Here is a 127975-nt window from a genome sequence, read left to right on the forward strand (position 1 = left end):
ATCCGAATATAAAGACATCATGATGTGCCACGATTTTCCAAGCCCCCAAATTACAGACGCATTCAGGGTCACCGAACCCCTCCCATCCCCAGGTTTCTGCAAGCCATCAGAGAGTTGTCAGTGCAAGGCGGCCACACCACACATCCGGCTTCCCTCGCCCTCGGAAGACGGTCTTCCGGCCCCGCCCGCCCGGCATCCCCGGGGGGGAAGCCTCTGGAAGAGCGAAAACGGACACGCCGACCCCCCCGACCCCCCCTTCCCGTCCCTGGCGATTGTGCGCACACGCAGACACCTGCGAGCCTCGACGCACGCACGCACGCTGACGCACACACGGCCGGCCCACGCAGCCTCACTAGATCCGTGCCCCGCGCTGCGGCCGGCGGTGAGCAGAGAGGAGGGGGCGGGGCCGCGGGCGCGGCTCTGGCGACCAAGCAGGGAGCAACAGGAGTCCACTGCCTGCGGGCGGCGGCGCCATGGAGGCCGAGCCGGGGCGGGAGTGCGGCGTTCCGGGCCAGATGCGACAGGAGGGCGCGCTGGCCCTGGCCGAGTTCGCGGCTGTGCACGGCTCGGCGCTGCGCGCCTCCGGCGTTCCCGAGCGGTACTGGGCCAGTCTCCTGCACAAGCTAGAGCACGAGGTGCGGGGATCTTGGGTGCGCGCCGCGAGAGGGCACCCTCTGTGGGAAGGCGCGGCGGGACCCCTGCCTGGGTTGGTGGTGGATGAGCTGGAGGCGCGATAAGCGGGCGGGCGGACCCTGCTTCCTCGGCAACTTAGCAACAGGCTGGAGCTTGCGACTGGAGTGACAACGAGAGATCGATCCTTGTGTCTTGAACCTCCAGGGCCCGGGCTGGGAACTGGAAGTAAAATGAATGAACTATCAACCTCATCTGCAGATGAGAAAACCGAGGCTTAGAAAAAGGCAGGATCTCGTCCAACCTCTCCCAGATCCAACCCCAGAAACTTTCTTTCAACCACGGACTCCCTGGGGAAAATAGGAGCCCGTGATTTTGTGTAACTTTGACTAGATGGTTAATAGGTCTCCCTTCATCGGATTTGAGCAGCAGGTCACCTTCATTATGCAAATTAGGGAGACCTGAGGCCGCGGTTGATGGAGAGGAAACTAAAGGAAAATGAAAAGGATTTAGAAACTAACGAGGCTCTCCCTCTTTGGAATACAGATCCATCTTGCTCACCTGCCTGCTCTAACCTGGACCTCCACGGGGTCTCCCGCTCATCCTGGCAGAGGCATGGGACCTGATTTCTGGGTGTTTGTCCGGGTCTGAAGTCAGCTTCAGGGCCTTTTTCTCAGCTGGAGCCAGGATCCTCCTGAGGGCACGGCTTCCAGGGCCGGCTAGTGAAGTAAAGTGGTGCAAGTGGCTAGGTGGAGCCCCAGAGCCAAAAGGAGGGCATCAAGTCAGGAACTAGGGATCTCCTGGGCCTGGGTGCTGGACACACCCCACCCTCCCTGAGTCAGCTTCTCTCTGAGTTCCCAGTTAGACCAGATAACTTACTGCTCAAAAATAGACAAATAGAGGCCTGGGATTTAGCTCAGTGGTTCCACCACCTGCTTCGCAAGTGCAAGGACCCGAGTTCCATCCCCAGTACAAAAAAAAGATAAGCATTTACAGATAATAGAAAAACTGCACTTTGAATTTTGCTTTTTTTTTTGGTACCAGCGATTGAACTCGGGTCTTTCCGCTTGCGAAGCAGGTGGCAGAACCACTGAGCTAGATCCCCAGCCTGAATTTTGCTTTTTTTCTTGGGCTAGTCATTTTTAGTAGCAGCCTCTTGAAATGGTGGGGGAGATATATGTATTTTTCTTTTTGCAGTACTGACGATTGAACCCAGGGTCTTTGCACTGAGCTTCATTCCCATCCCTTTTTTTATTGTGACGCAGGGTCTTGCTAAATTGCCAGTGCTGGGCTCGAGCTTTCGTTCCTACCTCAGCCTCCCATGGTGCTGGAATACAGACATGTACCACCATGCCTGGCTAGTTAAATGCATTTTTCGACCTACAATGTTTTCAGCTTACCTTAGGGTTTGTCTTCATAACTAATCATAATTTGAGCATCTGCGCTGGGTTCCAAAAAAAGTACCACATCTGTGGCACCTCCTTCCAGTGCAGTGTTTTGTTACTGTGGCTTCCCTTTGCCTCTAGCACTTGCCCTTAATTCCTGCCAGCATTTTTTGCATACTTGCCCTGGTGTCCCAGCCCTGTGCTGGGTGGAAGAGGATACCAGTTTCTTAAAAGGGTGCCCATTTGCTAGATGAAAGAGGAACAGTGTAGGAACACCCTAGCCCCTCCCCAGCCCGCCTCCAGGATGGTAGACCTTCACCCAGCCTGGTCACTTGTCCATTGCCCTGTGGGCAGGAAGGGTCGGGAGACATGAGCATCTGGCTCTTTGGGACTGAGGTCTGTATGGTGGCATGAGAACAAGCCTACTCGCTGCCCCTCTGCCCCACCACCCTGTCTGCTGTGCCCTACCCAGGGGCAGCTGGTGTTTTTCCATTAACCTACTGAGCCATTCTGGGCAGAGATGAATCACCACAATGCCAGACACTAACTCACAGCCATTGTGGCAGAGTGAGGCCTCCCACGGAGCCAGGTTTGGGCAGGAGCTCACCAGCAGAGAGCACACCAGGCCCATGCCTCTCGTGTCAGTTCCTCTGAAAGGATGGGCAACACTTTAAAAATAACAACCAGCTCCCCTGTGTGGGCTGCCAGCTGCAACTGCTGTCCTTGTTATCTCCCCAGCATCCTCTCCAGCCCCATTGGGTGGGGTTATGGGCACCCATGTCTGTGGCTTCCCCAGTGTCCCCCAGAAGGTTTGTGGTAGAGGCGGGATTTGAAGTACTGCCTGGGGCAGTGAGGCCTGGGGTGGGGGCTCACCCTCCTCCAAGGGAGCTCCTTTCCTCCACCACCCCCAAGCTGCAGGTTCACATCTTCACCTCTGATTGCATCTGCCCATCCAGAAAGCCCTGCCAGGCCCTCTGGGCACAGAGCAGTTTACCAGACCGACGCTCGCCCACCCTCGCTGTCTGTCGCACCAGACACAAGCATGCGTTATTCATCCTCGTCACCCACCACAGTTCCCGGTCCTGCCCGACACAAAGCAGCTGCTGAATAGGTAGCTGGTTTCCAACCACTGAAGAGTGGAGAGAGGTTTTAGGGAGGAACTATCCTTTGGGGAGCCTTATGAACACCATTTTATCTCATTCTTCCAGCTGTCCTGGAAGGTGGGTGACGCCCTGCTTTCAGTGAAGTGTCGGGGGGACCAAGTGCTTCCGTAGCACTTGCCTTGGTCCGAGCCCTGTTGTAAACCCTTTCAGTGTTAATCAGCTTATCCCCGCCGCCCCAGTCCTCTGAGGTGGGCCCAGTGACTGAGTAACTTGTTAAATGATCACATATGGAGGAAGTGGCAAAGCTTAAGCATTAGACCACATAGCCAGAGCCCCCGCCTTGATAGTGTGATGGTGCCTAGTGTGTGGGTCAGGGTTAGGGCTCCCTGGCCAGGGAAACCCAAGGACCAAGGCCCTTCTCTTCCCACCCCATCTTACCCTGAGAATAGCCCCAGGCCCCCTGGGGGTGTCTCCTGGACTGTCTTCTGGCCCCAGGGGCCACTGAGCTGCCCTTGCAATAGATTAGCTGTGGTGAGGGAGGTGGGGGTGCTCCCTGCCCACCAAGATCCTGAGTCCATCCAGTTCACCTCCAGAGGGACCAGAGCCACCCTCAGCCTTTGGGGCCTTCTTGTCCCTGTAAAACAAAAGACCTAGCTAGGGATACACAGTCCCATTTCCAAGCATGGTGTCCTGTGTGAGGAGAGGCCTTGGACAACAGCACAAGAGATAGTGGGTCCTTAGGAGACTCAGCTTCACCACCTATCAGAGCTTCTGCAGAAGTTGGCCGGTAAACAGGTCCTGCTGCTCAGAGCAGAGTTTGTCCTTGAGCCCTGGTTATAGCCCATAGGGACCCCAGAATCTGAGTCCTGGCTGCCGGGGAGAGGTTGGGGTGGGGTCGCCTGTCCATACCACCAGCTGACCTGTGCTCTGGCCCCCAGGTTTTCGATGCGGGGGAGAAGTTTGGGATAATGCAGGTGGAGGAGGCAGAAGAGGATGAAGATGAGGCCATCCAGGAAGGACGGAGAAAACAGCCCAACCCAGGGGGCGAGCTGTGCTACAAAGTCATCGTGACCAGCGAGAGTGGGCTCCAGGCTGACAACCCCAACAGGTAGGACACGAGCCCAGGCGTTGGTCATCTACACCATGACATTGAGGGCCTGGCTTCCTGTTGGAGATTTGACCAACAGGAAAAGCAGCAATAACTGCAAACCCTTGTGGCTTCCCTGTCCCACAGTCCTCAGGACCACCTCACAGCATGCTCATGTGGCAGTGCTGTTTCCACCTGGGCTGTTAGCATTCCCGTGGGCGTGTGCCTGACTTGTCCTAAGGGCACCTCCCTGTGACCTTCCTGTCACCGGGGTCCCACTGCAGGGGTACTGATGAGGAAGCAGACACCCAGGGGAAGGACTTAGGTAGGATCACCCAGTGGGCTGCGGACACCAATGCTGAACCCAGTACAGGCTGTTTCTGGGCCCAGTGTTTCTGAGGACCCCCAGCCCCTCCCCGGTCCTGCTGAATCGGAATCTCTGGGAAGGGTCCCAGGAAGTGGGACCTGAGACCTGGAGCAGGCCTGGTCTTCATGGTCCAGAGCCAAGACTACACTCGTGCTTTGTCTCCTGGGACCAGGCAGAGCTGTCCAAAGCCAGGACAGGCCTAGGGTTCCTCTGCCAAAGGCTCTGCAGGAGCCATAAGGATGGACCAGGCCGGCCTCCTGAGGGCCACTGGGGTCTGGCCTCTTCTCCCACCCTGTACTCTTCCTCGGGCTTGGTGCGGCGAACCTTGCATGCCCTTGGGCACAGCCACAGGGGACTTGGACACAGTGGCCGCCCCCAGGAATGCAGGTCTGAAGCACACACCACCCCCAGCCAGGCCTGGGTTCAGAGCCTGAGGTGGTAATTCCCGTTCCACTGTATTCTGAGCTTCCAGGATTGCTAGACCCCAAGTTCTCGCGTCCTCCCTCCTGGGCCCTGCCTGGGTATGGCACCCTCACCACGGCTGCCCATGGTCACCCACACCCAGGCACACATCCTGAAAGGCCTGGCTCTGGGCACTGCATTATGGCATCCTCAACTCTAAGCACAAGAGCAGGAATAAATCTTCATTTGTCTCAGGATACATAAACCAAAAAACTAATAGAGATACAGTGCAAGAAACACACCTGAGCTTGACCTGAGCTTTGCCATTCCTTGCATATTTCAAGGGGAGACAGAGTCATGTCATGGGCCACACAGAGTGCTGCTTTGCCTGTCCGAGTCCTGGGCACCTGAGCCTCCTGAGCCTGCAGGGCTCTGGCTGGGGCCTGGCAGCCTCCGTCCTGGGGCAGGAACACTGACCCCCACCACAGTTTGGGGAGCACTGTGTGCCTGTCTTTATTTCTCATTACTGAGATACACTACCCGACACACACAACTTAAAGGAGAGGGGTTTATTTTTTCTCTGCTTGTAGAGGTCTCAGTCCATTGTTGGCTGCTCCAAGGCAGGGCAGCAGGGCGGGGGAGGCTTGCCTATGGCATGACAGCCAAGCAGAGAGGTCAAGGGAGCGGGGAGGGAGATAAAGGCTTCCAGGCCATGCCCCAGCTCCTCCGGCCAGGCCTTGCCTCCCAAATCACATTCAGCTGTAAACTCATCCATGGACTAATCCATTAATGAGTATCGCACCTCCATGAGTCACTCACCTCTCAAAGAGGCTTTGGGAGGACATCTAGATATAACCATAGCAGAGCATGCAAAGGCCTTGCTGGGTCCAGAAGTCCTGGGTGTACGTGCACAAGGCTGTGCAGCCTCCCCCAGTGTGCGGAGTTTGAGCAGTGCAGGACCTGCAGGGAGCAGGAAGGGCAGTGCAGGCCTGGGGTTCACCTTATGTTAGTGAATTTAATTAGTGTTTGTCACAGTACTCGGGTCAACGTCCCAGGTCCTTGGACCCATGAGATGAGGTGCTTGTGATGAGAGGCGGGGAGCCCCAAAGGGCTTACTCAGGGACACACACTGAGTGGGCAGCAGAGCAGGGGCCTTGGCCCTACCCACTGGACTCCAGGACTGTGCACAACTACAGTGCTAGGGAAACTGAGTCTCAAAAGGATAGGGTGCCAAGTCCTGGCCACACCCCTGGGCCTCTTCCTGTCCCCTCTGGCCCTTTTTCCCTTTTTGCGGTGCCTATCTGGCAGCTCATGTGTGGCCCATGCCTGCAGCATCTTCCTCATCGACCACGCCTGGACGTGTCATGTGGAGCATGCACGCCAGCAGCTGCTGCAGGTGCCGGGGTTGCTGCACCGCATGGCCAACCTGATGGGCATTGAGTTCCATGGCGAGCTGCCCAGCGAGGAGGCCGTGGCCCTGGTGCTAGAGGAGATGTGGAAGTTCAACCAGACCTACCAACTGGCCCATGGGGTGAGCTGCTGAGGCCCAGGGTGGGGACAGCCCCAGGGAGGGGACCCAACCTGAGTCCCCACAACACAGCCCTCTCAGACCCTTCCACCCGGCTGCCCAGGGCCTGGCTCTTCCAATCCTGTTACTTGGTGGGTCCTCACCACCTTCAGGAAGACAGCCCAGCCCCTCCACCTGTCCTCAGGCCCTCGCCGTCCCTAGTCTGAGAACAGACATGCTTGCTCCCCAGGATTCAGCTTCGGTGCCACCTCCTCTGGAGCCTTTCCCAGACTCACAGCCCAACACACCCATGGAGCAGCTGGCAGAGCTGGTTGCTAGTTGCACGCACCTGTACACACCTATCCTCACACTGCTCACATAGCCCGTCCAGCAATGCCCCAGCTGGTCAAACGTTGGGTATAGAAGAGCCATAACTGAACATGGGTGGTTCCTGTGTGCCAGGGTGGACTGGTCTTGGTTTGGGGCACAGGAAAGGAGTTTAGCAAGCCCGGGCAGGGGCAGGAGACACGCGGACAGGGGTTGCCGCCGTCCCACCCGCAGACAGCCGAAGAGAAGATGCCGGTGTGGTACATCATGGATGAGTTCGGCTCGCGGATCCAGCATGCGGACGTGCCCAGCTTTGCCATGGCGCCCTTCTTCTACATGCCCCAGCGGGTGGCCTACACACTGCTGTGGCCCCTGAGGGACCTGGACACAGGCGGTAAGTCTGGTGCCCACCCATCTGCCTGCTCAGAGGATGGGCCTTGGTGGCCCGCCACCCCCACTGACAGCCACACATATCTTGGTGCAGAGGAGGTGACCAGGGACTTTGCCTATGGAGAGGCAGACCCGCTGATCCGGAAGTGCATGCTGCTGCCCTGGGCCCCCGCCGACATGCCGGACCTCAGCTCCTCCACGCCCGAGCCTCCCGCCGAGTACTACCAGGTGTGGCCCACCTTGGCGTCCACCCAGCCTGTTTGCTTGGCGGCTTCTGGAATGTTCTCTGTCCACTCATCAAAGGAGAATGGACGCTAGCTGGGGGCCAGGCGCTGAGTTGGTTACATGGGGAGGTGGGCAGGGTTCGGAGAGCACCCGAGAGACTAGGAGCTCGGAGGTCAGGGTGCAGGCAGGAGAGCCCCAGAGCCACACAGCCTGGACCCTAATCGGGTCCCCTGGTACCAGGTGCTGGGATGCAGTCTTTCCAGGGGTCAGGCTGCATGGTGTGCTCTTGTCCCCGGAGGGAAGACACTGCACTGGCCCTCAGTATCTGAAGGGAATGGGTCCCAGGACCCTCACAGATGACAAATCCTCCAGGTGCTCAAGTCCCTCATGTAAAACAGTGTAGTGTCTGCGTATGGAGTGCACACATCCGCCTGCATGCTGTAAGTCATCCCTGGATCGCCTCCAGAATCTAACATGCAGATACTGTGCAAATCATTACACTGTACTGTGTACTTGAGAACAGCATGTAGAAGTCTGTGTGCATGCCATGCAGACAATTTATTTTTAAATACTTTTGACCTCTCTGGGTTAGATCTGAGGATATGGACTCTGGATATGGAGGGCACTGTTTGTCACACGCTGTCTAAGACCTTTCCCAGCACACGGCAGGCCCTGACAGGGAACCCTCATGATCGTTGTTGCTGGGAGCAAAGCTACATACACTCCTCTCAATCGGAAGGGCCTGGCTGGTGGTGAGGGTGCACACAGGATCTATTGCCAGGGCCCACACGGTAGTCTGTGAGGCCCCAGGCAGGCAGAGGTAAAGGTACGGGCACACTCCCCTGTGTTCCTTGAGACTTCACACTTCTGTCCTTAATGTTCATTTTACTGAGAATGAGTGAACAGGCACAGAGAGGTTAAGGCAGAGGTCACACAGCTGGAAGGGTGAGGCTTCGTGGCTGAGACAGGCAGGACCTGGTGTCTCACAGTGTGCAGGAATGTGCGGAGGGACTAATGCCAGTGAGCTCGTGCTGGAGTGGCAGCACAGAGCCGCCAGTTGTGTCCTTCGTCCCCTCCCTGCCATGGTCCAGAGGTGGTTGGCCTTCGACCACCTGCGCCTGCTGGGTGGGTGCTCAGGGACTCTTGGGCCACAAGCAGTGGGTGCAGGCAAGGCAGGCGGGTGGCTTGGGGCCAGGCTCATCCTGGCCTTGAGGCTGTCTGTCCCTAGAAACCTGGATGCCCCACGCCAAATGGGCGAAGGTGGGAGTCAGACCTCGTCAGCAACATCTGTGTTCTCTCACATAGCCCACAGAATGGAGCCTGTGCTCAGGGCCCTGGTGTCACCTGTGTTGTTAAGCTGTGGCCATAAGAACTCCAGAGCTTAGCAGCTGCAGGAGCCACCACAGCTCACCTCACCCGGTGTCCAGGGCTCAGCAGGTGCCCCAGCCCGGCACTCATGGGCACACAGTCCCCGAAGGCTGCCCTCCAGGGCCGCAGTGTCTGATGCAGGGGCTCTGCTCCCACGCAGCGCTCCTGTGCCTGGCAAGGGTGCTGGTTGTGGCAGAGGTTCTTGGGTATGGGGCTCTGTGGGCCAGAGTATCCTCGGTGTATCCCCGGAAGGAGTGATCCAAGAGAAACCCAGGAGGAACCACAGGCCCCTGTGACTGCTCGGAAGCAGTGGTTGTCACTTCCCAGTGTCTGTCTGTCAACAGTGGCCCTTCTGGCCCAGCCCACCTCCAGGGTGGCCCAAGCTCCACCTCCAGAGCCCCTGGCTTTAACCCATCCCACAGCCTAAAGGAGCAGCCCTGGGGCAGGGATTTAGCTCAGTGGTTCCAGTGCCTGCCTCACAAGCCCAAGGTCCCGAGTTCGATCCCCAGGACCAAAAAACAAACAGGAGCAGCCCTGCAGGGATAGGCTGCACCTCCAAGGCACCTTCCCTTGTTTCGGAGGTGTCATTGACAAGATGGAGGGCAACGTGAACCTTGATCGTGTGACCCCAGTCGAGAGCCATTCAGGGGCTTGGAAGGTGCTGGGAGTGGCAGCTGCCAAGGCTCCCCCTAGGGACAGAGCTGGCAGCCAGGAGGGGAGGTGTATGTCCATTGCTCCCTTCCTCGAGTCTCCTACCTCGGCATGTTTCCTTCTAGGCCATTCTGGAGGAGAACAAGGAGAAACTGCCTCTTACCATCAGCCCAGCTCCCCATGCTCAAGACCACATTTTCAAGTACGTAGCTGCTCCTCTGCTCGCACTGGGCTGGGCCTCCTCCGACTCCCATGCTCACTGTGAGCCTGGCACACTCTGGGCACCATGGTGACAGGACACCGTGGTTGGTTCTTACCATTAGCAGGGAGAGGGGATGAGCTGGGCCCTGGAGGAGGAAGGCGTTAAGCTCACCCAGGAAGTCCGAAACAGGAGCAGGCCTCAGACGTGCTGGTAGTGGGCCAGGGGCCTCAGGCGGAAGCATCTGTTGCCCCACCCCTCCCACTCCTGCCCCTGCTCATGGGCTGGCTGGGGCCATGTAGGCACCTCCTTGAGGGCCCTTCCTGGAGTCTGCAGGTGTGGGTGGCAGCCCGGCTACCCCCTGCATTCCCTCCATTTTACAGGTGAGGAAGTGAGGTGCAGACAGCCAAGCCGAGCCCCTCGGCTGGCAGGGTCAGACCTCTGCCCTCAGGGGAGCCCCTTCCTGTAGGCCCCCAGACACCCTGCTCGGCTTCCCGAGCTTAGTCCAATCCCAGCAGCATCTGGGCCCTTTCCTGAGACACAGGTCGGGCTGGAACCCCGCCCCATCCCTCCACCTCTCCTGGGGCACAGGCCACATGGAGGCTGCCCTCGGTCCTCCCACGGTCCTCCCACCCAGTCAGGATTCACAGTCACTTTCAGCTGCCTAACCACTTGGTACTGGTGGCAGCACCCAGCCCGCCAAGCTCCTGTGCCACATGCCCCTCCCGCCCTCGTGCTCGCCCGGCAGGTGGGCTCCCAGGCCCCATCCCACCCCACCAGGTCGCCAGCAAGCTCCAGGGAATGTCCCTGGCACCGGACCCCTACTTGGAGGACTGAGTTCACTAAGACCTAAGCTATCCTGTTTCATCCTGGCAACACATGTGAGGTGAAGGCAGAAGGGCACGAGAGGCCCCATTCCTTGGCAGACAGCAGAGGGTGAAGGTCCAAGCCCGGCTCCTGGCATGGGCAGGAGCTCATCCATGGTGGCACAAGCCCACAGCCCGGCTCTTCCCTCCCTGCAGGGTCCACACGGATGTACAGCAGGTGCTGGGCCACCTCACCCACCCGCGCTTCACCTTCACCACGAGTGAGGCGGAGGCTGACGTCCTGTACCACTTCTCCCACTTCAAGGACTACAGGTGGGGGAGCCTCGCAGCCTGCAGGGGGCCCCCCATCCGAGGCCTGAGCCTCCCTCTGAGCCCACCTCGCCTGCCTCCGCCGCAGGAAGCTCAGCCAGGAGAGGCCGGGTGTGCTGCTAAACCAGTTCCCCTGCGAGAACCTGCTCACAGTGAAGGACTGCCTGGCCTCCATCTCCCGCCGGGCCGGGGGTCCAGAGGGCCCTGCCTGGCTGCCACGAACCTTCAACCTGCGTACTGAGCTGCCCCAGTTTGTCACCTACTTCCAGCAGCGGGAGAGGCGGTAAGGCTCTGACACAACCAGGCAAGTGGAGACCCTGGGGTGTCCTGTCGCACTCCTGTACCCACCTCGCCTCGTGGCCAGCCTGCTGTCAGCTGAGTCCTGCTGTGTGCCCGCCGTGGTGGGGATATGAGGTGCTTCTGCCCCAAGCAAGCACAGTCCCTGGGCTCCGACAAATGCCTCCCTGTCCCTAAGGCCCATTCTCCTTCACAACACCTCCGTCCCAGGAGACATGGCTGCCCCGCTGTTGACAGGGTCCTGGGCCCCAGTGCTGGAGGGCAGGCCATGGGGAGGGGAGCAGCCTAGCTAAGACCCTGTCCCCCAGGGGCGAGGACAACCACTGGATCTGCAAACCCTGGAACCTGGCCCGCAGCCTGGACACCCATGTCACCAGGAGCCTGCACAGTATCATCCGGCACCGGGAGAGCACCCCCAAGGTGGGCCACGGTGCTGCACAGAGAGGGGCCTAAAGGACATCCAGGCGTCGTGGAGACCTGGGGAGGGTCAGCAGGGAATCGGAACTGGGGCAGAGCCCAGCCTTCCCCTGTGCCATTGCAGTGGTTGTGCCAGTCTGGGTAAGAGCAGTGGAACCCCTGTCCAGGTGTGCCTGACCTCAGAGTCCCCAGCACGTGCTGCACCTGGTGATATGACCACCCGGGAGGAGGTCTAGGATGATGGTCCCACAGCAGTGGGTCATCCAGAAGCAGTTGGGAGATCTGAGGGCACAAAATGTACCTGGCCATGGCTGGAACAGGAGAACATCCCCATGACATAGGCTGGAAGGAAAGGGGCGGCCTGGACAGACACTGTGGGTGTCCAGGGCAGGAGATGGGGCTGGGTGGCGTCCGGTGAGACTTCTGTTTCCAAACCTGGAAACTGAGAGGGCTTTTGTCTTCAGCATAAAGATGTGTGTGTGGAATGTGCAGCAACCTAGACAGGCTGAAAGGCAGCTGTGGCCACCTGGGTGGCTTGGGGTCCAGGGTCCCTCTGGGGCAGAGATGGAGGAGCCCCCTCTGGGGGACCCAGCGTGCTGGGGAGGGGCTCTCCATCCTGCCCAGGTGAGGGGGAGCTGCCGGTGAGCCGCCTCTGCCCTCCAGGTCGTGTCCAAGTACATCGAGAATCCCGTCCTGTTCCTCCGTGAGGACGTGGGCAGTGTCAAGTTCGACATCCGCTACATTGTGCTGCTGCGCTCCGTGAAACCGCTGAGGCTGTTCGTGTATGACGTGTTCTGGCTGCGCTTCTCCAACCGGTAACGGGTTCCCTGGGTCAGGGGCTGGGAGGCGGGCGGGGGTCCTCCCTGCTCGTGCGGTCACATCGCCTGCGGTTGCGTCTCCTCTGCCCTGTGACCCCTGGGAGCTCAGCAGCGATGACTCGCCCTTGTCCCCTCTGAGAGCCAGCACCTGTGCTGCAGTGTGCATGGCGTCTGGGAGACGGGCGTCGCCACGTGAGAATCATGGGGCCGGCTCGTGGCCATGGGGAATCTTCACAGTTAGCGCCAAGCTCACCCAGCTCAACTCGAGCGGGGAGGCAGAGGGAAGGTTCGGTCTGTGGGCAGCACGGAGGTGGGCCGCAGAGTTCAGGAGCCCCCAGGCATCTCCGTGTCTCCTTCTCACACTCCAGACCCTTCGAGCTCAACGACCTGGACGACTACGAGAAGCATTTCACCGTCATGAACTACGACCCGCATGCGGTACTAAAGCAGGTGGGGCCCAGGGAGCGGGTTCCAAGTCCTGGCTGTCAGAGGCAATCTTTAAAGCAGCTATGACGACTAGCCCCTGGTCCTGTGTTCTCAGAGTCCCCCTGTGGTGCCAAAGAGGACTTGCTCTGTTGGCGATCGTGGGGGTGTGGTCCTCAGGTGTGAGGCAGGTCAGAGCTCAGAGCAGAGGGGTCTCCCCGGAAGAGGGGCTCCTGTCTCTGCAGCACCTATGAGCACAGGGACTGGGGAGGAGCCACCCAGATCTGGAGTCTCCTGCGTGTCCGTCCTCTCCTGCCCCACAGCAGGCACTTGGCTGGTTCTGCTGTCTGCATGCCAGAGCTACATAAGGCGTCAGATGAAGCCCCTTCCCAGGTGCCTGCAGCAGCACGCCTGGGACCTGCAGACACCTGCACAAGGGCCAGGGGCCAGCTCTGCGTCCTGGAAGGAGGGACTCATCACCCCAAAGTCCTGTGTGCCCTGCTGGCTGGTTGACAAGTACTTCAGGCAAACAGAACGCTGAGCAGGCCCTCTCCTGTGCATGTGATTGTCTGTCGTTCCCAGGTGCAGCTTGATTCTCAGTAGCACAAGGGCATTCCTGAACAGTCCAGACTGCTGTGTCCCGTAGGTGGCATTTGTACAGATGCTGTGTGATTGAACATGTCCTTCTGCCTCTCTTTTTGTGCCAGACACTGTGTTTTGTGATGCATCGTGTTATACCGGAGAATTCCCACAAAGGGAGCTACCACATCAGAGTGGCTGAGCTGACAGGCACCTTGCAGGGACCATGTTCCCCTTGTCCATGCCTGTGCTTAAAGCCGGGACCCAGGCACCCATCAGGCCTCAGGATGATGTTGGAAGTCACCCCTGAGGGAGCTGAGCCCCTTCCCTCTGCGTTGTGAGGCATCTAGGAACCCTGGGATGGGGGCACATGGACACAGGGCTTCCACAGGGCCCACCCCGACATGTCCTCTGGGAGAAATCTGGGCAGCTTCTCCCTGTGCAGGGCTTCTCCCTGGGTGAGGTCTTGGCCTGGAAAATCTTGCTGTCCTTTTGATACTTCAAGACCAGTACAGCTTGGTGACACAGGCAGGACCCTGCAGGCTCAGGGTGGTGCAGGCTCTGCTGAGGGCACCTTTCTGGGCTGGGCACAGTGACTCAGGCCTGGCAGCCTCCCTAGTCCTCAGCATTCAGTGCCTCACTAGAGCCTGCAGTTTACTACCAGGAAGGTTCCCAGAGGTTTCACGGAGAAGGAAACCGAGGCTCAGAGAGGTTGCTCTACTTGTCTGAAGTCGTACAGTAGATCCAGCCTTCAACCCAGTGTCTTGCCCCCCTTTGTACCCTGAAGGGATGGGTCTGGACACTGAGCCTAGCACATTGCAAGGCCCCAGGGAACAGCAGGCACAGGCCTCTCCCCAGAGGAGTCCCCAGCACAGCATGTGCGCCTCCTGTCTTACAGGTGCATTACGACGAGTTCATCCCCCAGTTTGAGAAGCAGTACCCAGAGTTTCCCTGGAGTGGTGTGCAGGTGAGACCTGAGTGCCCGGGGCCAGGGCCCTGCAGCAGCCACCCCTGCCCTCCCAGCTGGCGGGGGTCTTTGCCTCTCCAGATAGCCCTCCTCCTCGAAGCCTAGTGCCACTGGCCAAGCAGAGACCATCCCCTCCACTCAGGTCCTGGGTGGGGTGTCACGGAGGATCCTCAGCAGGAGGGCATCACCCAGAGGGGCATTTGGGGCATCCCCTGGGACAGCCAGTGGACAACCGGCTCCACCTGCCTTGGGCCGGCCATCCGGGTCCTGAATGGAACTGCCAGGTGCTGCGGCAGAAGGGCAGATTCATGGATATGACTCCAAGGCTGAGGTGCCCCTGAGGCAGAGCAGTTACCAAGCATGCAGGAGCCCCAAGTTCCATCCTGACTCCAGAAATGAGGGGGCAGATATGTGGGAGGTGACCAGAAACAAGTGCAGAAACGGGCCATTTGGGGGCAGGCCTCAGGCAGAGCCATGAAACCTGTCTTAAGAGGCTGCTCAGGGGCCCAAGCAGCCCCTGACTCGGCCCCGCATTCCCAGGCTGAGATCTTCCGGGCCTTCACGGAGCTGTTCCAGGTAGCATGTGCCAAGCCACCACCCCTGGGTCTCTGTGACTACCCCTCATCCCGGGCCGTGTATGCTGTGGACCTCATGCTGAAGTGGGACACCCGCCCAGATGGTGAGGGGCTCCCCCATCCTATAGCCCAACACCCCCCCAGCCCCATCAGTGCTGCTAGGGTACCCTTTGCCTGCAGCCCAGGGTAAAGAGGGATGGTGGCAGGCTGGGGCCGGCGGCAGCAGGGAATCCACAGGATGGGTTGGTGGAAGCACTGTCCCCACACAGCCCTGGCCAGGCTGCCCTTTGTGACTAAGGCGAAGGGCTAAGCTGTGGCACTGCTTCCCCTGTGCCTCATGCCATGGGAATTGGGGCGAGGCTGTGCACTTCCCAGGCTGCCCACCACCTGCTCTGCTCTGCCTCAGGGACTCGAGCCATGCAGCCGCAGATCCTGGAGGTGAACTTCAACCCTGACTGCGAGCGGGCCTGCAAGTACCACCCCTCCTTCTTCAATGACATCTTCAGCACCTTGTTCCTGGACCAGCCTGGCGGCTGCCAGGTCACAAGCCTCATCTAGGCCCTGTGGCCCCTGCCACAAGTGGCCAAGATGCCGTTCCAGCCTCACCCTCTGCGCTGCTCTGCAGAGCCCCTCCCTGGCCACCTCCCTGCCTCCTCCTCCTGGGGCAGCCCCGGTTCCCCCTCCAAACCCTGGCCTTCCTGGGACCATCGGCCCACCACACACCGGCGCCACAGAGCCTGCCTACCCCACCCCTCTCCGCTCCTCTCCGCCCTTTGTGGGCTGAGGAGTGTCCCTGTCCCTGAGAGCTTATCCCCAGCTGCCTCGTTGCAGAGGTCTTAGGGGAAAGGGGTTCCCTGGAGCCCTGTATCACATAGGCCAGGCCTTGTCTCCAGTCTGCCGTCAGCGAGTGGCTCCCCTGAGTGGAAATCTGTCTGCACCCACAAGGCTGTGTGATGGGCCCCAGAACCATCACCACACACCGAGACTCCAGAAGGAAGCTGGCTCCTTAGGGTCCCTGCCTCCCTAGGGCCTCTGGGCTCACTGAGCACCTCACCAGGCCCCGGCTACCTCTTGAGATGGGTGGCACTCTGGGGACAGGACAAGGGGCTGGGTCAAGAGTGAGCGCTAATGTGGTTCCAAGCAGGCTTTGCTAGTCTCCTCCGAGGTCCAGAGTCAGAATGTCAGGTTGATAGGATTTTTATTTTGGGGAGGAAAATGTAAAATTTCCAGTTCTTCTAATTTCATGTTTTGTGTCACTGCAGTGCACCTGACTCAGGTAAGTGGCACTGACTCCCAGTGGCTGGAGCTGCTTCTGGAGCCTCCCCCTGCACAGGGGAGCAGGGCAGGGCATCAAGTGTTGCATTTTTGAAGCCAAAACCACCCCTTCCTTAGCAGAGCCCGACTCCATCTCTGTCCCAGGGCCCCTTAGTGGGGCACTGCACTCCAGCCCGACGGCTGCTGCCACAGCTGAACAGGGGTCCTGTAATTCTCCCCTTCTTCGCTGGATTTGTACCTCAATAAAGTTGGCCTTTTTTTGCCTGTGCCCCTTCCTATTACGACTGTGTCTACCTGCTAGTGTAAACAAGTCACAGAGTGCTTAGACCTCTGAGCCGCTGGCCCAGTTTGGTTTCCAAGCATTGGTCCTAGTTCACAGGGCAGAGGTGCAAAGGCAGGGCCCATCCCGGCTCCTGTGCTCAGGTCTGGTGGCCTCGGGGACTGGTGTTCCTGCACTGCCTGCTTGTCCTGGGAGTAGGGCCATGAGACACCCCCGCTTTTGTCAGTCAAGAGGGCTCAGTGCCAGATCAGATGGGGGTCAGTGTGAGTTGTAATGGCGCCACCTGCTGGCCAGGGAGGTTTAAACTCGGAAGGCACCACAGCTGCGGAGAGCCTACCTCTAAAACTGGGTTGATTGTCCAGAAGCCTAGTGGGAATGTGCTCTTGCTGATCCCAGCTCACCAAAAACAGGCTGCCTTCCCCTCATAGATAAGCTTGACATCGCTGCTACTAGCCATCCCTCTAGCCAGGCACGTGGACGTGCCCAGGCAGTTGCCATGGAGATGGCACCTACCCCACTGAGTGCTTCCCGGGCTAGTCACTGGCTCTGCTTTGGGAATTCATCCAAAGTCCAGATGTGCTGTACTGGGCAGTGCAGAGGAAATCCCGAGTGACATCTGCAAAGCATCCATGATGATGCTCTGGCTGCACAAACCCAGTGGTGACAGTTGTGTCACAGGTGTTGACAAGTGGCAGGATCTTACTGTACCGGACAGGCCTAGCCCAGAATGGCCAGCCACAAAACGGGTGCTTGGTAGACTCCAGTCACCGTGAGCCCTCCTATGGCAGGGAGGGGGTGCTGGGCTTCGAACCCAGGGCCTCACACATGCCAAGCAAGCATTCTACCCCTGAGCTACATCCTCAGCCCTTTTAGTTTTAAGACGGTCTCACTAGCTCAAGCTGGTCTTGAACTTGTGATCCTCCTGCCTCAGCCTCCTAGGTAGCTGGGATTACAGGCATGTGCCAGCATCTCCAGCTGGCTGCCTTTCCTGTGCTGTGTCAACAGCCTTGTGCACCCAGATGGTACTGGAAGCCAGTGTGTAGAGGGACTCAGCAAACCTGTGGGCTGTGCGCTTCCTTCAGATCAGCAGCACGGAAGTTGTCACAACCCAGTCCCTGACAGACGGTGACTGGAGCGGGTGCTCTCCTATGGTGAACCAGGGAAAAGCTCCCTCCCTGTCTTTCCAGGGTGGCCAGCAGGAAGTGGGACACTTAAGCATTGCTGTGGGCGGGTGAGCATTGCCAAAGAGCCCAGAAGTCTGCAGGGCACTGTCCCTACGTTCACCATGCCTGGTGCGTGTCGAATGCCTGTGACACATGTGGAAGGCTGCACATGGGGTGACACCTCCAAATCCGCGTGGGTCTGGGGGGTTGGTGCTGGCCAGTTTGTTGTTTGTGGGGTCACCCCTAGAGGGAGAGAAGCTGGTACCCAGGGGATCAGCTGGCATCCCCAGCTCTGCCCTGGGCAAGACCAGCTGAGGCCTCCTGGGGCCGGGCAGAGACACTGACCTGTGGTTGTGGGCCTGGGCTGAGCGCCCTGGAAGCAGTGACAAGGTGACAGCCCATGCCCCGGCTCCAGGCCCCCACCTCACAGGGCTTCAGGAGGTCCTGAGAAGGGTGTGGGAGCCCTGGCTGGATGATGCGGCCCCGGCAGACCCAGCCCGGGCCCTTGCGTGGCCACAGCCCTTGCCCAGCTACGCAGACCACTGCATAGGAGGTCTGAATTTTATTTGGTTATAAAATGCTGTGCCCTGAGAGCTGGGTGCAGCCCTTGCAGAAGCACAGGACACGTTCCCACGTGGGGCTCGGCCTGGGTCACCTCTGAGCCGCTGCTGACCCTGGGCCGAGTCACCGACAGACCCTGTGTCACCACACCAAGGGCGCCTGGTTGGGCCTGGCCACAGTTCTCCGCAGCCCAGGCACCCTTACTCTGGGATCTGCCGGCCACCGCGGCGCCCGTGGTTATCCCGCCATATTCGGTAGTTAAGTGTGGTCGCGAAGGCCAGCCAGGCCAGGTACGGGTAGAGCAGGCGGGCGGCCGATGGGCTCACATGGTGCCAGGCCACAGCCGTAGCTGTTGCTGCCCCGCTGACGAGCAGGAGGTCCACCAGGGCCTGGGGAGACACGGGGGACAGGGAGGCTGAGGCCGCACTGCCACCCACAGCTCCAGCCTCCCCCACCCTTGAGCACCTCCCCATCCTCAGACTGTTTCCTCGCCTGTAAAATGGGGACGAGGCACTTCTGCCTGACCTGTGCCAGGTGCAGGCCGTGCTGAGGGGAACACAACACATCCTGGAGCCAGGTGCTGACCTCCCTACACCACTGCAAGCCCCAACAGCCTTGCTATAAACTGTCAAGTGCTGCTAGACGTGGTAGCCCATGCCAGTAATCCCAGCACTCTGAAAGGCTGAGGCAGGAGAATCACAAGTTCCAGCCTAGGGCTGGGGATTTAGCTCAGTGGTTGCGGGGCCTGCCTCACAAGCCCAAGGTCCCAAGTTCGATCCCCGGTACCAAAAAAAAAACAAGTTCCAGCCCAGCCAAGGCAACTTAGTAACTTAGCCAGACCCTTCCCCACTGCCCCCGCTGCCCCTACCTGTGGGCGCTGCTCCTGTCTGAGATTCGCCACCCCAAATCCTCCAAGGGCTTCCCTGGGGACCAGAGACTCACAAAGCCACACTTACCCAACCCATCTGCCGGGCACCAAAGAAGATGGGAGGCCACGCCCAGTTCAGGGCCAGCTGACCCGCATAGAGGCCCAGGGGAACCATGGCCTCCTCAGTGAAGCCCCCCAGCTCCTTCCAGACCATGTAGGATCCATACCTGGAACAGAGGCCACGGGTCAGGACACCACAGGGGGAGAAAGCCCGGAGCCTCACCCACCTGCTACCCTGCCAGTGACTGGTATGTGACTTCAGGAGAACGGCTACACCTCTCTGGGCCTTTGCTTCTTGTAGGATTACTGTGAGGACTGGAGTTGACGCACTGGCAGAGCCTAGTATGGTACCTGGCACACAAGACATTCAATAAATATTTGCCAGTGTTATCATCCTTACTACAAAGAGGGAAGCACACGGGCCATGTGGATAAAGCCAGGGCCACTGCACATAGGAGGGAGTATTTGGGCTGACCTTAGAGAATGAGTAGGAGTTTGCCAGGGAGAGGAAAAGGCTTGGAGGCCAGGGTGAGACCCTGACTCAGTGTCCAGGGCCTCGAGGGCCTCGGGGGCAGCAGAAGGGCTGGGCCAGCTGTGACCTGCTGATCCGGCACTGGAGGTACCAGAATGGGGAGAACGTGGAGCCCAGGAAGTGTGCACAGTCTGACTGGGTGGGACCTGGCCAGCCGCAGGTGCAGCCCAGTGACACCACCAGACCCAGCCTGGCCTCTGCCACCTGTCCCCAGGGTGCCTGGCACCTGCAGACCCTTCCCAGAAGCAGGGTGGGGGTGACCTCCCAGCACACCCTGGGGTATGGTCCCTACTACACCCAGCAGGGGATGCCCTCCCCCAGCACTAGTTGTCACAGGGGACTCTGAGGCCAGATTTGGGGAGGGGCTCCTTCAGGATCCCCACTTGCTACCCTGTGTCCCTGCAAGGTCCCTTGTCCAACAGGGGACTCTAAAAATCAGGCACAAGAAGTCTGGCACAAGTTGCTGTGCTCGGTGTTTATCTTGGAGCGTGTTCCCCTCAGGGTGGCAACCTTTACCCTGCCCAGCTGGCCAGGACAGTGGGGTGAGTGTGCTCCGGGATGCTCTTCAAGAGGCCCAGGAGAAGAAATTTTAATTGTGCAACCCACAGGCCTCCCTCCCTGGCTGGGAACAGTGCTATCCCTGCTCCACGCTGCCCTCTGTGATGAGCACCGTGCCTGCCCCGGGAACGCACACCTACCCCATGGCCGAGTAGAGCGTGCCCCAGACAGGAGCCAGCGCCCAGCGCGGCGGGTGCCACGAGGGCTTCTGCAGGGTGTCATACCAGCGGAGCCCCTCACCACGGACGAAGTAGGAGCCCACGAAGCCCCCCAGGTTGGGCACAAGCGTGAGGCCCACAGCAGGCACCAAGGGTGGAGCCATGGTTACTGTCTCGGAGGCTCTGGAAGAGAAGAGGGCCAGGGTGAGGGCCTTTCCCAAGGACACTGGGTCAGCCTGTCATCACCATCAAGACCCCACACCCTGTCACCCCAGAACGGATGGACCAACCAGGTGGGGTTCCCCAGGTCAAGCGCCAGCCTCGGGAACCCTCCAAGCTACACTTCCAGCCCTTTTTAATTTTATTTTGAGGCAGGGTCTCACAAAGTTGCCCAGGCTGTCCTTGAACCTGCCATCCACCTGCCTCAGCCTCTGGAGTACCAGGATTACAGGTGTGCCACTGTGCCCAGCAAGGTCTGTGCTTTATGTTCTAGCCCCTCAGCTCCTCATTCATTCATTCAATGCCTGGAAGACAGATCTTGGCTCCCTCAAATCCCTGATCCCCACCAACTGACCTCAACCAAATCTGACCTCAACCAAATCACTTCCACACTTTCACTCAGTATCTGTTACCTGAATCCACCACTTCTGCTGCTCAGCCTGACACCTGGACCCAGACCTGCTCACAGCTGCCAGGGACCCTTTCACCCGGCCACCCCCTGCAGCCTCAGCTCCCTGATCCTCAGGGATTCCTGTCCTCCTGGGTCAAGAAGGGGGTCTAAATTTGAACATAAACTGACCACATGCAAGCGCAGGATTTGGGGGCATTTGGTATATTCCCATTCCATCACCCAAAGAAATCCAAGCCATCACCAGTCATTGCCCGGGCCTTCCCCAGCCCCTGTACCAGGCGACCCCCCCTGGGATCTTCCCTGGGTCCCCCAGATCCACCTTGGGTCCCCCAGACATTCCTGTCCCCAAGGTCCCACAGTGCATGGCTCTGCTGCTGCCTCCCTTCCCTAGGCACCCCAATTTGGAGGTTCACCGCCTTATACACAAAGAAATATTTCTCCCCAGTATCTGGGGGCACAATGTACCTTTCACTTGGCCACAGCCCCCAGCCCAGACCAGGCCCCCACTTGGGCCCAGGAATCCCCCTTCCAAGATGGGCTGGCTGTCCCTGCTACTGGGACCCCACACCCATGACTCCCAATGCACTGGATAAGCCAAGGCAATGCAGGAACGGTGGCTTTCAAGGCCCCAGTGAGACAGGAAGGGCCCTGGCACTGGCGTCTGGGAGCTGCCCTGGAAAGGGCCAGGCTGTGTTTCCGTTCTGCTGGCCCAAGGGCTCCTGAGGACAGAGGAGGGCAGGACACTTCCTGGGGCCTCCCAGGCACTGCCAGCTCCTGAATCCTTCGTCTAGGGAGGCAGGAAGGCAGAGGGTGGGACCCACAAGCTGAGTCACCCAGGCCCGGCCAGCCAGAACAGGGAGCCAGGAGGGTGGGGACTGGGGTAAGGAGCTTGGGCGGAGGGGCAGAGCCACCCACCTGCCCATAGTTTCTCTCTCCCCAGAAGGAAAATAAGCTTGGCCAAGCCCCCAGCCTACTGGGTGACCGAAGCCTGCTCCTCCTGTGCCTGGTAGGTGTGTCCTCTCTGCCCCAAGAGAAAGGGGCAGGACAGCAAGCACTCCCCTCCCGGAAGACTCCAGACCAGCGAGGGGCCGTGGGTGTCAGTCTAGGGGACTACTCACCCCATTTCTCCAGGGAAACAGATGAAGAAATTGGAGCTAGGCAGTCACAGAACATTTTAGGTCTGCATGACTCCTGTGTCACCTCCCTCAGGCTGCAGCTGCCATCACTCACCTCTGCCCAGCGCCAGGAGGTTCCCTGGGGCCAACAGCAGTGGTCTGCCACCTGCAGGGCCAGGGTCCCAGCCCCAGGTCTCCGTCCCTCCTAGGTACGGCCAGTAGAGGACCTGGAATCTCTCCCACAGAGGGTGGGACCCAGGATCTCCCATCTGGTGACACTTCGCACTGGCCAGGAGACCCCAGTGCTGGGTCTCATCTCCTGGGGCTCTGCATCCCCATCCGTGAAGTGGGGCTGGGTCACTGCATTTGGGGTCCCTGTTCTGAAACCCCTAAAGCCAGAAACCCTGAACCAGGATGGACTTGCGTCCTCTCTGGTCCACTCTCTTCCCTGCACCAGCTAGGTGCCCCTAAGCCTTGGTGTCCCAGGGATGATTTTAACCCTCATTACATCTGTGAGCCTTTTTTTTTCAGTACCAGGGATCGAACTCAGGACTTTGTGCTTTTCAGACAGGCACAGTGCCACTGAGCCACATCCCTGGCCCCATCTGTGAGCTTCTTTCACTGCTAAAGTAACCCGAGTGGCTGGACCCACAGCCAACCGAAACGGGGAGGTCTGCGGCGCTGGGAAGTTGCTTCATGAAGAGTGACCGCTTTTTTTTTTTTTTGGTACTGGGGATCGGGTCCTTGCGCTTGCGCAGCAGGTGGCGAAACCACTGAGCTAAATCCCCGGCCCGAGGGATCGCTTTTTAAAACAGAGAAAGCCGAAGGGCTGGAGATTTAGCTCAGTGGTGCCGCCGCCTGCCTCGCAAGCGCAAGGTCCTGAGTTCAATCCCCCGTATCAAAAAAAAAAAAAGAGAAAGAGAGAGAAAGCCTTCCAGCGCCGCCTACACCGTCAAAACAAGTGAAACGCAAGCAGAACAAGCATTCAAAAGTCAAATAATGGGGGGAGCAGTCAAATAATTCAAAGCTAAGCCGTCTGTCGGCCCAAGCCAGGCACTTGTCCCTGAGGGAGGAAACAGGCTTTGGGACCGGAGCTCCCGGCTCCCCCACTACAGCCAACCTCAGTTTCCCCCAGTCCCAAGCCTTCTTTGGACGCCTGGGATTCCCGCCCCTTACAAGGATTGGTTCCCCTGTGCGCCTGGCTTCTCGCTCCCCTCCAGGCAGCGCAAACCTTCCCGGGAGCCCTCCCTGCCTGCAACCGGCGGGGCCCGAGCTCCCGGAGTCCCGCAGCGCAGCTGTCCCGCCTGAGGACGCGGCGGCCCAGCCGCAAGTGCTCCAAGGGCCCACGCTCGGCTCTAGCCTCAGTTTACCCTCTGGCCCTGCGCCGCCCGAGTCGCACGCGCGGCCCCCTACCCCAGCCCGGGCGCCACTCACCGCTCTCCGGAAGCCACTGAGCGGGGACGGCCGAGTCCCCGCCCCGCCCGGTCCCGCCCTGCTCCCCGCCCTGGGAGCTGAGGCGGAGGCACAGGTCCAGTGCTGGTTCGGGCTGGTGGCCGGGCAGGGAGCCTCGCTGCTCCAATCTGTGAAATAGGGTGACGGAGCCCCAGCTCAGAGAGGGGAAAGCACCTCTCCCGCAGAGCCCGGCAAGTCCGGCAGCGCCAGGACCTGACCCTCCAGGGCTTAGTCCGGCCTGGTGGCCTCCAGAGCCTCATCTATGAAATGGGCACGCCCCGGTGGGACCGATAAGGATGCCTCCCATAATGCGGGCACGGTGCCCACAGACATGTGGTGCTGTGTGAGCAGAAGTGGCCCCCACTGAGCCAGGGTCACCCTCACCCACCACCCACAGGTGTGGCTCTGCTTCGCTGTCCCCAACCCCTCAGCTGGCTCGCCTGGCTGTGCCCCTCAGCCCACACCAACCCCAGGGTCGACACAGGGAGAGCAGGACAGCAGCATGGTGGCCTGGAGACTCCCTGGGGACCAGCCAGGGTTGCAGTGTGACTACTTTTCAAGGACCTGCATATATATTACACATAAATTTTTAAATACTATATATTTTCATATTATATATGTATTTTTTACTGTATTGGTGAAAAGTCAAGTATAACTCAGGCTAGATTCATCTCTTTCTTCTGATTAAAAAACATAATAAACATATTTCTGCCCCTAGAGGTAAGGTGGTCCTGGCACTGTGCCTGCTGTCCCCAGTGGAGATGTCACCTGGCGACACTGGCACAGCACTGCCATCCCTCCCCCTCTTCCTGTAAGGGACTGGGTTGACGATGCCTCCCCACCCTCTCTCCAACTGTGCACAGGGCTGGGAGCCAAGGGGCCCCTGGAGAAGGTGATTTCTGCCCTCAGATCCCTGCTGCTGAGGAACACTCAGGCCACCACCCCTGGGGAGCTGGCACCCATTCAGAGAGGAGGATTCTGTGGGTCGCTCCAAGCTGCCGCTGAGCTGCTGCCCCTGGCATCCACGCTGCAGGTGTGGATGTCCCACGTCCACCAGCCTCCCTGTGACTTCCACCTCCCTCCCTCTATCCACTGTCCCCAGCTCCCTGCTTGTCCCCCAGCTGCTACATCTAACATGACAGAAGGGAAACTGAAATTCCTCCATTATGGAAGATATATTGTAACTATGACCACAGTTTAATGCAAACTCACTAGAGCAAAATGATCTTGGAAAGCCCTGCCAAACCTCCCTGCTCCCCCTTCTCTGCCCCTCTGCTTGTGTCTGGTATTTCCCCAGCAACCACTGCTGCTGTTTCCCCTTCTCTAGAAACATAGATCTGTAAAAATGGAAGTAAACTGCTGTTCAGCACTCTCGAGGTGATTTGAATCCCTTGCTGAGCTGCTGGCTAATAAAGCTGCTTTTTGATCCTACTCCATACCCAGTGGTCTGTCTGGGAATCCTGCACATCAGTCACTCTTCATGACCACGCCCTACTTTGTGGCTCCCACTGCCATGGACCCAGCCAAGCTCTGGCACAAGTCAACTCCCAAACTTCCACATCTGAGACTCTGCACACACTGCCCCCTGCCTGGACACCCTGTGCCCACCTTGGGCATCTCCATGTGTCAGTCCCAGCATCCCCTGGGAGGCTCCTCCAGAACTCAACCCTGTATCCCCATCCTCAGGGCCACTGAGCTCCGCCCCTCTGAAGTGCACAGCACTGAGCAGGGGCAGCGGGGCGGGGGGGTCTCCTGAGAATCTGGGCCGGCCAACCTCTTCCAGACTCCAGAGGATTGAGCCCAGCTCCTGGGCCCATGGAGGGGAAGAGACTCCCCCAGGCCACCAGCTCAAGGTCAGGGTCACACCCAGGAAATCCAGCTCACTCTCAGTCACTGCCTGGGACAGCTTCTCAGCTCCGAGTGTGACTGGAGAGCTATCAAGGCCAGGGCCAGGAGCCTCAATCTCCTGCAAGGCAATAGGACACAAGGCGAAAGAAAGACACAGAAACAAGGCTTAAACAAATAGTGAGGAACTGGGATGGGCCATGCCAAACATATGGCAATGAGGCAGAGCATGTGTCGAGGACCACAAGCAACCAGGCCCATCGGTATGTATTGATTATACAGGTGTAGGCAAGAACGGGGTAGGGGAACTCGTGTGGCATCCAGTGATATCAGCTGACACAGGCAAGACTTGTAGAAAGGAGGATCAGGCATACTTGTGGAACTGACCAAAAGTAGGTTATGGTTAACTAGTAAGTTACTGAAAACAGTGAAGGGTTGGGCAGAGCTGAGGGTGGAATGTGGATTGGAGTCCCATGGTCCTCAGCTGCCGTGTCATCTCACTAGGAGCCCTGCAGCTTCACAGATCAGAACTTGGATCTCCAAGGCAACCACTGGCACAGAAACTATTACCCCAAGGTAGCATCTAACACGCTCCTGGGAGTCACATAGGCTTCTGTCCAGCTCTGAGTACATTATAGCCAATTATAGGGGGAAATGCCTGCTCCACGTTACAACCTGCTCTTACTTTGGTCAGGGTGGTCTACCACAGAGCACCACATTTCCCTACAGCATGTGTTGGCTTTGTGACATGAGTAGCCCATGGTTAGTATAAAAGAACCAGGGGCCGGGGATTTAGCTCAGTGGTGCCGCTGCCTGCCTCAAAAGCACAAGGTCCCGAGTTCAATCCCTGGTACCAAAAAAAAAAAAAAAAGAAGAAGCAGGACTTGGTCATAGTGGAGCATGCCGGTCATCTCAGCATTAGGAAGACTGAGGCAGGAGGCGTTCAAGGCCAGCTTGAACTACAAGCCAAGACCATGTCTTAAAACAGAAAGAAAGAAAGAGAGAAAGAAAGAAAGAAAGAAAGAAAGAAAGAAAGAAAGAAAGAAAGAAAGAAAGAAAGCAAGCAAGCAAGCCAGCAAGCCGGAGATTTAGCTCAGTGGTTTCGACCCCTGCTGCACAAGTGCAAGGGCCCGAGTTCGATCCCCAGTACCGAAAAAAAAAAAAAGAAAGAAAGAAAGAAAGCCACCCACTCCCATCACCAACAGGAAGCATTGCCAATACCTTTGTTCTTTCAAAGCAGCGGCATGTGTTCCTTTTCCTGTATAAGAACTTACAGGCAGTACACAGTTGTGCAACATGTTTTCTTCCCCTTGCAATAATAAATCAGGAACCTCTTTCTACATTCACAAGCATTTTCCTACATTGTTTTTGAAGGACCCTAGTTAGCAAGACAGACTCCATATTGCTGCTCAATCCACCTGCCTGCCCTTTAGATGAACTCAGAAGGAAAAACCTCCTCCCCTTGGAAAGTCTCTTTAGAAATAACAATTAATCAACTATTGTTTTACAAATGTTCAAACAGCAGGATGTTCCGCTTCTGTACCTTTTGCTTGCTTTACTAGTTCTATCCCATAGGGGGACCTAGAAACTGTTGGCCTCAAAGGTGTATAAAACATGTTTGTCTCCCCCCAGTCAGGGCTTGAGTCTGACGCTCAGCTCGGGTCCTGGCCGGTAATAAACTCCTGTGTGGATTTAATATCGGTCTCTGGTTGGTTCTTTCTTGCTGGGTCTAACAGTTTTAACTGTGACACATTCCCAATAGCAATGTATATAAAACATGCAAATACTTTAAGACAATAATAGTAAGGACGCTGGGGGTACCTCCACCCCAGTTACTGAGTAGCCCCAGGAGTGTTCTAGGAAGCCCCTGCAGTCTCTCCAGGGACTCCTTCCCACCCGAAAAGGTGGTCTCTAGCTCAACCTTGGGGTTGAACAGGCCCTTGCTTTTCTTTAGAGTTTTGTTTGTTTATATATTTATGTTTTTTGAGGTAGGGTCTTGCTATGTAGTTCAGGCTGGCCTTGAATTCACTGTGGAGCCCAGGCTAGTCTCAAAGTTGCAGTGATTCTCCTGCCTCAGCCTCCTGTATGCTGAGATGTTTATTTTTGCAATAATGGGGATTGAATCCAGGACAAGCACGTGCTAGGCAAGCACTCTACCACCAAACTACATCCCCAGTCCTTCTTTATTTTTTATTTTTAAAGACTATTCTCATGAATTCAGCACCAAACTCTGATCTCTTTATTTTGTTTTTTGTTTGGTTTGGTTTGGTTTGGTTTGGTACTGGGGATCGAAGTCGGGTCCTTGAGCTTGCGAGGCAGGCGGCACAACCACTGAGCTAAGCCCCTGGCCCTTATTTTTTAATTTTTATTTTGAGACGGGGTCTTACTCCATTGTGAAGGCTGGCCAGAGGGTAAGGTTGTGGGTGGGACTCCCCTGTTGGGAGGCCTGGAGCCCTCAGAGCAGTGACAAGGACACTGAGCACTGCGCATTCAGGGCCACAGCTTGTCTGTCCTCTTGCTTCTGAGTTTCTGTGCCCCTTGTTCAGATCTCGGAGTGGGGTGACATTGGTTGCTTCTGCCAGGTGGATCACGTGTCCTGGGAGGACCAGGGAGGACCAGGGAGGACAGGGGCCCAGCAACCAATCCGGACTGGCCTGTGCAGACAGGCCCTCGAGCCAGGCTCAGCAGGTTCTGTTTTTAACCTTGCGACGGTGGCAGCAGGAGGCTTGGAATGGATGAACTCAGGATACCCCAGCATGCACTGCTCCAGCCGCACCAGCCTGGTATATACACGTCACCCTCAGGCCTCACCTCCCGATGCCCTCACCCCATGCCTGGATGGACCTCGTGTCCCGATAGCACAGTCACTGTGGCTTGAGTGTCCTCACCAAAGCTCGTGTGGAAATGTAATCCCCACAGTGAGGGTTTAAGAGTGGGGAACACCATATGCCTGAAATCCCAGGATTCTGGGAGGCTGAGGCAGGAGGATCTAAAGTTCAAACTAAGCCTGGCCAACTTAGCAACTTAGTTGGGTAAGAACTCATCCCTAAGTAAGCAATAGGGTGGGGCTGTAGCTCAGTGTGAAGGTCCTGGGTTCAGTCCCCAGTACAGCATGGGAGGAGTGGGACCAGTGGAGGTGCTTAGGTCCAGAAGTTGTGCCATCCAGGGCTAAGCCATCAACAGAGTAAGACACTAAGGCAATAACAGGGTGGGTCTGCAGTAAAAGCCAGTGTGACTCTGTCCCTCGAGCACAACACACTGGCCATTTGGCTCTCTGCCCTGCCCTGGGACTCTGCTGAGAATCCACACCAGCGAGGAGTTCCCACCAGACATGACCCCCCACCCAGGCTGCCCAGCCTCTGGGAGCACAAGCTGCAACCCGCTCTTCAGAAGCTCAGGGTACGGCAGCCAGTTACGGCAACAGCAAACCCAGCCTGGCTCCCCTGGTCTGGGCTGAGCCCGTCCTCCAGGAGCTCTTGCCAAAGAGGGCACGAAAGGAGGTGACCATTGTGAAAGCTCACCACTACCACCCGCCCTGCCCGTGGTGGCCGGGTGCTGGCTGCGTAAGACGTCCAGGCTATTGCTGCACCTTGCTATGGAACCAACTTGGCTCTTTCTACTTGGCTTTTTCTGGAAGAGTTTAAGATTTGGGATCAAGTTTTGGAATTTGACACTAAAAATCCTCTATGAGGGTCTAATTTCATCCATTGTGCCAGCATCAATAGGCCAGTTTGAAGGTGCTTGTTTTATTTTTCAGATTTGGATGACTTTTTTTTTTTTTTTTACTTTTTCCGCAACTTTGTCTTCTGGCCTTCTATTGCAATTTTCAATTCTTCTTTCCTATTTTTAATATTCAAGAGATTCTCTTTTATTTTCTGGAAAAAAATGTTTTTGGAGACACAGCCTTGCTATGTAGCCCAGGCTGGCCTTAAACTCACTATGTAGCCCAGGCTGGCCTTAAACTCACTATGTAGCCCAGGCTGACCTCTAACTCACGGTGATCCTCCTGCCTCAGCCTCCTGAGTGCTGAGATTATAGGGATGCATCTCCATGCTCGGCTTATCTTACCTCGTAAAGATATTGATGATTTTTTCTTTAAAACAATTGTTTTCATCTCTCTTCGTGGTTTCTAAACTACATATGCTTCTGTTCTCTCCCTATTTATAAGAGGATTTCCTCAAATGCTTGGGAATCTTGGGCTGTTTGCTCATGATTAAAAGGACTGAATAAAATAAGCCTGTGGATGACACTAGCTTTATTCTGAGGTGAATTTACTGGGCCATTTGTTAGGAAACTTTCTGCCCTGTCAGGGAAGTCATCGTCTGGCTCCAAGGGAGCATGCTCGGGGCGGGGGGGTCTCTGCACTCAGCGTGTGGGGCCAACCTGTGTCAGCAGCGTGTCCACATCTGCTGCTGTCCCTGGCCTGCCCAGCCACACACTGACCATTTCCAAGAGTAAGCCAGATGTTTGCCAGAGTGGAGCAGGGAGAGGGCAGCGACCTAAGGATCTTTTCAAATAGCCCTCTTTGTTTTAGCCTTCTTTCACCCTTAGATCTAAAAGCAGCTGCTGCTGCCAATTCCAAATCTTTGGAGGATCCTGCTGTATGAATGAGTTGGTTTTCTGCCTCCCCCTCTGCTGAGAGGGATTTCGCAGTCCAAGGACAGCCAAGTCAGGCAGCTCCACCCTGCCTCTGAGCAGCTCCCAGAGAGTCTGCTGCTGGGATTCCCTTTCCTGTTCTCTCTTTCTATGTGCAATTTATGTCTTCCAAAGGCCTCTTTGCTGTGGATTTATGCGTTTCCAGAGGCAGTGTCTGCTCTGTGCACGTCTTAACTTGAAGATCCCTCTGTATCTTTTATGACCGTGGCACTGTATATACACTGCTGTATTTCATATAACAAATCCCTCTCTAGTTGAGACACGGCAGCTTTCCTTCACTTTTTCCCTGTCAAAAGCAAGACTGCCATGGACAGCCTGAGAGTTAGGTCTTTGTTTACTGAATTCTTCAGCCAAACTCAGCGAAGCAGCCTTGCTGATGTGGTTTGCTATGGGATGAATGATGCATTGCCGAAAAATCCATCAGCATGGGCCGGGGATTTAGCTCAGTGGTTCTGCCGCCCGCCTCACAAGCACAAGGACCCAAGTCTGATCCCTGGTACAAAAAAAAAAAAAAAAATCCATCAACAGAAGCCTCATCCCCAGGGTGAGGGGATTTAGAGACTAGACCTTTGAGAGGTGGTTAAGTCATGAGAGTGGAGCCCTTGTAAAGGAATCAATGTAAAAGGAGGAGGCCCTATGGGATCTTCTTCTCTGCATTCCCCCATGTGAGGTCATCTGCAAACCAGAAGCAGACCCTCCTCAGACACAGGATCCACAAGCATCTTAATCTCTCACTTCCCAGCCTCAGGAACTGTAAAGAATACATTTTCCTGGGCCAGGGATTTAGCTTAGTGGTGCTGCCGCTTGCCTTGAAAGCTCAGCTCCTAGGTTTGATCCCCAGTTCCAAAAAACAAAACAAAACCAAGAATATGTTTTCCTGTCACCAAGCCTCCCCAGTCTGTGCCATTGTTGCAGTAGCCAGCAGACTAAGACATGGCCCTACCTCAATGCTGTCATTGTGAAGTGTAGTGTGCATGCATGTCCTGGGCTCCTTAGAGGAAGCTGACAGAAAATGAGAGCAGATCAGAGGGAAAGAGGGCTGCCGGGGTGAGGTCAAGGTGAGACTCTCCCTCTGATCCATCCTACAACAGCTCTCAGAAGTTAGACAACCCCATCTTCCAATCCCTGATCTGACCCTAACCACCTAGCACTCAATCTTGGAGTCTTTGTCTATAAACTGAGAATAATAATACTTATTACTGCTTGCTGTGAGATTCAAATAAACTAATGTAAAAAAAATAAAAGGCTTTGTTCAATGGCACAAAGATTTATTGGGTGCTTATTATGTACCAGGCACTGTGTCCGGTTTATAGGAAACACAAAAGAGAGCTGTTATCTTGCTTAGTGATGTTGGCAGAATCGTATGCAAGGGGCTGGGGATTTAGCTCAGTGGTTCTATCTCCTGCCTCCCAAGCCCAAGGTCCTGAGTTCGATCCCCAGTACCAAAAAAAAAAAAAAAAAAAATCAGAATCGTATGGAAGAAAGAACCTGGAAGAGTTTCAAGTACCATGCAGGTCTATGTAGAATATGTAAATATTTCACTTAACAGTATTTCTCAGGTTCCATCTATTTTCCTCCAAACGACATGATTTCATTTTTCTTTAAGGCTGCATAACCTAATACGAAAGCAACTATTATCTATTGCAAATATACATAAGAATTTTTTTTAAAGATGATCACATTGCATTGCGTTGTTTAGTCCACGAATAATGCATCAAGTCCGGTTCTTGCCTGGGGAAGTTTAAAGAATTGCACTGGTCACAGGGCTTCAACACACAGCCGCAAAAGTCTTGGGGCCCAGACGGAACCGATAATACGGGAACCTTTCTTCTGGCCCCCGGGTGCTCCAGACAGCCCGGCAGGAAATACGCGAGGGACTACGCTGCGTCGCGCCCCCGCAGTCCGACTTCGGTCACCACGGTAACGTGCGGAGGAAAGTGTTTTATCATGCGCACCCGGGTCACGCGAGTCTCGTGGGCCTGGGGCGCCCGCTACCACAGGGGCGCCTCGAGTTTCCCAGTGCCTCCGCCAGGCGCTGTGGATGTGGCGGAGCTGCTGCGGGACGCGACCGCGGCGGAGGAGCGGCCCTCGGCGGCTCCGGCGCGGCGGACCCCAGCCCAGTGCTCGGTGCTGCTGTTCCCTGGCCAGGGCAGCCAGGTGGTGGGCATGGGCCGCGGGCTGCTGGGCTTCCCGCGCGTGCGCGAGCTCTACGACGCCGCGCGCTGCGTGCTGGGCTATGATCTTCTGGAGCTGAGCCTGCACGGGCCTCAGGAGGACCTGGACCGCACCGTGCACTGCCAGCCAGCTATCTTCGTGGCTTCGCTGGCCGCCGTGGAGAAACTCCATCACCTGCAGCCGGAGGTGAGGCGGAGGCCTGGGATGGCGGCGAGCGTGGACTCGGCCCGGGTCCCCCGCGCCGGACTCATGGGGCAGCTTCGGGCTGAGTTCCGGAGGGGCCAGGCCCTGCTCTAGGCGCCGTGGGCAAGCAACCGATCCCTGCCCTGGGGGAGCTTGCACCTAGGGGAGACAGATAACAGATCCATTACGGAAGTTACGTATGTGTTAAAGACGGTAAGCCACAGAAACAAGGAAAGCAGGGAACGGGGTTTGATTTTTAATTATCTGTATTATGTGACTTAAACAGAATTAAACTCAATCCTAATTTTTTTGGGGTACTGGAGATTGAACCCAGGGCTTTCGTACTGAACTACATCCCCAGCCCCTCTTACTTGCATTTATATTTTGAAATAGGGTTTTGCAGTTTGGTTTGTGCTCAGTTTGAACTTCAGTCCTCCCGTTTTAACCCGCCAGAGTGTGAAATCACAGGCACCACCACGCCCAGCCAAATGCAGAGTAGCTGAGAGGATATTTGAGAATGTGATTGTACTTGAAAGTGATGAATCAGTTGTTTTTAGTATTAAATAACATCGAGACAGTAAATGTTTTTTGTTGTTGTTCTTTTGTTACCGGGGATCGAACTCCGGTCCTTGCGCTTTCGAAGCAGGTGGCAGAACCACTGAGCTAAATCCAAGGCCCTAGATAGTAAATGCTAAGCCCGTCCTTGAGCTCTGTTATTTCATTTCACCTTTACAGCCTGTGGGAGATGAATACTGTTATGTTGTGGGTGAGGAAAGAATACTCAGGGTTATTAAATTAGTCACGTGGTTCCATTGAATCGTGATAGTAACGTTTGTTCAGTGCTTAACCTGGGCCAGGTCTGTGCTGAGCACTTTATACACATTATTTTCACATAATTCCCTCAGCAGGGGTGTGACCTACTGCTCTTCACAGAGGAGGGAACTGAGGCTCAGGGATGAGTGAACTCTCCCAGGCTAAGATATCCAGTCTCTGACTCCAAGAGTGATACTTTTAGCTTCTGCACTTCACTTCCACACACCCCATGGCCCAAGCGGCTGTTGCACAGAGTCCAGGGAATCCAGAGCCGTGGCTTGGGGTCCACATATCCATGGAGTCAGCTGAGCTTTAGCCTGGCGTGTCAGGGAGCCCTCACTGGTACAGGGCTGGACTTAAGTGACTGTCAGGGCCACCTCTGTGTCCTCTTCTAGGTGGACCATAGGGCAGTGGCACCGGCGCCCTGGCGCCGAGTTTCCCCAGAGCCTCTGGCCTCACCTTCTACATCTGTCACCACAGGTGATTGAGAACTGTGTTGCTGCTGCCGGATTCAGTGTAGGAGAATTCGCTGCCCTAGTCTTTGCCGGAGCCATGGAATTTTCTGAAGGTACAAGGGAGAGAATTGGGCCTGTTCAGGGTGTGGTCTTGCTGGGCTCACTGGGGACAAGGAACACGGCCAGAAATAATGCTGGAGCCACTTGGGGTGATAGGGAAGGGAGGAGAGAGATGGGGATGACGTTGGATCTCAAGGACCAGATTTCACTGTGGTTTCCTTTTTCTTTTTTTAATCTCATGAAATCGTCTTGATCCCTTCCCTTACTACCCTGTGCATTTTTACCACCTTTTCAGTACTGGAATTGAAACCAGAGCCTTCATACTGAGCTACCTCTCAATCCTTTTTTTTTTTTCTTTTTTTTTTTTTTGGCAGAACCAAGGATGGAACTCAGGACCTTGAATTTGCTAGGCAGGCGCTGGTACCACTGAGCTAAACCTCCAGCCCTCTTCTTTTATTTTTTATGTGGAGGTGATGTGTTGCTGAGTAGCCCCAGCTAGGCTTGAACTTCCAACCCTCCTGGCTCAACCCCTAGAATGTTGGGGTTATAGACAGCTCCCTGTGCATTCTTACACTACTCATACACTCATATCTGTCACATGTGGCAGATGCTCAATAGATGCACAGAAAATGAAAAAAGCGTAAATGAGTATTTGATCCTTGCTTAGCTTGTGCAAGGCCCTGGTTCAATTTCCAGCAGCAGCAAAAAAACAAAAAAGGACGATCTTGAGCCATATCAGTTTTACTGCTTAAGATGGTATACACCTGTACTCCCAGCTACTCCGGAGGCTGAGGCAAGAGGGAGGCTCAAGGAGTTTGAAGCCAGCCTGGAAATAGGGTAAGATCCTGTTGAGAGGGGTGGGGAGACTGATTTGCTATAGTTAAATACAGAGGAGGGACTTGAATAGACATGTAAGTATTGATAACAATGTGGACAAACGCTCATGCGTTGCTGGTGGGAATGTAACGGTGCAGCCCCTGAGGGAAACAGTTTAGCCATTGAAAAAGTTGAACACGATTACCAAAGCACATCAGTTCTGCTTGTAGGAATTTACCTAAGAGATTAAAATGTTTGTCCACACAGAAAAACTCATATACAGATTATTACAGCACATTGTTCATAATTGCCGAGAGGTAGAAACAGCCCTGCTGCTCGCAAGCAGTTGGATGAGCAGACTACGCTGTGTCCAAAGACAGGATGTCTTTCTGTCATAAAAAGGGGTACAATACTGACATGTGCTGCAACGTGAACAAGCCTTGAAAATTACCTGAAGTGAGAGAGGCCAGACTGATTGATCCCTTTTATGTGAAAAGTCCAGAGTACGTGAGTCCAACCCCCAGTATCAGCAGATCAGAGGTTGCAGGGGATGGAGGAGGAAGAAATGGGAGTGATTACTTAGCAGGCATGTGGTGTTTTTAGTGGGATGATAAAGTCTTGAAATGAACGAGCTAGTGGTTGTACAACTTTGTTTTTTCTTTCTTTTTATTTACTTGGTTTTCTTTTGTTTTTTGCAGTACTGGGTGTTGAACCCAGGGCCTTTGCACTGAGCTACACCTGCAGCCCCTTTTTATTTTTAGTTTTTGTTTTGAGACAGGGTTTCTCTAAGTCATGAAGTTCCCCAGGCTGGACTCAAACTTGCAATTCTCCTGCCACAGCCTCCTAGAATGCTGGGATTACCTGCCTGGCTTGGTGCTTGTACAGCATTGTGAATACACCAAGTACCACTGAATTATACACTTTAAAATGACCAAGTGTACTTTATGTGAATTTTATCTCTTTTTTTAAAAAAGGGGGATTATCGCACTAAAAGAAATAAAAATACCACAATGAAATAGCAGTTGACACCCACAGGATATTTTCATATTGTAAGGAAACTGCTATCTGTATAGTTTTGTGTTATACGATTTGTAGACTTGAGACATGTTTACAAGCTCGTGTTGAGTCTTTTCACTTGGCACATGGCGTATTGAGTACTGACTTTTTGGTAGTACTGGGAATGAACCCAGGAGTGCTCTACCACTAAGCTACAACCAGCCCCTACCCCACCCCTTTTTGAGACACTTGCTAGGAATCACTGACCTCAAACTTGAGAACCTCCTGCTTCAGCCTCCTGATTAATAGTTATTGCTTTAATGCCACATGGCAGGCTCTCCAGCTGTCCTATACTCTCTACATGTTTCCACCTCCTTCTGACCACAGATGTTCTGCAGCTGCTCTGGGTGAGGGGCTAGAGTCCTGTGCAGGTGTACATAGGTGCCCAGAGAGCAGGGTGCGTCACCGAGTCAGGGTGCAGGGCTTGCCCCTCAGCCCCTCTTGCCCATTTCTCAGTCCAGTCGGCCCCTTCTCCACCAAGGGAGCAGACGTCACAACCACTCCCCGTCACGAAGCCACCTGCCTGGGCACAGTCCTGTCCCCTTGCCAGGTACCTGGGCCCAGGTCTCAGCCCCCAGCCTTCCCAGTGTCATGCTCTCCAGCCATGAGCAGGGCAGTCACACCTTGTTACGATCATTCTGCTCCAGCGAATGCACACACTTGTGTAGCGTGTACAGCAATCCTGTGTCTGGGGGCTCTTAATTGTTCTTCCTTTTCAATATGATTTCTCTTAAATAATTAATAATAATTCCCAGTTCTCACAAGAGCCCAGGTAGATTGGATCCTTTGATCCTCACTGTAATTGAAAATGTAGCCCGGAAGGAGGTCAAGGCCTGGCTGAGGCACCGTAGCTCCACGCCTGCTCTCTCTGCCCCTTTTGGGGCTTCTCGCCAGGGTGCTGCTGACATTGGCACCAGACAGTTCTTTGGGGCGGAGCTGCCCTGTGCACTGTAGGGTGCTCTTTGTAACAGCATCCCTAGCCTCTCCTTGGCACACATCTAAAGATTCCCCATGTAACAGCCAGAGTCTCCAGTCCCCAAGAGGCAGAATCACCCCCGAGGGAACCCCTGCTCCACACTCGCCTGGCTTTTGGGCGGGAAGCAGTTTGGGCTGATGGGGTCACTGACAAGGACAGCCCCCTGCTCTTCCACAATAGCAGTGACCACTGCACCTAGCAGATACAGGCAGGTATACTGTGGCCCTGTTGCCTGTGGGGACCTGTGTCTGTCTTGGCAGCAGGGGATGTCGAGGATCCGATTTCACCGCTCTCTCTGTAGGGCTCTACGCTGTGAAGGTCCGTGCTGAGGCCATGCAGGCAGCATCAGAAGCCGTCCCCAGTGGGATGCTGTCCGTGCTCGGCCAGCCTCAGTCCAAGTTTGCCTTCGCCTGTCTGGATGCCCGGGAGCACTGCAGGTCCTTGGGCATCGAGGATCCAGTGTGCAAGGTCTCCAACTACCTCTTCCCACACTGCAGGGTCATCTCAGGACACCTGGAGGTGGGTGTGATGGGGGCGCTCCAAACCTGCAAAGCCCCAAGGTACAGCGTGTATCACCAGCACTGGGGACACACAGGCCAGTCAGAGTCCTGCTGTCAGAAGCAGGCCCATGTGGCTGCAGAGTGGGCTCCTGGAGAGTGAGCAGGGATTTTCCCTTAGAAAGAACAGTTGGGGACCAAGTGTAGAGCTCAGGACAGTGAGTGCAGCAGAGGGCCAGGCATTTCCATCGATTTTTTTTTTGGCAGTACTGGGCATTGAATTCAGGGCCTTTGTACTGGATGATTTCTACATCCCCAGCCCTTTCTTAATTTTGAGACTAAGTTAACTAATTTTGAGCCATGCTGAGCTCAAATAAATTCGTGATTCCATGCCTCAGCCTCCCAGAGTGCTAGGACTACAGATGGACATCATCATGCCTGGCTTGGAAGCAGTTCCTCCTCCCCTTTCAACACGAGGGAGCTGAGACAGAGAGAGGACAGGCACTTGGAGATGATCGAGGCAGACTTTTTTTTTTGTACTGGGGATTCAGATCTTTGCACTTGGGAGGCAGGTGGCAGCACCACTGAGCTAAATCTCCAGCCCCATCTTTTTTTTGTTTTTGTGAGAGGGTCTTGCTGTGTAGCTCAGGCTGGCCTCAGACACAGTGATCATCTTGCCTCAGCAAGAGTGCTGGGACTACAGATGTGTCCCCCTTGTTTTTAGGCAGTCTCACAGTGTTGCCCACGTGTTCTTGACTCCTCCTGCTTCAGCCTCCCGAGTAGCTGAGATTACAGGTGCACCCCACAGCACCTGGCTGGAGGCAGAACCTGAAGCCCTATTGGTCTCAGTCTGACTTTAGTTCCTCCACATGACCACACTCTTCCTCCTCCCATATCAGGGCCTGGGCCACACTACATGTCCTCAGACACCAACTCCATGAGCACCACAGGCCCCTTTGTGACCATGGTGACATGACGGGAAGGACAGCTGATCACGGGGCTGGTTGCTCATTTCTACCAGCAGCTTCAGGGAGCAGCCCAAAAGGGCTGGGGCCCCGGCTCCTGCCATGCACATGTGCAGCCTGGCCCAGCTCCTGGAGTCCCTGGTCTGTTCTTTCAGACCAGGAAATGCTATCACCAGGAGCTCAGGTGAGGGCCCTTTCCTGTAGCCATGTGGAGTGAAGCTCCCAGGCTAGCTATGGAGCAGCCGGCTGGACGCTAAGATGGTGGCCTTGACCCCTGTGGCCCAGCCAGGGACTAGAGCAGGCTGAGCCACAGAATGAGTTCAGAACCTTACGGAAAGCATTTGGGACCAGATGCCACCAGAAGTGCCTGGTCGCTGTCCACAGGTGCTGCCCTGAAGCCAGTCGGCTGTGGTGGGAAGGGCTCAGGCTGTGGGGTCCATAAGGCCCTGGCTTGGAGAAGCACCCAGGGGACAACCCCTGTGAGTTGGATGCCAGCCTGGGCTACATAGCAAGACCCTGTCTCAAACAGGAATTCTTGTTGAAAGTAAACACATTTGTTAGGTGGTGCCATCTCCTGTTGGATGCTGTCGCGCATCCCATCCGGGTCCACCTCCCAGCAGCCGTGGGGAGTGGGTGAAATGTGCCTGTTTCGGGGAGGGAGAGGAGGAGGAGGAGGAGGTGGTTCCAATGTGCAGTGACCAGCCTGGGCCACAACCCTGGCCAGTGCAGGGGCTGGGACAGTCCCACATTTCTACATTAACAGCTCCCTGACCCGTACTGTGGTCACCTTCCCATTTGGGGCATATAAGAGATCAGACACCTAAAGGATGACCTCGGGAACCCTGGATATGCAACGACATTTAACTGGAACTAAAAATGTGAACTGAGGTTATCACCCAAGCACGCCTGTAATCCCAGCACTCTGGGAGGCTGAGGCAGGAGCATTGTAAGTTTAAGCCCAAACTGGACAACTCAGCAAGACCTGTCTCAAAGTAAAAAAGAGTAAAAACTGAAAAGTGCTGGGGACATAGCTCAGTAGGAAGGCCTAAGTTCACTTCTCAGTACTACGACCCCCCCAAAAAAAAAATTTCCCCAAGGCTTGGGGGAAGCCTGGCAATACATGAATCATGTGCACAAGACGAGGTGTGTGCAGCTCTCCCCTGACGTGTGCCTGCGTGACTCCTTCCCCAGGCCCTGCAGTTCCTTCGGCAGAACGCCTCCAAGTATCACTTCCGGCGCACCAAGATGCTGCCTGTGAGTGGCGGCTTCCACACCTGCCTCATGCAGCCGGCGGTAGAGCCCCTGACACAGGCTCTGAAGGCCATCGACATCAAGCAGCCACTGATCTCCGTGCATGCCAACGTGGATGGGAACAGGTACATGCATCCCCAACACATCCGGAAGCTGCTGGGGCAGCAGCTGGTGTCCCCGGTGAAGTGGGAGCAGACCATGCATGCCCTGTACGAGCGCAAGAGGGGCACCGCCTTCCCCAGGACATGGGAGGTCGGCCCTGGGCAGCAACTGGGCAGCATCCTCCGCAGCTGTAACCTGCAGGCCTGGAAATCCTACAACTACGTGGATGTGCTGCAGGCTGACGAGGACCTGGGCCCCGAGGAGTCTCCGTGGTGACCGCATGGGCCAGAGCGGGGGACCCAGTCTGTAGCTCCTGAGCAGGGTGGAAGGATTGCTCGCCCCGTGCTTTGGAAGAGTAAGAGTTTGTGCAGTTCCCTCCAGGAAAACGGTCAGGTCGCTGGGGGAAGAGGCCAGCGTGCTGGTTCTGTGGAGCTGGACGCGCTGTGGACACGTGGGCACTAGTGCCAGCCCAGCCGGAGCCTCAGCTCAGCTCCTCTGTCCCTCTCTACAAGGCTTCTGAGACCTGTTGGCCTTGTCAGGCGGCCTGCCCCCCCAACCCCGACAGCCGGAAGTGGGAGTCCTGTGTCCTGCACATGTCAAGGAAGCGCGTCACGTGCCTGCTGTGTAGAGTCATAGTGGGGAGGTCCTGGAGCCAGGTGTGGTGCGAGGGTGTGGCTGAGCCCGGGCCGGGCCAGCCTGGCTTCCCTGCGCAGGGGTGCGCAGGTCCTCCACGGGCGTTGCTGACAAACATGAGCCCTTGTGAGCCGCACAAGCCGTCGTGTCCCGTTTCTCAGTGGTGGTCTGATGTGTCTTTCGATACTCCCATCACACGGATGTGGGTCAGATCCCGGGGTGCTTCTTGGCAGGGCCCTGCCATCCGTGGGCCTGTGGGATGTTCCCTTCCATGCCAGCTGTCCCGACAGTGGGCCACTTCATACCTGTAGCATTTCCAGGCACTGACTCCGAAGCCCTACACATTCCCATGCAGCCCTGGCTGAGGGCCACCGTGGGTTTTAACAACATGCTTTTCACTGTGGCCTCAGTATCAGCAGGAGCATGGGAATTATTGGAAAGCACTCATTTTCATATTTTTTGAGACAGAATCTTGTTGTGTTGCCCAGGCTGGTCTTGAACTCCTGGGCTCAGGATCCTCCTGCCTCAGCCTCCAGGGTAGCTGGGACTAAAGGTGCATACCAACATAGCCAGGCAGAACTATTCTTCACAAAGAAGTTTATTCTTTCAATACTGGGGATTGAACCCAGAGCCTTTGTTTTTATTTTTGAGACAGGATCTCACTAAGTCACTAAGTTGTCCAGGTTGGACTCAAATTGGTAATTATTTTGCCTGAGCCTCCCAGAGTGCTGGATTACAGTGTGTGCCACCACACCTAGCTACAAAGAACTTTGTTGTAGTGGGGATTGAATCCAGGGCTTCACACTAAGGTACACTCTCACCCCCCCTTTACTGTAATTTTTTTTTCTGAGCCCAGGCTGGGCTGAAATTTTGGAAACCTGCTTTAGCCTCCCAGAGTGCTCAGATTAAAGGTATGGGCCCCCCGATCAGGCTTTTAAATAGAAGTCACAGCAGCCGCAGGAGGTGCAGACTGCCCATGGTCCCGGCCTGGGTCCTTGGCCAGTGCCACACAGGATGGCGTCTTAGGCTTCCACTCCGCCTCAAGCGCAAAATCCCTAATAAGGGAGCCCTAAGTGGGAGGGCAGGGCCTGTGTGAGGGGCCCCCCCTTCCCCTCGGATGCCCCAGGCGTTCTGAGCCACAGGAGGGGAAGAAGTGCAGACCCAGGGCTTGCTGCCAGGGAACCTGGGAGGCCAATGACTGTTCCTTGCACAGAGGGGGGAGGGTCCACCACTGCCCTGAGGTCTGTCGACCCCCCAGCCTGCTCTCCCACCCACAGGAACAGCTTTCCTGGGTGCTTCCTTCCTGAGAGCCCATGCTGCCTCATCTACAGGAATTCCAGTGGGGGTGGTGGTTGGTTTTTGAGATAGGGTCTTGCTTTATAGCTCAGGCTGGCCTTAAACTCACTGTGTAGTCCAGTCTTGGCAGTCTTTCCTGCCTCAGCCTTCCGAGTGCTGGGATTACAAGCACGTGCCACCATTCCTCACTAGACAGTTGTTCTTCTCACAGGCTGAGGCCACCTGGGCCCACCCTTCGTAGGGGACATGTAGTCACAAGCAGGCCCCTCATGCCTGCTGCCTTGTCACCCCCAATGGGGTTTGCTCCACCAGCCCTGGACAGCCTGCATGTGGCCCGTGGCCCTGAGCTGCTGCAGCTGGTGATGGCAGCCATGGGGACTCCCAGCCAGAAGCCCCTCCCTCCTGGGCCTACTCTCCAAGGGTGGCACCAGCCCAAGGCCCAGGAGAAAGGTGACCACGAGGCTCCAGCCATCTATGGCACCTGAGCTGTGGGACCCCACGGGTCACAGTGCTTGGGTGACACTGCGTGAGTGACTTGTCCCCAGGTGACAGCAGCTGCTGCCACCCCGGGTCCCACCTCCTGGAACAGTGATGGCCACGGGAGGAGGGCAAGTCCCGTCCAGGGAGGATGCCGAGTCCCAGAGGTCTCAGCCATACTGGGGCTGCCCCGTCCAGTGCCAGGGTCCCAGCAGCCTATCCCGCCCCAGGGCTCGGGGCCAGCCCATCTCTCCAGGTGGCTCCTCCCCGGGATGCCTCCCACACCGGTCCTGGGGCACCCCTGCTTAGCCTGTACATTCCTAGCCTGGTACCACCGGGAGGTCCTGGCTCTCGGCTGCGGAGCTGGTCAGGGTGCAGGTGCCCGTGCCCTGGGGATGGGCCTGGGCTCCCCTGTGAGGTCCTGAGTGTTCCCATTGGAGTTCCCGGGGAGGGGTACACAGCATGGCTGAGAGGCAGGAACGGGCCGGCCTGGCCCTGGGTCCAGGGCAAGGGAGGCCTGAGGGGCTGTGGTAGGCCCAACCAGTGTTTGCATTTTTGCTGCGAGTGGGAGGGCCACCTTGGGTCCCGGGTCTGGGTGCCTTGATGGGGCCTCAGAAACAACAGGAGTCTGGGGTAGCCCTGAGCCGAAATGGTGGGAGCCAGCCCTCCACTGGGTACCCTTGCCCCGGCCTGCTCCCCAGCACCCCTGCCAGAACAAGTGGACACCTGACAGGGCAGGCAGGGGACAGACATCCCTATGAGGCACAGCAAGTCCAAAGGGAATAATCCCTAATGGTGGATTTCAGGCACAGGACACGGAGCGGGGCCTACTTCCTGCCTCCACCATGATCAGACTCTAGGGGCACTGCAAGCCCAGAGAGGACTCGAACCCAGCTGGAAATCAACATTTTATTGAACTCTGCACCTCTCAGAAATCTAGTCCAGTAGATTCCTTGTGCCTCGGGCATCACTGACACAGGTGTGACCAGCACACCCCCGCCATTCACATGACCAGCCTCCAGGAGGTGGAGGCTCCTTCCAGGGGCCAGGGGCCGGGAAGAGCGGCCCAGCCAGTTGGAGGCCAGGCAGTTAACCAGTAACAGCCCAGAGGTAGGAAGAATTCATTCCTTAGAAAAACGAACTCCAGTACAAATCTCAGCAGTGTCCCAGCACTGTTGAGCTTAAATATAAAAAGGATCTTCACGAAACACTACCGTTAAAAAGAACAAAGCTGGCCAGGCGGTGGCCCCCCGGGGGGCAGTGGTGGCAGAGGGGACAGGGACCAGCCCTGCCTGCCTGCCGGGCCTCACTGCAGCAGGAGGCGCAGGATCCCGAGCAGCAGCACCAACAGCACCACAGGCAGCAGCTGCCTGCAGGCCCAGCCAGGGGACACCTGCGGGACCAGGAGGGGACAGTGAGGGCTGGACAAGCCAGAGGGGTGCGGAGGTAGGGGACTCAGAACAGGCACAGCATCTGGGACTGGGGTGGCTGGGACAAGGGAGGCCAGAGTGGAGGTTCAGGAGGACAGGAAGGTGGCCCCGAGGGATCAGCAGGGAGGGGCAGCCCCAGAGGATGACAGCACCCAGTCCTTGGGGCCAGGGTCAAACAAGGCCTCAGGTTCTTACCCAGGCGTGGGGGGCTAGGTGTCCCCAGGGCCACATGTCCCTGAGGCTGGTGAGACCAGGAGTCAGGCTTCTGAGCACACCCCAGAGCCCCATTTGGCTGTAGGTGATGGCCAGGCTGTAAGACAACCAGAGGGGAGCACCTGTGAGTGGGGATGCCAGCGCAGTGGGAGGCACATGGCCTGTCCCCCAGTCCAGCCACTGTCCCCTCCCCAGCAGCTGCAGGCTGTCTGCTGCACATAGGCACACCAACTTCCTGCTTCCTCCCCAGCTGCCCGGCTGCAGGGTGCTGGTCCAGCTCAGAGCTGGCCGTGTGGGACACAGCCCCTGCTTTGCAGGCCCCACGGTCACTGTCCTGCCATCTTCCCCAGAGCCCTCGCTCACCTGTGCTTCCCTCTAACCGCCTGGGAAGGCCCTAGGTTCAGCTTTGTCCAAGGCTGGGGCAGGGTGGGGATGGGGAGGCAAAGGGTTTGGGGCTACCTGGAGATGGGGGGGGATCTCCTCCCAGGCCCCTGTCCACCCAGGGTCCCACAGGCTACCTGTGCACGGCCCTCCCGGGCAACTGGGCCAGGCGGGGGGCCCGGAGACGCAGGTCCATCTCATCACCAATGCAGGCCAGCCGCAGGGCCATCAGGCTGCTGTGGGGAGGTGCGGGGTGACGGGCTGTGGCAGACAATACTTCCCACGTCCCCACGCAGGCAGGCTCTGAGGGGAACTAGGGGGTGCCTGAGACAGGCTGGTCCCAGCTCCTGGGCCCTTGTGCTTCTCACAGGGGGGTGGGGCATCTGTCTGGGGCACCCACAGATCCCTAAACTCCAGGAAGGCTTGGGTGCCCTGGATTTCCTGGGAGGGGCCCCCGGTAGACTTTGGCAGGGTTGGTGGACAACGAGGACCGGCAGGTTTGAGGCTGGCTCCCCACAGGGATCTCGCCTGTCCCTCCCCTTCTGATCCCCGCCCCCAGTCCTGAAACCATCCCCATCATCACCCCTCTCAGAATGGAGGGCTCTCGGGTGTGTGCTGGTCCAAGTCCTCAACTGACATGGGGTGGGCACATGCACCCCATGCCGTGCATGTGCGCACACAACACACACACACACCCACACCCCAGACTAAAAGCCAGGCCCTCCGTGGCTCGCCTGGCTCAGCCTGGCTCTTAGGAACCTGCCCACATTCTCTGCAGGTGACTTGGCAGTGCAGCCGGAAAGTTCCGGGTTCTCAGGGAAGGCCCAGCCCTGCCTGGCATCTTTACACTGGGCTGTTACCCTGTGGCCATGGGCCTGGGAGGGGCCTGGCTCTGGGAGAGGCTATGAGGTGGCCAGCAGAGGCAGGACAGCCTCCTGCCCAGAACCTAAGCCCAGTGCAGGGAGCTATCCAATAGCCAGGGTCCACACCCCTGGTAGTCACCACTGGAACACAAGGGGACCCAAGCTAAGGGACCATACCCTCCCACGCTGCCCGGAAGGCCATCTGCTGCAGGAGGCCGAGCCCCTTCTCACAAGGCCTGCATCCTAGGACCTACCTGCCTTCCAGGCAGCCCACGAGGTCAGTGTCCCCTGGGGGACTGAGATCCTCTCCCCTGAAGGGATGCATCACAGCCAAGGCCCCTGTGGCCAACAGAGGCCCAGGGAGCGGCTCATACAGCAGGGTCTCCATGAGCAGGTCCCTGGTGACGGGTCTTGCTTCCGACATCTCTGGAGGACAGAAACAGAGCCTCAGTGTCACTGGACAGCTGCAGCTCAGGACAGGACACTTCTAGGTAAGTGCTATACTGCTGAGCCACACACAGACCTCCCTGGGTCTGGGGATCTTTTTGTCTGTAGGCCCCTATGTCCCATGAAACACTGATTAAATAAATCTCATATGCTAGGTGTGGTGCCGCACACCTGTAATCCCAGCACTTGAAAGGCTGAAGCAGGAAGATTGCTGTGAGTTTGAGGCCACCCTGGGTCACACAGCACAAAACTACCCTGGACTATGCAGTGAGACCCTGTCTCAAAAAACTAAAAAAAAAGGAGCTGGGGATTTAGCTCGGTGGTGCCAGCGCCTACCTTGCAAGCGCAAGGTCCTGAGTTCAATCCCCGGTACCTAAAAAAAAAAGTTATCGCAAGGCATGGTAGCATGCACCTGTAATCCCAGAGGCTGAGGAGGGTGAGGCAGGAGGGTCACAGGTTTAAATCCTGCCAGGGATTTAGCTCAGTGGTTCTGCTGCCTGCCTCCCAAGCGGTAGGTGCCGAGTTTGATTCCCCGGTACCACAAAAAGAAAAAAAGAAAAAACAAAACACCCCAAAACAATTTCTCTCAGTTTTATGAGTTAACGAGTTCAAGTGCTGTGTGAACAACTAAGGGAGAACCTGTCTCAAAAAGGGCTCAGCATCGTTAACTAATTGAGTAAATGAGTATATCTTAGGCTTTTCTCTTGCTGCTTTTTTTGTTTTTGTGGTACTGGGGATTAAACATGGCCTTCACACCAAGCTACATCTCCAGCTCTTTTTTTATTTTGAGACAGGGCCTCACTGAAGTCACTAAATTATCCAAGCTGCGCTTGAATTTGTGATCCTTCTGCCTCTGCCTCCCACAGGTGGGTGCCACCAAGCCCAGCTTTTTCTTTTTCTTTTGGTACGGGGACCGAACTGAGGACCTTGTGCTCGCAAGGCAGGTGTGGCTCCACTGAGCTAAATCCTCAGCCCAAGCCCAGCTTTTTCTTACAGGAGCGTGGGCTGGGACCCTCCTAGTGGTGAGGACCAGTGTCAGACCTTCCTGCCCCTGCAGGACTCCCTCCCTGACCCCTGACCCCCTGCCCTCCCTTTCAATTGGCCAGAGCCGTCATCCGGGCTGTGTGTCGTAGGGTGAGTCACCAAGCCTCTCTGTTCAACTCGTCCATGTCTCAAGCGGGCACCTGATGCACCAGGGCCCTCGAATTTTTCCTTTGTGTGAAATAAAATCAGAGCAGCCAAACTGAGAAGCCCAGGTATCTGCTGTCAGCAGAGGGGGCAAAAGCCAGCTCCCCAACCCCGGGAACAGCAATACCTCAGCATCATGGAAAACAACACCTGTTTTGATGTCTGTTATTTCTTTGGAGCAAAAAAGGCAAATAAGCAAAATGGGAAGAGTCATCCACAGCCCCAGCTCCCAGAGGGACCTGCTCAGCCTCTCCTCTGCACACATCGCAGCTGCATCTTCCAGGTCAGGCATCCCCAAGACATTCCTGGGGCCCTGCTAGCACAGCCCCTGTTCTTCCCGGGACCCTGCACGTGCACTGACCTGAGCTGATCTCCACCTTCCTGTCCCCCATCTGCCAGCAACCCTTGCAGCTCCCTGTTGGCCCCGTGACCCCACTTGGACAGTGAAGCCTCAGAAGCGGAGGTAGGGGCTGAAGGAAAGGGAGCAAGGCACCCAGGCCAGCTCATCCTCCTTGCTGCCATGAACACAGAAGTGATGGCTGGAGCTGCAGCAGCCAGCTAAGGGTGCAGTCAGTGAAGTAAGGAAAGCCTGGGCCTGATGGCACTGCTCAGCAGGAAATCACTAAATTACCCAGCCCAGGTTTAAAACTTGGGAACCTCTTGCCTCAGCCTCTGAGAGTTCTGAGACTACAGGTGTTCATGACCACACTCAGCCCAACCCATTAAGTTCTTAGTTACATCCTGGATCTTTTAAGTGAATTCCTCCCATCTGCCTACACTAGAGATCCCAGAGAGCTCTCTACCCAATGATGTCCTTTGATTTTTCTGTACAAAGAGCCCCTGGGGCATGAAGACGCCCACCATGAAGCCAAGAAGGAACAGAGGTCCACGCATTCCCCACCCCAGACCAGAGTGGCCCGATGTCCACCCCTGAAGTGGCTGCAGAAGCAAGGCCCAGGAAAGGGACCCAGGCTGGGACGCACACTCCCCCAGGTGACCTGGAGCTGACTCCAGGCAGGTGATTGATAACAATGCACCCCACACGGTGGCAGCCAAGGAGACAGGCAGGTACACGGTGACATCATCAGCCACCGTGCCAGGCCCAGGGTGCGGCACGGCCCAGGCTGAGAGAGAAACCACAGGAGGAAAGCACTTCCTTCTAGAACTAGAGAACAAATGCCCAGGACTTCTGCTGCCGCAGAGGGACGGCTGTTTCCGCCTCACCGAAGGAAGCTGGGGAGGTGGCCGCCTGCTCGGGACAGAGGCCCAACAGCGGCCCGGTAGAGAAAAGACAGGCAGAGCCAGGGCTGCCAAAAGGGCCAGGCCGGCCCTGGACGCTGCACCTGTCACACACGTTCCTCTCCAGCCCAGCCGAGGAGAGGGGGCACCTGGGACCCCCTTGCAGGCAGCACTGGTGGCTACGGTGCTGGTCGCCACCTCAGCCGTCGGGCTGGAGAGCACAAAGGGCGCAGCAACACCTGCGTGACTGACATGGGAAGTGTTCTCAGTGCAAACACCTTTTTTTCTTTCTCTGCAGTGCTGGGGATGGAACCCAAGGCCCTGTGCATGCTGGGCAAGGGCTCACCACTGAGCCGAAGCCACCTCTCGCCCCAGCACTTGGCACCGGTTTAAAAAAGCAGGAAGATCGAGATTGAGCTCCAATGCAGAGGTGTCCAGCTGCACTTGGGACAGCTCGGGGACGAGAGGAGCCCCTGACGCTCAAACCCCCTTCCCACACCCAACTTGGCCTTCAGGGAGCCCGTGACACCAGACAGCAGCCACGAGGACCCTTTGGGCCACCATACCACCTTCGGCCAGCAGTCCGGGCCCTCCGTCCCTTCTGCTGCCCTGTTGCTTGACAAGAAGGCTGGGAGAGGAGGGAGGGGACTCAGGAGCCATTCTGTCTCTGGTCTCATCTGCCACTTCAAGACACCAGCATGAGGAGAAATGCTCAAAAGTAAAGGAAAAGGGCTACCTACTCGGGACCCCTCCTGCCCTTCAGGGGCTTTCCTATCAATAAATATCTTCCTACTTAAAAAAAAAAAAAAGGAAAGGAAAAGAATGAAAACCACAGCAAGCAGCCACCCTTCACCCAAACAGTGCAACAGATACAAACGTTTATGTAAAAAAAACTAAAGCGAACATAAAAAGAACTAAAATGTGTTATACACATGTACCAACTCCTCACCATGACTGTAGTCATTATCTACTGCTAACGTGTACTAATAAAAAAAATTTTTTTAAGGGCCCGGGATTTAGCTCAGCACCAGGCCTGTCTTGAAAGCGCAACGTCCCAAGTTTGATCCCCAGTACCAGAAAAAAATTTTTAAATGGGGCCCAGGCATAATGGTGTACTCCTGTAATCCTGGTTATTTGGAGGCTGAGGCAGGAAGATCGGGAGTTCAAGGCCAGCCTGGGCAACTTAGCAAGACCCTGGTTCAAAATAAAAAATAGTAAGGCAGGGGATGTAGCTCAGTGGCACATCACTTGCCTAGCATGTGTGAAGCCCTGGGTTCCACCCCTAGTACTACAAAAAATAAGTCGGGGAGAGAGAGAGAGGAGAGAGGAAGAAGAAAAAGGAAAAGAAAAGAGAACCACAGACATCTATCTATTGGCAGAACTAGGGGAGTTTCAAAGCTGCCAGATGCAACATCAATATGCAGATCTCAACAGCATTCCTCCACTTCAACCAGAAGATAAGCAAAAAACATGGACATCTTTACAGCAACAGCAGAAGAGAAGGCTTCTGGTCAGAGATTCACCTAATAACATGCAGAAAAATCTAAAACTCCACTGAAGGACATAAAATGCCCAAATAAATGGAGACTTGGACAAATTTCCATGGGTGAGGTGTTGCAACGCTGCACACACTAGAAGCGAAGTGCGGCTGTGTGGAGAGAGGTTTGTGTGTGTGTGTGTGTGTGTGTGTGTGTGTGTGTGTGTGTGCGCGCGCGCATTGAGCAGCCTTAGGAACTGGATCCAGAACCCCATCTGACCTCAGGCCCATGAGAGGCAGTGTCTATGCAAAGGGCCATTTCCCTGGGAAAGCAGACCAGCAGCAGGTGTGTCTGTCCCCGCCCCTTAGCACCAGAGGGCTCCCCTGTGCTCCCACCCTGTCTCAAGGGCCCTGGTGGGACTTCAGCCCTGATGCTGGACACAGGACCACAGGCTGGCGAACATCAGGCTCTGCGGAGGACATGGCTGCACCTGGCAGTCACTCTTCTGCCGCCGCCCTTCAGGACCCCACCAACCCCCCTCTGAGTGCACCTGGGACAGAGACCAACCTCACACCCTAACCCAACCTCTCCCCCTTCCCATCTGTCCCTGGGCCTCAGTTTCTCTACCTGTTAAGTAGGGATAATGGTCCCAATCTACTGGGGCCCCCACCCAGTCCAGTACCAGCACCAAATGCCTCTGTTAGAACCAGGCTGCAAGCCAGGCATGGGGGTACACACCTATAATCCCAGCACTCAGGAGGCTGAGGCAGGAGGATCTCAGAGAGTTCAAGGCCAGCCTGGGTTACATTGTGAGTCCAAAGCCAAGGTAAACTACAGAGCGAGAGCCTATCTCAGAAACCCAAAAGAACCAGCGGCTTCTCGAGCACCACTACTGCTGGGGAGGACTGAGCTGCAGGCTCCGGGAACTCGGTGTCCCCACGAGGACAGTAGCCACAAAACTGCCTTTACTAGGACCCAGAGACCACTCTGACGAGCCTGCCTTTGCAGCCCAGGCAAAGGCCTTGGGGTTCAGAACCAACTGGGTCAGGGGTCCCCGTCACTGCACAGGCTGACTGCCCTTGGGCTCCCAGCCACCCTGAAGGTCAGGTGGAGGGTGGTCCTGGTCACCTGCTGCCTGCCCCACCTCCCCCTGCTGCAGCCCCAGGGCAGCCCCAGTCGCTGGGTGTGGCTCCCCATGGTGGCTGGGCCACCTAACCTTGGGCCCTTCTGGGATCGCGCTCAAACAGATGTGCAGCTGGGGCCGGGGATTTAGCCCAGTGGCACAGCGCCTGCCTTGTAACGGCAAGGTCCTGAAAAAAAGAAGATGTGCAGCTATGGGTGGCGGCCTGCATCTGTAATCCCAGACCTCTGGGAAGCTGAGGCAGAATTCCAAGGTAGAGCCCAGCCTGGGCAACTTAGAGAGACCCTGTCTCTGAAAACAAAGGGCTGAGGATTTAGCTCAGCGTGAAGGTTCTGGGTTCAATCCCCAGGACCGCAAAAAAAAAAAAAAAAAGAATTAAAAGTGCATTTCCTTGAACTGTGCCTGGACTTGTCTCACTCTAAGCCTCTGTGTCCTCAGAAGAGGGGTGCAGTCCTCCTGGGTCCACCTTCCTGGCCCAGGAGTCTCCCTGCAGGCCTCTGAACCAGACTACTGGACATCCTAGGAAAGTCACTTAACCTCTCTGTGCCTCAGGGGAATCCAGTAACACCTGACCCTCAGGACTGTTGTGAGAAAGAAGTGATATCTTCCATACTAATAGGCTCAATACAGAGCAAGTGGCTAAGAAATAAGAGCTGCTATTATTATTATTAATAGTAGTACTAATAGTAGCAGTTGTTTTTTTAAAAAACATGGCCTAGCTATGTATTCCAGGCTGGCCTTGAACTCACACTGATCCTCCTGCCTCAACCTCCCGAGTGCTGGGATTGCAGGGGTGCTCCACTTTGTCCGGCTAGGCACTGCTACTATGGACTGGCTCATGGCACAGGGCCTGGCAGAGGGCAGATACCTGTTGGTTGAATGAATAAAGGAAAACAAAGTGCTATCTTCCAACAATGCCCAGTGCGAACTCATCCAAGCTACAGGAAACTGGACTGGTTTTTAGCATCTGGGTTTATTTTTCCCCAGCAAATTTGCAAATGAGAGTTGAAAAGCCTTCTTTGGTGAGAGTTGACACACCCACCCATGTCCCTACCTGGGCGGTCTCTACCTGGGCGGTCGGACCCTCCCACAGGCTCATGGTGGAAAACCCCTCGCCAGTCTGGAGCCACATTTTATACTCAAAATGGTCAGGATGCAAATCCAGCGTGGGCAGAAGAGAGGACCCCGCCCACGGCCTGCAGGGCACCAGGGCCGAGGGTGGAGGGAACGCAGGTCCAGCCCAGCCCAGCCACTGCGGTGCCCAGCTTGGCCCTCAGCCCATTCCAGAAGCAGACGTGACCTCTGCCCCCAGCAGCGAGACAGATCTGTCCAGTGCAGTCTCCAGCAGGCACTCCAGGGGCTTGAGTTCCTGGCGGAGACCCTCTCGCCTCATCCTACCCAATCCTGCCAAGAGCCATACATGCCACAAGGGTCATAGAGGTCGGCTGGGAGACCCCAGTCCCTGGTCTTCGTCAGAGCCCCTGCCCACCTCCATCACCACCCTGGCCTGGACCTGGAAGCCAACTCAAGCTGACCCAGGGGGAAAGCCCAGAACTTGCAGTCCAACAGACCCAGGCTCCAGGCCCAGCTCTGCTGCTGCTCTGAGACCCCAGGGCAACCGGGGACACCCCCAGAGGTTCCTCCAGGGCTGTCACCAGGATTGGATGGCACACTGTTGCTGTTTTCTGCCACCCAGCAGGGGCCCCATAAAAGCTGGGGAAGAGGATCAACAGACTGGCAAGGGTCCGGGAGACCGGGAGCGGCCAGGGCCCCCACACCCCATGGGTCAGGCAAGCTCCCAGTAGCTACCAAATTGAATACATTTCCCTTGGTTTTGTAGGAACATATCCACATCTACCCTGCATGTGCCTGGCATCCCGGAGGAAGTTCAGCCATCAGCCAGGTGAGGTGGGCACGCTGGTAATCCCAGCACTTGGGAGGCTGAGGCAGGGGGATCAGCTTGAGTTCAGGCCTTATCTACATGGCAGAAACCTTGTCTCAAAGAAGAGAAATTTACAAGTCCAAGGTCCTGAGTTCGATCCCTAGTACCGCAAGAAACAAAACAAAACAAAAAGAAAAATTTAGCTGGCAAATACTGTAAGGACTTCGGGACAGAGCAAGAAGAGAAGAGTTTGTAACATGTTTCCATCCACCATGCCAAAAAGAAAAGACACAGACGGCCCTTCCCTTCTGTAGGTACAGATCTGCACAGAATGTGGGGTGGGCGGTCCTGGGAGGGACCCGAAGTGAGTGTTGACCATAGATGCTTCCCTGTTCTTAACTTCTGACACCCATGCAGCAATACTGATTGGAAAATAAAGCCAAAATACTCATCAATGGCTTGAATTTTCGGGAAACAGAAATGTTTGTCTATTTTAGGAAACTCAGAGCAGCACAGCCCCGCCCCCGCCCTACCCCCAGGCCCGGGAAGTCCCGCTGAGCCCAGCGTCAGGGACCTGCAGGTGTCCCAGACAGCCCTGCAGTGAGCGGGGTGAGGTTCCCTTAAGCGACCCAGCAACAACTGGAGGAAGGAAGGAAGGGAGGGAGGGAGGGAGGGAGGGAGGGGAGGGAGGAGAGGAGAGGGAAAGGGATTTCTCTAGCGAGAAGGTGGGAATTCATCTGAGCCTGTGGGGTCCCTGTTCAGTAATTTGGGGCACAGCAGCATGGAGTGGCCCTGGGGTACCACCGCTTGGCCCTGCCACATGCTGGCTGGGTGACCTCCACCTTCACGCCCGATGCAGACTGGGTCCATGCACTTTGAGCCCAGGTGCAGGCAGAGCCCCGGGCTGGGGCGCAGTAGTCAGGCAGGTGGATCAGCTTTATCACAGAGCCGATTCTGTCCCTGGGAAGGGGAGGCCTGTGTGGAAAGGAGTGGAAGCCATGGGCTCACTCAGGTGGGCCTGTCCAGGTTAAGCTTATAGGGGAAAGTACATCAGCCCCACCTACACAGGAGGAGAGGAGGCTTCGACCCAACCGGGCGCCAGGTGCACCGGTGCATGCCTATAAACCCAGCTACAAGGAGGCTCAGGCAGGAGGGTCACAAGTTGGAGTCAAGCTTAGGCAATTTAGGGAGACACTGCCTCAAAACAAAAAGGGCAGGCCAGAGATTTAACTCAGTGGTGGCGCCACCTGCCTCCCAAGCGCAAGGACCCGAGTTTGATCCCCCGGAACCAAAAATTAAAATTAAAATTAAAAAAATTAAAAAAAAACACGGGCTGGGGTGTACTAAAAAGAAAAGTGAAAAAGAAGCAGGAGCGGCTTGTCTGAGATCACATGCTGTGCAGCTGGCTGAGGAAGGTCTCCCTGTCCCTGACACCTCTCAGCTCCCCCGGCGCGCCTCTGCAGCCCCAGCCTCTGTGCAGCTCCCCACCCCAGCTATGTGACTGGCCCACAAGCTCCTACAGGAGCTCAGCGAACAGATCCCTCCTGAGAGGGGACCCCTGGCTGGCGGCTGGCCAGAGGCAGGCGGCCTGGACCCAAGGTGCTTGCCCACTCCCCCCAATTCCTCAGTCAGATTCACTCCAGGTCCCCAGGGCCTCAGGAAGGTCACCTTCCAACCCAGATTCCCGGGGTGGGTGGGGCACCGGCAAGGACACCCAAGGTTGCAACACTGAAGTCACAGTTTGGAGCTCTCTCCTTCCCTGAGGGCGGGCCCTGACACAGGAGCCCCAGGGACCCCACTTCTCAGGAAAGCCACCTAACCCCTCTGTGCCTGGTGTCCTCCTGGGGCTGCGGTGGGCACCAGCCTGGCCACTCCAGCAGTGGAAAGACTCTGTTCCCGAGATCCTTTTTAATACGGAAAAATCAGGAAAGGGCTTCACTGTCCCCTACTGTGAGCTGGGGGTGGAGGGCGGCTGCTGAGCAGTGATGGGGAGGCCATGCGTGCAAACTGTGCCCTCTCACGGTCCTGTGCCTCACATGTGTGCACAGAAACACACAGAGGGAATCCGGAAGGGGACCAAGAACGCTCACCTCTGAAGAGGGAAGGGAGTGACGGGGTGGTTGGCAAGGGAGGGGGAACCATCCTTAGCTTTTACAGATAGTTTCGAGAAGTTGGCAAAGAAATGTGCAGTAACTTAAGTAAACAAGTGTCACCCCATACCCCATCCATAGGTACACATGTGACTCAGGCCTGATCACTTCACAAGGATAATGTGACCTACACTCAGGGGCCACGAGGAAGGACCTCAAAGCTGAAGCCCTTCGGATCCCCAAAGCATTGAAGGCAAGCGGAGAAGCAGCTTGGCAACCTGCCCCCGCCCACGCAGTGACCCAAGGAACCTGCAGAGAGACGGATGGGGACAACACCCATACCACACCAAAAGGTTTCTGTTCCCTCCTTGCCAGGCACCTGGTAGGAGAAGTCCCAGTGAAGCCAGGGCCTTTGCGCTGAGCTACACCCCCAGTGCTTTTATACTTTTCATTTTGAGATAGAGTCTTATTAAGTCACTAAGTTGCACAAGCGGTGATTGAACTTGGGATCCTCCTGTCTCAGCCTCCCAGAAAGCTGGGTTTATAAGCATGAGCTACCAGGCTGAGCCCCTTTTTAAAATTTATTTATTTATTTATTTAGTAATAAATTTATTTATTTAGTAATACTGGGGATGGGATTGAACCCAGGGCCTTTGCACTGAGCTACATCCCCAGCCTTTATTTTCTACTTTAAGACAGGGTTTCACTAAGTTGCTAAACTGCCCAAGCTGGCCTTGAACCTTCCACCATCCTGCCTCAGCTTCCAGAGTTCGAGGATTACAGGTGTGCAGCACCACACCTGACCCAACTTCTGCTTCTCTTCTCAAAGACAGCAAATCCAACTCCCCAGGCTGGGCCAGCCAGGCCCAACCTCCGGGCCAGGTTTTTGAAGGCTGGACTGCCAGGAATCCGGCCTTCTAGTCTCCATCAGCCATGTGACTGAACTAATTCCTTAGCTGCAAACCCTTAAATCTATATTTGTAAAACCAGTATGGAGGGGATTTCCCCGTCAGTCCTTTCCTGCTCAGTCCACTACTAAAATACTCCAGCCTGGCCTGGGGGGTGTGGCCCAGTAGTCAGCACTTGCCTATGCCCTGGGTCCCATCCTCAGCACCTCAAAAAAAACAAAAGTCTAAAAAACAATGATCTGCAGAGGAAGTGTAACAGGTTAATAATTCTAGGGCTGGGGATTTAGCTCAGTGGTTCTGCCGCCTGCCTCGAAAGCGCAAAAACCTGAGTTTGATCCCTGGTACCAAAAAACAAACAAAAATTATCTTGGCTGAGTGTGAAATGACCACAGAAAAGGGGAACTTTCTGTGCCTTTCTCTCCCATCAGAGGACAGAAGCCAGGGCGCCACCTGGCCCTGCAGTGGCCGAGTTTCTGAAGCAGGTATTCAAGCCCTCCTGTCCAGGGCTGTGGAATAAGGACCTCATCAAGCACTGGCCCGAGGCAGCCGCAGGCTCCTCCTCCCAGTCTCAGGATCTCACCCCAGCTCCTCTGCCACCTGGAAGGCAGGCCAGGGACCTACATGCTCCCTCGCCTGGCCAAAGATCTCTTCCTCCTGCCCTCTCCGGGGAGCACCCTGGCTGTCCCCATGCCTTAGGTCAACAGACCTGGATCGGCCACTCAACCTCTTATGTCCTCTTGAAGTGTTTACCTGTCTGTCTGCCAGCCAGTCTGGAGCCTGGGCCACCTGCAGGGGAAGGACCTGGTGCCACTGGGTGACCGTCAGGGGACCAGACAAGATGAAGGAAGGAGTCAAAGAGGCCCCCAGTTCCTGCCTGGGGACCCTGGACTGAACACACACCTGTGCTGGGCCTCCTCAGGGTCACTTTCTGTTAAAAGGGGGACAGCCCCACGCAAGGGTGGCCCCAAGAAGGACAAAAGCTGCATACAAGACATGCATGCAGCAAGTGCTCACAGAGGGCTGGGAGGAGAGAGGTGCACACGTGCTGGCCGCCCTGTGTCCCAGCTCCACGTGTCCCCATAACACACCACTGCCTGTGTAGGGAATTTAGCTTTCACTGAGGTGGGTGGCTCGCTGTGTCCTGGCCTCCAGATGGAGCGTATTCTTAACTCCCAGCTCTGGATGCACACCATGAATGCCATCCTTGATGGCCAAAGAAATGACTGAGATCTCTGGACCCTCCATGTCCCCACCCCAACACCAGGCAACCCCCCCTCTGCCTGTGTAGCCAGTGCCAAGACTTCTCCCAATGCCAGAGAAACAGGTTTGCTCTGTGGTCCCCGGCGGGTGTTTTGTATTGTCACATCCTAATATTGACACTAGGCAAATCAGCTGCCCTCTGTGTGCCCTGGCCACCTTGCCGGGCCCTCTCCCACCTGCCCCAGGGCTGCCATGGCCCTCACAATCTGTATCCCACCGGACCCAGCCAAAAGCAATGAGCAGCGGCCACACCTGTGCAGCCCAGACCCACCGCTGGCTTCCTGGTGGCCGCCAACAACAAAGGCCAAGTGTCACAGGGAACTTCCTCCACACAGCTCAGGACTGTTCTGGGCAGAGAGAAAAACAGACTCTCTCGGGCTCCACCAAGTCTGCCACAGGCAGAGGCCATTAACTGTCCAGAAACTTAAGAGCTTCACTAAACAGGATGCTCAACAGGGGGCCAGGGTCAGTGGTGTCTGCCAGAACTGCGGCTCTTCCAGACCCCTGCAGCTCACCCGCCATGGAGGACCTGCAGCCAGGGGAGGGGGCCACGAGGGCCTCTGGCTTCCCCAAAGCTCCAGATCTGGGTGTCATTTCACCTGTGTCTACACCCACATTCACAGGCACCACACTCCAACCTCCAACCTGCTCCCTACCAGGTGCCTAAGCTGTCACTGGATCCTAACTGGATGTCATCTGATGTTTCCTGACGGAGCTGGAAGGTTAGTGTGAGTCAGCGTACAAATGCATGAGATCAGTGCAGTCTCAGAACCCTGAAGGCCCCCAAAGGAGGTCTTGGGACAGGAGAGTAGGTGGAAGAGAGGGACAGCTATGCCTTGAGATAGGGTAGTCAGGGAGGACTTCTCAGGGGGGGCAGCAGCAGAGCAGAGACAGCAAAGGGTGGCAGTTCAGACACCCAGAGGGACCAGGCCCTCCAGTGATCCGTTTCAAGTCCCACATTATCCCATGAGATACTTCACAGTATCCGGTGCTTACAGGATCGTCCCTGCTGAGGTCATCTTTAGAAAAAAAGATCAACTAAGCAACTACGGCGAGGGTGTGGCTCAGTGGCAGAGCTCGACTAGCATGTAGGAGGCCCTACCACACCCCACCTGGGCTCAGTCCCCACCACAACCCAAAAAGAAGAAAGAAAAAAAAAAAGGAAGCACCTGGAAGACATCCTAGAAGATTGATTAAACCTGGAGCGGTGGCACACACCTGTAATCCCTGCCCTTTTGGAGGCTGAGGCAGGAGAATTGCAAGTTGGCACCCGGCCTGGGCCACTCCAACTTAACAAGATCCTGTCTCAAAAAATAAGAAGGGTCAGGGATGTAGCTCAGTACAAAGACTCTGAGTTCAATCCCCAGCACTGCAAAACAGAAAAAGATTAATCAAGTGAGTTTGTCACTAAGAGAAATTCCAGGTGCAGGCTGGGCATTCACATGCTGGGAGCCATTGGCAAGACGATAACACTGGGGTTTTGCCAGGACTTCAGGGATCCCCCCTCCCTTCCGATTCATGTGTTTGAATTTGACCCCACCATCAAACTTGGGGGGACGGGAAATGTATCTGCCAGTGGTGTTCAGAGCCGGGGCCCGGGGAGGTGACTGGGACTAGAAAAGGTCATCGGGGGTCAGGACAGGGCCTGGTGCTTGGATCCCAGTGGCCTCTCAGACAGAGACCAAAGGAGTCCAACAGCACCGCCCACTCCTACTTCCTGCCCTGCCTCCCAGACTCTGCCGCAAGACGCCCCAGCAGATGCGGGCCTCAACCCTGCAGCCCGAGCACCCAGAGGCAACACGAACCTCTTCTTGATCACTTTGACTGGCACTGAAGTATGGTTATTAGCCCGCTGGGTCCCAGCCGGAAGTCCCCAAATCCTAGGCTGAGGATCAAGGGAAGAGGGGAGGAGAAGAGCCAGAACACAGGGGCAGGGCCGAGGCCAGGGGCACACGCCTGCTCCCAGACTCCGGGCTGGTCCTCGGAGGGGGTCTTGCTACTACTGTGTCTGGTGACCAGCACCAGTGACGCTGGGACTATGCTGCTCCTAAGAACCCCCTCCAAAGGCAGGCCCAGATTAACTTTTCGGAGTGTTTTTGAGACAGGGTCTCACTATGCAGTCAGGCTAGCCTTCAACTGGCAGTCCTCCTGCCTCAGCCTCCAAGTGCTGACATTACAGGTGTGCATTAAACCGTGCCCAAGTGAAGTGGAGACAAGGTAAAGGGCTAACTCTTGCGCAGCCACGAGCCTCAGAGCGGGAGCCAGTTTTACAGAATCGCTTGCCCAAGCCACACAGCTAGAAAGTGGCCGCATGGAGAGGTCTGGCTCGGCTTCCAACGAAGGGCTCTGGTCTTTGTGCCACTTTGTGCCAGTCAACCTGAGCACCTACTCCTTCCAGAGACCTGAGCTCCAGTTTCTCCACCAGAGTTGGCTCCCAACTTGGGAAGAGGCAGACCGAGGAGCCCACGGGGGCTTGCGCCCAGCCCATATAAAAACAATGTTTCAGCAGCAGAGAGAACAATGATAACAATAACAACCTCCCGCAAAGGGTGGTTCATTCGGTGCAAATTAGAGCTGCAATTAATGGTTTACAAAGGGTTCCAACCAAGGGGCGAGAGCCAAAGCGAAAGTGACACCAGCCGTGACCCCACTCCTAGGCTGGTTATGGAGGGGGCGCCCCCGCGGCCACTCCGACGCCCAGGCCACCCGCGGTTCACCTGCACAGGGCCACAGACAGGTGGCGGCCTCGCCCACTCCCCGCAAACTCCTGATCAGAATTTCCCTTTCTCCACGCCCCCCACTAAGGCCTCTCCCGCCCCTCTGCAGGTGTGCGGCCCGATCCGAGCGGAGACAGGTACCCGACGCCATCTTCCCTCTTTTAGTGGACACCCGGGCTATGTTGGTGCCATGTCCGGACCCCCGAGGTCGGAGCCCAGTCCCAGAGGCCGAGAACGAGGGCGGTGCCGGGGCACCAGGGCCCGCTGGGCGGGACGAGGCCACCCCATAGCCCAGACCTAGACGCTGAGACGTGGATGGCACGATCGTGGCGTGGAGACCTCGACACCCCCCCACCAGGCAGAGCGAGGACGTCACCCCGCGAGTGACTCGCCCGGGACTCTCCGCGGCGAAAAGGGGTTTGGCCAGGGACCCCCTCCCAGCGCGGGAGGCCCAGACATGCGGGGATCGGGAATCGGGAATCCGGGCGCGGACTCACCTCGCGGCGGGCGGCGGGCGGCGGGCCGAGTGTGCGGCGCTGGCCCAGACGCGCGCTGTCGAGGGAGGCGGGGCGGCCGCAAACCTGATGGGGCCCCGCCCGCGCGCCCCGCCCTGGCCACCTACCCACCCGGGAAGCTCAGAATCTGAGATCCGCGGGCAGCGGACACTATTGCTGTCCGCGTTTGCACTCTCTGCCTTCTCCTTACGGGTGTGCGAGACCCTGGTGTGCGCCCCGCGAGGAGCGTTTGTGGGTGGACCCAGCGCCTCAATCCTAGCTCCTCGACGGAGGGGCCTCGCTTCATCCTCCGGTTACTCCTAGGGCCTCGCTGCTTGTTTCATGCCCATTTTACCCACGCGGAAACCGAGGCTCAGAAAGGACCAAATGGTTTGCTTAGTGCGGAGACATCCAGGGCTGGGGGAGCAGGTAGAGCATTTGCCTGGCAGGCCTGAGGCCCTGGGTTCCATCCTCAGCATGGAAAGGAAATAAGAACGTAAGCTCGTAAGTAAAATTTAGGTAATGGATAACAGGAAAATCCATCTTTTGCAAATGGGAAGGGAACATAAAATTAAGATGTGCTATGTCCATGTCCCAACTCCCCACGATGAATGCCATCACTAGGCACTGTGAGTGTGTACTAAATAAAAATAAAAACCAAAAAATGCATGCTTTTCAGGCTGACAGATTTGGAAGCTAGGAGTCTTCAAACCCGCTTCCCCGCCTCCGAAGCGGCATTAGCCGACCTGCCCTGCAGCCCGGCTCCGTCCACCCCACCTACGCGCTGCCTTCGGCACCATCCCCGTGGGAGCGTGGCAGCCCCGCCCCCTGCTCTGCGCCCCGGGGCCATGGGTGGGGGAGGGGCGAAAGACGGCTACCCACGTGGAGACCCGGGGGAGACCCGGAAGGAGGAGAAATCCCGAGTTCTAGGCAGGGTGGGAGGGCAGGGTCTAAGGTCGACCTCAACCCTGGAGCCAAGGGTGCGCTGTGGGTGGAGGAGGCCGGGCAGGGCGGGAATAACAAAGTAACAGCGGGAGAACAGCAACAAAGCTTGTTTACCCCGTCCTGCTCCAGGAGGGCGGAGGGGGCAGGGTCCTCTCGCCTGGAGCGAGGGAGCTCGGTCCTAAGCTGTCCGAGGTGCGCTGTCCGCGCCTCTTTACTACTGCGGGGAGGTCGGCTGCGAAAAGGTCATGCAGGGAGGCTCAGAGTTCACTCTAGGCCGGTGCTCCCTACCCCTGACCTCTTCCGCTCTGTATTCCTTTTCCAGCGACCGCAAATTCCACCTCCAAACCCCAAGTCTGGCTCTCCCGACTCCCGCCAATAGCCACGGGGTGTCTCCGGGCAGTAGTGGCGAGCCCCGCCTTACAGGGGCCTCCCTCCAAGGGAGGTTTTGTAGGTGAAACAACTGAGTCTCAGCGAGGAAGCCATCATGCAGAGTGTCAAGGGCCACCAAGACCTGATGTGTGAGGATATTGGCCGAGGGGTCTGGAGGCGAGGGCACAGTGCCAGGCACATTGTAGGTGTTCAGTAAACACTAGCAGAACGGATGCCGGGTGGCCAGGCTGGGACCGAGAGAGAGGATTCAAGGGCCCAGAGGAGGGGTGGATTGCAAGGGAAAGGTCCCAAGACGATGTGCTGATCACACGGGGGAGGAGCCAGGGCTTGGGGCAGTTGCTGCGGACCCTGTGAAGTCAGGGTTCAGGGCCAACCTGCGTCACGTAGGGAGTGGTACCTTGTCTCTAAAGACGGAAAGAGAGAGAAGGGGAAGGGAGAGAAAGAAAAAAGGAAGGACAAACAGGAAGAAGAGGTACGCCATTTGAATAAGGGCTCAGCTTCAAGAAGACGCTGAGTTGGTCGGCAGTGATAACGATGTCACAACAGCAGTGGGGACAGCCACCGTCCTTCAGGCCCCCAGACTCAAGGCTCAGCACTTTCCCTTGTTATCTCTGCTGATCCTTGTAACACAAGCCCCAAGGGCCAGGAGGGGCTGCAGCGCTGGCACATTCACAAGGGGCCACAGGGGAGAGGGGACACGCGGCCCGCCCCCCGTTTTACAGATGAGGAAACAAGCTCTGAAAAGAGGCGGGTCAGCAGAGGCCACCCAGCCCGGGCTCCCTGATTCCCTGGCAGGTCTCTTTCTGGCCCACCAGAGCTGCTCCCAAACTTTCTGGGACCTCAGCATCTTTCTTTTTTCTGCCTCCCTCCCTTCCCTTCTTTATTTCCTCCTTCCTTTCTTCCTTGTCAGCACTGGTAATTGAACCCAGGGCCTTAAACTTGCTAGCCAAGTGCTCTAATACTAAACTACATCCCCAGGCCTTTTTGTGTTTTGGGGGTTTGTTTTTGTTTGGTTTTTTTTTGGTACCGGGATCGAACTCAGTACCTTGCATTTGTGAGGCAGGCGCTGGAACCACTGAGCTAAATCCCCGGCCCTGGGGTTTGTTTTTTTTTTGACACAGGATCTTGCTAATTTGCACAGGCTGACACAGCTGCTCTGAGGCTGAGGCAGGAAGATTGCAGTTTGAGGCCAGCCTGGGCATTTTAGCAAAACCTTCTCTCAAAATAAAAATTTTAGGGGCCAGGGATTTAGCTCAGTGGTTCCACTGCCTGCCTTGAAAGCACAAGGTCCTGAGTTTGATCCCCGGTACCAAAAAAAAAAGTCACTTTATTTAAAAATAAATAAAGTAAAAATTTTAAAGAGCCTGCAGGTATAACTCAATGGGAAAGCACCCGCCTAGCATGCACAAGTCCCTGGGTTCAATGCCCAGAACTAGAAAAGAAAAGACAAGACAGGAGGGAGGAAGAAAGAAAGGCAGACGTAAAGAAACATCTGCTGGCTTGACCCAGGGCCACTGCACTATGGCTCCTGCTCTCCGAGCGGCAAAGGCCCCGGGGGTCCAGGGGAGCCGCCCTGGTACCCTCTGTCCTCCCTCTGCTGTGCCAGCACCCCAGGCCCCACAGCCCTGGCCCTGACTTTGGCTTGTGTTTCTTGTTAACCTGACTGTTCGGATCATTTGTTCACCAAAGCTGATGAACACCTGACTCACTTAGGCAGTGTGGCCTCAGCAAGGTGACCTTCTGCAGCCCTGAGGAAAGTGGGGACACAGTCCTTCAGGGACGGGGCCTAGTGCCGGACCAGCACCCGGCCCTGCCTAGGACAAGCAGACACCAGCGCAAGTTTGAAACAGCTCTGCCCCTGGCTTTTCCCTCCCCAACGTTTGTCCCCAGCCTTAGGGGTGACACCTAACCTGGGAGACCCTCCAGCTGCAGGAGAGGCTTTGGAACACAGCAGGGACACATCAGGCTTGCTGTTGGCCCCTCCATAGGGCCTGGACCCCCAGATCAGCCCCTCCCCGTGGCATGTCACCTACTCCAGCTGCATGGACGCCCCTGGGGGTGGAGGCCACGGGACCCTGGCAAGCTAGTGAGAGGCCTGGGTGACTTCAGGCACCCCTCAAGGAAAGTCTGTGAACCCCTGAAGTGAAGCCAGATGGCAGTTGGGGGAGGGATTGGGCACCTCCTGGACGAGGTCAGTACAATGCGGTCAGGGAAGGAGGTAATGAGAGGAACTTGACCTCATTGTCTGTGGGCACTGGGGAGCCACGGAAGGGCTTGGACCGGAAGAGAACTAGGGTGGAGGAAAATGTAAAGGGGAATGATGCCCACATCCTCCAGGGCTCCTGACCCAGGCCCTGCGGCTCCACCCCATCTGCCCTATGCTGGTCCCTGGGCAGCCTGTGACAACTAGGAATTATTATGTTCCCATCCTGCAGGCAATGACACTGAGGCTGAATGGCAGAGGGGCTGCCAAGCAGAGCAGCAGGGACCCTGTAACCTTGCCGGTGGGGCTGGCATCCCTGTCCCCATGTGCGCCTCCAGCCCCCTCCTTTCTGGGAAATGGACAGCCACGCCCGCTCACGGGGCTGTTGCCAGGAGGCGGCTGCGGCAGCTTCCTTCCAGCTTCCTTCCGCTCTCCAGCTTTTTCTCCCCCTGCACCACATGCTGTCTTCCACTTCCTCCTCATCTGCCCGTGCAGCACCTGACTCCAGCCCCACAGGCCCGCAGCTGCGCTGGCCTCGCTCACTGCTCCTGTAGCAGGTACTCAATGAACACACAGTGAGGAGGGCCCAGGGTGTGGCTAGGTGGTGATGGGGCTGGGAGGGGCCCTGGGTTCAGTTCTGGGCTTCCCGAAGGGGCTCTCCCCTTGTGCTGCCCACGGACCTGTGGGGGCAACACACAGGAAACCACATGGGCAGTGACCCCTGGAGACCAGCGACGTGGGGTTCAGTGGGAGGTTGGACCTGGTGTCACGGTGCATTCTCACTGGCACTGGATGCTAAGGCAGGACCAAGCCTGCGCTGCTTAGAGAACTGCCTGGCAGTTGGGTGTGGTAGTACATGCCCATAATCTCAGCACTCTGGGAGGCTGAGGCAGGGCGATTGCACTTTTGAGCCCAACTTGGGCCATTTAGTGACTTGGCGAGACCACTTTTTTTTTTTAAGGGAGGAGGGGGCAGGGGTGGGCATGTAGCTCAGTGGTGGACTCCAGAGGGCAGGGCAGTGTTGTGTGGCCTGTGGCATCCAGGCTGTGTGACAGCAGATGACAATGCTTAGTGTCTCAGGGTGACTGAGCGGGAGTGAAGTGAGGCCAGTGGCTGGGACTCAGAGTCCTGTGGGGGCTCAGCGGGGAATGGCAGAGACTTGGGGCCCCAGTGCCTGGCATCAGCCGCGCTTCTCTCAGTCCCAGGGAGGCCTTCAGGGACAAGAGTCAGTGACACTAAGTTGTTTTTGTTTTGTTTTGTTTTGTTTGGGTACCGGGGATTGAACTTATAACCTTGTGCTTTCGCTGAACTGAATCCCCAGCCCGACCCTAAGGTTTTTTAGTTTTGGAGACAGGGTTGTGCTAAGTTGCCCAGGCTGGCCTCAAACTTGGGACTCTCCTACCTTGGCTCCCTGAACAGCTAGGATCTCAGGTGTGCACCTGGCAAAGATTATTTGTGAAGGTTAAGCCTGGCCTTAGCTGCTCCAGGGACATCTTGTTATCCACAGAGGCTGGGTTACTGACCAGGCTTTGTCTTCCAGGGCTGTGGCCCCAGGCTCCAGTGCACTGTAACACACAGAGGCCTCCTGGCCCGGTCCTGCACCTGCTGCAACCCCCAGACACAAGTTGAGCCCAGGCCCCTCGCTGGGCCACCCACCCTACCCCAGCTCTGCCTCGGGGTCCCAGAGCACAGGCCTGGCAGGGCACCAAGGAGGACGGAGAGCCATTGGCCCAACCCAGTGCCTCCAGGGGTGGAGACAAAGTGTCTGGAAGCACATGGCCAGGCCATGGGAAAGCAGTGAGAAGGGAAGTGTCCAAGCTCGCCTGTCTCTCCAGAATCACATCTCCTGTCCCCCTCTTAGCTGACGGAGCATCCCACTCCATGTGCTTAAGCCAGAGAGTTCAGAGCTGCCCCCTTAGGGATTGAACCCAGGGCTTTCACACTGAGCTGCATCTCCAGCCCTTTGTTAAGTTTGTGGAGTTTTTTTGGTACTGGGATCGAACTTGGGTCCTTGTGACTTTGTTAAGTTTTATTTCAAGATAGGGTCTCACTGAGTTGCTTCAGCTTGCTCAGACTTGCAATCCTCCTGCCTCAGCCCCTGAGAGTGCTGGGATCACAGGCCCAGCCTCAGAACCATCCCTGACTCACACACACACCAGTAAAGATGTCATGGGCTTCAACAGCATATTAAATGGACAAAAACTGAAAGGTTTCACTCTAAAATCAGGAACAAGACAAGGATGTCCACTGCCACCACTCTTGTTCAATATAGTTCTAGAAACACTAGCCAGAGCAATTAGACAAGAGAAAGAAATAAAAGGAATAAAGATAGGAAAGGAAGAAGTTAAATTATCATTATTTGTGGATGACATGATACTCTATGTAGAAGACCCCAAAAACTCCACCACAAGACTTTTAGATTTGATAAACAAATTCAGTGGCATAGCTGGATACAAAGTCAACACTCAGAAGTCAATAGCCTTCCTGTACATGAATAACAGACTCATGGAGAGAGAAATTAGAGAAATAATCCCTTTCACAATAGGATCAAAAAAAAAAAAAAGAAATACCTAGGAATCAATCTAATGAAGGAAGTAAAAGACCACTACATTGAAAACTACAGTACTCTGAAAAAGGAGATTAAAGAGGATATCACAAAATGGAAAGATATCCCTTGTTTTTTTTTTTTCTGGTACCTGGGATCGAACTCAGGTCCTTCTGCTTGCAAGGCAGGCGGCAGAACCACTGAGCTAAATCCCTGGCCCCTCCTTGTTCTTGATAGAAAGACCCAATATAGTGAAAATGGCCATACTGGGCCAGGGATTTAGCTCAGTGGTTCTACTGCCTGCCTGAAAAGCACAAGGACCCGAGTTCAATCCCCAGTACCAAAAAAAAAAAAAGGCCATACTTTCAAAATTGTTATACAGATTCAAAACAATCCCAATGAAAATCCCAACCAAATACCTCACAGAATTAGAAAAAACAATCCTAAAATTCATTTGGAACCAGAAGAGACCTAGAATAGAAAGGCAATTCTGGGCAACAAAGGCAAAGCTGGGGTTATCACAATCCCTGACCTGAAATTATACTACAAAGCTATGGTGATAAAAACAGCATGGTACTGGCAAAAGAATAGACTTGAAGATCAATGGAACAGAATAGAAGGTGCAGGAAGAACTGGAAACACACTTAGCCACCTTATCTTTTTTTTCAAACACCTATTCATTTTATTAAATACAAGGCTGAAATGTTAAGTAGGCATTGCAGATTCTAAGAAATTACATTTCAGATTCCCAAAGTGTCCTGTTGGTGTCTTGGGCAAGTAAACTGATGTTTTAAAGGACTTATTTTAATGAAAAACAAAAAGGCAACAATTTGGGAATATAAAATAAGTAAAATCCAAATCTCAGACATTTATTCAAAACTGTTCTGAATCCCTAAGGTGGCTATAAACTGTTTGTAAAAGTTCATAGCTTAGGGCCGGGGATTTAGCTCAGTGGTTCTGCCACCTGCCTTGCAAGCACAAGGTCTGGAGTTCGATCCCAGTACCAAAAAAAAAAAAAAAAAGTTTATAGCTTAAAGGAATATGAACATCACAGTTCATGTCAGTTTCCGCTGAAGAAGACCAGCAATGCTACACGGTAGTTTCGTATGAGTTTCCATAATCCAGTTCTAACATTGCCAGTGCTATCTGCACTGACCTGACCAGAGGTCCTTCCTGCCCACTGCTTTTAATTGATCCATTCTGAATGGCCAAGTTGAGACCATAAGACTTCTGCTGACTTTCAAGTTCAACTACAGTTGGCTTCCTTAATGCATCTTTTTTACTACGAGTTGAAAGAGGCTTTTCAAAATTACAGCTACCTGGGCCGGGGATTTAGCTCAGTGGTTTTGTCGCCTGCTGCGCAAGCGCAAGGACCTGAGTTTGATCCCTGGCACCAAAAAAAAAAAAAAAAAAAAAAAAATTACAGCTACTTTTGGTAAGTGTGCTACAAGCATCACTACTGTCTTGCTGGGGCAGGTTGTACTGTCTCTCTATTTAGGCAAAGACTTCATGAACAAAACCCAGACTGCACGGGAAATACTACAAAGAATCAACAACTGGGACCTCATCTTACTAAAAATCTTTTGCACAGCAAGAGAAACCACCAACAGAGTGAAGAGACAACCCACAGCTTAGGAAAAAATTTTTAACAGCTATTCAGATAAAGGACTATTACGTAGAATATATAAAGAACTCAAAAAATCAGACCTCCCAAATTTAAAGACCCATTACAAAAATGAGCATCTGAAATAAAAAGACACTTCTCAGATAAAGAATTAGAAACAGCAAATAAATATATGAAAAATGTTCAACATCACTGGTCATTTGAGAGATGCAAATTAAAACAATGCTGAGATTCCATCTCCAGAAAGAATGGCTGAAATCAAGAAATCAACTAATTGGCTGGGGATTTAGCTCAATGGTTCTGGCGCCTGCCTCACAAGCCCAAGGTCCCAAGTTCTATTCCCGGTACCAAAAAAAAAAAAGAAATCAACTAATAACAAATGCTGGAGGGGCTGTGGGGAAAAAGGAACCCTTCTCCACTCCTGGTGGGAGTGTAGCCTGATGCACCTTGTAGACTTTTCCACTGTGGAAATCAGTGTGGAGATTTCTCAAAAAACTAAAACTAGAGATTCCATTTGAGCCAGCTATACCTCTTCTTGGTATCTTCCCAAAAGAATTAAAAGCATCATACCACAGCAATATATGCACACCCATGCTTATAGCAGCACAGTTTATAATAGCTCAATCTTGGAAACAGCCCAAATGCCCATCAACTGATGAGTGGATAAAGATGTGGTTTTTTTATACAATGGAGTACTACTCTGCCATAAAGAAGGATGAGCTTCAGACATTTATAGCTAGATGGATGGACCTTGATATCATATTCTTCAGTGAAATAAATCAGACACACATGTTTAAATACTGCATTGTTTCTCTGATAGAGAAACAATGTGAAAATAAGGACTGAGATGTATAATGGATGTTGGGAAATGGGAAGTGATAGATTTCCCTCTGATTTACAGTGGCTGCTATGTGGAATAGCTGCCTTCCTCCCATAATCCCCCGCTCCCCACCTAGAGCCACCCTGAGATGGCTTCTCCTACCAAAGGATGACCTTCTTCCCAACATGCCCCTGTTCCCACCAAAAGAGTAACCTAATACTTGCTCTCCTCCTAGCAGCTGGTGATGTCACAGGCTCCCCAGTCCCTAGCCATGACCTCATTCAACCCCACCCCAGCTCCCATAAGAAGCGCTTCCCGTCCCGGCCATATTGCTTTTGGCTCTCCTTTGTTTAGAGACAGCCGGGCAGATCATCTCTGCAATAAAGGCTTGTTGTGGCCTGGTCTGGCCTTAGTTTTTGGCTCTTTTACCTGACAGGAAGAAAGTGTTCAAATAAGAACGGGAACAAGGGAGGAGGGAGGGAGAGAGGAAGGAAGAGACAAGAAAAAGGTGAAATTAAATAAAAAAGTGAAAATAGAAGGAAAAAATGAAAACAAAGCTTTTGTACACAGGGAGGGGAGAAATGGGATTGAGGGGGGGATGGAATAAAATAAAATTTATTTTTAAAAATATCTTTATGAAATAAGTCACAGACTGAGTCTGCCTAAATCTTAGGTTCAGATCATGTTTTATGAGGTAGTGCTTCAACTCAAAACTAGAACAAAGGTTTTTCTCATTTCAAAGTCACTATTATTTTCTATGTGTTTTCCTCAAAACTACCAGTTTTTTAAATCCAAAATGTACAAAGTCATGCACATGTATTTTTATATAGAACCTCTGCAACTTTGCTTGTGAAAAGAAAAGAAGAAACAAAAGATGCCATGGACTTCAAGGCCAGATGTGAGAGCATAGCTCCTGCCTGGCTGCCTTAGTTACTTTTCTCTAGTTGCTGGGACAAAATACCCAGACATCCAAAATTAAAGGAGGAAAGGCCTAGTTAGCCCACAGTTTGTAGAGGTTTCAGTTCCCAGTCAGCTGGCTCCAAGGCAGATGGCTTGGCAGAGGGGCTTCGCAGAGGAGAAACAGTTCATGGTGGGCGGGGGAGAGCACAGCAAAACAAGGGACCTTGACAGCGTCTTTCTGCCGCTTTTATCCTATCCAGACTACTCAGGGCGGGTAGCACTCGCACCCTAATCCTAGAGCCCTTGCTCTAGCATTGCACCGTAAACCAATCCCAGCATCACATGCTCTAGATTCAGCCACCTCTGAAAAAGCCCCACCTAAGAAAGCATGAGGCTCTGGGGGCACATCTAGACACACACTGTGTCACCGGCCTACGCATTCTTGGATCACTCCTAGTGTAGACAGCCACCCACTGTGTCCTGAGCATGTGCAGGGCCCTGTAGGGATCATGGCGGAGGACCGAGGGCTCCTCCCCCATCCACTCTCATGTGAGTGAGCCCCCCGGGATGTGGGGCCTCCAGCCCGCCATGCATCCAGCCAACAAGATCTTGAACCAAAAGTGCCTCACTGGGCTGTCCCCAAACTCCTGACCCTAAAACACTCAGACATGACAAATGTGAGTTTGCGGCAATTTGTTATACAGTGAAACAAAACAAATACTGCTGCAGGGTGTGGTAGTGAATGCCTGTAATCTCAGCACTCAGAAGGCTGAGGCAGGAGGGTCATCACAAGTTCAAGGCCAGCCTAGGTTACATAGTGAGACCTCAGCTCAAAAAAACACAAATAGGGCTGGGGATTTAGCTCAGTGGCGCCACACCTGCCTCGCAAGCACAAGGTTCTGAGTTCAATCGGTACAGCAAAAAAAAAAAAAAAGAACAACAAATATTGCTGCTCCTTGAATCTTGATGGGGTCATGTCCTGATGAACCCCTTATAAGCTAGAAACTGTGCGTGGACTACACACACCCTCCCTGTCCCTTGTCACTGCCCAGCCTGGCCACCTTGACCAGACTTGGACACTCCAAGCAGGCCGCAGGGCAGGACCTCCGCACACAAAGCCTAGTTATGGTAAGTGTTGAAGATCTCCTGTGAACATGAAGGGTGTATTGTAATCCTCTGTGGAGAGGGTCTCCTGGGGATCTCTCTCTTACAGGAAAACCTGCAGCCTTCGAGGCCTGGCCTAAAGAAGCTCAGCTTTACCATTATGGGCTAAATATTTTTTTTTTTTTTGGTCCCAGGGATCAAACCCAGGACCTTGCACTGCGAAGCAGGTGGTGGAACCACTGTGCTAAATCCCTGGTCCCAATGGGCTCATTTTTTTAGCTCTTTCTCTGCTCATCCCATTCCAGCCATACTGGCCTTTTCACACTGGCCAGCTGCTACTCAAGCACCAGCTCAGGGGTACCTCAGGGCCTTTGCACCTGCTGCTTCCTCGGCCTGATTGTTCTTCCACCAGGTATCTGCCCATTCCCCTCTCATTGCCTTCAGTCCTGGCTCACTTCCCCAAGAGGCCACACTTGTCGCCCCCTTCAGCACTGAAACCCCTGGGTCCCTGCACAGTGTTTCCTCTCTGTTTTCAATACTGGGGATTGAACCACTAAACTACATAGCAGTCCTATCTATCTATCTATCATCTATCTATCTATAGCTGGGGCCTTGCTAAGTTGCCCAGGCTGGCCACAACTTGTGATCCCCCTTGCCTCAGCCTCCTGAGTTGCTGGTGTCCACCATTGTGCCAGGCTCCCCTGAAGTTAATTACGTTCCCCAGTCCTTGCCCCCTTCTTACACACTGCACAGTGTGCTTGTTTGTTTTGTTGATTGTTTTCCAGCTAACAATGTACACTCAACCAAGCCAGAAATCTCGGTCAGCTTTTTTCTTTTTTCCCTATTGCATCCCCAGAGCCTAGGACAATACCTGCCATACAATAAGCACTCAAGGCCAGATGTCCTGGTGCACAGTTGTAATCTCAGCACTTGGGAGGCTGAGGCAAGAGGATAGCTTCGACTTTGAGGCCAGCCTGGGATACATAGTGAGTTCAAAGCCAGCCTAAACTACATAGTGAGACCCTGTCTCAAAAGAACAAAAACCAGGGGCTGGGGATTTAGCTCAGTGGTTCCGCCACCTGCCTCGCAAGTGCAAGGACCCAAGTTTGTTCCCCAGTATCAAAAAAAAACAAAAGAAGAACAAAAAACAAAGTTAAAAAAAAAAGTAGAAAAAAATCTAAACATGAGACAGGAAGATGATTTTTAAAACAAGGGCCAAAGGAAGCCTGTAGGGAAAAGGAGGCAGCACAGGCACTGTGGGCTGAGTTTGTTCCCTGTTGGTCCAGGAAGCAGTCAACCGGATTCCCAGCCCTGGCCTGGGGAGGGGAGTTCAGTTTGATCAGGGGAAGATGGGAGATCCCGGCTTGGGAGAAAAGTCCATCTAGTTATGTCACAGAGCTAGGCCCTGTGACCTCAAGCTGCTTCTGTGCCAAGGGAATCAGGACTCAGGAGTCAAAACTCAAATATGTAGGGGAGCCAGCAGCTCCCCAGCGAAACCCAAATTCCTGGAGCACACACATGTTCTTTGCTCAGACACAGACAAGTCTGGCTCTGGATCTGCTTACCAAAGAACATGGTCCAAAAGATTCGTTTCCATGTCAACCCAACCGGTGAGGAGGACCAGGACTGCAGCACTGGGGTCTTGGTATTTGTAGTTTTGGGGATCACATAGCCAAACCAGAAGAACCCTGCTTCCAGGCTGCACTCTCAGAAGGAAACTTTTTGTTCCAGCCAGGAGGAATTTTTCCATTTTCTCTGCTGAAGTGAAGCTGCATCATGGAGACAGGGCATGTGCTGGAGGGATCTTGGGAACATGGACTTCATGGTCCAAACCAGGGACAGGCAGATCTGTCCCTCTCCATGGCAGCTTCCCCAACTCAGCATCCCACAGGGCCCATCCAACATGCGTTGAAGCCTCTTGGGCTCTCCCAGACCCACTCATCTTTGGCTGATGGATGGGGCCCAAAACCCAAGGCTCCTTCTGGCAGATGGTGCTCAGGAGGGGAGGACGGAGCCAGCCAGGCCTGAGACCCCAGGCAACAGTGGCAGTGGTCAGGCCCATAAATGAATCTTTCTGACAGATAATTTGGCAATTTATGCCCCCCCAACCCTGGGCACTCCTGTAAGCCCAGCACTGGGGAGGCTGAAGCAGGAGAACATCTCTGCAAGACCAAGGCCATCCTGGGCTGCTTAGTGAGTTCAAGGTCAGCCTGGACTACATAGCAAGTGTAGGGACCTTTGCACTACCTCCCCACCCTGTTTTTTATTTTTTATTTCTGAGACAGTCTTGCTAAGTGATTAAATTACCCAAGCTGGGCTCAAATTTGCAATCTTTCTGCCTCAGCCACCCAGAATGCTGAGATTACAGGTGTGCTCCACCACACCCAGCTATGACCTTTTTTTAATAGACATTATATTGAGTGAAAGAAGCCAGATACAAAACAAAACATACTGAGGGCCGGGGATTTAGCTCAGTGGCACTGCACCTGCCTAACTAGCGCAAGGTCCTGAGTTCAGTCCCTGGTACTGAAAAAAAAATACTGTAATTCCATTTATATAAAGTTCACATCCAGGGAAAACTTATCATGGTGGCATAGGTGAAACTACCAGGATGGGCCTTGGCCGGGAAGGGTATGAGACAACTTTCCCGGGTGACCCGAATGCTGATGCTGGGGATGCACACAGATGTAATATGCACCAAGCTGAGCGCTTCAGATGTGTGCAATGTTTGGAAAGCAAATTAAAACTCAATACCAAAAATGAAATCGGCCCAGCATAGTGGCACAGGCTATACTTCCAGTTACTCAAGAGGCTGAGGCAGGATTGCAAGTTTGAGGCCAGCTTGGGCAACTGAACTAGATCCTGTCTCCAAAATTTTACAAAAGGGCTGAGGTTGTAGCTTAAACAAACAATAACAAACAAAAAACAAAAAACTAAAAGAGCACAATGGATCTGACTTGAAGTAGCCCAGAGTGCAATGGCAGCTGCCATGGTATGTGGAGGCAGAGTCCATGGAGGGAAGAAAGAAGCCAGCCTCGCTGGTGACAAGAATGACAGCCGAATCGAAAACAGGCCCCAGTGTTGTAGAGCAATGACAGGGCCTCCTCCAGCCAGCCACCTGCACTCAGCACCAAAGCAGCATCCCGTCAACACATGTCAGGCCCAACGCCAAATGGCCTGAGTGACCAAAATAACGTAATCTCATGTGGCCCGTCAGGGGACAGAGACCAGGCCTCCGTTGTGTCACACAATTCCAGGAATCCAGGCCAGGCGATAGCGGCTCCTGGAGCATGCAGTGGCCTTGGGCAGATGCCCTAGGATGTCCCGCCGTGGGGCCACTGCTGTCTCCTGCCAGTCGCAGGTGCAAGGCCCAGGTTATCACACTAGGCCCACACAGTGGGGTAGGAAGGAGCCCCAGTCCTGTGGAATCTCCTCTTGGCCAGAAATAACATCCCTTGACAGCGAGCTTATCCAAGAGATCCCAGGCCTCCCCAGACAAGAACAGCCACAGAAGCTCATGAGGCTCCGTGTGCACCTTCAACAGGATGGCAGCCAGGCTGCCCATGTCATGGCTCTTAGATGCCAGTCCCGGCAGGCTTGTTTGGGTTCTTGGCCCTGAAAAAGAGGCCTGTGCATACCAGGGTCTGCTGCACCCCAAATAGTGGCCCCTCCACAGAGATTTGTTTCTCAAAGGAGTGAACTACTTTTCCCCTTTCCATCCTCACAGTTCGCCTTATGAGCTAGGCCCTGTAAAACCAGCTTTCCCATCTCTGGGACACAATAACCGACACCACAGTTTGAAGGAGGAGAGGTTCAATTTGGCTCATGGTTTCAGGGGATTCCATCCCTGGCAGAAATGTCATGGTGGAGGAAAATTGCCCTGCTCATGGTGGCTGGGAAGCAGAGCAGGGTTAGGGTGACAGAAAGGAAGGGGCCATGGACCAGATATAGACCCCAAGGTCACACCTCCATGACCCACCCAGACACATGCAGAAGTGTGCTCTACTGATCTCTGAGTGGCTCCCGAGCCAAGCAAGTTGGCACAGTTAAGCTCAACCACCTCAGCTCTGCTGTTCCCACTTTACAGGTGGGGGGTGCTGAGGCCAGAGGGGATGAATGGCACCCATGAGAGCCCATGGACTGTGGAAGGTGGGACCCAGATTCTCAGCCCATGCCCCAGATGGCCTCAAACTCCTCTTTCCTCCTGCCTCTAAGAACGAGGAGGACCAACGGAGACCACAGCACTTTTGGATTTCTCCTCCCAGAGGAAATAACTACTTTGTCTTTAAAGTTCTGCATTTAAGGGCTTTTCTCCAAAGAAGTTAATATGTTACGATGTCCCCGAAAATCATGGAAGAAATACAAATAAAAGTAGTAACAAGGCTGGAGGTGCAGCTGGGTGGCACAGTGCTTGCCTGGCATGACTGAGGCCCTGGGTTCCATCCCTAGGGCTGCAAGGAACAAAACCCGGCAAGGATGCTGCCTGGTGGCACAGGGCAGCCAGGCTATGCAGGATGTGCTCCCATGCTCAGGGTTCATGGATGCCACCATTCAGGAAGGTTTCTGATGAATCTCTCAACACTCTTATAAAGTGCATGCTCTTTCTATTTCATTTAAGGACATTCTGGGTGGAAAGAGTCATAGATGGGGAAGTTGGAAAGTCCAAGTGTTGGCAGTTGACAGAAAAATCTAGCCCGGGTCAGGTACAGTGGCACACAGCTACTTGGGAGGCTGAGACAAGAGGATCGCAAGTTTGAGGCCAGCCTTGGCAGTGTGTTTGAAACTCTGTCTCAAAAATAAAAAGCTAGGGCTAGGGATTTAGCTCAGTGGTGCTGAGCCTGCCTCACAAGCACAAGGTCCTGAGTTCGATCACCAGTACTGGAGGAAAAAAAGACAGAAAGAAAAAGCTATTCTGGTGCTTTTCCTGAGAAAAGGAAGGGAGGTGCTGGCCAAACTGGGCTGCACGATTGTATATCCATTCCAGTCTAGGACTGGGCAGGGTACTCAGCTTACTGGGTGAGTGAGAAGCTTGAGGGATCCAGGAGGCCTGGGGCTGTTGGGACTGGGGTGGAAGCTGACTGGAGGGTGCTACCCAGAGCCTGTGAAGCACTTGCAGTGCTGGTTTTATTTCTTCTGTGCCCTGGTGAAGGGCATGTCACAAGCCCATTTCACAGAGGGCCCTACTCTCTATAGGGTCCGCCCTATCGGCCCTACTGCACAGCCCCAGGCCAAGCTCAGGTGTGGACCTTAGAGGGCTGCTGTGGTATCATGTGGTGATCCTGGTTCCCCCACCTTTCCTGGGAAACGTGACCTAGAGAGACGGGTTTGTTTCTTGGTGCATGCAAAGCCAAAAAGCGCAACCAGGAGATAAGACAATAGAGATTCTTCGCCTGCAGCAGGTAAGGAAGACACTGGGGTTATTTTCAAAGCAATGGGGATTCTATTTGGAGAATTTAGGCATATTCACATATTCACATAGGAACGTATTTTAGGGGTGGGCACGTTCCCGATCAGTGTCAGATCAGTCTAAGGTCATAGTTCAGGGAGGAAAAATGGCAGACATTTCTAGGCGTGCTTAGTTAGTTCAGGGTCCTAAAGACAGCAGCCTTGCGGGCTTCTGAGCATGCTCAGTTCACTATTATCTTGAGCCAAGTTTACTCCAGGTCACCTAAAAGAGTGGGCAGAGTGGCTAGGTGACCTCAGCTGGTTGCATGAAACAAGTGCCTGACCCCATTGTAATGGACGCCAAGACCCAGGATCATGGCAGGTAAGCTCAGGAGTGATAAAGAGGATCGGGGATTCTGCATCCCAGGAGGAACCTCAGGGCTGGGGCCAGGGGCTGTCCCAGCAGCACACGCCTTTGCAGGAGCTGTTCTCTCCATCTGTGGCTGGGGTGCACAGGTCTCTGTGGTACAGACACAAGAAGCCCCGGGCAGGTGAGAGGACAGACAGGTGACTGGCCAGCCCCAGAGATGACGCCTTGTGGGACTGCATAACTCTGTAATCATAAAACTCCCCTAGCCCCAACTGTGAGTAAATAGATAAAGATGCTTGTTAGTTCCGGGACACTAGATAAGATCTGTATCAGCCATAATTATTCAACTCTGTTTTGCTATCTATAGAACAATCTACAAAACATCTGCTGACCATCAGTACACTCAGGCTAATTAACATACAAATGTAAGACCACTAATCTTTGTTCCCTCTTCTGTAAATTTCCCCTGTTAGCTTCCCTGCAACCCCCTATAAAAAGAGCCTCGGACTCTGGGCTGATAGCCTCTCTAAGCTACTTTGCTGGCCAGGCTAAGGTCTGTTTCACTTTCCAACTTGTCCGGTGTGTTCCTTCCCAGGTGTTCTTTGCTGCAGTCAGCTCCTTGGAGCGTTTGGTAAGGCCCTTGGTCTTACATTCTGGAGGCACCGCTGGGATCCCTGGGTGTGCTCCACTACAGTCAGCTCCTCGGAGCGTTTGGTAAGCGGTCTTACAGCCTGAGCTCCTGAGGGTTCCTTATCTGTACTCCACTTCCTAGTCTCCACTCTAGGCTCCCCTCCCCAATCTGGGCACCTGCTGGCTCCCTCTGACTTGCCATGGCCCAAGCCCAGGCCATAGGGAGGAAGGTGAGACAGCCGAGGCCTTCTTGCCTCCCTCTGGGCTCTGCTTCAGCAAGATCAGCGCTGTCATCTTCAGCTGTCTGTGGGGGCATTAGCCGGGCAGGATGGAAGACAGATTTCCCAGGAATCTGGGCTTCATCTGGTGGACAGTGCTGTGAGGCCTCCCCTCTTCTTCCAGCCTTTCATCCCATCCTCCTGAACACGGAACTGAACCTGGGGCTACGGTGGGCCCCTGCACATGCTGGCCAGGTGGTCCCCACCTGAGGCGCCTCTTGCATTAATGATGAGTGGTAATAACAGGAGCCAAGCTTGTCTCCCAACATCCCTTGTTCCGTCCTCCCTCCTGCAGCTGTTTCTACTGCTGTCTTCAGTGTAAAGCCCAGGACCAGGCCGGTAGGTTCAGTGTTGAAAGCCACAGTTGGGAGCCACTCTCCAGGTGCCAATCGGTCCTTTTCTTGTATGTAGACCCGTCCCCATCACTGACTGAGCTCCTAGTCAGATTTACCTGGTGAAGGGTCTGGAGGTCTGGGACACCCAGGGGGGACCCAGGCCCAGCAAGAGGACAAAGGGGCGGGGTCCCCAGAGGGGCAAAGATGGAGGAGACAGAGGGCAGAGGAAGTGGGGAGAGGAGCGAATAGAGCCTCCCCTGTTCTCAGTGGTCTGATAGCCGAGGACCCGCCCTGGCCCTGTTCTGGGGACCAAAGGAGTTACACAGGTGCACATGGGTTGTTCAGTAACAAGGTGACGAGTATTTCCATGTCTGAAATGTCCTCTCAGGCCTGGGATGCCTCCATTTTAAGGAGATGTGGAAGAGGAGACACAGGAGCTGTGGGGAGCAGGTGGCAGGATTATGCAGTGTGTTCACAAAACAAGACGAATGTTTACATTTTAAAATTGGATTACAGTAAAGATGCACTGCCATGAATCCCCCTCAAAATCTTCCCCCGCATTTTGGACACTCTTATCCCATTGTCCTTGCCACTTTCTGAAGCAGCTCTGTCTGGAGTCCTCTTTCCTGAATGTCTTCTTTTAGCATTATTCTGACTGGCTCCATGTCCTGAATCGATGCAAAATATTGATCTTTCAAGGTCTTTTTGACTTTGAGGAAGAGCCAAGTCACATGGTGTCAGATCCAGTGATAAGGTGGATGAAGACACATTGTAAGGCTTTTATTTAACATTATTGCCATAAATGCTTTGAGTCAGTTCCGGCCTCTGAGGCAGTCAGGATAGCACAACCAGTGACATGGAAGAGGACTCCAGACTGGCTTCAGGAAGTGGCATAGAGTGGATGTGTTTGGAGCAAGGAGGAGGATTTTGAGAGAGATCCATGGTCTTTTTTTTTCCCTCAGTACCAGGGATCAAACTCAGGACCTTCCTCTTGTCAGGCAGATGCTGGCACCACTGAGCTAAATCCCCGGCCCTTCATGGTCTTTTACTATAACATATTTTTGAGCGTAAATACTTGCAGTATATTTTGATCATGCCACATATGCTTGGCCTGGCCTTAATGGAAAAAGAGGAGGTGACAGGAGAACTGTGTGAAGGTAGGAAGCAGTGACAGATGTGAAATCCATTGTTTCATTTGCCTGTTGTCCCTGTCCCTTGGGGAAATCAAGGCTAAGACCAGCAAGTTTGTTCCCCTAGGAGCCCGGCATAAGACCCTGCCAAGCCAGGGATGGGCGCTCAGTCTCGACACTATAGCCAGTAAGGGCTGAGCTGGGGATTTAGCTCAGTGGCACCATGCCTGTCTTGAAAGTGCAAGATCCTGGGTTCGATGGGGGATGGGGACCAGAGACTGTGGCGGATCATGCCTGTGATCCCAGCGATCTGGGAGGCTGAGCCAGGAGGATCCTAGGAAACTTAGTAATTTAACAAGACCCTGTCTCAAGATAAAAAATAACAATAAATAAATAAATAAATAAATAAAACTCCCAATACTAGAAAAAAATAATGTGAATCCTGAAGGTGCCTTCCCGTGAGGCTCCATTCATCTGTTGTGGAATCTTAGGGACTCCACCCTTCATCCTGGGGCAGGCCACTTGCCCTCCAGGGCTCATGCCTGGGGACCACCGGAGATGGGCCTGACAAAGACAGAGATGGGGCCTCAGGTTGCAGCTCCTCCCCCTTCTAGGTGCTTAGGGTGTGAATGGGGTACAAGATCCCGGTCACCCCCAAGCAAGCCCATCACTAACACCGCACACTTAGGCCCTGTGCCTGGCTCAAGGCTGCTGTCACCAACTTGAAATTCAATATGTTTGGAACACAGGGACCTCCTTTTACTTTGCATCAGGCCCACAAACAAGGTAGCCAGTCCCGGCACTCAGCCAATGGGAGGCAAGAGACGCCTGGCGCATGTAATTGCCTTTAGGGTAGAAGGACAAGGAAGGACATCAGGGCCACAGAAAGATAAGACTAGCCTTGGGGCCTTAGCGCCAGCCCCTGGCCATGTAGCTCAGACCCCACGTGCACCAGCGGCTCCATGTGGCTGGGTTGGGGCCCCAGTGTCCCCAGCCTCCCTTGGGCACCATGCCAGGCTCCTCTGCTTCCTGTGGTTGCAGTAAGAATAGCTGGCAAAGCGGGAATAGGTGCAAACTCCGTGCTGGTTCCACAAGACGGTAGTGCAGGAAGAGCTGCAGGGCCAGAGAGGAGACTGGGGGGTTTTTAGGAATGCAGCGCTCTGTGGGACTGCATAACCTTTGTTCCTTTTCTCCAGCCCCATTGTGATTAAATGTGAGTTAATAGATAAAGATGCTTGTTAGTTTTGGGACACTAGATAAAAATCTGTAACAGACCTAAAGTCCCAGAGTAAACTACTCAACTCCTTGTTTGCCCGGAACTGATGTTCCAGGCACCACAATTTTTAGAACAAGCTGCAAATGTCTGCTGACCATCAATATGTGACAGTCGACCACTAACCTTTGTCCCCTTTTCTTTAATTCTGTATGTTAACTTCCCCCTCAACCCCCTATAAAAACAGCCTCGGACTCTGAGCCAGCTGCCTCTCTAAGCTACTTTGCTTTGGGAGTGCCGTCTGGCCAGACTAATAAAGGTCTGTTTTACTTTCCAACTTGTCCGGTGTGTTCCTTCCCGGGTGTTCTTCGCTACAGTCAGCTCCTCAGAGCGTTTGGTAAAGCTCTTGGTCTTACATTCTGAAGGCACCGCTGGGATTCCTGGGTGTGCTTCACTACAGTCAGCTCCTCGGAGCGTTTGGTAAGGCCCATGGTCTTACACTCAAAGCAGAACCCCTTTACTTTCAGGGGAGGCAGCAGTGTAGACGGTCAGCTACCCAGGTCCAAATCCAGTCTCTGCCACATACAAACTGCAATGATGAAATCAAAAATGTAATAATAACTGGGCACAAAAATTGGGGTATAGAGATGTATAATGAGAACTATATATTTTTCGGTGCTGGGGATGGGAACCCAGGGGCTCCCTCATGCATGCTAGGCAGGCATTCATCCCTGAGCTCACCTCTAGCTCAGAATGAGATCTTTCTCAGGGGAGGAAGGAGAATGATTTCGCTTAACTGGGGCTGGGTCCCCTACAGCAAATGGATCATGAATGTAAAAACCAGTCTTGGGCCTCAGGCTGCATGGAAACAGATGGGGATGGACTGGGGCTCCTATCTACTGCATTAACTGTGTGAATGGTTTCCTTGGTGGGCAGTTCTCCTTTTGCTGACTTTTGTGCTTCTTGGGTACTGTTAGTTTTTCTTGTAACGTTTTGGGTTGCCTGCCAAAACTCTCCTGAGTCATTCCCACAGCTCCAACCTGAACCCCAGACCCAGCTGGTCCCCAAGGAGACCCACTTAGCAAACCCTCATTCATTTCCAAGCAAATGCCCATGCTTATACATTTGGGGAGGAGGTCTTAGGGATTGACCCCAGGGCCTTCCCACTGAGCTGCAGCCCCAGCTCAGCCCCAGCCTCAGCTTATTCTGAGATGAAGTATGGCTAAGTTGTGAAGTTGTCCAGACTGGGCTGGAACTTGTGATCCTCCTGCCTCAGCCTCTCACTGGGATTATAGGTGTCTCACCTCACCCTGCTCTGTGTATGCACCATCTCACAGGCCTTCCTGCTGATCGTCTAGGGTAATTTCAGTGTTTTGTGCAAGGAACTTCGTATTTCTCTCTTTTGCTTGGTGAGGAACATGTGTCCTCATTTTTACCCATATTTTCCCATTCATCTGCTCTCATTGGATCCTCCAGGAATTCCTCAGCATTTTGTTTGTCGGAAGTAGCTTCGGATTTTCTAGTAATGACACAGATTTATAGCAGACGGGTCACTTGGACAGAAAGCCAGCTCTCGAAGCAGATCCATTCCGGCTTAAGACTAGCTCTGTAGTTTAAATATCTTAACACCAAAGGAGAGTCATATTCTTTCTTTTCCTTTTCTTTTTTTTTGAGACAAGGTTTCACTGTGTAGTTCATGTTGACCTTGAACTTGTGGCAATCCTCCTGCCTCAACCTCCCAAGTCCTGGGATTACAAGAGTATACCAGGTCCCGCCAAGTCATATTCTTGAAAACAACTTTTAAAAAATATAAAGTTCTGAATAACGATTTAGTTCCCTTTTTTAAAAAATCAAGCTTTGGACTGGGATGTAGCTCACTGTCACTGCGCCTGCCTGGCAAGCACAAGGTCCTGAGTTCGAGTCCTGGTACAAAAAATTTAAGCTTTTCTCATAATACATTATTATTATTATTGTCCTTTGAGTCGAAAGTCTTAATATGTTCCCCAGGCTGGTTTTAAACTCCTAAGTTCAAAAGAGCCTCCTGCCTCAGCCTCCTGAGTACTAGAATTAAAGGCATCCAGCACAGCACCTGGCTTTTACTATTGTCCCCAGTGCTACGACTTAAACCCAGAGCTTCACACATACTAAGCAAGCACTCTACCATGGAGCTACATCCCCAGCCTGCTATATTATTTTACAGAAAGAAAAGGGGGCTGGGTGTGATGGGCGTATGCCTGTAATCAGCTCTCAGGCAGGAGGACTTTGAATCTGAGGCCAGTCTGGGCTATGCACTGAGACCCTGTCTCAAGAAAAACCCTCCATAAAAGGTAAAAGGAAAGAAAAAGAAAGATGAGAACTGCAGAGAGAAATCACAGTTTTAGCTCGAGTAGTCGAGGCTAGGATTAATCTTTCTTTCTTTCTTTTTTTTGTTTGTTTTTTGAGACAGGGTCTTGCTATGTAGTTCAGGCTGGCCTTGAACTCACTATGGAGTCCAGGCTGGCCTCCTGCCCCAGCCTCCTGAGTTTACAGGCATGAGCCACCACGGCTGCAAACAAACAAATCAGACAATAAAAATATGGGCTGTTAAAAAGAAAACACGAAAAAAAAAGAAAGAAAGAACATATATTCTGGTGTTTCATCTTCCCAAAAAAATGACTTAACAGTAATGTGGGTTTTTTCCACATTTTTATCTCTCAAATCACAAGTAATGCATATAAACACCACTTTAAAAATGAGACCACAGGGCTGGGTATAAGACCGAGGGCCTTACCAAAGGCTCCAAGGAGCTGACTGCAGCAAAGAGCACCTGGGAAGGAACACACCGGACAAGTTGGAAAGTAAAATAGTCTGGCCAGAGGGCACTCCCAAAGCAAAGTAACTTAGAGAGGCGACTAGCCCAGGGTCCGAGGCTCTTTTTATAGGGGGTTGCAAGGGAAGTTAACAGGTGAAATTTACAGAAGAGGAACAAAGGTTAGTGGTCAGCAGACTTGTACCGATGGTCAGCAGATGTTTGTAGATTGTTCTATAGATAGCGGTGTCAGGAACATCAGTTTCAAACAAAGAGTTGAGTAACTTACTTTGGGACTTTATGGCTGATACAGATCTTATCTAGTGTCCCGGAACTAACAAGCATCTTTATCTATTTACTCACATTCAATCACAGTTGGGGCTAGGGGAGTTTTATGATTACAGAGTTATGCAGTCCCACATGGGGATTTAGCTCAGTGGTTCCGCCACCTTCCTCGAAAGGGCAAGGACCAGAGTGCGATTTCTGGTACCAAAAAAAAAAAAAAAAAAAATGAGACCACAGTATACAAAGCTAATATCACATTTTCACTTAATCTATCTTTCTTTCTTTCTTTCTTTCTTTCTTTCTTTCTTTCTTTCTTTCTTTCTTTCTTTCTGCTGTTCTTCCTTTTTCTTTTTCTTTTTCTTCTTCTTTTTTTTGGGGGGTGATACTGGAGATTGAACCTATGTCCTTCACACTGAGCTACACAGATCTTTTTAAAACTTTTTAATTTTGAGACAGGGTCTTACTAAGTTGCCCAGGATTGGTTTGAACTTGTGATCCTCCTACTTTAGCCTCCCCAGTAGCCAGGATTACAAATGTGTGGCACTAGGCCCACTTTGTTTCATATGTATTTTTTTCCAGTTCAATGCACATAGATACACCTTTTCTTTTTTCTTTTATCTTTTTCTTTTCTTTTTTTTTGTGCTGGGTATTGAATCAAAGATCTCAAACATACCTTTTCCTTTGAATAACTCAATATTATTTCATCAAATATGAACCTTAGTCAACCAGACTTCTGCTAATAAGCATTTATATTTTTTCCAGCTTTTCATTTTTAGGAATAATCCTACTTTAAATGCTCCTGTACATCTGTCTCTGTTTACCTGGGTGATAACTCTATAGAATAAATTCCTAAACATGGAATTTCTCGTCCAAGTACATAATTTAAAATTTTGATGAATATTGTCAAATTCCTAGTCTTACAAAAAACATATGAATATCAATGGTAGACATGAGTGCCTTTGTCCTCACATTGGTCGTAGCTATCTTTAAATTTATTTATTTATTTATGCTGTGCTGGGGATTGAACCTAGCGCTTTGTTTATGCTAGGCAAGCACTCTACCACTGAGCTACATCCTCAGCTCTTTTTATTTTTTATTTTGAGGCAAAGTCTTCCTAAATTGCTCAGACTGGCCTCAAACCTGCAATCCTCATGCCTCAGCCTCCTGAGCAGCTAAGATTATAGGTGCACCCCACCCTGACGGGCTTTTAAACCTGGCTTTTCTTTCTTTCTTTTTTTTTTTTTTCTGAGACAGGGTCTTGCTGTGTACTTCAGGCTGGCCTTGAACTCACAGTAATCCTCCTGCTTCAACCTCCTGAGTGCTGGGACTACAGGAATGCGCCACCATGCCCAATTTAAACCTGTTTTTGTAAAGTATTTTTTTCCTACTGATTTGTGAAGCTTCTTTGCATACTGTGTGTATGTGTTTTACCTGGCTTTAATTTTGAGACAGTTTTCTCTAAGTCTCCTAGGCTGGTCTCAAACTCCTAGGCTCACAAAATCCTCCTGCCTCAGCCTCCTGAGTGCTGGGAGAATAGGTGAGCACCATCATTCCCAGCTTTATATTATTGACATTATTGCTTTGTCATATATCATGTAGTGATACTGATATTTTCAATTTACCCTTGAACTTAGTACCTTTTGGAGCTTTCAATTATACAAACAGCCTGCTACAGCACACCTGCCGTAGGTTCGCTGCCAATATTCTAGGACCACTGTTCTAGGGAAGCAAGCCAATACATAGTACAGGATAAAAGTTAATGCTAAGACTGAAAACACACTGAGGAACCTGGATTTTACCCACATGGCAATGAGAAACATTTAAGGATCTTTTTCTTTCTATCTTCAGTGCTAGGAGTGAAACCCAGGGCCTTGGCAGACTTCAAGACTTTTTTTTAAGTTTTTAAAAAATAAACTGGATGTAGTAGTCCATGAATTTTAACCCCAACACTTAGGAGGCTGAGGCAGGAAGATCACTGCAAGTTCAAGGCCACCCTGAGCTACATAGTGAATTTAAGGTCAGCCTGGACTACATAGTGAGACCCTGCCTCAAAAAGTAAAAAAAGAAAATTAGATTCACACGTCAGGTGCAACGGCACATGCCTGAAATCCTAGCACTCCGGGAGGCTGAAGCAAGAGGACTGAAAATTTGAATCCTGTCTGGACAATTTAGGGAGACCTTGTATCAAAAAAAAAAAAAAAAAAAAAAAAAAAAGGCTGGGAATGTAGCTCAATGGCAGAGCGCCCCTGAGTTAAAACCCCCAAAACAAGAACAAAATTCACATGATTAGATTAGCTCTGAGAGGTAGTCTCCTATTTTTTAACCACCCCTCCTGGGGTTTGTTTTGTTTCGTTTCTTGAGACAAGGTCTCCTAAATCACTAAGTTGTCCAGGACAGGCTAGAACTTGCTGTCTTCCTCCCTCAGCCTCCCAGAATGCTGGGATTACACGCTTGGGCATCAGACCCAGCTTGTTTCCTGTCTTTTCCTCTTGGAGCTCTCTAGTTCCCAGCTAATTCTCCACATAGGCCAGAATATTTCCTATGCATTTAGTGTCCCTGTTATTCTTTTCTTGCTGTCTGTATCAGTGCTTCCTGGTATTGTGGCTCTGATGATAGTCTTTGAGATGGCTACATATGCTGCTTGGGGAAAAGGAACTGGTGAAACATGTTAAGCACCTTCCTAGGTGCTATGTACAGGGGATTTAAAATCATCTCAGTATTCCCGAGAAATGAGGTTATTATTCTCACTTCCTAGTGAAGAAATTGTAACTAAGAGGCCGGTATTTGCATCCAGAAGGTACAAAGCAGGTATATGCCCTCTGTGGGCTCTCCTCTCTCATGCTGCCTCTGAAGTGCCCTTTTATAGCTGAGAGAGGTCTGGGATACCTGCATTTTTTTTTTTTTCTGGTACCAGGAATCAAACTCAGGACCTTGCGCTTTCCAGGCAGGCGTGGTACAGCTGAGCTACATCTCCGGCCCCATACGTGTTATTATGAGCCAATTCAACAAGTGTTTGAGAAGCTACGTATGATATGCTATGGCAAGCACATTACGTTTTTATCTTTTGCTTTATTTAGTTCTTCCAACAACCCTTCAGTATAGATGTTGTTTTCCCCAATTTATAGACAAAGGAAACTGAGGCTCAGGGAAGTACTGTAACCTGCTTAAAGACACAGTCGGTTTTGGGAACTGAGATTCAGATCCAAGTAGTCTTGGTTTTAGGTTTCTCTTTGAGCGAGGCTGCCTTTTCCTAAACAGAAGGGATTTTAAAAATAGTTATTTTGAAGAATGCTGTACCAAGGAGGTGATCTTTGAGTGGGCCACCTACTGATTGGCACATGTTAAGTGGCACATTCCTGTTATCCTGCAATAACGTAGAGTTAGGTCGATTACAGACCCAATTTTCCAAATGGGGAAGTCGAGTGATAGTGATGGTAAACAGAGGACTGAACCCCGGGATCTAATCATTATCTCGCTCTATTTCCTATTTTTAGGCTCAGTCCCACGCCCTAGACCCTGCTGTCTCATTTCTGGGTCCTGAAGGTTGTGAGGATAGACGACCTGGCATTTCTTGAGACCTAAACCCCTCGGCAGCCAGCTACAGGGACCCGGGTATAGAGAAAAGCCCGGAAAGCCTGACACCGGAAGTAGTCGTGGCGCTGACCGTAGCATCCACGGTTGCCAGGGCACCGCCCCGGAAGTTGAGCGTGAGCGACTGGTCGGTCGGCCGGGCTGTGGGTGGGGTCCTCCCACGAGCACCTGAGTGGGGCCTGGAGGCGGGGCTGGGCCCCGGGCGCGAGGCGCGGGGCGCGGGGTGGGACGGCCTCCCCAGGAGTCCACAGGTGAGGCCCAGTCCCTGGGGCCGCCTCCCGGGCGCTGAGGGTGTGGCCGAGCGCCTGCGGGTGAGTGCGCTTGCGCGAGCCGGTGTGGGCGCTTAGGCTGCGCGGCCGCCACCGGTGCTATTTATATGCTGCTCTCTGGATCAGCCTTCTCCACAGTACCTGCGTTGGCTACTGTATCTCTTTTCTACTATGAGTTCCTGGGACTCAACTTGTGGCGTCCGATTATTGTAATTGCATCGTTATTATTGGCTGCCCGACATTCATTGTTATTAGACTTCCCTGTTCGTTTGCAGCCTCTGTTGTTTCTGTTGGCGCTGTACCTGTGGAGAGGACTCAGGGTAGGAGACAGGAGACAGGAGCCTGGCGTTGCCTCCCTGTCCGCTTTTCTCTTGGTGACTCGACTAGGGGCGGGCGGGATTGGTCATGCACTGCAGAGGAGCCGGACCAGTATAGGGACAAATCCTAAAGCGAAAGTTTCTTAGCATTGTGAGCTGGTTTGAAATTCGCAAAGCAGGTTCTTTGTTCAGGAAACACTTGGTGAGCACATTGCAGGGCTGGCTTGGGGTCCCTGCTCTGCCCTCAAGAATTACAAACACTGGCAGACAATCACTGTGCAGCACGGCACTGTCGCCCAGAGGGGCTGTGACCGAATGCGCCCCACCCATGTGAAGCCATCCTATACACTGTTATTTGCTGTTTTCTTAGAGATGGCTTTTTTCTCCCTTTCTCTTGATCTTCCCCAAAAGGCCTCAAGCGATGTTTTTTCTCCCTTTCAAAGAAAGCTATTTGGGAAAAATCCAGAAGTCAGAGAATTCTGGCCTAGTTGGGAGTTCATTGAAAGTGGTAGTGATCAGTCAGGCGTGGTAGTGTACACCTGTCATCCCAGCACCCTGGGAGGCTGAGGCAGGAGGATGGCAAGTTCAAACCCAGCCTGGGCAACTTAGTAACTTATTAAGACCCTGTCTTAAGATAAAATTTAAAAAATTTTTAAAGGGCTGGGGATGTAACAGTGTGAAAGCTCGGGGTTCAATCCCCAGTGCCAGGGGACAAATGTGGCAATCTAAATGTCTAGGATGGCAGGGATGGGGGTGGAGAGGGCTGATGGCCAGACCTAGAAGGGGAAATGAGTCTCGGGAGTGTACATGTATATTCTCTTTGCCCACTTGCTGCCTCTCAAAAGTGTGGCAGGACTGTCTGAGGACAGTAATTACTGTAGAAGGTGAGGGCCCCCCTGGGGCTGAAGGCCTGAGTTCCTGATACTTCGAGCTCGTCAACAAGCTGTGTGAGTCTGTCCAGGTGATTCTTTCTTTCTTTTTTTTTTGTACTGCGGATTGAATTCGGGTCCTTGCGCTTTCGAGGCAGACAGCGGAACCACTGAGCTAAATCCCTGGCCCAGTTCTTTCTTTTGAAATTTTTTTTTTGCCTTACTGGGGCTGAAACCCAAGACCTTTTGTGTGCTGGGCATGTGCTCTGCCATGGAGCTCACCCTTAGCCCCCCATGGGGGGTTTTTACCCTGGAGGGCTGCACCTCACCTACTTCATCGGTTGTCACAATAGTACTTGTTGGATCCTGTGCCAGGAGAATTCATTTATTTATTTTTTAAAAGTCATCAAATATTTATTGACCACCTGCCATTGCCAGCCAAGGCTCTGGGTGCCTGGGATTCAGCTGGAGGAAGGCAAAACAAAGCCCCTTTTCTCATGGAGCCAACCTGTCTAACATGGGTAACAGAGCCAGCTCTGGGTTTTCTTCCTCTTCAGTTTTGGTTTTTTTAAATTTGGGGTTTGTTTTTATTTTGAGACAGGGTCTCACTATGTAGTTTAGGCTGGTCTTGAACTCAATATGTAGCTCAGGCTGGATTTGAATTCTCAACAATCCTCCTGCCTCAGCTTCCAAAGTGCTGGGATTATAGGTGTATGCGCACCCTGCTTCTTCCTCCTCTTATAAAGCCACCGGTGCATTATGGAGACCTCACCCTCATGACCTCATCTAATCCTCATCCCCTCCCAGAGACGCCACCTTCAAATGCCATGACTTGTGGATTTGGGGATGGCAATTCCAACACAAAGGCTCAGGGCTAGGGATTTAGCTCCGTGGTTCCATTGCCTGGCTTGCAAGCACAAGGACCCAAGTTTGATCCCCGGTACAAAACAAAAAAATAGAACAACACAAAGGCTTTTGGGGACCACATTGAAACCATAGCAGAAAATGAATTTTTGAAGAAATGAATGTTGACAGTGTGTTATTGGTATAAGGATAGACATATCAACCAATGGACCAGAACAGAGTAAGGACTTAAATTAATAAAAAAAATTTTTGAAGAAGAAACCATAGCAGAGCCCCACTCTGCCCCCCAGAAATCGGCATTGCGTGGCATACAGTGCACCTACTAGAGAACACATGAGGGCTGGGGCCTGCTAGAGCCCGGGAGTAAGGTCGCTCAGAACCCTCACTCAGCCAGGTGGGGCGCAGAGGCAGCTCACGTGCCTGGCACAGGTGAGTGAGGCCCTGGGTGGCCCCCCCGGTGCTGGCCGGAGGGGGACCTGTATTGCAGCAAGGGAAGATGAAAAAGTGGCTTCTGTGCCCACCCATCAGTGGTGCTGCCCCTCAGTGTTCCAGCCACATCTGTGACACTGTCAGGTGCTTCCTGGTCCTGTGCTACCCGAGTGCCATGGCTGTGCCACTCATCCCTGTTCCCTCTGTCAGGTGAGACCTGGAGCCAGCATCAGTGGAGCCGAAGGAGACGTGGGCAGCCCAGTGGCTCCAAGAGGACCTATGGTGAGTGCAGCCTGTATGCTCTGCCAGTGACTGTGTGTGGGGTGGAGGGGGTGCTGGAGGGGCGCCCCACTTCTGGCAGAAGCACTGCTCTGCCTGGGCTCGCCTTCTAGATGAGTAAAAGGAGGATGAGGATATTTGCCCCAGCACCTTGTCCGGATGGGGAGTGTACCAGTCAGCTTCCCGTAGCTGGGACAAAATACCTGACATGCACAGCTCAGGGGGAGAGGCTAACTTGGCTCATGGCTTCAAAGCATCCATCCATGGTGGGCTGCCTCCAGGACAGGAGCAGCACGGCAGGAGAGCCTGGCGGAAGATGCTCAGTTCATGGTGGCAGGAAGCAGAGCAGGGGGAGAGCGACAGTAAGAGACACCCTCCGAAGGCTGCTCTCGTGCCACCTCCAGCTTGGCCCCACCTTTGAACAGCACTGAGGGTACAGCGCCCCATGACCCACTTTGGCCCCCAGGAATCTAAAACTTGCAGCAATTCTCCTGGATCAGCCTCCCAAGTGCTGGGACTACAGGCGTACACCACCATGCATGGCTTCCCAGAGTTTCTAAATCCATTTAAAATGAAAATTAAGGCCAGTGGCACAGGGACCATGTGTCCTGCGTGTCGCCAGGCTGTCTTGTCCACAATGCTACCCTTATTCTCTGGGATCACTGTTCTCCCTTCCTTCTGCTACTGCCCTGGGGCGAGGCAGTGGCTAGTATGGGTCCCCCTTAGTGTGAGGTTCCTTAATGTGAGTTTCAGCCTGCAGTGATGGCACAGGTATCGCCGAGCTGGTGGAGGAGTCTTCCTACAGTGCTGGTCTAGTAGTCAGACTCTGTGGGGTGGAACAAGAGCTTCTGCCCTGAGCTACATCCCCAACCCTTTTTGTTTTGAGACAGGTTCCTACTAAATCATTAAGTTGCCCTGTCTGGGCTTGAACTTTTGATCATCCTGCCTCAGCCTTCCAGATGCTGGGATCACAGGCATGGCCTGCATGCCCAGCTTTGCAGGTGTTGAGGAGGCCTTTGGTCTGGGGAAGTTGGAGTTTCAGACTTTTCATGACTTCTCTCTTCCAGGGTCATGGCAGGGAAGGTGAAGTGGGTCACTGACATCGAGAAGTCGGTGCTGATCAACAACTTCGAGAAGAGAGGATGGGTTCAAGTGACAGAGAGTGAGGACTGGAACTTTTACTGGTGAGTAAAGAAGCCAGATCTTGTGCTTTTGCAGAGCTTCCTTCCAAGCACTGCTGTCTCTTGTGTTCCTGAGGACAGGGCTGGCAGGGGTGGTAGCCCCGGGGACAGAACATTGCAGCTGGTTAGTTTCTGTGTGTGCATGCGCTGTTTGCCCACCTGGAGGGCGCTAGTTGGATGACTGACAAAAACAATAGAAATCAATCCAGCCAAGAAAAGAAGAGCAGTGTTTTGGCCCTGGCTCAGGCACCCCACTGTGACTTCTGTTTTAAGGTGTCCTCTGCCTCCCTGAATTTGAGTGCAAACATTGTGGAAATGGGGGATCTGTAAACCCTGTTTGCAGTACTCAATGTAACATGAATCAGGGAGCACTTAGAGAAGTGGTTTTGGGCCAGAGCCTGGCAGTGTCAGGACACAGAATCCGAACACCTCCAGTCCTGGTCACCTCGATCCCTGAACCCACAGTCTATGGCACTTTGGCTGGCAGCCCCTGGCTCAGCTGGGGGTGTGGGGGTGACAGGTCAGGACCCCGAGGAGTGCTGGGCTGCAGTGAGGACTCAGACTCAGGTTTCCGCTGCAGGATGAGTGTGCAGACCATCCGGAACGTGTTCAGCGTTGAAACCGGGTATCGGCTCTCGGATGATCAAATTGTCAACCATTTCCCCAACCACTATGAGCTGACCCGGAAGGACCTGATGGTAAAGAACATTAAAAGATACCGAAAGGAGCTGGAGAAAGAAGGGAGTCCACTGGCAGAGAAGGATGAGAACGGAAAATACCTCTATCTAGGTTTGTCCCTTCGCCGGCTTCAGGCCTGGGGTCAGCAGGTGCCCAGGCAGTGGGTGGTCACTGGCTTTTCGGGGCACCAGTTGGTGGGGCCTGTGGGGCACCTGTTTCCATTGGGGGTCTCCAGATAGGTGGGGTGGCGTGGGGCAGAATTATATAAGCAGCCTGTCTGCCTCAGTTCCTGTTCTGCTAGCTGGGAGTGATACTGCCTGGCTCGAAGCTTGCAGTGAGGACTAAAGCATGCATTTGCTGAGTTTTGCACATAGGGCTCGACAGGTCACTTGTCTGCGTGTGTGGGAATCAAGCGGCGCAAGTCCTTGTCATGTTCAGTGCAGAGTTGGGGCCAAGGGGATGACAACAAACCCTGAAGGGCAGTGTCGCTCTCTTTCTATTCTTGGCCTCTGCTGGTCTGGCTCCTGGCCAGCACGGGGTCTCTACTTGTCAGACTTTGTCCCAGTCACCTACATGCTGCCCGCGGACTACAACCTGTTTGTGGAGGAGTTCCGGAAGAGCCCGTCCAGCACCTGGATCATGAAGCCGTGCGGCAAAGCCCAGGGCAAGGGCATCTTCCTCATCAACAAGCTCTCGCAGATCAAGAAGTGGTCCCGGGACAGCAAGACGTCCTCGTAAGTTCGGCAGCTCTGGATGGCAGCTGCCTGCCATCCTGCAGTCTCCTGGCTATGAGCTGGGTGGCTCTCGCCTGCTTCTGCAGGTGTGCACTGTCTGTCCCGTGTCATCCTAGCAGTATTCTGTGTCCTAGACAATCACCAGTGGGGTCTCGGGGGCAGCTGTGAACACAGGCAGGCTCAGGCACAGTAGTCAGGGTGGCAAGGCTCATGCTGCCTGGGACTTGGGGCCCTGGGCTCCTGGGTTTGAATCTCACCCTGGCACTTATTGGTTTGAACATATTTTCCGTTTTAGGATCTTCTTTTTTGAGCTACATACCCAACCCCTTTTAAAAACCTTAAAATTTGGGCCAGGGATTTAGCTCAGTGGTTCTGCTGCCTGCCTCGAAAACGAAAAGACCTGAGTTCGATCCCCAGTACCAAAAAAATAAAAACTTTAAAATTTAAGACATAATCTCGCTAAGTTGCCATGTTATCCAGGCTGGGTTTGAACTTTTGATCCTCCTGCCTCAGCCTCCCAGAGTTCTGGGATTACAGGCATGGGCCATCATGTCCGGCTTCCTTTTTTTTTTTTTTTTTGATCTTAGGTGTCTTTCTTTTTATTGCTAATATTCCATCGGCTGGATGAGCCCCATTTATGCGCTCACCTACTGAAGGACATCTTGGTTGCTTGTAAGTGTGGACAATTACAAATAAAGCTGCTGTACACATCGCGTGCAGGGTTTTGTGTAGACCTAAGTTCTTAACCCCTTTGTGAATACCAAGGAATAGTTTGGTTTCCTTAGAAAGTTCCAGTCTCTCCTACACAGTGGCTGCAGTGTTGCAGTCTTGTGACCACCTGTGAACATCCCATCGCTGCCCATCCTTGCTGGTGCTCAGTGTAGTCAGCATTCTGGACTTGGATAGTTCTCCTAGGTGTGCAGAAGTGACCATGTGGTTTAATCCGTGTTTCCTCGTGACACATTGCTCCTTTGACATCTGTCTGTTTTCTTTGCTGAGGTTCTGTTAAGGTCTTGGCTCAGTTCTGAATTAAGTTGTTGGGTTGTTTTTGTTGGCTTTTTAAATTTGATTTTTGGTACCAGGAGTTGAACCCAGGACCTTTGGACTGAGCTACACCCTACCCCTTTTTATTTTTTATTTTGAGACAGGGTCTCATTAAGCTGGACTCAAACCTTCCCAAGCTGGGCCCAAACTTGTGATCCTCCTGCCTCAGCCTTCTAGAGTGCTGGGATTACAGGTCTGCACCACCGCACCTGGGTAACTGTCCAGTTTTAAGAGGTCTTTGTCTGTTTGGAATAAGAGCCCTTTATCAGATTTGCCTCTTGCGAATATTTCCTCCCCATATGTGGCTTCTCTTTCTTTTCTCTTAACAGTGTTTTTGCAGAGCAGAAATTTCTAATTTCAACAAAATCCAGCTTGTCAGTTCTTTGGTCCGTGGGTTGTCCCTTTGATTTCGTGCCTTCTACCATCTAATTGTGACTCTCTCTGGCATGGGCAGGTTTGTGTCGCAATCTACGAAAGAAGCCTACGTGATCTCGCTCTATATCAACAACCCACTGCTCATCGGCGGGAGGAAGTTTGACCTGCGCCTGTACGTGCTGGTGTCCACCTACCGTCCGCTGCGCTGTTACATGTAAGCGTCCGGGGGCTCTGCTTCCGTTCGGCAAGGTGCTCCTTAGCGCCATCGTGAGGTTTCGTGATTTAATGCAGCCATGTGCGGACAGCACCGCGTGGCACAGGGCAGAGTGTGGAGGTCCCAGCAGTTAGCCTGGATCCAGTGTAAATCTGACCAACAAGAGCACAGCTCTTTTTAGAGGGGGAAGTGCTGTGGTTTCTTCTGTATCTTCTCAGAGCTTTACTCAGTCTGGACCCCCGCCTAGGTATAAGCTTGGGTTTTGCCGGTTCTGCACGGTGAAGTACACGCCGAGCACCAGCGAGCTGGACAACATGTTTGTGCACCTCACCAACGTGGCCATCCAGAAGCACGGGGTGAGTGTGGTCACCTGAGCAGGGAAAGTGGACGGGCAGTGTGGGTTTCCTCTGTGTTTTTGCAAGAGCACAGGGTGGGTACAGGAGTGATAGTCAAGCTATGTCCTCACCAAGGCCCTGGCACCGGAAGGAGCTGTGGCCCTCCAAGTGGCAGGCCTGGGTCTCCTGGGCCACATCAGCCCATACCTGCTTATGGTGGGCACTTAGAGAAAGAAGCCTGCAGGTTTAGGCCCCAGCTTTCCGGTTCTGGGCCCTTAGCCAAGTCTGCCCAACTTTCAGGCCTCAGTTTCTCCATTAGTAAAAGGAGGGGATGGTATTACAGATGCCCATGACCTAAGATGGGGCCGTGTCTCCATAAACGTCTTTTTTTTTTTTTTTTTTTTAAGAATTGCAAACGTAGGGGTCTGGGATTTAGCTCAGTGGTTCAGCAGCCTGCCTTGCAAGCTCAAGGACCCGAGTTCAATCCCCAGCACACACACCCCCCCCCCCAAAAAGGAGAGAAAGAATTGCAAACGTTTATTTCATTTTCTTTTTTTTAAGGTTTAAACATTGGTTTTTTTTTTTCCCCCGTTAAGTTTATTGGTACATTTTTGGTGTACAACGCAGTTACATTCATCATTGGGATCTTGTACCTTTGCATGGTGTATCTTGGTTCTTATTTTTTCCCTATTTCCCTGCCCTCCCTTCACCCCCTCTACCCTTTCCTATTTACAAATATTTTGTCTCCATTTTTTTATTTTTCTCATATTTTTTCTTTTCCCTTCTTTCCTTTCCGCTACCCCTCCCACTTCCATTACTCCTTTAGACCTTTTCTTCCTATTTCACATTGTCTATTACACATTTTGATCCCTATTTACACTTTTAGTTTTTCACACTAGAGAAACTATTTGGTATTTACACATGTGTATTCTATTTATTTCACTTAAGAGTATGGCCTCAATGTGCATCTATTTAGCTATAAATGTTTCTAGTTTGTCTTTATGGCTGAGTGGTACTCCATTTTATAAAAAAACCACATCTTCTTTATCCAGTTTCCAGTTGATGGGCACTTGGGCTGTTTCCAAGCATTCACTATTACAAACTGTGTTGCTATAAACATGGGTGCACATATATCGCTGTGGTATGATTCTTTTAATTCTTTTGGGAAGATACCCAGCAGGGGAATAGCTGGGTCAAATGGGACCTCTAGTCCTAGTTCTTTGAGGTATCTCCACACTGATTTCCACAGTGGTTGCACCAGTCTGCACTCCCACCAACAATGGAGAAGGGTTCCTTTCTCTGCACAACCCTCCCAGCATTTGTTATTGGTTGATTTCTTGATAGCAGCCATTCTTTCTGGGATGAGGTGGAATCTCAGTGTTATTTTCATGTACATCTCTCGAATGACCAGTGATGTTGGACATTTTTTCATATGTTTATTTGCTGCTTTTATTTCTTTATCTGAGAAATGTCTGTTCATTTCAGATGCCAATTTTTGAATTGGGTCTTTAAATTTGGGGGGATTTTTTAAAGTTCTTTATGTATTCTAGATAGTAGTCCTTTGTCTGAGAAACAGCTGATAAAATTTTTTCCCATATTATAGGTTGTCTCTTAGCTCTGTTGGTGGTTTCTCTTGCAGTGCAGAAGCTTCTTTTTTTTTTTTTGGTACCGGGGATGGAATTTGGGTCCTTGCGCTTGTGAGCCAGGCAGTGGAACCACTGAGCTAAATCCCTGGCCCTTGAGAGTCCATTTTAAGCAAATAAGCATGAGCATTTTTTTTTTTTTTTGCTATCAGATTGAACTTAGGACCTTGCGCTTGCGAGGCAGGCGCCGGAACCATTGAGCTAAATCCTCAGCCCTGCATGAGCATTTTTTGTGGGGAATACAGAACTGAGGATTGAACCCGGGCCTTCTGCATTGAGCTACACCCCCTTTTTGTTGAAACAAGGTCTTGTTAAGTCACCCAGGTTGAATTTGGCGATCCACCTGCCTCAGCCTCCCAAAGTTCTGGGATTATGGGCATGTACTGTCATGCCCAGTTTATTGAAATAGTTGAATAAAAACTGATACTTTTCAAAAGGAATTCATTATCTCTTTCTTTGTAGTGGTATCTTTTTCTTTTTTTTTTTTTGGTACTGGGGATCGAACTCAAGACCTTGCACTTGTGAGGCAGGCGGCAGAACCACTAAGCTAAATCCCTGGCCTGTAGTGGTATTTTTTAAAGATACAATTAATTCTGTTTTCATTCCGAGTCAGTTGTCTTTGCAGTTAGGCTGTTCGTTTAGGTTTGAAGTTCTCAAGCAGAAAGGAAATGAGAAGGAACCACAGCCTTCTAACATCCTGAGTGTTCTCTAGTCCCCAGCCTTCAAAGTCAGGCCATGCATGGGGAATTAATTTCAGGGACGGAAGAGGAGGGAGAGTGAGCAGGCATCAGAGGCCCTAGGCTGGGGCCCAGCTGCACCACAGCTCAGGACAGAAGCCTGGGCCAGTGGCAGCACCCAGAGCCAGCTTGTCACCCACAGGACAGGGTGACATTGGCATGGCTCTCGGGGGTTGTGTGTGGTGTTTTCACACGCTGGTGCTCGGCACACATGCGTCCCAGGATGGCTCTCCAGGTGGCAGACTGAGGCAGAGATCAGTAACCGGGAGCTTTCTTGGGGCAGCTGTCCGCAGCAGCACCTGCACCCCAGAGAGAGCAAGAAGCAGGGCTTGGGAGGGTGAGGCCAGAGCTGCTGCAGGGGATGCGGGGACCACCAGGGGGCGCTGTGGAGCCGGGTGCTCGGCAGAGCTGTCCTGAGGGGAGGCTGCAAGCTCTCAGCTCAGGAGAGAGTTGGGTGTAGGCAGCCTGTAGCCAAGGGAGCTCTCTCGGCTGAGTCAGTGATCTTGCTGGGGGGCCTGGCCACATTCCACAGCAGGGGCGAACCGTGCAAATAGTCACTTGTGAACTATCTGAGAGTTGAGCGTTTTATTTATTATTGCTGTACTGGGGGTTGAACCCAGGGCTCTGCACTGAGCTACATCTCCAACCTTTTAAAAATTTTTGCTGAGACAGCATCTCACAAAATCACTAAGCTACCCAGGGTGGGTTCGAACTTGTAATCCTCTTGCCTCAGCCTCCCAGAGTGCTGGGATTGTTGCTGGGATGGCAGGCGTGTACGGAGGTCCAGCCTCCCCGGTGCCCAGAACCCTGAAGGCCCTTGAGGAGTGTCCCAGGGGTCAACGAGCAGCAGCCATGCCCCCCTGGGGTAGCACTGCCCTTTCCCTTCCAGGAGGACTATAACCACATCCACGGGGGCAAGTGGACCGTGAGCAACCTGCGCCTTTACCTGGAGAGCACGCGTGGCAGGGAAGTGACTAGCAAGCTGTTTGACGAGATCCACTGGATCATCGTGCAGTCACTGAAGGCAGTGGCGGTAAGTGCCTGCCAGGTAGGCAGGCCAGCGAGCCGGGCTCCCAGAAGTGGCTGGAGCCGGGGCCCTGCTTTCTGTCTTTACAGGGGGCTGAGGGAATTTCAGAAGGAAGCAGGGCCACAGGGAGCAGGGACTGGGTCCTCAGTGGAGGTGTAGAATCCCCGGCACCATTATCAGCTCTTCCTATGCCAGCTGCGTTTATTATTTTGGCAGAAACTGATGCTTTGGCTGAGCATGGTGGGCGCTCTGGGAGGCTGAGGCAGGAGGATCCCAAGTTCAAGCCCAGCCTGGGCAACTTAGTAAGACCCTGTCTCAATTTTTTTTTTTTTTTTTGGTACTGGGGATCGAACTAAGGACCTTGTGCTTGCAAGGCAGGCGCAGTGCCACTAAGCTAAACCCCAAGCCCTCTGTCTCAAAATTTTAAAAAGGCTGAGGATGTGGCTCAGTGCAAAGGCCCTGGGTTCAATCCCCAGTACCACAAGAAACCAAAAAAAAAAAGGAGGAAAGAAAGAACAAGCTGTTTTGGAGATGGGCTTTCAGTAGCCTTCTTATTTTTAGGTGTCTTGACTTTGCTGTTTCAGGAATATTTAGGGCCAAAAATATCTTTCCTCTAAGCTCAGATCTTACATTTGCCTGGTGGCTTGCAGTCTGCTGACTTCGCAGGGAAAGCAGGTGCACATCTGTTTCTGTGTGGTGCCCTGCTCTTGGGGCTGCACAACTGGGGTCACCACAGGCTCTTGTCACCCCTGTGACTCATGAGGAAATACACACAGCCTGGGCCCCAGAGTGAGGAAGTGGAAGAAGGGGCTTCGGTCCCAAGGCCCAGGGCATCTTCCCCCTGCCACCATGGTCTCTCCAGGAGCCTGAGTCCCTGACTGTGTCTGTTTCATGTCTGCTCCAGGGACAGTCTGCCCAGGACATCATGTGCTGATGGCCAGGCCTCTGCTGAGCAGAACCCGGGGACCCCAGCTCCCCTCATCTGTCCATTGCTGGTAGAGGAAAGAGTTCCAGCTCTGAGCCCCAGGGCAGCGGGGGAAGGGAGGGGACACAGAGGCCCTGGTCACGAGCACCCCAGACCCCGGAAGGTCCTGTGGCCTGTGAGTCACTGACGCCATATAACCCTCAGATCCTTCTCTCCACAGCCAGTGATGAACAATGACAAGCACTGCTTCGAATGCTATGGCTACGACATCATCATTGACGATAAGCTGAAGCCCTGGCTCATTGAGGTAACTGAGTTCCCAGTCACACCAGGCACAGCCGCCCTGGCCCAGGGTTCTCCCCTGCATCCAGCTTGGCAGTCCCCAGCCAGTGGAGACGGGGACAGGAGGATGGGGACAGGTGTCCAGCTCTGTGGGTCTGCAGGGGTCTGAGTTGACTTCGGTCCCTCATCCCCACCAGCCCCATGCACAGGGAAGGCACTGCAGTCCATCTTCCAGGGAGTCTGTGGGCTGGGGCACCGTGGTTTCTGGTTGGTCCCCACTTCAACAGTCTCGCACTGTCCCACAGAGCTGCCCTGTCCTCCTGGGGACGTCGTTCCCTGGAGAGAGAGGCGCTCACAAACCCTGAGGCCTCAGCCCACAATAGCGCACCATCTGGGGACAAGGAGTGTTCTTATTCTTCCACCTGCAGAAGGAAGTGGGTCATTTGCCTGTTTGGTTTTGGTTTTGGTTTTGGTTTTGGTTTGGGTACCAGGGATTGAATGCAGGACCTTCACTTTGAGCTACATCCCCAGTCCCCTCTATGGTTTTATTTTGAGATAGGGTCTTGCTAAGTTGCCCAGGGTGGGTTCAAATTTGTGATCCTCCTGGCTCAGCCTTCCAGGGTGCTGGGTCACAGAATGTGCTACCCCCTCCGCTGTCTGCCTGTTTGAAGGAGTAGAGGAGAAGGTGGGGCTGTTGCAGAAAGAGCAGGGTGCATGGTTCCCTGCACCTGATCCACAGCAGGAGGAGCCCCACAGTAATTACATTCGTCGTGGGAAGTTGGTAGATCTTCAGAATGCACTGTCATTGTTTTTACTTCCCCTTCCCTCTCTCCCTGTAGCAGTTCATCTTAACATGTGTATCATAAGAATTACAGTACAGTAATATACTGCAGAGGCAATTTTAAGGGCAACCAAGGTCCTAAAATCCTTTGGCCCTGTCTGCATTAGGTGCCCTCCTAGAGCGCAAAGACTACCTGGGAGAAACCTCTCATCGGCCCTGGTTTGGAGCAGCTCCCCAGGGCCATCAGAATTGAGCCTGCTGTAGGAGTGCCAGGGCTTGGGCCTCTCCCGGGCAAACCGCATCTAACCTGTGGGTTTCATGGCAGAGGCCTCAGGGATCAACTTCCCATGTGCTGGAGGGGGCCCTGGCTTCACCTAGACTCACTATACCGCTGTAGTTTTGCTCTCTTAGCAAACAAGGGCGCCATCTAGCGCCTTTAAACCCACACTGTGACCTGTGGTCACTGACCCTAGCAGACCCCGCCCTGCTCCTGGTACTTAGGGCGGAATGATCGCACGAAGGCACTGAGCTCACCTTTGCGATGGACAGGGCCCATTTCTGTGCATGATGGCTGATGTGTAGGTTGTGATCCTTAGCCTGTCTTTAAACAATATTTCCACCTCACGTAAAAGCCGATAAAAGTAGATCACAGGCTGCTTCCTGCGCAAGGTGCTTCAGAGCCATTAAATACAGGCATGATGGTGTACACCCATCAATTCCAGCACTCGAGAAGCTGAGGCAGGAGGATCACCACCAGTTTGAGGCCAGCCTGGGCTACGTAATGAGTTCAAGGCCAGCCTGAACTACAAAGTGAGACCTTGTCTCAAAACAAAACATGCACATGAAAGGCTGCGATCTTTACCTAAAGCGGGCAGAAGCCCGTGTTTTCTCCTGCAGCACATGTTTCTGTCCCTAGGGACCTGGAGCACAAGTGAAGAGTGTGTGTTTCCTCTCGCAGGTGAATGCGTCCCCGTCTCTCACCTCCAGCACTGCCAATGACCGAATCCTTAAGTACAACCTCATTAATGACACCCTCAACATTGCTGTCCCCAACGGCGAGATCCCTGACTGCAAGTGGAACAAGGCGCCCCCGAAGGAAGTGCTTGGCAACTACGAAATTCTGTAAGCCCATGGACTCCTCAGGTGTCCTTCTGGGGGCCGGGCTTCCTGGGTCGAGTGACCTTGCCTTGTGTGGGCAGAGTCCCACTGGGGACAGATGGCTCCTGCGGGGCTGACCCAGACCCATTTGTTCACGTGGTGTACCCAGGGGCCATGGGGACAGCAGGAGCAGGGTAGACACGGTGCGGGATGTGGAGGAGCTGTGGCTGCCGGGTGGGCCTCGGTCTGTGCACCTGGCACCTTGTGAAGTGGGCACAGCTGTTCGACTTAGAGCCGGGAGGAGGAAATGGTACTGAGCCCCAAGGGCTTCCGTTTCCTTAGCTTCATTTTACAGAGGAGCAAGCAGAGGCTTAGAGAGGTTCAGGGCCTGTGGAGGGACGAAAATGGGGAGGAGTGAGAGGCCATCGGGAGGACGGAGGTTACAGAAGGTGCCAAGGAGGCAGGTGCCCGCAAAGAGGCTGAGCTGGGGCTGGCAATGGAGCTGGTGGTGGAGAGCTTGCCTGGCATGTGTGAGGCCTGGTACCGTGAAAACAAAAACAACCTCCCAGAAAACTACCCCCATACTACAAAGGAGGGGAAGAAAAAAGGAAAGAAAAGAGCCTGGGTGTGGTGGTGCACGCCCGTATTCCCAGCACTGGGAAGGCTGAGACAGGAGAGACCTGAGGCCGGCCATGAGTTCAAGGCTGGCTGTGGTACATAGTGAGTTCAAGGCCAGCCTGAACTACACAGTGAGCCCCTGTCTCAAAAAGAAAAAGAAGAAACAAAGATAATAAAATAAAACAAAGCAGCAGGTTAAAAGCTCCACTTGTGTTGTTGAAGAGGAAGAACGACTGATCCCTCCCTGGACCATTGAGTTGTCCTCCTCCACTCCTGGGAAGTTGCTGAAGGCTCTGTGGTGGGCACTACCCATAGGTAAGGACCCCAGCCAAGGCAGTGGGGTGGCACTGAGTGGAGGGGAAGGGCCGGAATCTGCACAGTGGGACAGAGGCCACACAGGGCCACACACACCTGAGCATCTGTGCTGCTTTCTGCAGCTTTACAGCCAAGCAGACCTGCATCTGGCAGGCAGCCAGCCTTGGCAGGGCGGTGTGTGTGTAACTCAGGCAGACCCATCGTGGCCCTTCCTCTTCCAGCTGGATTTCTGGGGTGTACGGATAGAGTCGAGTCTGCCTGGGCTCAGTGGAGCATTTTTCCTTTTCCTTTGTTTTTTTCTGAAACAGTCTTCCTGTGTATTCCAGGCTGGCCTTGAACACACAACGATCCTCCTGCCTTAGCCTCCCCAGTGCTGGGATTACAGGCGCATGCTGTCACACCCGGTTTGAAGAGCATTTTTTAGGAGTGTTACAGTGTAGCTGGAACTTTAGAAGGGACCCTGGAAGTGGCAGATACAAAATGCTGGCCTTCTGTGACACCCAGGGCTGGGGACGATCTGGGGTGGCAGTGCTAGTGTGACCTGGGCATGTGAACTCACACTGCCAGCTTCCCATTCCTGTTGAGGTGCTCTGGGGGCTGCTATGAGCCCTGGGGGAGACAGCCCTGGGGGACAGGGGAGCACCCCACATCTGCCATATCCCAGCTCCCAGTTGGGGGTGATGGGAAGTCACCATGGAGAGAGGTGGCCGTGTTCTCTGGAACTGCTCCAGGTGTGGGTGACACCCCGCCTCCCTCAGGGACCTCAGGACCTGAGCCCACCACAGCAGAAGGGTAGGGAAGGCCGGGACCTGCCCAGGGCTGTAACCACCAGCCAGAGCCACCAGGCTCCAGGCAGGGAGAAGTGTGCAGTCCTGGGCCCCTCCTGGCAGGTTGCTGACAGCTCGTTCCTGTCTGAGATGGGTTAGGTGCTCCCAGAGGGCTGTCCCATGTTCCCTTTTCGATCCCTGCTGCATGCCGGCTGGTGGCCTGTTACAATGTCGCCTGGGAGAGGGCTCCACAATAGCATCGTAATCACATAGCACTCAATCTCGGTGGCCTTGGGCATCTCCTGAGCTGTTGAAGCCACCTGAGCAGCTGGCCTGTAGCTGCAGTGGGTGGGGACAGGACCCTGGGCTGGGCCAGGCTGCTTCTTGGTGACATCTTTGGTGCTGCCTCCCAGCGAGAGCTCCTGCTGACCCTGGAGACCTCTGTTTCCAGATACGACGAGGAGCTGGCCCAGGGGGACGGGGCCGATCGGGAGCTCAGAAGTCGCTCCGGCCAGACGCCCGGCCCCAAAGGGGGCCGCTCACGAGACACGGGGAGGACTGTCCTCACCACCTGGAAGTGACTCCCGGAAGTGACTGCCCAGAGCAACACCGGGCCCAGCCTGGCCTCTCCCTGCTCTGTGCCTGCTGAGGCCATTTCGGAATTCCCTTATTCTAGAGGTTCTCCTCCCCTGGGCTGTGTAAATAATAAAGGCACTTGTGTTTGGAAGGCTGAGGAGTCTTACTTCATCAAGCCCAAAAGGACAGACTCATGGAAATATATACAGTGAGCTCTCTTTTTTTCTTTTTTTTTTTGGTACTGGGGATCAAACTCAGGACCTTGCCCTTTCGAGGCAGGAGACAGAACCACTGAGCTAAATCCCTGGCCTGAGCTCTCTAGATGGTAGGTGACAGCTAGGCCTCTGAGCCAGTTTGTTATAAAATATTTGCATTTTTAATCCTCCTGCCTCAGCTCTTTTTTTTTTTTTGGTACCAGGGATCGAACTCGGGTCCTTCCGCTTTCGAGGCAGGCGGCGGAACCACTGAGCTAAATCCCCAGCCCTGCCTCAGCTCTTGAGTGCTGGGATTACAGGTGTGCACCACCACACAAGGCTTCCCCCCTCAGTTTTGTTATGGTGTTAGTTCTAAGATGTCATTTTCATGGTATTGTGTAGAGTACGAACTTGAGATCAATTTCTTCCCAGACCCTTGGTCCCCACACATGGACACGTGGACAGTGTAGACATTATACCACGTGTGCATGCACTGCGCCTGCGTGTTGTCTCACTGGCAGTGAAGGGGAAGGTTCTAAATGCATGGCATGGGGACAGAGAAGCCTCTGTACAGGTGACGTTTAGCCCAAAGTTGAAGAAGCTGTGGTTTGGGCAGGTGTGTCTGGTGTTCCGACTCGTGGTCGGGTTCGGCCGCATGTCGTGTGTCCCATGTGTTGGATGCTGCTTGACTGTGGCAGCTGTGGACTGGGTTGTCTGGGTCAGACTGGGCTTCGTGCCTGGCTCTGGTGCAGCTGTGACCTGCACTGTCCCCTGGTCTCTCTGGACCACTCCTGGACTCCTGGATTGTGAGTTTGAGGCCATCCTGGTCTACATAGTGAGGCTTTATCTCAAGAAATAAAAAAATAGGGGCCGGGGATTTAGCTCAGTGGTTCCATCGCCTGCCCTGCAAGCGCAAGGACCTGAATTCGATCCCCGGTACCAAAAAAAAAAAAAAGAAATAAAAAAATAAAGGAGGGGGTTAATTAATTGCAATACTGGGCCCAGAAATAACAAGTGCCACAGAGATACCTCCCTGCCTCACTCGGGTATTCGTCTGACTTTCCTCTTGGCCCTGGGGCCACCTTGGCTCCTGTTAAGTTTTACCAGCTTTTTTCTTTTCTTTGGTGTTTTTTGGGGGGAGGCTACTGGGGATCAAACTCCAGACCTTGCGTTTGCAAGGCAGGTGGCAGAACCACTGAGCTAAATCCCCAGCCCCTTTTTTTGGGGTGGGTTTTGAGACAAGGTCTGGCCTTGCACTCACTGTGTAGTCCAGGCTGGTCTCAAACTTGTAGCGATCCTCCTGCCTCAGCCTCCTGAGTGCTGGAATGACAGCTGTGGACCTCCCCAACCCTGCTTCTCAGGAGGAAGGGAGGAGGTGGAGCCCAAGAGGGCAGTGGTGTTGGTTTGCTGAAGGAGGTTGCTGGGGAGAGGGAGGCCATGCTGCATGGATCTGTTGCTCACTGATGGTGCCATGAGTGATGTCATGTTCTGGGGCAGATGTTTCCTCCTGATGCTTCCAGGACACACATGGGGAGGAAGTGTGCGGGGGCCCGCCCACCTTGGGAACTCGGGAGCTAGGGATTTCACTGGCCCCCTCTTTGGGACCGTTTGGTCAACTGTCCTGTTTTTCTGTCAGCTCCCAGGAGTCCTGATCTTTGCTGCTGGATGTTTTCCGGGACAAACTCATTGCCACCTTCATCCCATCCAGGCCACAGACCCCATGCTTCCCACTTTGTCCTCCTCTGCCTAGGCCACTGCCAGCCTTGGGCCAAGGGCCCCCATCTCAGGGAGTCACCCTCGTCTGAGCACTGTTTCCTTTTCCTTGTGGTACTAGAGATCAAACCCAGGGTCCCTCTATCACTGAGCTACATCGTCAGCCCTTTTTCATTTTTTAAATTTTAAGACAAGGTCTCATTAAATTGCCCAGGCTGGGCTCAAACAAGATCCTCCTGCCTCAGCCTCTCAGAGCACTGGGATTATAGACATTTGCCACCGTGCCCAGCTGCAACAGGCTCTTTCTAACACGTAGCTATCCTACCTCTGCACATCGTCATCTTCAGCATGCTCCGCCAAGGCCCCTGTGCACCAGCCTCCACTTCCCCTGCTCTGTGCCCTGTGAGCCCAGCCCCAGGCTGTGTGGGTCATTCTTCCCCCAGGAGCCTGGCAAACGGCCTTCTGGGGCCACTTGTAGCTCTGCTGCTAGGCCCCCGGCTCTGGTCCAGGGAGGCAGGCCGGGTCTTCTGTGGACCCTGCTTTAGGGACCCTGGCCAGCTTGTGGGTGAGTCCCGGGGGTCCATGTGCCCCACAATGTGGATGGTGTCCATATGGAGAGCACAGGGTGTTTCAGGACCCTTCCAGAGCCCGCCAACCCCATTGATTTTATTTCTCACTTAAGAGGCTGTCTTCAGGTAGGAGGATGCTTTTATGGCTTTTCTGATTTGTCCTGACCTCAACCTTATTGTATCTCAAATGCTTTCAAGTTAAAAACTATTCTTTGGGAAAGTGGAAGGACATCCCCTGTTCCTGGGTAAGAAGAACCAATGTAGTGAAAATGGCCACACTTCCCAAACTGCTGTACAGGCTCGCTACAATCCGGATTGCAATCCCAACAGCGTATTTCACAGAACTAGAGAAAACAATCCAAAAGTTCATCTGGAACCAGAAGAGACCTAGAATAGCAAAAGCAACTCTAGGCAACAGAGACATGGCAGGGGGTATCACAGTCCCCAACTTGAAACTCTACTGCAAAGCCACTGTGATAAAAACAGCATGGTACTGGCAAAGAAACAGACCCGAGGATCAGTGGAACAGATTAGAAGATGCAGGCACAACTCTAGACACACTCAGCCACCTCATCTTTGACAAAGGAGCCAACCATCCTCACTGGAGGAAAGATGGCCTCTTTAATAAATGGTGTTGGAGAAACTGGATTTCAACTTGCCAAAGATTAAAACCAGACCCCTGTCTGTCACCATGCACTAAACTAAAATACAAGTGGATTAATGATCTAAATATTAAAACAGAAACACTAAACTTGATGGAAGATAAGTTAGGTAAAACTCTCGAAGACATTGGCATAGGAAAAGACTTTATGAACAAATTCTCAGCATGGGAACTAGCACAAAGGATCAACAACTGGGATCTCATCTTATTAAAAAGCTTCTGCACAGCAAGAGAAACCACCAACAGAGCTAAGAGACAACCTATAGTGGGGGAAAAAATTTTTAGCAGCTGTACCTCAGACAAAGGTCTACTATCAAGAATATATAAAGAACTGAAAAAAATCAGACCACCCAAATTCAAAGACCCAGTTCAAAAATGGGCATCCGAAATGAACAGACATTTCTCAGATGAAGAAGTAAAAGCAACAAATAAATGTATGAAAACATGTTCAACATCACTGGTTATTTGAGAGATGCAGATGAAAACAACAGTGAGATTCCACCTCACCCCACAAAGAATGGCTGCTATCAAGAAATCAACCCTTCGATCCCCGGTACCAGAAAAAAAGAAAAACACAAAGAAATCAACCAATAACAAATGCTGGTGGGGGTGTGGGGAGAAAGGAACCCTTCTCCATTGTTGGTGGGAGTGCAGACTGGTGCAACCACTGTGGAAATCAGTATGGAGATACCTCAAAAACTAGAACTAGAGGTCCCATTTGACCCAGCTATTCCTCTGCTGGGTATCTTCCCAAAAGAATTAAAAGAATCATAGCACAGTGATATATGCTCACCCATGTTTATAGCGACACAGTTTGTAATAGTTAAAACTTGGAAACAGCCCAATTGCCCATCAACTGGAGACTGGATAAAGAGGATGTGTTTTTTTTTATAAAATGGAGTACTACTCAGCCATAAAGAATGAGAAACTAGAGAAATTTATAGCTAAGTGGATGCACATTGAGGCCATACTCTAAGTGAAATAAATAGGACACACGTGTAAATACTGAATAATTTCTCTAGTATGAGAAACTGAAAGTGTGAATAAGGACTAAAAGGTATAATGGATAATGTGAAATAGGAAGAAAAAGGGCAAAGGGGAGGGGGAAATGGGAGGGGTAGGGGGAAGGAATGGAATCAATATGAGAAAATGGAAACAAAGTTTTTGTAAATAGAGAGAGATGGAGGGATTGAAGGGAGGGCAGGGGAAGGGGGAAAAAATAAGACCACGATGCATCATGTATAGGTACAAGATCTCAATGATGAATGTAACTATATTGTGTACCTAAAATGTACCAATAAATAAACTTAATAAAAAAAACTATTCTTTGGGAACACATTCTATTTTAGAAAATGAACTATCGCCTGACTCTAGAAAATAAAGCCAATTAAGATCTTAAAAATAAAAATGAAAAACAATGGGAGCCAGGTATGGTGGCATAATCCATTATCCCAGCATTCTGGGAGGCTGAGGCAGGAGTATCACAAGTTTTGAGCCCGGCCTAGGCAACTTGGCAAGACCCTGTCTCAAAATTAAAAATAAATTTAAAAAGTGGCTGGGGATGTAGCTCAGTGCAGAGGCCTTGGGTTCAATCCCAGTACAAAAAACCAAACGTGACAACCCAACCCTGGAAGCTGGGGGCATAGCTCAGTGGTGGGGCGCTGGTCTTGCTTGCACAAGGACCCGAGTTCCATCACCAGCGAGGTAGGGGGCACGGCCTTCAGTCCAGAGGGCTCCTCAGAGGGGCTCAAACCTGTGTAGTCCCACGTCAGGGTGGGATGGTAGGTGGGGGACTGCAGCACCCACTGTGGGCCACACGAGCGCCCATCTCCAAGTTTAGCTTGGTTGTCCAGGCTGAGGGCTGAGGTTCTTCCTAGGACTTCAGATGACCTTTATGAGTCAGAGTCAAGTGAGGAAGCTGTGGCTCATGTGGGACATTGAGGGTGGCCTAGCAGATCGGCCATCAGCAGCCGCTTCTGGGGCACAGGGACAGGGGAGCCTGTCCTCTGGGTACCATGTATGGCCCACAGGGGCCCCTCCTTCTCCGTGGCCCAGATGCACAGGGACTTCGGAAGCCTGGCCAGGGAGGTGGCCCTGTCAGCGGCAACACTGCTTTCTCGCAGCACTTGGCCGCTGACTGGCGTGGCCATGGAGTCCACAGTGCCAGCCAGGAGTTGGAACCTGGCCCACTGGGTCTGTTTCTGCTGGGCCGTCACTTTCAGAACTTTCAGAACCTCAGAGTTTTGCTTGGTAATCGCAGGTGGTTGAAGAAAACAAAAAACCTCATGCCCACCCAGGACCTTAGATGTGATCTTAGAAAGAGGGACTTTCCAGACATAATTAAAGATCTCAAGATGAAACTATCTCAGCCGGGAGTGGTGGTGCACTCCTGGAATCCTAGCACCTGAAAGGCTGAGGCAGGAGGATTTGAAGCCAATCTGGACTCCACAGTGGGTTCAAACCCAGCCAGGAATGCAAAGCAAGGGCCCGTCAAAATAAAACCAGAAGCAGAAAAGGTTGAAATCATCAGGATTTAGGGAGGGGCCTATCTTAATGCCTGGTGTCCAGTTAGGAAGGAGAAGGGATGCTTCACCCAGAGCTGTGGGAAGACAGAGGCAGGTGGAGATGCACGATGCAGGATGTGACCAAGCCACGTCAGCTGGAAGAGGTAAAGGAGGACCTGGAGCGAGCTCGGTGTGAAGACACCCAGATTTTGCATGCGGGGCTTCTGAACGTGGGAAAAAATAAGTGATGATCACTGTTGTCCTGGTGGCCACGGGGACCTGTGCAGCAGGTTAGGAGGGGAGAGGGCTCCAGGATGAGTCACTGAGCAGGTGGCCGCTCCCTGACGGCTGATGCTCGGCTGAGCCCCGCCTGCTTGCCTACCCAAGGCTCTGGGCCTTCGCTTTGTCCCCAGCCCACCAGCTCTGGCTGCAGTGTCCTCAGCACTCCTGTCGCACCCTCCTTGCCGTGGGTGCCATCCTCCTGTCACACTTGTCCTTTGATGCGTCTGGGCTGACTTCAGGGCCCTTCTCAATGCCTTCTTTCCTTCACCTCCGGACCCACTCAGGACCCAGGATGTCTCCATTCCTGCCACCTGCATGCCGGTGTCCCCTCTGCCACCACTGCCCCATCCCTGCCCTATCCCTGCCCTGTTTCTCCCCTGCCCCAGCCCCTTTCTAAAGAGCACAGCTGATGGCCACAAGCTTCGGGACAGCTCCTGGCTCCGTGTGGCTCTTGCCTGAGGGTGGCAGCAGCTGGCGGGCCCACATGGGCTCTCAGGCCCCCAAGGACTGCTCTGGAAACCGTGCCCTGACAGCCTCCACGTCCCGCCAGTCCTCACTCTGGCCAGAACAGCTCGCTGGGCAGCAAAGGGCACTGTGCCCCAAGTAACCCCAGCCAGCCTAGGACCAGGATCTCCTGAGGAGGTGGGCACTGCCCTTGGGACCTGCTGGCCAGGCCATCCACAGACTGTCGGCAATGTGGGGTGAGGAGATTTTTTTTTTCAGTGCTGGGGATTGAACCCATGGCCTTCACACTGAGCTAATCCCTGGTCCTTTTTTTTTTTTGGTACCAGGGATCAAACTCAGGTCCTTGCGCTTGTGCAGCAGGCGGTGAAACCACTGAGCTAAATCCCCGGCCCAGTCCTTTTTAAATTTTAAGACAGTCTTCCTAAATTGCCCAGTGTGGGCTCAAACTTGTGATCCTCCTGCCTCAGCCTCTCATAGTGCGAGGATTACACCCCACCACACCCAGCGGGAAATGGCATTTTAAAGGGCGACCACAGGGTGCTGTGGGCTGTTGGAACCAGAGACCACGCATAGGACATTGTCCCCAAGAAGACTGCAACACTGAGTTCTTGGAGGGGCCTGGCCCTCCGAGCTTGGTGTCTTCCTGTCGGACATAAATAATGGCACAGACGTCAGTTTCAGACAAGGCGCTCTGGGACGGGATGGGTCAGGACGGGACAAGTCCTCCCTGTGGTCCGTCTGAACACAGATGCTGATGTGAAGGTGGACCCCGGGCTGCGCCCCGCACACAGATGTGTTCACAGCCGGCCCCAGAATCCCCCGCCTCCCAAAGCACGGATTGGGGGCAGAGCCCGGCCCTGACCCTTCCCGAGGCCGCCGGAGCGGAGACCCTGCCGCGAGTGCCCCTCTCCACCTGCTGGCTTGGTCACAGCCGGCTGTGCGCCCCCTGCCGGCCAGGGCTCCCGGATCTCGGTGAACGCCTTTCTGCGCATGCCCCGGTGTCCCCCGCCCACCTGGCGCTGCGAGAGAGGAGTCACTGACTTAACAAATGACATTTCCCACAAAGCCTTACGGGCTCTAAATTAAAACCGAAAAACCAAGACTCGCCATCGCCTAATGTGAGAGCTCATGGGAGGAAACCTTGGCACTAACAGATTTATTCACAGATTCCAGCCGGGCACGGTGGTGGGAGCCTGTGATTCCAGCACTCCAGGAGGCTGAGGCAGGAGGATTACAACTTCTAGTCCACTCTGGGCAATTTAACAATTAGCAATACGCTGTCTAAAAATGTTTTTGTATACCTAAAATGTACCAATAAACAATGAAAAAAATTTTTAACAAAATGGTGCTGGGGATGGAGCTCAGTGCAAAGGCCCCGTGTTCAACCCGCAGTACCAAAAACAAAGACAAATTCAGCCTTTCGCTGGGTGGGCAGAGGGGTGTTGGGGTGGGGGACAGCCACAGAAGGGTGGGGACTGCCCAGGGCCACACTACCAGCGAAGAACAGAGGCTGCTGTGGGACCCAGAGCCTGTGACTCCCCCCACGCCCGACGCCTAGGCACAGTGCTGCCTCCCCGTGGGACAGGCGGGGTCAAGACGGGACTGTGACAGCCAGAAACACATTCTCCAGAGGGCAAAACTGGAGGTTGCATCGAATGACAGGTATGACGCTCACTCGCCACATAGAAGGTTTGGGGACTTGGCAGATGCGCGGGAAAAGCGCATCTGTAATCCCAGCAATCAGGAGACTGAGACAGGAAGATCCCTGTCTTTGTTTTAAGAAGGCAGCGCCTGTCCGCAGGAGTTTACAGATGTGCAGATAGGTCCCGCGCAGCAATGGAATAAGACTTTAGGCTCGGCGCCGCCATTAAAGCATCATAAAGGACGAGTGGGAGCTGCAGGGGGTGGGGTGGGGGGCTGGGGAATGGTTAAGGATAATTCCAGGGCCAGATTGCGAAGGGTTTGGGAGTTCCTGGCTGAAGAATTTGGACCAGTTCCATAGGTACTAGGGAGCCACTGAATGTTCTTGAGGAGTAGAGTGACAAGGTTGGTGTTTTTAGAAGATGATCAGGGGGTGGGGAGAACAGCAAAGGCATCTGTGGGGCTGGGGGTGTGAGCCTGGTGTGCTGTGCAGGGAGACCACACCCGAGAGCGCCAGTCCAGAGCCAGAGCGGTCTCAGCTGCCCGGCAGGGGGCGTTGTGTAAAAGGGTTTGGAGCCTTGAAAGCCGCGCTTATGACATAGTTCCCAGGAACCTTCTGAGAGCTCTGAGTACTCGTGGTTATGAAATTATCCTGCTTGGAGGTGGCTCCTGAATGGCAAGAGAGTCGCCCGTTAGTTTCCATTCCTGCATCCTGTGTGGTTAAAATCTGCACAGTGTCACGAAGTCACTAAATTGCTCAGTCTGGGCTTGAACTTTCAATCCTCCTGCCTCAGCCTCCCAGTGCTGGGATCACAGGTGAGCACCATGCCCAGCAGCGGTTGGATTTCCTAAACTGATTTTGCTCCCCTCACCATGTTCGCCGGCGCTCACTGTGGGCCCTGAGCAGCCCTAGGTGCTGCCGATGTTGTTAAACAGGACGCGGCGCCTGTGCCCTTCCAGGGCCTGAAACCCATCGCAAGCCGGGGAGGAGTCAAGGGCCTGCGCAGCTTTCCGGAGGCATAAGCTAGATACGATGACCTCACGCACTCCAGGCGTGTGACTCAGTGGGTTTAGCAAATTTACAGAGTTGTGCAATTGTCACCACATCTCAGTTTAGAACGCTGCCACTGTCCCCAGCATTTGTGTTATTCCGGGTTCCTGAGTCTAGTCCCTGGCAATCATGACACTACTTCCTGTCTCTACCCATTTGTCTTTTCCCAGACACTTTGTATGATGGGCTCCTGCAGTAGTCCGTGTTTTTGCATTGAACTTCTTCCACGTAGAGTCCTGTTTTTGAGATGCAAGGATGTTGTGACATGAATCAGCATTTCCTTTTCATGGCTGAATAGTATTCCATCGTCTGGGTGGATGGACCACATTTTCTTTCCCCCTCTCCAGTGGAAGACAATTGCTAAAAATACTTTCCACTATTTGGCTGTTATGAATAGTTCTGCTGTGAGCATTTGCTGGCAAATGTTTGCCTGTCTCTTGGGTAGATGGATAGGTGCGGAATTGCTGAGTAATGGATACATTTATGTTTAACTTTGTTTTGTTTTTGTGGTGATGGGGATGGAGGCCAGGGCCTCCCACAGTACATTTAACTTCTCTTTCCCCTGTTCCCCCCCCTTACATCCTCTCTGTCCTCCCACTTGTTCTCCTCTTGTCTAACAATAGAATCTCTTCTACTTTCATCTTTTAAAAAAAATTATACATAGTAGAGAAAATGTGTGGTATTTGTCTTTGTCAGTCTGAATTACTTCCCTAACATGGTGATCTTTGGTTCCATCTATTTTGCTGTAAATGGCATTTTTTTTTTTTTTTTGGTACCAGGGTTCAAACTCAGGACCTTGTGCTTTCAAGGAAGGTGGCAGAACCACTGAGCTCAATCCCCAGCCCCATTGGCATTCTTTTTTGCCGCTGAGTAATACTCCACTGTGTGCATGTACCGCATTGTCTTTGTCCACTCATCTGTTGCTGGGCACCCATGTTGCTGCCCCATCCTAGCTATGGTGAATCCTGTCATGGTAAACATGAATTTGCAGGTCTCCATCCCAATTTCCATAGCGGCTGCACTAATTTACATCCTCATCAATATGGTAGAAGTTCTTTTCCCTTCTCCCCACAGCCTCACCAGCATTTATTGGTTTTGGGGGGTTTTTGTTGGGGTTTTTTTTTGTCTTCTTGATGACAGCTATTGTGACTGGCGTGAGATGGAATCTCAATGTAGTTTTTAAAAAATTTATTTAAGTTTGTTGCTACACTTTAGGTATCCATTATGATCACAGTCATCATTGGGAATTTGTACCTGTACATGATATATCTTGGCTGTTATTTTTTCCCATTCCCCTTCCCTCTCTTTAACCCCCCACTCCTCCATATTACATAAGCTTTGTTTTCTTTTTTCTCCCTTTTTATTCTTTTTTTCTTCTCCTCTTTCCTTTCCTCCACCCTCCCTCCCTTGTTCCACTTCCTCTTTGAACATTTCCTTCCTTTTTCACGATACCTATTATACATTTTAGTCCTCATTTACACTTTCAGTTTCTCACACCAGAGAGACAATATGGTTTTTACACATGTGTGTCCTACTTATTTCACTTAAGAGTATGGCCTCAGGGTGCATCCATTTAGCTATAAATGTCTCTAGTTTGTCTTTCTTTATGGCTGAGTAGTACTCCATTTTATAAAAAAACCCACATCTTCTTTATCCATTCACCAGTTGGTGGGTATTTGGGCTGTTTCCATGATTTAGCTATTGAAAATATGGAACGCTTCATGGATTTGCATGTCATCCTTGCACAGGGGCCATGCTAATCTTCTCTGTATTGTTCCGATTTTAGTATATGTGCTGCCGAAGCCAGCATTCAGTGTAGAGTTTTTATTTGTTTGTTTGTTTGTTTGTTTGTTTTTGGTGCCGGGGATCGAACTTGGGTTTTTGTTTGTTTTTATGGCACTGGAATTGAACCCGAGATCTTCGCACTGAGCTGCATTCAGCATATATATTTTTTAATTTTGAGACAGGGTCTTGCTGAATTGCTAAATTGCCCAGACTGGGCTCAAATTTGTAATCCTCCTGCTTCAGCCTCCCAGAGTGCTGGGATCACAGCTACCATGCCTGGCTTTGATGTAGTTTACATTTGCATTTCCCTAATGGATAATGATGTTGAACATTTTTTCATATACATCTTGTCCATTTGTATTTCTTCTTTTTAAAAAGTACCTATCTGCTCAATTCATCTGCCCATTTATTGATTGGGATGTTTGATTTTTTTGGTTTAACCCAGTTGGCTTTGTAGTTTATTTTGAAATGGGGTATTGTGATGCCTTCAGCATTACTCCTTTGTTTGTTTTTGTCTTTGTTTTGAGACAGGTTCTCCCTATGTAGTTCAGGCTGGCTTTGAGCTCATTATATAGCCCAAACTGGCCTGGAACCTGTGGTGATCCTCCTGCCTCAGCCTCCAGAGTTCTAGGAGTACAGGTGTGCACCACCACACCCGGCCCAGCATTACTTTTTTTTTTTTTTGTACTGGGGATGGAACTCGGAACCTTGTGCTTGTGAGGCAGGCGATGGCACCACTGAGCTAAGTCCTCGGCAGGCAGCATTACTCTTTTTGCTTGGGATTACTTTGGCTATTCTGGGTCTTTTTTTTTTTTTTTTTTTTTTGGTACCGGGGATCCAACTCGGGTCCTTGCGCCTGCGCAGCAGGCGGCAAAACCACTGAGCTAAATCCTCGTTCCTGTCTTTGAAATCTTGATGGGAACTGCACTGAATCTGTAGATTGCTTTTGATGACATGGTCAGTTTAACAATATTAATTCTGCCAGTCCATGAAATTGAGCGAGCTTTCCATCTTCTAGCGTCTTTTTCTTTTATTTCTTTTTTTTTTTTTTTTTACCATAATATTCCTTTTACTGAAAAGTGGTATAAAATAGCTGTAAGCCAGCTGTGGTGGCACACAGCTGTAATTCCACCATTCAGGAAGCTGAGGCAGGAGGATATTGAGTTCCAGACCAGCCTGAGCTACATAGTGAAATTGCACCCCAAAAAAAAAAAAGCTGTAATAAGAAGACAAGGCCCCGGATGTAGCTCAGTGGTGCCTCCTGGCAAGCTCAAGGTCCTGAGTGCAATTCCTGGTACCAAAAAAAGAAGACAATAATATTTTTACATTATTGCTTCTGTTATATTTTTATGCTTTGTGCTGGAATTTACTTCCTGTAACCATTCTTGTGTTATCTGAAACATTTTACATTGGATTTCTGTATTCTTGATGATTAGCGTTTAACTTAGAGAGCTTAAGAAATTGCTGATCTGAGACCAATGATACGCACTTTCCTGGCTTTTCAGACCTTTTTCTGGCTGTGCTCATTTATGTACAGCATGGAAATCTGATCCGGCTCCCTTCCATTCAGCCAGCAGGTCTTGGACCTCATCTGTAGCTGGTAGAAAACTGGAGGGTCGGTGTCAGGTGGAAAAGTCATCTTCTCCTCAGCAGAATCTTGCTCTCTATTTCCGTGAGTCCTCCTTGATGGGAGGCTGCTGCTCTTTTTTTGTGTGTCTGGCTTTCTGTGGTGTGGTTTTTGGAGAAGAGTTGCTCACTCTGCAAATTGAGAAATGAATGGCAGACAGATAGACCAGGGTTTGTTTTAGAAAAGCAGAATCCTTGAGATTCTTTAGGTCCTTGCCTCATTTTGATCCACTATCTGTGGAATAGGGATAATCCTTCGGGCTACACAGATAAGAACCCTGCTAGTTAAGTCTGAGTTTCCTGGTGTACGAGGAGGAGCAGCGGAGGATACCAGCTTGCAGTTGGATGAATTCTCTCTCGGATTAAGGGAACGTCTTGCATTTGTTTTGTAGGAAGGAAAGACAGTATTCTTCTGGAGGCACATAGTGGACAACTCAAATGTTTATTCCCTTGAAATTTTTCTCTAGATTGTTCAGAAAGGATTTCTTCTTCCTCCTTTTTTTTTTTTTTTTTTTTTTTTTTTGGTTTCTTGAGACAGGGCCTTGCTATGTAGTCCAGGCTGGCCTTGAACTCCTGGCAATCTTCCTGCCCTAGCCTCCTGAGTGCTGGGATTATAGGCATGCACTACTACATCAAACTCAATGAACATTATTATTATTATTATTATTAATTGTTTTTTGGCACCAGGGATCAAACTCGGATCCCTGGGATTGCAAGGCAGGCACTGGAACCACTGAGCTAAATCCCTGGCCCAAACATTTTTTTTAATGAATCTTCTTCACTAAAGGACTGAAGTGGTCCTGGAGGTGTCACAGAAAAGTTGTCCTCTCCAAAACCGAGCCTCTGGACATGCTGAGCAACTGAAATTCCTACTTCCTTTTCTAATATTTTGGGTGAAAATGCTCAAAGATCACGCACACTGTGGATTCCCAGTGCTTCAAGATGTCTGGTAGTTTGATAGCCAGTGTTAGGCTTTTCCTTTACATGGTTCAAACCAAGAATGAGATCTTGACAACTTCCAGGTAATAAGACTGCTGATTTGGTTTAAGACCCCAGAAACTAGTTTTGTTACTGGTTTATCAGAAGCAGCTCCAGGGCTGGGGATTTAGCTCAGCGGTTTCACTGGCTGCTGCGCTGCTGCGCAAGCGCAAGGACCAGAGTTTGTTCCCCGGTACCAAAACAAAAACAAAAACAAAAACAGAAGCAGGCTCCAGCTCAGCTGGGGAGACCCGGTGGAGGCTGCAGGGCTTCCGCATCTCTGCTGAGTGTGGGTCCTGACTAGTGGCCTCATGTGCAGTTTATAGGTTGATTTTTTTTTTTCTTTTTTCTGGTACTGGGGATCGAATTCAGGACCTTGCACTTGTGAGGCAGGCACGGTGCACTGAGTTAAATCCCCGGCCCTCACAGGTTATTAGAAATGTGGTGGGGGGCAGTCACCGGAGAAAGCTCATCACTTTGCAGCCACTGGAGATGCTTCTCAACTATTTCTGTTAGACCCACAAAATGTTCATCAAATCCAAGTATCTCTAAGACTCTCAATTCTGCCAACAGTTCTGTAGCCTTGTAGGATGCCTCTCCGTCCTGGGTCAAGCCCTCTCCCATAACTAACAGCAGCTTTGGACACTTTGCTTTTGTATCCCTAACTCACAAGTTTCTCTTTTTTAAAATTTTTATTTTTTGTTTTTTTGAGACAGGGTCTTGCTGTGTAGCCCAGGCTGGCCTCAAACTCTCCGCAGTCCCCCTCCCCAGCCTTCTTCCTTCTTGCATGCCTTCCTCATCCTCTCGGGTCTTTTTCAATTTCTATCTCTGGTGTTCTGTAATTTTCCTTGTAGAGGTCTTTCACCTCCTTGGTTAGGTATTTTATTTACTTTTTGGAAGATACTGGAATCACTTTTCTGATTTCCTTCTCAGGTAGTTCATTATTGGTGAGTAGCAAAGCTATTAATTTTTAATGTGGATTTTCCTCTCCTGCTACATTGCTTGATTTATCAGGTCTGAAAGTCTTTTGGTGGAATCTTTTAGGGTTTTCTAAGGATGGCGTCATATCATCTGCAGATAAAGATATTGCCTAATTGGTCTCGCTAAAATTTCAAGTACTGTATCACATGCAAAGTGGACATTCTGGTCTCTTTCCTGATTTCAAAGGAAATACTTTCAGTTTTTTCCCATTTAGTATGATATTGACTATGGGTTTGTCATCTGTAACCTTTATTATGTTGAAATATGTTCCTTCTATACCTAGTTTCTCTAGGCCTTTTATCATGAAGGGATGTTGAATTTTGTCTAAAGCTTTTTCTGCATCAACTGAGATGATCATGTGATTTTTTTTTTTTTTTGGTACTGGGGATCAAACTCAGGACCTTGTGCTTGCTAGGCAGGCGATGGCACCACTGAGCTAAATTCCTGGCCTGATCATGTGATTTTTATCCTTGATTCTATTTATGTGGTGCATTACATTTATTGGTTTGCTTTTTTTTTGGTACTGGAGATTGAACTTGGATCCTCGTGCTTATGCAGCAGACCACGAAACCACTGAGCCAAATCCCCGGCCCTGGTTTGCTTTTTTTGAGGCCTTGAGCTCACTATCTTGGCCAAGCTGGTCTTGAATTCTCAACAATCCTCCTGCCTCAGCCTCCTGAGTGCTGGGATTATAGGCATGTGCCACCACATCTGGCAGGGTCTTGTTTTTTAATCCAATCTGCAGGTCTGTGAGTTTTAACTGGAGAATTAGGGCCATTTACATTCAGCATTATCATATAAAAGTCTGTACTGAGCCAGGGATGTAGTTCAGTGGCATTCAACAGACTTGCCTGGGAAGTGCAAGGTCCTGAGTTCGATTCCCAGTACTGAGAAAAAAAATTCTATACTAATTCCTATCATTCTGTTGGTTTTCTAATGTTTCATTGTTTCCTAATTCACATTTGCTTGTCTGCTCTTCCTTTATTGTACACAGGATTCCTTTTCAATATCTCCTGTAATGCTGATTTGATGGTCATGAATTCTTCTGGTTTCTGCTTATCTTGGAATGTCTTTATTTCTCTTTTGATTTTGAGGGATAACTTTGCTGGATAGAATGATCTAAGTAGGCAGTTATTTTCTTTGAGGGCTCAAATACATTGTTTCATGCCCACCTAGACTGTAGAGATTCTCCAGATAAATATGCAGTTATTTTATGGGTTTGCCTCTGTAAATGACTTGATGTTTCTTTCTTCCAGTTTTCAATGTTCTTTGTTTTTTTTTCTGTAGCCTTGGCATTTTAACTAAGGTAGGATTCAGAAGTTTCTTTTCTGATCATGTCTGTTTGGGCTTCTATATGCCTCCTGTACCTGAATGTCCATAGCTTTCCTAAGACTTGGGAAGTTTTCTGCTACTATTTCACAGTGCAGATTTTCTATGCCTTTAGTCTGTACCTTGGTACCCTCTTCTACATCAAAAATATGTAACATTGGTCTTGGAACTGTGTCCCAGAATTATTTTCTTTATTAGTGTCTGAGTAAAGTTTTAAGAAGCTGCTCACTGAGCGTGGTGGTGTACACCTATAATCTCAGGACTCAGGAGGCTGAGGCAGGAGGATTGCCATGAGTTTGAGGCCACCCTGGGCTCCATAGTGAGTTCAAAGCCAGCCTGAACTACATAGGGAGACCCTATCTCAAAAAAGAAAGAAAGAAAGAAAGAAAGAAAGAAAGAAAGAAAGAAAGAAAGAAAGAAAGAGCGAGCTAAGTTTCCCAACTGGCTGCACTATTTCGCATCCCCACCAGCATCGTAGGAGGTTCTAAATTCTCTACCTCCTCACCAACACTTGTCCTTGTCCCTCTCACCCTAGCCACTCTGGTGGGTGTGAGCTGGTGTCTCCCCCTCATTTACATTTGCACTTCCCGGCTGGCTGATGAGTTGAACATCTGCTCAGGGGGCAGTCAGGTGCCTTCTTAGTAGAAGTCTTGTTTATCTTTTGTTTGTTTATTTATTTATTGGTACTGGGGATCGAACTGGGAATTGAACTCAGGACCTTGTGCTTGTGAGACAGCCATGAGTGCCACTGAGCTAAATCCCCAGCCCTTATTTATTTTTAATTTCATAAATTAACTTTTTTTTGAGACAGGGTCTTACTATATAAAGTTCAGATTGGCCCTGAACCCACCATGTAGCCCAGACTGGCCTTGAACCCACAGCAATCCTCCTGCATCAGCCTCCCAAGTGCTGGGATTTCAGGCATGTGCTACCATGCCCAGATCATAAATTAACTTTTTTTTTTTGGTACCAGGAATCGAACTTGGGTCCTTGTGCTTGCAAGGTGGGCAGAGGAACCACTGAGCTAAATCCCTGGCCCCAGGATAAATTAACTTTAAAAAATTTATTTATTTTAGTTTTTTTTGGTGCCGGGGATTGAACTCGGGTCCTTGCGCTTGTGCAGCAGGTGGCAAAACCACTGAGCTAAATCCCTGGCCCTATTAATTTTAGTTTATTAGAGAATGTTTGCAGTGCATAATGTTCACCTTCCTCATGTGGAGCTGATGCACATACGTAACACATCTAAATTCTTCCCTTCCCTTCCCCTCATCTCTTGGCCTCCTTCTCTCTTGAGAAAGAGCTAGCTCCCTACTTCCTATTATCTATCTCTTACTTTGTTCTTTATTTATAATTTGTGGGGGTTTTTTGTTTTGTTTTGTTTTTTTGGTACCACGAATTGAACTCGGGAACTTGAGCTTGCGCGGCAGGCACTGGAACCACTGAGCTAAATCCCCAGTCCTGTGGTTTTTGTTTTTTGAGGCAGGGTCTCACTATTTAGTTCAGGCTGGTGTTGAACTCACTATGTATCCTAGGCTGGCCTGGAACTCTTGGCAACCCTGCTGCCTCAGCCTCCTGGAGTTTGGGATTAGAGGCATGTGCCACCATGCCCAGCTGTAGTTTGTTTCTCATCTGAGAGAAACCATGGGATATTTAAGCTAGAGTGTCTGATTTATTTCACTTAACATTACAGCCTCAAGGTGCATCCACTTTGCCACAAATCCCTCAAGTTTATCTTTTTCTATGACAAAGTAGTATTCCACTATGTGTAAACACCACATTGTCTTTAACCATTCTTCTGTTAATGGACATACAGGCTGCTTCCAAAATTTAGCTATTATGAGTTGTGCTGCTATAAACATGAGTGTGCATGGATCACTATAATATGATGTCTTTACTCTTTTAGGAAGATATCTAGAAGCCATTTTTTTTCTTTCTTTTTTGGTACGGGGGCGGGGGGGATTGAACTCAGGTCCTTCAGTTCGTGAGGCAGGAGGCTGAACCACTGAGCTAAATCCCCAGCTCTTTTTTTTTTTTTTTTTGTACTGAGAATCAGACTCAGGACCTTGCAGTTGACAGGCAGGTGCAGTGCCACTGAGCTAAATCCCTGGTCCTGTTGTTTGTTTTTTGAGACAAGGTCTCACTGGGAGATTCAGGCTGGACTTGAACTCACTGTGTACACCAAGCTGGCCTTAAACCTGTGGCAATCCTCCTGCCTCAGCCTCCCGAGTGCTGGTATTACAGGAGTGTGCCGCTGTACCCGGCCAGGAGAAACCACACTTAAAGATTTGCTTTCCATGCTTGTGTCTGACCAGGACTCCTTCTCACTCTGTGGCAGTTTCCGTGGCCTCTTCCACAGAGCCTCTCCTGACGACCCTGGTCTATACCGATGTCTCCTTTCCCTAAAATCTTACAGCGTCAGTCAGGCCTCTCTGGGCCTCCCCTGAGCTTGGACAATCCTCCAGCTGTCCCCCTTGGGCTCCGGTCACAGCACTCATCCTGCCGGGGACATGCCCGCCCACGAGCCCTGTGGCCCAGGTCACTGTCCTTTCCTTGCTGGGGTTGCCTGGTGTCACCGTGCCAGAGCCTTCCCTGGTGGTGTGGCCTCCTGTCACCTTCTGTTCTCTGTGTAGCATGGTCATCTCATGGCAGATCTGTCAGGCAGTCACTTGCCTTTTTGTTGCTTCTGCACAGTGCCATCAGCTCCCCAGGGCCATCTTGTCGCCTGCACGCTGGCTCTTGACACCTGATGGCAGGCATCTACCCCTCCGGGATGGTCCTCACCCTCCAGCAGTGTCATCTGCAGTGACAGGGGGCTTTCCAGGTGCCTGGGACTTTGCTGCCCTGCTCCCCCACCCCCCGGGAGGGGGGCTGAGACAAGGAAGAACTCACAGACGTGGTGGTATCTGTCTTCCACACATGGGGACAATCAGTGACCATTTGGCAAAACATTTCCGGACAAGGTCAAAGCGGCAAACACAGGGCCATTAACAAGCCACTGCAAGGCCAGAAGCCTGGCAAAGAGTGGCCAGAAAGCAGAATAATTTTAGTCTCAGCAAGAGGAAGAATGACACGTACTGGGAGAGCTGCTGTAGGTGTGCCTGTGGTTCCAGCTACTTGGGAGGCTGAGGCAGAAGGTTCACTTCAGCCCAGGAGTTTGGGGCCAGCCCGAGCAACACAGCAACATCCTGTCTCAAGAAAACCAACCAGGGGCGGGGGATTTAGCTCAGTGGTTCCGTCGCTTGCCTTGCAAGCTCAAGGACCCGAGTTCAATCCCTGGTACCAAAAAAGAAAAAAAAGAAAACCAACCAACCAGACAAACCAAAAAAGGGCTGTTAGGGGAAGAGGAGTAGTAATGACTTCAGAGGGAAGGAAGGTGGAAGAAATGGGTTGGAAGGTGCTGGTTCTGCTCAAGCAAGATGAGATGGAAAGGGAGGAGGGGGTCCCCTTGCAGGGTCTTTCCTGCTCATTCCAGCATGCAGAGAGGCACAGGACATGAAGGGTTGACAGAGCAGGAGGGAGTGAGGACCAGGAAGGGCCTGGCTCGGGTGGGGTGGAGGACGTGAGGAGAAGACACAGGCAATGTCATGGTGTTTTGCTCATAACTGGGTCCCGTGTGGGGAGACACAAGAAGGGAACTTGGGGCAAGGACCAGGCTCATCACATTGGTGTACCTGGTTGCCAGGGCAACGGTGCACTCTGCCTGTTTTGGGGTACAAAGTCGTATATATTTGCAATCTGGCTGGGTGCAGTGACTCACACCTGGCCTCCCAGCCACTTGGGAAGCTGAGGCTGGGGGATCACTTGAGGCCAGGATTTCAAGGCCAGCCTGGGCAACAAAGCAAGACTGTCTCAATTTTTTTATAAAAATCTAACTAACAAATGAAAAGAGATAGAGTAGAAAGTCACAATCCAAAGGACCATCCTGCTAGCTTAGCCTAGGTATAAAATGAGTTCCCATCCCAGGGAAGGTTCAAGCCAAGGCCGGATTCCTCCTGGCCTAGGGTGGCAGACAGGGCACATGGGATGACTGGGCATGGCTGACAGCCCCAGCTTCTTCAGGAGACCTGGAATTTTGATCTGAGTTTCTGAAAAAGGGACAGAGCCATTCTAGGTGTGGGAAGGACAGGACAGAGCCAGTTGCCAGCTGGAGCCTCTGCTTGCCAGGAGAAGACAAGTCAAGCTCTGTGGCCCAGAAAGTAATTTCTATTCTATTCACTTACTGATTCCTTCAGTTTCTCTCTCTCCTGTGGCAGCAGCAGCTAGTCTCATTCACCAAGGCTCAGCAGTGCCCAGATTAGTGTCTAGCACATAGTAGGTACTCAATAAACCTCTGACTTCAGCGGGTGTGGTGGCACACACCTGTAATCCCAGCACTCAGGAGGCTGAGGCAGGAGGATCTCTATGAGTTCAAGGCCAGCCTGGACTACATGGTGAAACCCTGTCTAGAAAAAACAAAATGAAACTAAAAAAAACCTCTGACTTCAAAGCCTGGGTGGTAGAATTGGAGTTCCTGGGAGAACCTGGCCCACCTACTGGCTGTGTGATCCCCCGTTGATTCCTTCCCTCTTGGAGTCTGTTTCTTTGGGGAGGGAGATGAGGGGGTGCTGGTTGTCCCTCCCTTCCAGGTGGCCAGAATCAATGGCTTACCTCGCACACCTGGCCCTGGGACCAGTCCTGGCTGCCTCCCTACTATTCTTTTTTTTTTTTTTTTTTTTGGTACCAGGGATCGAACTTGGGTCCTTGTGCTTGCGCAGCAGGCAGTGAAACCACTGAGCTAAATCCCCAGCCCTCTCCCTACTATTCTAGCAGCAATGGATGACACACCTGTCATTGAGAGCTGTCCCCTCCCTTCCCTGGGTCCCCTGGGCAGGTGGTTTCCAGACCATCCCCACCTTCCTCCCACTGGCAGAGAGGAGCAGCCCAGCTGGTGGAGCCAGGATGTGGGTGAGCCTAGGACTGGGAAAGCCTGGGGCTGGGCGAAGGCTGAGTCACAGCCATCAAGGTGGGGGTGTGTCTCAGGGACACTGGACACCCACTTCCGGCCTGGAGGAGGCTGTTTCTTGCTTCCTAGGCAGGGGAGCCCCAACAGAAAGGCTTTAAGAAATGCAAGAAACAGCAAGACAAGTGGAAACCAGCTGCCCAGTCTTGGAACTTGGGAATATCTCGGAGCCTCCGGCCCCAACCGGCTGCTGTCTGGATGTGTCACTTGGCCTGGGGCGGCTTTTCAAGTCACACACGCTTGACCTTGCGCGCCAGCCATCCGTCTTGGCTCCTCCCCCTCAAAAACCCTGCTCTTGCTGAGATGCAGTTAAAGGGAACTTTCCGGGGGCTTCCTGCCGCTGCACCTGTTGTGTCCTTGACATTTCGGGCCTCAGACAGTTTTACACTTACCTGGTCTCTTCTGTCTCCTGGTCCCAACTAAATCATCCTTCCTGCCTACCCTAGATATCCCTCCTTGTCCTGCCCTGGAGATGTTCAGTGGTTGTTTAATGGCGCTGGTGAGCACAAACCTTCTTACCTCACGCCACGCACGTTTATCCTACGTCTGTCTCACAGCTGCGTTTTCTATCGCACGTGATGAAAGTGACAGAGTCTGTACTATGACAAAATATCACAGACCTTGGTATTTCCTCGGAGGACCTGAGAACTTGGTGCACACACAAAACTGTGCCTGGATGTTGAGAATGGCTTTATCCACAATCGCCCTTCAGTACCTGGATGGGTAAACAAAGGGAAGTGCATCCATGAAACTGAATTATTCATTGATAAAAAGAAAAGAATTCTCAAGGCGTGAAAAAATGTGGAGGAAGACTGGGGTGCAGCTCAGTGGCAGTGCTCGCCTAGCAAGTGTGAGGCTTCAGGTTCAATTCCCTGTACCACCAGGTAAACAAATAAATAACTAAATAAACAAGAGACATGAGAAATCCCACGTTTGGGGGGTTTTTTCATACTGGGAGATTTAACTTAGGGCCTTCATACTGTGCTACACCCCCAGCTGTTTTTTATTTTATTTTGAGACAGGGTCTCATTAAGTTGTCCAAGCTGAGTTTGAACTTGTCATCCTCCTGCCTCAGCCTCCTAGAGTGCTGAGATTACAGACATGTGCTACCATGTCTGGTTTAAATGGATATTTCTGAGTGAAAGAAGCAAAGTGAAAAGGCAGCACACTGTGTGGCTCCAACTCTGTGACATTCTGGAAAAGACTGGAGACTGAAAAGGTCAGTGGTTGCCAGGGGCTTGGGGCTGGGGAGGAGGGGATGGATTGGACAAAGCACAGATTTGAAAGGCAGTGAAACTACTCTGTAGGGTGTAGCAAGTATGAAACTACACATTGATCAAAGTCATACATTGTGCAATAGAAAGAATGAACCCTGAGCCAGGCATAGTAGTGCATGCCTGAAATCCCAGCACTCAGGAGGCTGAAGCAGGAGGATCTCCAGGAGTTGGAGGGCAGGCTGGGGTACATAGTGAGACCTTGTCTCAAACCAAACAAACACAAAGTGTAGTTTGTTCCTGGTTCTGGAGGCGGAGGAGTCGGAGGTGGGTGGGGTGTGTCTGACAAGGGCCAGAGTATGAGAGAGGGAACAAGGGGACCTGGTCTGCTTTTTAACAAAGCCACGCCTGGGATAGAGACAGTGACCCACCCTGGAGGGTGGTGCCTGGGGACCTAAACACTCTCCCAATACTGCTGCACTGGGGGCTATGTTTCCACATGGGATTTTGGAGATCACTTTTAAACCACAGCATCCCAACTGTTGGGCATGGACCATGGCCTTTGTCCTTGGGTCCCTCGTCATCTGGTTGAGAAGAGGAGGCCAGGAGGGAACGTTATTTATTTACTTTATGTGTTTGGGTTTTTGAGGCAATCTCTCTATGTAGTTCAGGCTGGCTTTGAACTCACTGTTGTAGCCCAGGATGGTCTTGAACTCACAGCAACCCTCCTGCCTCAGCCTCCCCAGTACTGGGATCGCAGGCATGCGCCACCACACTTGGTTCAGGTGCTTTAAAAAAAAATGCAGGGCTGGGAATTTAGCTCAGTGGTTTTGCTGCCTGCTGCGCAAGTGCAAGGCCCCGAGTTCGATCCTCGGTACCAAAAAAACATTTTAAAAAGCAGAAGTCATATGACAAACAGCGAAGAGAGACAGAAGGTGACTCTCACTCTGCCCTAAAGCACTGCTGTGTTTCCGGGGTCTTCCAGGAGGGGTCTCTGAGGAGGGCAGCGGAGGAGAAGCACTGTGAGGGCGCCCCATTGGCAGGAGGGTGTGGAGCTGAAGGAGCTGAAGCCAGAACTAGGGAGAGGGCAGGGGGCTGGGTGTCGGGGACACCACCGGAGCAAGGGCACACCCAGCTGCAGGGACTGGCTGGTGACTCGGCCTCTGCTGTCCGTCTCCCTCTCTGTTGGACACTCAGTGCAGTGTGAAAGGCGTGGCTTTGGAGCCAACGAAGAGCGTTCGGCTTCTACGTCCCTGAGCCTCAGTTTCTCCAGGTGCAAGGTGGGCTTGTGGTGAGCTGAGACACTTTCTGGGGTAGAGAGCCCTGGGCACATGGCTTGCTGCCGTGGATGGTCCCTCCCAGGCCCTGCGGCAGGTCTGTCCCAGGAGGAGACTGCCAGCTTGCCAGCCACATACACATGGACACGGGTAGCTGTGTGCCAGGCCTGGGCCCAGAAGGGCCTGACGCTGTGTCCCCTGTGTGGGCACACGGCAGGGAAGTGCTGCCCTGTCATTAACCCGGGACGGGCGTGGCACTGGGCAGGCACTCCTGCCGGTGCCCACATGATACTCCCATGGGCCTTAATGAGTGCACGTGCTGCAACCTGAAACTAGCTGCACAGAGAGTCCAGTTGTCGGGACAGGAAGAGCCAGTCTAGAGGGACAGCGGGAGCAGGCCTGGCCCCTAGGAGCTGCCAGGACCCAGAGGCCTAATGACAGCCAGTGCACAGTGCCCTTGGCCGGACCCTGGGTTCAGACCCTTCCAGCCCCCGGCCCGGTCCATGGCTGTGGGAGGGGGTGTGAGCCCTCACTGCCCATTATCTGTCCCAGATACCTTCCAAGCCCTGCTTATCTCTGCCTCAAACTCCTCCTCCCAGGCCCCCCATGCCCTGTGGGGCCTTCTCAAGCCCTCCCCAAGCCTCTCCTCTGGCCGCACCCTGCAGGACCCCTGGAGAGGGCCCAGGGCCCGTAGGTTTTCCTTTTTCTTTTGTTGTTTTTTTTTTGTGGAACCAGGCATTGAACTCAGAACCTTGCACTTGCCAGGCAGGCGAGGCGCCGCTGAGCTACATCCCCAGCCCTGCCGTGGGTTTTCATTCAGGCCTAGTGTGGGACCCTCTCTGAGGGAGAGAGCGCTGGCCAGTGTGGGGACACCAGGGAAACCAGGGGACCCGACTTCAACAAGGGTCCCTGACTCTACTGCCTGGGGGACCTTTGGTGGGTCCACTGACTTCTCCGGGCCTCCACTTTCTCCCCTTGGAAGGAGGGGAGAGCTTACTCGGTCAGCTTTGGGATCTTCTGGTTTCCCTATTCTTTGGTCGCAAATGCTCTACACCACAGCCTCCGCCCCAGTCCCCTCTGCCCACCGCCTGTGCAGGGCCACACTTGGATGTGAAATGGTCACACTGAGCCTGCTCACCCTTTCCCCACACTCACGGTCGTCTGTGCACCGCTGGGTACCTGTCCCGTGGGGCCCCGGCTCTAGGCCGCCTGACTCCGAGCCATTGGTGGGCCTCCCCCGCTCAGACTTCTTGCCTTCCGCCTGCCCAGGGCCAAGGCAGGAGGATGGGGGCACCTCGGGGAGTCCTGCAGGCTGCCTGCGTCCTGGGGAGCCGGCCTCCCCTATTCACTCTCCCCCCGGGGAGGGAGCCGGGGGTGGGGTGGGGTGGGATGGAATGTGGGTGCTGAAGGCCTCTGACTTGGCTGGTGGAGCCTGCAAAGGGGACAGGGACAGGAATGGAGCCCAGGAGGGGAGGAGCAGGGCCCTGGGAGTGCAGGTGGCCCGGAGGAGGGATCGGGCCTGTTCCTCCTGGGTGATAACCAGGAGCCGAGGCCTTCCACGCCTGGGAGGAGCCATAGCCCTGCTGCTGCTGTGCTCCTGGTGGGTAAGAGTGGTGAGCTGCAACCTGGAGGGCACCTCAGGGGCTTGCTCTGCCCCTTGTACCCATCCAGAAGTGGGCCTGAGCAGCGGGTGTCTGTCGGCCAGGCACTATCGCCCCAAGCCCTTTCCACACGTGAAGCTTAAGCTCAGGGACCTCGGCTTTCCCTAAGCACTAGGTTGGTGATTATTCCCACCGTACGGCAGCAGAGAGACCTGGGGCCCAAGGTCAGGAAGTGAGTAACTTGCTGGGGTTCAGGGCAGTGCCGCTCAGCCGCCTTTCCTACCTGATCTCCCTGGCTTCTCCTCAGGCCTGCAATGCTCTGGGCAAGCAGAACTCGCTCTGTCCTTGGCTCTCTGTCCTCCTCCCTCCATCTCAGCACAGTTAAATCTTCCTGTCTTCAGCCCCGTTACCCCCATTCTGTCATGGATTCTGTCTTCCCTGCATTTATTCAGGACCCTGAGCAAAGCCCAGCTCCACCCCCATGTACCCCCTGTACTGCTCCGCACATTCTAAACATTAATTTCCATAGCAAATTTTAATTTATTTTTTCTTGAAAAAGACACATATCACTAAGAAAGATTATTTTACCTGCAATAAAGCTGTATGTTACTTTTCTTGAAGGATTTTTTTCTTTTTTGAGATAGGGTCTTGCTGTGTAGTTCAGGCTGGGTTTGAACTCACTATATAGTCTAGGCTGTCCCTGAACTTGCAGCAATCCT

At 52.8% G+C, this 127975-nt stretch overlaps 5 protein-coding genes and 1 non-coding gene across 24 annotated transcripts; 3 read left to right on the plus strand and 3 right to left on the minus strand.

Annotated features, from left to right (window-relative positions):
* Positions 1-205: 205 nt before the first annotated feature.
* On the plus strand, positions 206-16396 carry Ttll12 (tubulin tyrosine ligase like 12). Of its 2 annotated transcripts, none has more exons than XM_004845438.4 (14): positions 206-635; positions 4057-4226; positions 6307-6505; positions 7043-7202; positions 7293-7426; positions 9568-9644; positions 10664-10780; positions 10866-11060; positions 11383-11494; positions 12155-12306; positions 12678-12759; positions 14210-14278; positions 14819-14957; positions 15260-16396. In XM_004845438.4, the coding sequence occupies exons 1-14, from the start codon at positions 474-476 to the stop codon at positions 15409-15411; spliced, it is 1920 nt and encodes a 639-aa protein (XP_004845495.1). In that variant the 5' UTR covers positions 206-473; the 3' UTR covers positions 15412-16396. The 2 variants fall into 2 exon arrangements, with proteins under 2 accessions (XP_004845495.1, XP_087069869.1); XM_087213743.1 differs by having other exon boundaries at positions 325-635; positions 12678-12747.
* Positions 16397-18118: 1722 nt separating this feature from the next.
* Positions 18119-23569, minus strand: Tspo (translocator protein). Of its 4 annotated transcripts, none has more exons than XM_004845441.4 (4): positions 23489-23569; positions 20291-20491; positions 19089-19227; positions 18119-18521 (listed from the first exon to the last, which is right to left on the minus strand). In XM_004845441.4, exons 2-4 carry the CDS (start codon positions 20470-20472, stop codon positions 18333-18335), a joined length of 510 nt encoding a protein of 169 aa, XP_004845498.1. In that variant the 5' UTR covers positions 20473-20491; positions 23489-23569; the 3' UTR covers positions 18119-18332. The 4 variants fall into 4 exon arrangements, with proteins under 4 accessions (XP_004845498.1, XP_004845499.1, XP_004845497.1 ...); XM_004845442.4 differs by having other exon boundaries at positions 23468-23491; XM_004845440.4 differs by lacking the exon at positions 23489-23569 and adding an exon at positions 23425-23447.
* An 8317-nt stretch (positions 23570-31886) lies between these two features.
* Positions 31887-40128, plus strand: Mcat (malonyl-CoA-acyl carrier protein transacylase). The gene is made up of 4 exons (XM_004845444.3): positions 31887-32368; positions 33659-33746; positions 36843-37060; positions 39195-40128. The coding sequence occupies exons 1-4, from the start codon at positions 31955-31957 to the stop codon at positions 39630-39632; spliced, it is 1158 nt and encodes a 385-aa protein (XP_004845501.1). The 5' UTR covers positions 31887-31954; the 3' UTR covers positions 39633-40128.
* Positions 40129-40262: 134 nt separating this feature from the next.
* On the minus strand, positions 40263-59554 carry Bik (BCL2 interacting killer). The gene is made up of 5 exons (XM_004845443.4): positions 59497-59554; positions 44904-45075; positions 43924-44022; positions 43388-43502; positions 40263-43155 (listed from the first exon to the last, which is right to left on the minus strand). Exons 2-5 carry the CDS (start codon positions 45071-45073, stop codon positions 43069-43071), a joined length of 471 nt encoding a protein of 156 aa, XP_004845500.1. The 5' UTR covers positions 45074-45075; positions 59497-59554; the 3' UTR covers positions 40263-43068.
* Positions 59555-86134: 26580 nt separating this feature from the next.
* Ttll1 (TTL family tubulin polyglutamylase complex subunit L1) lies at positions 86135-104685 on the plus strand. Of its 15 annotated transcripts, none has more exons than XM_087213753.1 (12): positions 86135-86340; positions 87461-87576; positions 88988-89059; positions 90124-90240; positions 90818-91026; positions 91469-91649; positions 93148-93282; positions 93530-93638; positions 96887-97030; positions 98170-98256; positions 99971-100134; positions 102262-102537. In XM_087213753.1, exons 4-12 carry the CDS (start codon positions 90128-90130, stop codon positions 102389-102391), a joined length of 1272 nt encoding a protein of 423 aa, XP_087069879.1. In that variant the 5' UTR covers positions 86135-86340; positions 87461-87576; positions 88988-89059; positions 90124-90127; the 3' UTR covers positions 102392-102537. The 15 variants fall into 15 exon arrangements, 14 of the variants coding, with proteins under 14 accessions (XP_087069879.1, XP_087069872.1, XP_087069874.1 ...); XR_015452233.1 differs by lacking the exons at positions 87461-87576; positions 102262-102537 and adding exons at positions 100951-101043; positions 101370-102255 and having other exon boundaries at positions 86152-86340; positions 91448-91649; XM_087213746.1 differs by having other exon boundaries at positions 86152-86340; positions 91448-91649.
* An 8484-nt stretch (positions 104686-113169) lies between these two features.
* Positions 113170-113276, minus strand: LOC147827449 (U6 spliceosomal RNA). Its single transcript, XR_015452373.1, has one exon. It is a non-coding gene; the product is annotated as a U6 spliceosomal RNA (small nuclear RNA).
* Positions 113277-127975: the final 14699 nt, after the last annotated feature.

This window comes from Heterocephalus glaber, unplaced genomic scaffold (genome assembly GCF_053883595.1).
Source record: "Heterocephalus glaber isolate CG9 unplaced genomic scaffold, H.glaber_assembly_v1.0 deba00001444, whole genome shotgun sequence".
NCBI classification, from domain to species: domain Eukaryota; kingdom Metazoa; phylum Chordata; class Mammalia; order Rodentia; family Bathyergidae; genus Heterocephalus; species Heterocephalus glaber.

Bases quoted from the DNA above. Each gene is read 5' to 3' on its own strand.
- Tspo (XM_021258833.2), bottom strand. The intron at 19,228-20,290 runs GTAGGTGTGCGT...CCTCTGTTCCAG, and splicing joins ACGCTCTACTCGGCCATGGG to GTATGGATCCTACATGGTCT. The intron at 18,522-19,088 runs GTAAGTGTGGCT...GTGTCTCCCCAG, and splicing joins GTGCCCGGCAGATGGGTTGG to GCCCTGGTGGACCTCCTGCT.
- Mcat (XM_004845444.3), top strand. From the start codon at position 31,955: ATGCGCACCCGGGTCACGCGAGTCTCGTGGGCCTGGGGCGCCCGCTAC. The intron at 33,747-36,842 runs GTACAAGGGAGA...CTCTCTCTGTAG, and splicing joins AGCCATGGAATTTTCTGAAG to GGCTCTACGCTGTGAAGGTC. The intron at 37,061-39,194 runs GTGGGTGTGATG...CTCCTTCCCCAG, and splicing joins TCATCTCAGGACACCTGGAG to GCCCTGCAGTTCCTTCGGCA.
- Ttll12 (XM_004845438.4), top strand. From the start codon at position 474: ATGGAGGCCGAGCCGGGGCGGGAGTGCGGCGTTCCGGGCCAGATGCGA. The intron at 4,227-6,306 runs GTAGGACACGAG...CCATGCCTGCAG, and splicing joins CAGGCTGACAACCCCAACAG to CATCTTCCTCATCGACCACG. The intron at 6,506-7,042 runs GTGAGCTGCTGA...TCCCACCCGCAG, and splicing joins CCTACCAACTGGCCCATGGG to ACAGCCGAAGAGAAGATGCC.
- Bik (XM_004845443.4), bottom strand. From the start codon at position 45,073: ATGTCGGAAGCAAGACCCGTCACCAGGGACCTGCTCATGGAGACCCTG. The intron at 44,023-44,903 runs GTAGGTCCTAGG...ACCTCCCCACAG, and splicing joins GTGGGCTGCCTGGAAGGCAG to CAGCCTGATGGCCCTGCGGC. The intron at 43,503-43,923 runs GTAGCCTGTGGG...GTTGTCTTACAG, and splicing joins CCCGGGAGGGCCGTGCACAG to CCTGGCCATCACCTACAGCC.
- Ttll1 (XM_087213746.1), top strand. From the start codon at position 90,128: ATGGCAGGGAAGGTGAAGTGGGTCACTGACATCGAGAAGTCGGTGCTG. The intron at 91,650-93,147 runs GTAAGTTCGGCA...TGGCATGGGCAG, and splicing joins CGGGACAGCAAGACGTCCTC to GTTTGTGTCGCAATCTACGA. The intron at 100,135-102,261 runs GTAAGCCCATGG...CTCTGTTTCCAG, and splicing joins CTTGGCAACTACGAAATTCT to ATACGACGAGGAGCTGGCCC.